The following is a 144,179-nucleotide window of genomic DNA, read 5'->3' as shown; positions in this document are numbered from 1 at the left end:
AGTAGTTACCTTTTTGATGTGAAATACGGTGAAAGGGTGGCGGGGTGGTGATTCTCAATTTTGGATTCATACCATTCTGTATGGTTTGAATACACTACAACCAGAAATTCACTCTGTAATTAAATTGAGATTGAAAAATTCACTATGTAAGATTTAGATTGACAGAGGGAAAAAGTGAAAGGTATTTTGGGGGAGAAGGGACCAAGGGACAGAATGACAAAAAATAGAAAGGGGTCACAGAATGAGGTGGCAAGAGATGGGGTTTTCAGTGGGCTGCAATATATCCCACAGCTGTCTGATCTGTTGGAACTCTCTGCATGTATGGACTCCAAAGGATGTTCAGCAGGCCCACCAGAACGAGGATGGGCAAGCATCTTTGACAAAGCTGATCTGACCTATGGTACAGGAACCCATCTGGAGCCCTATCTTCACTCCGCCCATCTTACATTGTACAGAGGAAGGAAAAAACAGAACGTCGATGCGAGAAATAAGGGAGCAACGCATTGAGGGGTCCTGGGAGGCCAGATGTGAGCACAGGAACATCTGCTACAGCAGCTCCATCGGCCGCTCAAGACAAAGGCTTGGCTTTGATCATGGAAAGGAGAGAGATTCACTACAAAGTCCAGCATAAGAAGTTCCAGAGCTGGAGTGTGAACAGACACAGGTTCTTCACTTCTTGCTGCCCTTTCACCTTATCTTCTGAGGCCTCTTCGATATTTGGTGACAAGTATGCTTATGATGGTATCTGGACTGTTTCCCCACTCAGTTTCAATAGTTTGTACAGAGACTGCTTCCCTGCACATATGGAGTCTTCTGAAGCAGCAGCAGGTTTTTCCAAAGTGAGATGGAAGGAAAGAAGAGATCATAGGTAAAGTGCGATCAGTGGCTAATGCTTTGCTTTGTTTCTCCCTGAATTTAATGCCATTCTTCATTTCAAACTTGACTCTTCTTGTGTGTATTAAAGAATCGGTGTAAGTTGCTGAGAAGGGACTTCCGCATCTTGGGGGTTGAGGCGGGAATGAAGGAAAGCTGGTAGAGGAAGGGCTGAGGAGCCTTGCAAAGCTAACATTCTGGGAATTTACCTTCCTTTCTCCTCTTAGGAGATGCTAACTTGTCATGCAGCTTGTGACGCTGAGAAAGGGAAAAAGGTTTCTTCACAGTAAGAACCGCAAATGGCTTGGTGGTCATTTTTCTAGAAATTCGTTCAGGCCCTATCTCAACTGTGTCTAAACTGTACTGAGACTTGCATCGTCGAGGCTGGGTTGCACAGTTACTCCTTCGGGGAAGTAAACACCTCTTTTCTGCATAACTCTTTCACATGGGAGCCAAAAAATATACATGCCACTATCACAAGGTTTTTTATTTTTTTTCTTGAGGATCTTAAAATATGTGACCTCGGTTGAGATCTTTCCTCAGAATTTAATGTTGCAGGACATGGGAAAGAATTGCCAGCCGTGGTTTTTCAGTTTACTGTTGATATGACCACCCAGTTGTACTGTCATCTCAACAACGCTGTGACGCTGGGTGGGTATTACTTCTCCCTCTTTGACAGAGGACATAACTGAAGCTCTGAGGAGCCACTGCTGTGTAGTGGAGGAAATCTGGGCCCCTTTTGGTGAGTTCGAAACTTCTGCTTGTAGAGTTTCAGCTTCTTTCGCCCTGTATCGTCCACGTGGGCCGGAAAACAATCCCATGGAAGGCCTGCTTAACCCTAATGCTTTATATATTTCCTTTGGGACAGTGTATCTTTTTTATTTCGGTTAAATACACATAACACAAAATGGAGCATTTCAGTCATTTTCAGGTGTACCGTTCAGTGGCATTAAGTACATTCACACGTGCAGTCACCACACCTCCAGAACTTTTTCATCTTCCCCAACTCAAGCTCTGTCCCCGTTAGACACTCTCCATACCTGCTTTCCCTAACCCCTGTTAACGTCTGTTCTACTTTCCGTCTCCATGAACCTCACTGTTTTATGTATCTCACGTAAGTGGAATTATATAGTATTTGTCCTTTTTTGTCTGGCTTATTTCATTTAGCATAAGACCCTCAAGGCTCATCCATGGGGTAGCATGTGTCAGAATTTCATTCCTTTTCAAAGCTGAATAATATTCCGCTGTATGTACATACCACATTTTAGTCATGTGTTCATCTGTGGGTAGACATTTGAATTGTTTCTACCTTTTGGCTATTGCCAATAACGAACACTGGTGTACACATATCTGTTGAGTTCAATTATTTTGGCTGTATACCTAGAAGTGGAGTTGCCCGATCACATGGTAATTCTGTGTTTGTTCTGAGGAACTCCCACACTGTTTTCCACAGTGCCTGCACCGTTTTACGTTATCACCAGCAGTAAATAAGGATTCCAGGTTCTCCACACCATCACCATTATTTTCTGTTTCTGAATTGTAGGAGGCCTAATTGTGTGAAGTGGTATTTCCTCGGGGTTTTGATTTGCGTTTCCCTGATGATTGATGGTGTTGACCATCTTTTCATGTCCTTATTGGCCATTTTGCATATTTGGGGGAACATCGACTAAAGTCTTTGGCCAATTTTTTAGTTGGGTTACTTTTTGTTAATGAGCGTAAGAATTCTTTACATATGCTAGATATTAGTCTTCTATCAGATATATGATTTGCAAATATCTTCTCTCATTCTGTGAGTTTCCTTTTCACTTTCTTGATAGTGTCCTTTGACATACAAAATTTTTTAATTTTGATGAAGCCCAACTTACCTATTTTTTCTTTTATTGCTTGTGCTTTTGTGTCATGATGAAGAAAATCATTACTAAATCCCATGTCATGAAATTTCCCTTTATGTTTTTTTCTAAGAGTTTTACAGTTTTAGCTCGTATGTTCTGGTCTTTGATACATTTTGAGTTAATCTTTTTACATTGTGAAAGGTAAGTGTCCAGCTGCATTCTTTTGCATGTGGATACCTATGTAGTGCTATATATTTGAAGATACCGTTTAAAACAAAACTTATTGCTTTCCTGGGCATTCTCTAGGCAATTTACTACGGTGGTGACTTATTGTGCACTGTTCAGATTTCTAGTTTATGCTCTTCCTCTCCGTGACGGGTAGTGACAGAGGATGAAACCCATGTCCTAGTGGACTGCTTGCTGTCTTTATGAACTCTAAGTAGAAAACTCCAGATTCCAGAATCCCTCAGTAGTCACACTCTGCACCCTTATAAAGCAAGAATCCAAGCCTTCTCAACATTTTTTTTTCTAATTCTCTTGCAACCGTAGTAAATAACAATTGTAATTAGTTATGATTGGTTTAACTGACCATGAACTCTTCGAATGGGACAGCATACTGGAACTGGCTAGGCTATAGGAGACCGGCCGAAGCTTCTGCAGCTCTCTTCCTAGCCTTCTCATAGCATGCATTGCACTTTACGAAGATCATCGATTTATGTGTCTGTCTTCACAGTACAGTGTGAACTTGCCTTGAACAATGCCTGGCACAGGCATTTATTAAGCTAAACTGAACTGAACCAATAGTGCTAACTCTTTCTTTCTTCCAAGTTAATGTGCAAAGGCAAAAGATGGGCAGTAAAATTGTGATTTAATTATGACACCATCTTAACTGCATTGCTAGCTTTATACAATGAACGATGATGATGTTGTTCTGAATGACATTTATGAGATTTTCATGAACTTTCATAGTTTGTGTCTTTGTTAAAAAGAGAAAGGCCAACCATGACAAATTTTAACTACCATCTATTACTTACAGAAAATGGAATATTTTAGGATAAACGTCTTAGATTAAACAGCCAAATACTGATGTTACAAAAAACTTTTTTCTTTAATGAAATAACACTGTTCATAGAAATGAGATTAAACTGTAACATCCTTACCATGGTCCTGAATATATGAATAAAAGATGCTGTATGTTTTCACCCAGAATGGATATAAGATTTCTGTATTGTTTACATTTTCTCTAAACTAGAAATATATGAATATTTGTGTCCTTTTATTCCTCCACCATGGACCATGAATCAGGGCCCTATAGCTAATCTTTTCCGGGGATCACCTAAAATCAGACTTATCTGAGGAGATCACTTTAGCTTTACTTTTCGGAAACCCCAGCTCCCTGTTCAGTCAGTTCTCTTGCATGTAATTATTTTCTTTTCCTTAGGAAATATTACATTTCCTACTGGGTTAACAGAGAGAAACAAGAAGCCGGAGCAGGTGACTGGCTGATAGACATCCTGCCTGCAGTCTGGGGACCTGCTTCTGCATCACGCCTCTTTCTGCCTGAGCCCTGGCCTAGGTTCATGGGGGCTCCATTGAGAAGGTCAAGAAACGAAATGTGAAGCATGAATATTCACATATTCAGCAGAGAGTAAATCTCCTGCTCTAGCAAGTGATGAGACTTACTGTCATCCCACTGAGCTAGTTCCTTTTTGCCCAGCTCCTTCCCCATTATTCCCCATAGCTGACTTGTATTTAGTTGAAGCATAATTTGAAGGATAGAAAATAAGGTGTGATTTGGTGTTACCACAGCCAGTAGCTCTATCTGCTTCCACCCAGCCCGCTTCGCCTGTGCTCCTGGTGGCTGCTCTGGTGCCAGCCGCTGGCTAGCGGAAGCCTGCCTTTTTCCAGCGCTCCCTGGCTTGACCACACCCCCAGTTTAAGGAGGCAGCTCTATTAGAGACATTATGGTCTTCGCATCCTCTTTAGCCACCGAGGGAGGATTCCTGCAGGTAGTTGGAAAGAGACCACAGACACTGAGGGAAGCTCACTCTGGACCTCTTCTTCACCCTGTCTCTCTCCGGCAAAGCAGTAAGTGAGGTGTGAGTTTTTGCCTAAAACTTTTCAGTCCGTGTTCCTTTTTCTGGGTTTTTTTGTTTTTTTTCATTCTGTGGAATTAAAGGGTAGATGGATGGGGACATTGAGGATACCAGCTCTTTCTCTTTTCATCTCTTTCTACCTTCCCGTTCACTTGTTGAATGACAATTTTCAAAAATACTTCCTTACCTTGTTAGAATAGTCTGAAATCAGGACTGTTTCCTTCTCTTCTGCTTCATAAAAGCAAAATCATGCACGTTTTAGATACTCGCAGATTACTTGTGAGAAACTTTAAATTGTCTTGCAAATTGGAGTACTTCCAAAGAAATAAAGCTGTAGTTAAACATAGAGATCTTTTTTTCTTTTCACTCCTAGCGATCCTATTGTTTCATTCTCTCTCTCTCTCTTTTCTTGCCTAGCAGCTTAATGAATTGCTTTTACAGAGAGGAAATTGCTACAGGTTTGAATTATGCAAGCCAAACTAGCCTGTTTGGTGTTTGTCCCTGTCTTGTGATACACATTTCTCTGAGGATCTACCATCAGTCCTTTAGACTGTAGTGAGGACGTGGTCTGTGTGTGGGCAGGGGGTTCTCAGAGTCGTGGGGCATTTCTTCCTCCGCAGCAGAGCTGGATTCTAGTGGCACTGCTGTGGAGAAGTGGGAGATGAGAATGGCAGTTCCTCTCCATTCAGTGACTTTATCTAGCAATGCCACTCTGTATGTGGCATCTCATCTCCTGTTAAAATGCCTCTGTGACCACCTTTTAAAGTGGCATTCTCTGTGGGCAAAGTGTTCAAAAAGATGCTGGGTTACTGATATCAAGGCAATAGATTGCAGGTTTTCCTTATTACCTTTTGGATAAGTTTATTCATTTATTAAATCTCAAGGCCATTTTCCTTCTTACTTCATACCACTACCATGGAACTGAAAAAAAAGAGATATTTGTTAAACAACATGAAATACAGATCCTGAAATGGTTACTCTGGCAGCTCTATTTGATTTGTAAAATTATCGACACTAACTCTCTCATCAGTTGTGGTTCTGGATTTCTATTGCCTCCTTCTTACCTAAAGAGAAAATCCTTTTGCTTCAGCAGAGATGGGTCACAAAAGGAGTCGCTGGGTGGCCACTATTGCTGTTGAGATTCTTTCTTACCTGTTGTTCCTGAATGGAGAGAAGGGAGAGCTAATGAGTTACTGTCTGCAAAGTGCTTTGAAGATGAAAAGGTCTTTTCATGTGTTCAGTATTGTAGTTATTAATATTAATATTTGAAGAAGCATGCTGCTTCTAATTGTAAATCAGCAACTTCCATGCTTGCCAACTCAGTAGTGAAATAACAAACAGTGCAGGCAGCCACGCAGCCTCTTCCGTCCTGGTTCCGCTGCTGAGGATGTGGGAAGCAGGGTCTGATTACAGAGGGGGCAGCTTTGCCTTGCAGGCTCCTTATGCTGAGGTGCTGGCTGCCAGAGGTGCAAGGAGGTCCTGGGGAAGGGTGGTAAAGGGGTGTTATCCTTTCACATCTGACAGACTGCATCTTTGGAGAACCAGCAAGAACATGGACCTGGGCCAGTTGCCTGTCCCAGATGATAATGGAGTTCAAAGGAGAGTAGGGTCAGAACTGGAAACAGCACTGGATCTGGAGTCAGGAAGGTGGATGTGCACTTGGATTCGATTAGAGATAAGCGTTGTAACCTAGAACAAGTTATTGAACGTGACTGTGCCTTGTTTTCTTCATCTCTAAAATGCCAAACATCACGTGCACCCCACCTAGTTCATAAAGATAAACTTGGCATAGAGCTTTGAAAAATAAAACTGTCAAGATGGTCAAGGACAGTCTGAAGTAATAGCGTAAGAAATTGGGTGTGTGGTACAGGTTCCTTGGGGAGGACAAGGCAGAAGGCAAACAAATCCTTTGCAAACAATTGGCACTTATGTTCCTCTCCTTGATTGCACATAGAGCATCAATGCACTGGCCAATTTCTCACTGGTAACTTGGGTTCCGCTGTACGTCATGATTTTATTTATTAGTGAACAGATCTGTTTTCTACGGCAGTTGTCCTTTTCTGATTACCCATTCAAAAGTCCCAGTTACTTACATCAAACAGCAGAAGGAATGGTTATACCCCAGAAACCGGGATATCCTACCTCCTTCCCTCCTGCCCTCCCTCCCTCTTCCCCCACTTTCTCTCTTCCTTTCTTCTTTATGGAAATTAGAAAGTATGCAGTATTTGAGAAAAATCAATGTGGTATACAGCAATTTAGTGGCACTTGAGGCAAATCTTGTGAGTTTCTTCAATCCTGGGTAAACCTGGTTGTGAAGACAACTCAATTTTTGCCTCCTCATCTTCTTTACTCCTGCTCTACTGAAAAGGTAGCATTACAGAATTTAACCTTTTAATCTAGATGATTCTCTGGATATCATAACTAATTTCCTTCACTTCATCTGAGGATGGATGATAACCCCTAATGTTTATTGAGCACATAGTATGTTCCAACACCCCAGCTGTGTAGGGACTACTTCATTCAATGTACAACGAAGTCTTTGAGACGGGCACTCTCGTCACCCCCATTTAACAGAGGAGGACTCTGAGGCTCAGTAATATGATCAACTTAGTTCACAGCGGGACCCTGATAACCTGGCAAGGAAATGTGAGCCAGAGCTTGTGACTGGAATTGCATAGGAACCTACGTAACTCTGAGACACTTACGCTATTTAGGCAGGAATTTCTGCTTAGACTGATGATTCACTTATCAGAGAGACTACTGTGAGTTAGGCCTATTTTCCAAACGGGAATCTGTGGATTGATTATTCATTGTTAGGAAGATACTGACTCTGAACAGCAGCTACAAGGTCTAGTTGGCTGGATGAGTAAATCAATCCCTCTTGTGACAAATATCAATTTCCTTCCTACTCTGTGCCCAGCCTTGCATTGGATGCTGTGACAGATGCAAAAGAAACCATGTACTTCCATTTTTAAAACTACATAATTTATTTTAGAAAGCAACATCTTACCTGAAAAGAGGTTAAAATAAAAGACAATATAATTGTTGATACATTGATAAATGTTTTAGGAGCTGAGGTGGAAAAAAGAATAGTATCTAGAGCAGTGAAAGAAGGGTTTTTCTCATTCTTTTTTTTTCCCCCTCAAAAAAGAGAGTAGATTTGATATTCTGGTGACCAAGCACTGGCGCTGCCTCAACAATTTACAGGAGACAGTGTAGGTAGCACCTACTAAGATGAAAATAAACAGCCAACACCTAGTGCAAATGTCAGGAAAAGATTCTCAACAAGGAGAAATAAAATAGACAAATTTTAAAGAGATGTGGAAAAGTAGAAAACTTCAGGATTTTAGTCTTTTTAGAACTTTGTTTTAACTTTTTACTTTGAAAGAATTCCAGGTGCGTAAAACAGTGCAAAGAACTTTCAAGAGGTTTGAGTCTTTTAAAATTGTGAAAGATACAATGCAGATCACTCTTTTCAATACTCTTTTAGTGCCTTTGCTGATCCTTAATCCAAATGATCCCTGTCAGTGGAGGAGTGCACCGTTGCCAGTTGTTTTTTTTTCCTTCTTTTTTTATATAAGAGGCTAAATAACTAAAACCACAGCTTCTTAGGAAAGGCAAGAAGACTTGTCAAATGTGGCCATCATCTGGTAGGTGGCTTGAGAGGCACAAAAAGGTCCTGAGCTGCACCACTTGCTCTAGCCAGGTTTGTATTGCACCTAAGGCGATCAAACTTCGGCTCCGCCTTGACCCAGATGTCTTCCTGCCTGTTCCTTGGTGGGCTTTGCCTCCTAAACTCCCACCTTGTTATAATTACTCCTGAATTTAACCAAGTTAGTCCAGAGGCTGCCTCGCTACTCACAGCGAGGTCCTCTGACCTGCAGCATCAGCATCACGTGGGAGCTTGTTAAAAATGTGGAATGTCAGACCAGACCTCAGACTTACTGAATCAGACTCTGCATTGTAACATGATCCCCAAGTGATTTGTATGCACAGCATAGTCGGGGAGGCTCTAATGGAAAAGCAGAAAAAAAAAAAAAAAAAGTTCAAACGAACAAACAAAAAAACTTGCCATGTTTTCCGTGGCAGCTTACTACTTCCCTGTATTTATATCTAGTTGCTAAAGTGTAACTCCACAAAAGATCTACATTTAATCAAAAAGATGTTGGTTTAACTCAGGAAGCTGCAATATTTCCCCATTTGTGCTACGCAATCTTTCAATGAGTTGGTTCACCACTGTAAGATAAATGCTTACTTCTTGGTTTTATGCATAACAATGGTACAAACAGGCTACCACTCAACGGAAATTGTGGCTCTTTTCTCCTGCAAAATTCTTGACTAATGCTACTCAACCTGTGATTATGAAAGGGGATCCTTTTTTGATGACTTAAATGCAAGTCTTTAGAAAAAGAGATGAGGGATTTAGGCCATCCAGGTTCTAGCTGCAATACTTGCTTGCCTAGATAACCTCTGCCACCGGGGGTGCTAAAAATAATAATTAATAAAAAACACTAATTATTAATTAGTGAATGCTGACTAATTGCCAGGCACCATTGATAAAAGAGCAATAATAATAATTATTATTTATCGATCGTTTTACCATGTATAAGACACTCTGCTAAGTACTTTTACTTTGTGTAATCCTCCTCAATAACCCTGAAATGGCCAGTATTATTATTTCCATTTTATAGTTGAGCAAACTAAGACTGTGCAATTAAGATATTTGCCCATGGCCATGCAGTCAGTAAAGAGCTCCACCTTCACCTGTAACTCCAGAGCTCTTGGTCACTCTGTTAAACACTTAACCTCTCTGGGCTCAATTCACTCAAATAAAAAATGAGCAGACTTGATGAATTTTTTCTCTAACGCCAAAATTAAGTTCGCTAACTCCCTCTTTATATAAGAATGTCAGCAAGCCTTTTAGCATTTTACTGAGAAATCAGAACCTTACCATTTGGGCAATAAAACAAATGAAACTCCACCGTGAAAATCCCAATCAGATATAGTCCAAGAAATTGCTCTCCGGATTTGAGAGATTTCAGACAGCTGGTGTCTTTCAGTCCAATTTAAAAGGGCATTATTAAGACTATCCAGTCTTCTTTAATTGTTCTCTCAATATTTATCTCTATTTATGGTGTCTCTCAGTCTTGTTGAGAGCTCCTTAAGAGCCAGAACCAAATCTAAATTCTAGATTATATCCGATGTGCTCCACACACTGAGTTGAAAAGCAATTATTTAAAATTCTAGGCTCTTTGGGGATTTCTTTGGCAGCAACCATTGGGTTAGAGTTGACATTTTTAGTCTCACAGCCCTTCTTTGGGTCTGACTTGGCCGAGACTCCCCTATGCCGTGACCTCTACTACATCCATTGCGGTGAAGGGAAGAGTACTTAACATCACGTGTCCAGCTTATTCTCTTTTTTCTTTTTGGCAGCAGTCTGGTAAGGGGATCAAAACCCTTTTATTCTTTTGTGCTTCCAGGTTCTTCATAAAAAACAATCCTAATTTTTTTATTCAGTTATCTGTGAGTACCTACCACGTTCATGGTACTAGGGTACATCTGATCACCAAGTGTAATTATTTGTTGAATTTCATGGTTAAACACACTACTTGAGGAAAAGCATTTGAACTCAGGCCATGGTCACTTTTATTGTAAATTTGGTCTTCTAGAGAATGTTCCCACATGACTAAAAAAAGTAGACTGTTAGTTTCTGAAAAGTTTCAGAGACCAGGATTGGCATCGTCCTGGTTAAATTTGTAGATATATAAGAGTTTAATGTATTTAAGTTTAAGTGTTCCCATCAAGTTTAATGTATTCCCTTGATGCTTATGAAAAGCATCCCCTTTCTGCCAGCCCATTGTTGACAATGTCATTCCAGCAGTGGCATGGTGAAGGATTTGTTTTCAATGAGGAGGAAATGCATAAAATAATCTACAAGGCACTCCTTATTTTCTAACTGCTATGGTCCACCAGAGTGAAACCACCTTTTATTACCTCTCTTTTTCAGGAGATATTAGTGAATTATTCCTGGAGGAAGGGCAAAACAGTACACCCTTGCAATATTATAATGACATCAATCCATTTTAGTATTCTAAGAAAGATTAGCTGAGCTACGCCAATTCATACACAACTTGGAAGTGTTATGCTTATTTAGAAGAATTGTTTTGTGTTTTTTAGAGAAATGGGAGATGGATATTTGTCGTTTTCATTTAAGTAAGAGTAGGGGGCATAATTACCAGTGAAACTGGGGAGACACAATACTGAGCTGTGAATTATATTGAGTTGCTGCTTTTGTGAGCTTAATGAGAGTGTAGATGGATGTAGTTTAAGACACAGAGGCCAATACTGCCTAATTCAGAAGACCATCTTTTGAAGTGATTGAATTCTTTATCCTTTCCTGATTTTATTCCACAACACTTTATTGGCCAGTGATGGCTATTTAAAATAAAAAGAAATATTTACTACTGTAATGTTGGATGGAATTCTTAGTCAAGAAAATGAGCTTCTTATAAACTTTAGAGTGAGATAGAGGAACCATCTTCAATTCTTCTAACCATTTTTTCTCTCCCATTGTCAACCACAGAGTTTCCCTGGGGGAGTGAGCAATGTTCAGCTCTTTGAATATGAGCTACCTTAAATTTGAGTCCTTGGAGAATTGGACATGGTAGCTTTTGCTACACGGACAGGATCAGGGGATACATCTACTAAAATGATTTGAGAAGTACAAATGGGCTACTCGTGAGAATTAGAAAGAAAACAATGAAGGAGCATAGACAAACTCGTCAATCAGGTACATCCATTCGTTTGAAGAAAAATATGATCTTGCTTATCGTTAACACGTAAGAAGTCTAACCTCAAGGAGGGACACAGACACACTTCATTCAAGGTGATGACTCTTTTTTGGGTCCCAAAGATGTCTTCACCCTCTTGTACGTGCTCAGGCTCTGACCCAGAGCTATTGCACATACTTGCTCTATTTCACGTACAGGCACTTTCCTTCATTTAGTCAACAAACACGTGTTGTATGGCTGCTGTGTACCATCTAAAGAGACAGAGTCCCTACTCTGAAGTAACTCATGATTCAGGAGCAGAAACAAACTTATACACAGGGAGTATTGTGAACTTCATTACGTTGTTAGAGTAAACCCCACCGAGGGGATGGAAGATGGCCATAGGACTGCTAAGGAGGATCAGGGAAAGCTTTCCTGGAATAGGTAATACTCTGACTGAGCCTTTAAAAACAGATTTATACGGCATTCAGAAAAAAGAAATTCAAAGTCGATACATTGCCGATTAAAGATGTTGCCTTGATAACAAGGGTGTTGTCTTTAGCCTGGCAAAGTAGCTGTTGGGAGCAAATTTCCTTTAAATGGCTAGTCCTTTTGGAAGCCAAATTGTTTCTCTCCTGCATTCCAAGCCAAAAAAAAATGTATTCTTTTTATGTAAATTAATGGAAATTCTCAATTGTTGGCATTAGGAGAAATACCAATTGTAAATCTATTTAAATTTCATAGAGGAAAGGATAGAAAACAAATCTACACTTTCTGCAACAGCTTTGTTGTGCTTTTGTATTCCTTGTGTGCAGACTTTATACCCAGGATATATTTTAGCCATAATTCCCAGCCAGTGAAGCTATCTGAAGACTAGAGGGTAAATTTAAAACACAGTGTTTTTGTCAGTGGGAGTAAAATTTTGGCTTATCTATCATGATATGGAGTTTGTTGATATCCACATATAAAATGTACACATTCTGTGTCCCAACGATACTATTTTTAGGCATTTATTTCCAAAATACTTTAGGAATTTTTATGACAAGGAATTGGGGACAAATTAATTATGTAATAATAAGAGGTTCATTGAGAAAAGTATGATGCATACATACAATAGAATATTTGGCAGTCATAAGACTCAAGATACAGAGCTATATTTATTGACATAGAAAAATGTTCATAGCGTTATGTCAGATATCAATAAGAAAAGAAGATTATAAAACAGCATGTAGAGATTAATGTCATGAAGGAAAAATTTTGATCACATGTATGTGTTATATCTACATTTGTGTGAATATACTTAAAAATGCCCAGAAGAATGTTGAGCCAAATATTAGCATAATTATCTCTAGATGGTGAGATTTAAGGTGGTTCTGATGTCCATTGAGACTTTTCTGTATTTTTTATCTTAATTTTCAATGAATATGTATTATTTTGGCAAAAACAATTAATTTCAAAGTGTAGTTTAGTGCATTATTTTCCTAAAGGCATCGTCTTTCCTTTAAGAGCACATAACTCAAAATGAAAAGCCTGTAACTATGTCAAAGTTATCTAGAAATATCGCCAAGCAGGTCAGAGTTGATGTGAATTGGATTCAGTCTTCATTACAGCCTCCCGCTTTGGGATTACCTACTCTCCTGCTGCCTTGGCCCGAAACATCCATCTCCCTCCCTGACCCTTTCTTCATTCTGAGCATCACTCGACCTGCCCCTGGCGAGACCAGGGTAGAAGGAAGGGTCAGCCTGTAGATCCTGGCCAGGGTACCAGGCTCACGGAGGTTGGGAAGTTAGATAAGTGGTTGCATGCTTTATGAAGAATAGAACTTTCTCTAAAGTCAGACAGGAAACTAGTCCTAAAGTGATTTGTTGAACATGGGACACCCACATAACCAAACTGTTGTTTTTCTTTTTTTTTTTTTTTTTTGTCCTCTCCGTCGATTGTTCACTTTTGTTCCTAAAACTCAGGATGATGAACGTAGAGAAGTACAGAGGGTGGTTGATGCCTGGAGCCTGGTCGCAGCTTGGCCAATTGGTAGTGTCACCTTGGTCTTTCTCCTCGTCTGTAAAAAAAGGGGCTGAAATGGGTTCAAGAGTATGTATAGGCTTTCTGATTATCCTCCTATATTCAACAATTGCTTGTGTGCCAGCTCTCTGCCAACCCTGGTCTAGGATCCAGGGATACAGAGTGAAGAAATGAACTAAATCCCTGCTCTGGGAGAGCTTAAATTCTAATGGTGGGGCTGGGGGGAGACAATAAACAAACAACTGTCAGAGCAGGGAATAGGGTGCTGCTATTTACATAAGGTGGTGGGAAAAGTCTTCTTAGAAAAGGTGACATTAGCTAGTCATGTGAATAGAAGGAAACAGTTTTCACTTAGAAATGGATCATGAAGCAAATTCATTCTTTCAAGTGGATCTTTACATAGATATGCAATATAGTCAGATTCTCTGATTTGGGAAAAAAATTATTCACATCTGATCTAGGTTTAGTCTTGTGAGGCCAATTCATTCATTCATTCACTGATTCATCCACTGATTTAGAAAACAGTGAGTTTCTATTATGCACCATGGTGCTGGAGATACAAAAATGATAAAGGCATGGTGCTTACCTTCAAGAAGCTCAGAATTTAGTGGGAGAGACAAACAGAAATGTGTTTATAAGGCAGTGTGATAATCACAGTGATACAGATACACTTGGGGAACACAGAGAAAGAGACTATCCCTGCTGGGGTGAAGGGTGGTTCAGGAAGGATTCCAGGCAGCAGTAACCTCTGAGATGGGGACAGGAGGGTAGATGGGCATTTCTAGCAGAGGGGATAACATGAGAAGGGCAGGAAAGTGAGAAATGGCACCGTGTGCTGAGAACAGCAGAGCGTCCGTCCCATGTTCAGAAGAGGAGATGCAGTGGGCCTGAGAGGAGAGAGGGAGGGGGGGAGGGGCGGAGGGGGAGGGGAGGGGGAGGGGGAGGGGAGGGGGAGGGGAGGGGGAGGGGGCGGAGGGGGAGGGAGGGGAGGGGAGGGGAGGAGGAGCCGAGCAGGGCGCGGTCAGGAGCTTCCTTTACACCGGCTCCCTCTGGGGCTCAGGCAGTGCTGATCCCATTCATTCAAGAAAAATGGACTCAGCTCTTCACAATCCTCTGTTACTAAGTGTTCAGATCATTTCTACACCCAGACAGGTCTCATGAATGCTTCTTGGCTGGGGAGTAAATCTTAAAACGGCACAGTTGTTTTGTATTTAGGTAATAAACATGTGGAACGCCAAGACAAAAGTTGGTCTAGCTGATGTCCAAGCGGTTGTCATGTGGGAGGGAATTCTCTCTATCCAAAAAGCCAAAAAAAACCCCCCAAAAAACTCCACAAAAACACTCCTTTTGCTTCTTCTGAAAGGGTTTACGTCTCCAGCAGCTGTTTTGTGTCACAGTCTCCAAGTGCAGAAAGGACGGGTTCTTTTTGTCTTTCTCCAAAAAATAAAATAAAATAAAATAAAGCGGCAATCCATTTCTGTCCCGAGTTATTTCCTGAGATGAGAGCCCTTGAGAGCCCTGGCAACTCCCTCTTTTCAGTTTTCTCCCTGGGCCAAGGGCTTTTCCCCAAGGGAAATGTCATTCATATAGTTCCAGCACAGAACGCACCAGATGGTGGGCCAGAGGGTTTCCTCCCTCACTCTGTCAATGGAAGAGAAAACATATTTCCACTGATCTTTTTTCCAAGTGTGTTGCTATGAGGAGTGTTGTCTGGCCAGCAGACTGAAACTCTTGGTGTCTTTGAGCTGGGCTTCAGGACACGGCCGCCAATTCCAAAAGTCTTTTCTCTTACAAATACATAAGTAAAATAGGCATTCAGAAGGTTAAAAATCCTTTGCTGCTGTGGGAGTCTGGGGATGATTTATAGGGCCATGTGGTCACACCTCACTCTGTGCAATTTTCCACCATTTCCTACTCCTTGCACCCAGCAGAACTGATGGCTTCTCTTTTTTCCCATATTGTTGCCAAACTACTCATCACATTATGTTATAGTTAGATGGAACTTTGTCTTCTCTGCTGCATGAAGATTGGGACTCTGTCTTTCTCAGCTTTTCCTGAGTCAAATAGACTCTAAGGGCGGGGAGGTCAGGAATCTTTGTTTACCAGTTTGTCTCAAGTGCCCAGCACAGTGCTTGGCATATTGTAGGAACAAAGTAATTATTTACTGAATTAATGAACAAGTTCCTAGCAAAGGAAGTTTACTACATAATTTTAAAAAAAACTATTTATTTTAATGGACACATGTTTATAGGGTACAACCTGCTGTTTTCATACATATCTATGGTGTATAATGATTGGGTCAGGGTAGTTAGAATATCTGTCACCTCATGCATTTATCATTACTTTGTGGTGAGAACATTCAAAAGCCTTTCTTCTAGCTATTTCATAATATACAAAACTTAACTGCTAACTGTAGTCACCCTGCTGTGCGATAGAACACCAGAACTTACTCCTCCTCTCTAATTGCAATTTTGTTCCCATCGGCCAGCCTCTCCCAGCTTTCCTTCTCCCCCCCACCCCCAGTGTCTTGTAACCACTGTTCTACTCTCTACCTCTATGATACCAACCCAATGGAATACTACTCAGCCATAAAAAAGAATGAAATTAGGGCCGAGCCCGTGGCGCACTCGGTAGAGTGCTGCGCTGGGAGCGCGGCGACATTCCCGCCGCGGGTTCGGATCCTATATAGGAATGGCCGGTGCACTCACTGGCTGAGTGCCGGTCACGTAAAAATGACAAAAAAAAAAAAAAAAAAAAAGAATGAAATTATGTCATTTGCAGCAACATGGATGGACTTGGAGGACATTATGTTAAGAAGTAAGCCAGGAACAGAAAGACAAATACCACATGATCTCACTCGTATGTGGAACCTACGACATGAATGTTGAATAAATAATTGAGGTTTGTGGAGATTCAGAAGATCCTTGCTTTTTCGGGAGGTAATCAGAGAGTTGAATGGCTTGCATACAGCAGCATTTCCCCATCCCCAGGTATTTCCAAAAGGTATAAGTTGCCCTACAGGTCCTTACAGGGTTGCCCAGTTTTTCCCAGAAAATCTGATTGTGGTTAAGTCATTCTCAGTCTGACGCAATTAATGTTAACTTTTAAGTCTCATTCATGAATACAGTAAAAACTTTGAAGAAGAAATATATATTTTGATGATGGTTCATTAGAACTTTAAAACTTGATTTTAAGATTAAAGATAAGGAATGCTCCAGGGAGAAAGGGAACATTGAACTCGAGATTATCCTCATAATTGACGGTCAGTGCAGGTCCACGCTAACCCATTTTATATACATTTTACTCTTGTTTCAGGCTCAGTACTCATCTCAGAGTCTGACACACAGCAGCTGCTCACTATTTTTAAAAACGAACACTGAGTAGGTGACCACTGATGCAGATGTTAATGATATCCTTGGACTAGAGTGCTTTGACCTTTTTCTCCTGTTCAATTTTACCACTGGGGAGCTTTTCCTGGGGGCCGTTCTTTTTGCAGTAAAGATCAGTTCCCTGAAAAACTGGAGAATGAACTCTTAATTGGTGTAGCCTAGCTATCCAGAACCCTTAGTTGTTATTATTTTTAATTAATGTTCTTTTGACTGCATTCTACCTTTGGGAGAAAAGGCATTATAAAAACACAAATTTTTAGTTAAAAATAAAAAACAGTTCTGGGATAAGTTATGTCTTCAGAAAGTTTTAGCCTAAAATCCAAAAGACTATGAACGATAAATGCTGGCGAGGCTGCGGAGAAAAAGGAACTCTCATACATTGTTGGTGGGACTGCAAAATGGTGCAGCCTCTATGGAAAATGGTATGGAGGTTCCTTAAACAATTGCAAATAGATCTACCATACGACCCAGCCATCCCACTGTTGGGAATATACCCAGAGGAATGGAAATCATCAAGTCGAAGGTATACCTGTTCCCCAATGTTCATCGCAGCACTCTTTACAATAGCCAAGAGTTGGAACCAGCCCAAATGCCCATCATCAGATGAGTGGATATGGAAAATGTGGTACATCTACACAATGGAATACTACTCAGCTATAAAAACGAATGAAATACTGCCATTTGCAACAACATGGATGGACCTTGAGAGAATTATATTAAGTGAAACAAGTCAGGCACAGAAAGAGAAATACCACATGTTCTCACTTATTGGAGGGAGCTAAAAATTAATATATAAATTCACACACACACATACACACATACACACACAAACCGGGGGGGGGGGGGGAAGAAGATATAACAACCACAATTATTTGAAGTTGATACAACAAACAAACAGAAAGGACATTGTTGGGGGGGAGGGGGGGAGGGAGAAGGGAGGGAGGTTTTGGTGATGGGGAGCATTAATCAGCTACAATGTATATCGACAAAATAAAATTTAAAAAAAAAAAAGAAAGTTTTAGCCTACTTCTCTCAGCCATTTGAGATTCGTGGCTCTGTGATTGTAGCCCTCAGTCGGTATAATTTTATATGGCCCAGCCTCCTTAACTATTCATTTTAAACACGGTTTATAAGAAAGAAGGTCAGTACTGGCTGTCATGCAGTATCAAAGCTATCAAGATGGAGAACAAAAACTGCAAAATGAACATAAGACATGTCTCAGTACTCTTTATTTTTCTCAAAATGTGTCAATTGCTTTAAATGTAAACAAAAATAAAGGAAAAGAACAGACAGACACACACTGGAGAGCGGTGATGTTGAAATGTTGCTTCCTAACAGTGGGAATTTGGCTCTGCATGACATGCCTAGGAAATTAATCTTCCAAATCATTCAAGGAGGACTTTTTAAAAAGAGTATGGTATTAAATTTATGAAAAAATGTATGAACTAATACACTTTTGAAAGCATTTAGGTCAAGAGAAATGTTTGATATATCAACGATTTTCCCGATGACCAGCAGCTAGATGGAAAATCCCTTCAGCCAGGACATTCCTCGAGCATTCTAGTCATTCAGACTTTCAATGCAGAAAATAGCTCTGAACAAGAATTGTTTAATAATCCTCCTTTTTTTTCCCCAAGAAGAGTAATGTCCAATCCTTTTTGTAGGGTTTCTCCCTGTTTAAAATGTGTCTTGGGCTACTGGATGACATGCCTGTTTAGGAGTTTTTTCCATCCATTTTTGGCCAATCCTTTCTCTATTTATTTCTTTATCAATAAATTTATGCCCCAACTATGTATTGAGTGCCCACTATGTGCCAGGTCTGGTTGAGGGTGAGGGCAGGGTGTCATATAGATGGAGATTTTATTTGAAAGGACACACAAGACCTGGTTTCTGGCCGGGAACCCTACAAAAAGTGTTTTTGTAGTCTCTTTACTGCTGTTGTCTGCAGCACGCAGACATGACTGTCTGTGTACCGATGGTCGGTCACTTTATCTTTCTGAATTTCAGTTTTCTTTTCGGCCATACAAAGAAGTGGACTGGATGATTCCTAAGGAGACTCCTAGTTCTAAGATGCAAATGCACCCAGTGGCTCAGCCAGTGCTTTCTCCCACACAGGTGCTGAGAGCAGGATGAACTACTTTGTGGATTCCACCATGAGCAGCCCTGTCCCTTACTCAGCAGCTCGTCCTGCAGTGGCGGTGAGTGGAAACCCCTCCCTTTCCTCCCTGCCCACCCAGCCTTCTCTGCTCCCCTTGCTTCCTGTACCCTGACCTCTCCTGGAAAGAAAAGCCGGGGACCTGAACTGCAAGGCTGGTCAGCGTTGAATATTTGGAGGAGCTCAATTGTGAGATTGTCTATCTTTTTCTCAGCATATAAAGTAAAAATTCAAGACTGATGGACTTGCTGAGAAAGATTTTTAAGTAAGTTTGAGATCTAGAGAGTATGACTTGAACATGATTAACAGCTAAAACCAGTTGATTTTCACTGCTTAGTTCATTTGGTGAAAATTTTTCACATATTGATAACCTTAGACTATTCATCATATTATAATTTAACTTATTCTTGGCCTCTGACATAAAAGTTAAATAACACTAGTTTACTAATCCCGGAATTTGAAAGTTGAAATAAAATGTGACAAGTTTATGGAAAAATTTTACATATCTTAGAATAAGATGGGTAAAAGGAACTTTAGGACTGGATAAAGTTTTTTGTCCACAGGAAAAAAGACTGTTGCCTAAGCTATATGCAGATCACTAGAAATGCGTAGCTGAATTTCTTAAAAATTTACTGTGTGAGAGATCCTATAGTGTGTCATTGATTAATTCCAATGTCGAATGAAACTTCAGTGTTAGCAGATGTGTCATTAGCTATTCTTTCTAAGTTCTGTATGTTTTTATACAAAGATAGCCCTCATAAATGTTGATTTTTTAAAAAATTATTCTGGAAATGGACAAATAATTTTTATTATTAACTCTTCCCAGTACATTTATGGGTCTTAGTAGACACCAATCAACCAGAATTCTTTTCTGACTTTAGTCTTTGACTATGTCCTGCCTAAGGTTCTGTATAATTTTTAACACAGGCACCCTTAAGTTAACCATGACCTCTCACTGTAATTGTATGTGAAAAGATCTTAATTGTCTGAAATTCTTTTCTGTAGTATTTAAAAAAATACTTGCTTAGAAGCTATCATAAGTTCAAGGGAAAAGACACATTTTAAGGATGATTAACATATCTCTCTTCACTGGCTGTTCTGTAACACATTTTTCTTCTTTTTAAAATGGCTTCTGTTTTCATATAAGCACCATTCACTATTCCAAAAAATTAGAATCAGGAAAAGGTTTAGACCATAATTTATATCAGAAATATGTTTTTTTTTTTTTTAAAAAAAAAGCAACAAACAAACAAACCCCACACACAAGAAGTCCAGGAGAGGAGTCACTCAGGTTTGCTTGGCAGAAGTTGCCAAGGGACTTGCCGTGCAAGGTCACAGAAGGGGCTGGGGAAGTGGCTAGAGAAGGGCCTCCCCTGCTTCCCACTTCAAGGTTACCATCTAAGCTCAGCACAAATTACATTTTTCTTAAAGATGATATTGTAGAGATTTGTTAAAATAAATAATGATATTATGAATTCAGGGCAAAATGTGTCATTGACTTGGAAAAGAAAATTCAAGAGCCAGCATGTGTTAATTTTCTTTACCAGTATTGTAATCAAATAAGATTAACACCTTGTCTAAGAAAGGAATGCCACACAAATACGTACTTACTTTATTTTAGGCCCTGAAATTAAAAAATTATTATAAGTATGCAAGTTGCAGGTATAATACGATATTCTAGACAGGGTATGTGGAAATTGTAGGAGTTAAAAACCCCAAAACCAATTTACTCTAAGTACATATTTTCAACGAAAGACCCCTCCCCCTATTAAACACACTGAATATTTTTAATGCATTTTGAATGGTTTCCATTGGTTTTAAAATAAAGAACCCTTCTACCCCCACCCCCAACAGCCATATCTGAAAAACATTATCAACATGTGAGATCCTTTTCACTACGATTTTCAAAGTTGCTTGGGTAAAAGCAGAACATTAGTAAGAAAGCTGCTACGTATTGAGTTCCAGAACTTTCACTCATAACTTTCCTCTGGGCCTCAGTTTCTCAGTCTCTAGAAGTAGTTGGGCAACCCTTTAAAGTCATAGAGCAAGCAAGCAAGTCCTCTAATTTCTTCATATAATTTCTTCTCTCTCTCTCTAATAAAAATAAACAAATAAAAAACATTGATTAGTACAGGCTCAAGTTCAATAAAGCAGCTCCAAAAAATAACCTCCAACTTTAGGCTGAGCTGTAATAAATAGTCAAAGAATCTGTAAACTGTCTGTAAAATGCACCCTTGGGGCGTTGGCAATGGAGATACCAGCAAAGAAACTTCACACTCTCAATCCCAATCTAAGATTTCACAGAGGAGCGAGCACAGCTTTGTTAACTCACCCAGACAAGAGCATCCACGCCCCGGGCACCGGGGTCTTCCCAGTTCTGTCGGAGCCTTCCTGTCTAGAGCTCACCGCATGGTGCCGAATCCAATAATCCAAGTTCCCCCACCCGGTGCCCTAGTCTCTGATATAGTGAGACTGAGGGAGTGTATAGGAATAAACAAGCTGTTTTTCCTTGGCTCACATACCACAGCAATCAACACGGAAGACTTCTGTGACCAAATGTGTTGGGTTTTTCTCCCACATACCAGGCAAGCAGTCAGTTCTGCAGTGGACACCAGCTGGGTGTCTGTCAATTCAATTCTGACACTATCTGCCTGGAGATAGTGTCAGATCCCACAGGCTGAGCGCTTGGTCCCACAAGACTGCCCCCACTGCCAAAGCCAATTGCAAGCTTCAGCTTGTTCTACCTGTGTTTTACTGACTGGCTATAAACCGGGTTCTCCATGACTCCTTCCTTAGGTTCAATTTGCCAGAGGGGCTCACAGAACTCAGGGGAACACTTATATTTACCAGTTAACTATAAAAGTTATTACAAAAGATACAGATGAAGAGAGGCACAGGATGAGGTGTTGGGGAGGGGACACGGAGCTTCTGTGCCCTCCTCCCACATGCCACCCTCCATCAACCTCCATGAGTTCAGCTGTTCCGGAAGCTCCTTAGCCCAGTCCTTTTCGGTTTTTATGGAAGCTTCATTACATAGGCATGATTGTTTAAATCATTGGCAAGTAGTGATCAATTTGACCTTTAGTCCCTCTTCCCTCCGCGGAGGTTGGGAGGTGGGACTGAAAGTCTCGCCTCTCTAATCCTGCCTTGATCTTTCTGGTGACCATCTCCCATCTTGAAGCTACCTAGGGTATGCCAGCCATCGGTCAACTCTTTAGTACATAAAAGAGCATCACTTTGGAGATTCTAAGGATTTTAGGAGTTGTATGCCAGAAAAGGGACCATGATGAAGACCAAATATATATTTCACAATATCACACTGAGCCACCAAGAAAAGAAGCTCTGTCCCAAGTATGGTAAGTTTGAGGACGAAAGAAAATCCATGAGAGTAGTGAGGTTGTCAACAGGGGAGGATTTTGCCCCCCCAGGGGATATTTGGAAATGTCTGGAGACATATTTGATTGTGAAAATTTGGGAAGTGCTGCTGGCATCTAGAGGGTTAGAAGCCAGGGTTGTAACTAAACAGCCCACAGTACACAAGACAGAGCCCTACAACAAAGAATTATCCAGCCCCAAATGTCTATCATGCCCCCATCGAGAAACCTTGGCTGAGAGCAGCCACGGATCAAATTTGATGGCAGGATGGCACTACATGGACTGGTCTAAGCAAGTCAAGGTTACTTGTGAATTACTGCTTTAAAAGGGGCAATATCAAAAAAGAGAAAAGAGAGAATGTGTTCCTATTCTGAGGGGTTCTACTTAGCATGCTGGTTTAGTTGACCAAGAAACAATCTTCTAAAACAGGACTGCTAAGTCTAAGATTCCTTATTTGTAAATTAGAAGTCGCAGTAGCATTATTTGGTAATTCGCTAACTAGAAAAATGCTTAAAATAATCCCAGCCACCTCAACGCCACCTGTTAGGTAGTGGTCATTTTACAAAGAACTCATGTTCCCTGCCTCAGGGTCAGTTTGTCAAAAGCAGGACACATGTTTTCCCCATTGTAAGGTCAGCCCGTCAGGAGACTATAATGAATGAATGATGTCACAGCCGGGGAGGGAAAGAAACAACATTTTTGGAAGTGTTCAGGCCATTGTGTGGGAGGGGGTGACGTTTTCAGGTACTTATATGGGGAGTGTGTCAGGGACCCCATCATCCATGGGAGGAAGCATTCCTTCCTGTTATGCTACCTCTGCAAGTGGCAAGGCCCATGTGAGCCCTGGAAGTCCCTCGTGAGGCCAGTACTTCTGTCCTTTCATGCGTCATCCTGTCCTTCATGCCACCACACTGGCCGAGCTGGGGAGGGTGAGAAAGAGGGGGCTGAGCCACTCTTAGTTTTAACTAAACATGCCCCAGGCCTGGCTGGCTCACTAGCAAGGAGGATGTGTGGAGGAGGTCCTCAGTGATTAATGGCCCGTGGGCCATGCAAACTTTAGGAAGCACCTTGAGCCATTCACAGGGAAGGGCTAGCACTGCCACTCACCTCTTCTCAGAGCATCGATTCTTGGTGACATAGCAATATGCCCAGGGCAGGAGCGGCTGCCCAGAGTGCTCGACCGCAGGAAGGCACCGATGCCCAAGAGGTTAAGCGAACATTCCAAAATGCCAGAATTTTCTAAGATAAGACTCTGGGTTTTGGGGACATCCCTAGTAGCTTGAGGGTGAAGTAATTGCACTGAAAACTCACTTCTCTTCCACTGTCCCTAGATCAAATGTGCCTCCCTTATGAATATGGTGCCTATATTGCCTGAATTAAAACAGGGGTTCAGAACCTGTTCAACAAAAGACTTTTCTTTTGATTTGTAAATTCATTAGATGAAAGACTTCAAAGTTGTATAAATGGAATTATACTTATTAGATATTTAATTGTTTTCGTTGTACAAAATAAAATGTCATGAAACCGGGACTATTTCAGATACGTGATCACCGAATGAACAGGCTGATGGAAAGATGCCTGAGGGCATGCCGGACATCAGCTCGGGAGGGACATGGGGTATTGGCAACTGCTGGTTGGATCTGGACACTGGCCTCCATCTGTCCTGTGCAGTCCCAGTGGGACTGTGTGCCTGCTGGGTTGGCTGAATGTCTAGATGGGGCCGGCAAAGGGGGATAACCCTGCCATGAGGCTTAGCTAAGTGCGTTACAAGAGTGTGTTCCAAAGTACAACCCCAGACGCAGCTCCCTGTCACAGCGGCCTTTTGGGCAAATCCTCTTTTGTACATTTTCTTTCTTCCTTCCATGATCAATTGACTAATTAATGGATATATACACAGAACTCTATCTCCACCTTCAGACACTTTAGCGAAGCAGAAGGGGACACGCCTTACTCATGTCTCTTTTCTATCAGATATTGTCCTGGGCCAGGCAGCTGTGGGATGCATTCCAGCCAACCGCAGTGGACAGCACTTGGGCTCTGGAGTTAGACCCTGGTTAAATTTTAGTCTGTTACTCCTTAGCCACGTGACCTTGGGCAAATAACTTCCCCTCTCTGAACCTCAGCGTCCTCATCTGTGGAACAGGCAAAGTATAACTGGCCATGGAATGTCACCGTGGTGGTTCAATGAGGAAATGATCGTTGAGTGCCTACCATAAATACGACTGTGGGTAATTCCCTTTCCCTTCTATTCACCGTGTCTTGTCTTCTCTCTCTGGAGTTCTTGATGGTTGTTAGATAAACACTTGGGGGAAGAGTGGAGAGGGCTCCACTTGTCCATTCAGGGGTGTCGCCAGAACAGGAAGGACCTATTGTGGTAAAGATGGAGACATCCTTATTGGGAAATCCACTTGCTGCATCACTGCCCTGCACAAGAAACAGCTCCCTTGCCACCAGATCAAAGTCTCTGGTTGTGTGCCGGGGGTTTACAACCCCACTGTGTAAACAGACCTGGTTCCCTTATCAGGACTAATTGCAATTTAATTGGGCCTCCTTGGGAAGCAGCTCCCTTCTTTCCCTCGGGCTGTTGGCACACTCTGCACCTCCACCCTGTGGGCCTCTGCACGTGTCCACAGAAGAGTCACTGGGCTGTCCCTGTGCTTCCCATGCAGAGATTGTGCTGCTTCTAGGCAACCTAGTGTAGATGCCTTCTCCTTCTCTCCAGGAATCCTGGAGAGCAACAGATAGGTATTTGAGATTAGAGAAGTGGGACTATACAGTATTTTAGAAATTCAAGGTGAATGTCTAAAAGAAATTTAGAATTTAAAAAATTCAAGGTGAATTCAAAAAGAAATTTAGAGTCTAAATGGACTCTAGGAAAGACGTTTTTTTCTTGTTGCTCGAGATGGTCATGGCTTTAGCTCTAGAGAGATTGCTGGAACATAATGTTTAGGGACATTATTGATAGAGAAATTGAAGAAAAAAAGAGTAATAACATATTACTCCGGCATCTTAAAAAGTGGGGCTTTTCTAAGATATTGGGTTCAGTTGACACTAGAGAATTTCAGAGTCAGACCACCACTTAGAGATCATCTCACAGTATCAGGAAATTTCGGTCCTAAGAAGTTAAGTGAATTGCCTGAGTTTGCAAAGCTGGCAAGGGATGGAGTGGGGTCCAAATCTCCTAAATCCTGGCTTAAAACACTCCTAACTACTCAATTCATCTTACTCATTTTTTAAAAAGCTATTCGGTGATATGTAAAAACTTATAACAGACTTTCCTTCATGCATCCGTGTGCCTTGCTTATGAAGAATTGGCATTCTCTGGTTTAGGAAAAATCAAAACTCCATTTTGTAGACTGCTGAGCAAACTGGAATCACTGGCCAGTCTTTTAGCCATAGCCAAGTTATCCCAACCGTGTCCCCCTTCATCTCCACATCGTGGGATGCCTGAAGCTATCACCCTGTGGTGCCACTGGGAGTCTGAAGGCTTCATGCTGAGTGAGGGGTAACTGGGGGATCTGGAAGCTGACAAATAATACGTATCTCACCGAAGATGTCTCAGCAAGAGAGTGTCATGTCCAGGCATCCAGAACAGTGTTCTATGATTCCAAGGCCCTTTCTGTGGTCCACCCCCTCTGTCCCCTGGGCCGTGTCTCCTTGAGTATTTGCAGTGAGTGGAGACCACTGCGAGGAGGGTAGTGCTGGTGCTGGTCGCATTGCCACCCACTCGGCGCACTGCCCAGCTGGCCCAGATGGAAGCCATCACAGTTTGCATTAAGAGCACAATTACACGTCCCCTTCTCTATGGCCCTCTCTCTGTGTTTCAGATGTTTTTCTCTTTTTCAGAAACCTGTAGTGTGTCAGGCCTGTCCTTTCACCAAGGCCCAAGCCCATCACTCTTATTGTTTTAAAAGAATTTCCTGGCCTTGAGTCTAAAATTAAATTGCCCTTTGAGAGTTTCCTATTTTGTCTGTTCCTGCCTCTCCTGGTGGCTGCACCACCCTCACCTCCATCCTCCTTGGTGGGGAGCTGGGGACTGTTTCTGCTTTGTCTCTGTCACTACTGCCTCTCAAGGGAGCTGGACAAGTGTGTCCTCTGAGCACATGTGCCTGAGAAACCTCCCCTCCCCCAGTGCCCCCTGAGGCCAAGTACAATCTGACCAAAATGTCTCCTTAGCATGGCCGAAACTGCTCAGCCAAACAGTGTTGGACAACCAGCGTGAGGAGGTGCCCACCTAGCGCCTTCGAGCACAAGGAAGCCCAGGCGTGAACGGAAGTCGAAGTTGCAGAATCGTTCAGCCCAGCGTCGCAGGCTACTGCATGCAACCCCATGATGGCTTTGGGCTCAGCAGTGGCCTGGGTGGGCACACACTTTTTCTGAGCACCTACCATGTGCCAGCACATCCACCCGTGCAGCCACGAGCTGCTTCCTGAGCGCTGCTTTCCTCTAGGGAACATGGGGGGTGTGGTGACAGAGCAGCTGAGCAGGGCTTTAGGGGATCGAAGATGAACAATGTAAAGGCTTTAATAAATTTTCAGGGGATATTGCATGTCATGAATCCACATTGTGACTCTGTCTGCTTCCCCATCCTGGTATGCTGCTGATCAGATGAAGGGTGTCAGTCACAAGGGTAGGAGAAAGATTGTGATGGATCAGCAACAAGGAGACGAGTTGGCAAGGAACTTGGAGATTATCAAGACCAGCCTCCTGGGGAAGCAAAAGCTAGAGAGGCAAAAGGACAGGCCAGAGGTCACCAGCTACCCAGTGGTACAGCAGGACTTGAACCCAGACTTCCTGAGTTCTCGTCATCTGCCTTCCTGCTAGAATACATGCACGTCTGTGACATTGCTAGAGAATAATATGGAGTTGTCCCTGTGAATGGCAATTCACAGTGCCCGTCCACCCAGCATTGACTCAGCTTTGCTTCTGGGTTTAGAATGTTTTTAAAAAGCAGCAGCTTCTAGAAATATTTCTGGTGTCTTACATGTTGATGGCCCTGTACGAACGCTAACCCCTAGGATTCTGAAGTCAACCAAAGAAAAGACAGATTTGCTCCCACAGAGTTTATGCACCGAGCAATACACACGGAAGGTCAGTAATGAGGGATGAGCGAGCAGACCCCTGGCCACTGAGGGCCGCCTGGCTAAAGACAGGAACCACTGGAAGAACAGCTCACACGTGTTCTCACAGACACAAAGACACCACGTGCTTATGATTCAGTGTCGTAAAAGTATTCCCATCCCCACCTTTTTAAGCATGTGGGCCTTTGGGTGGCAGAGAGAAGGAAGACTGGGAACAAAAGGCGTGACCGTGAGCTGGCAGGGCTGGAGGAGAAAGGGCAGGCGTCGTCCTGAGAGCACTGCAGGCATGACATGGGAGGTGTGAAAGGTGCGAGTCCCCGACTGGGGCACTGCACTGGGGAGCTGGGCAGGGGTCCCGTCACTGCGGGGATGCTGGAGGGGCCGGCCCAGGGGCGCTGTGAGAGCCGGTCACCTTACTGCAGAGCTGGGGCAAGGGTGTGTCTGTTGTCCTGGTAGTTTCCAGACCTGTGGGGCTTCGTTTCATTTCTTTCCAGGGTCAGACAGGTGGAGCATGGAGGCTGTGGGCTGGTGTCCTCTGGTAGCCACTTTCTGAGAGGAAACGGAGAGGCTCATCACCGTGTGTGTGATGGAGCTGGGCAGCCATGAGCTTTCCTGAGATGCCGGGGATGGGGGTGTGTGGGGAGGGCCATTGCTCCCGGCTGCCACCCCTTCTCAGAGGCCACTTGCTAACCACCCGCCAGTGCTGAGCTCTGCTCTTGGCTTCCAGGTGCCTGTGCGCTTTCTTGTGTTTCCTCCTGTGCCAACTGGCACTTCGATGTTTTTGTCCCCTCGTTTCTCCTCCTGACCGGGCAAGTGTGCAGACCCCTTTTTGAGCGTTTCCCTCTATTTAACCGCTGCTGCTCTTCTTGCTGTCCTTTCACCAGAACGCCACTAGCTCTGTCGTCCCTCTCTCCTGCCTTATCCCAGCAGGCATCCGCCACACTGCTCTGCTGTCACTCCACCTGACACGGCCCAAAGTGACATGCTCTCCCACCCTCCTTCTCCCTGTCACGGAAGCACACCATCGTCACCATCGTGAAAGCAAGCCATCTGCCCCGTTCCTTTGTCCCCTAGGTCTGGCTTGTCACGCAGTTATGTTGCTCCTTCCATGAAGCACATGTCACATTTCTCGTTGCCCCTTCATGCTGCACTCATGACCCCAGCTCACCTCAACCAAAGTGAAGCGAGTGGGCACTCTCCGGGCTGCCCCAAAACTTAGTCATCAAACAGAACAATATCTTAATACAATATTATTTAAAAATTAGGATTAACACAAAATCATTCTGGAAAAAAAATCATATTTTAAATAAAGTCAGGACCAGTGTTACTGATTTTTCCTTTTGCCTCAGGCTCCAATACGGCTGCACAAGGCTGGCTATGGACTCTGTTGGCCTGCTCGCCTTCTGTCCCTGCCAATGCATCGACTCAGTGCAACTGAATGAGTCTGAAATGCTCTGGTTCACCATGTCACACTCTGACACTGCCTCCAGGGACTTTCTCCTGAGGCCAAGCCTCTGCCTGGTGCCGCGGCTCTCTGCACTGTGGTCTTACCCTTCCCTCCAGCTCTGGTTCTCACTACTCACCCTCCACTCCAGGCATCCTCAGTGCCCAAGAGCAGGCCTCTTCCTTGTGCTTGTCACCACCAAACGAGTCTTTATCGCTCTATAACACCCACCTGAGTCTTTCTTGCTCCTCCTTATGTAGCTGTATAGGTTCTTTTTCACCTTCACACGTGTCATACTCATCTTTTGCTCTCTCAGCCCTTCACAGGATGTTTAAGCCGAATGTTACTCAACCTTGCCTTAGTCTGCTTCCTCCGGGAAGCCTTCCCTGCTGCACAGTGGTACTTAATCCTGTCACATCCCCTCACCGTGAGTTCCTGCTTACTTGTCTGTATGTTCCTGAGGGTATGGTTCATTTCTTGGCCATATTGTATTCTTAGCATCTAACATAATACTTGGCATAGACTAGGTGCACCATATGTACAAGGGTACTTCAAAAAATTCCTGGAATGATTCATATTTTTTAATTCGATTTTTCTATGAATATTTTGAATACCCTCGTGTTAGTTCAATGAATGTACGTTGCAGTAATTCGAGTACCTCTCATGGGACAGTAATCACCATTCTTGAGCAATCTGTACTTGAGCCATGCAAGCTTCATGTTGTACAGGCAGGAGAAAAGACACTGAAAGCAAACCGACTTGGATTAGAATTCTGTCTCCAGTATTTCATTAGCTGCATGGCCACTGGAAATTTATTTGCCCTCTAAAGCCTCTGTCTGCTCTTCTGTAAAACGGAGATGAAAATAGTTATCATGCAAGATTGTGGTGAGGATCAAAAGTGACCGTCTATGTATGATGCTTAGCATAATGGTGGGCACCGAGCAGGTGTGTGATGCACGTTATTTCCTTTCAACAATCACCTGTGAGATGAATGATCAGAACCTGTCAGATGGTTTCCTTAAAAGTGTGGCAGACTTTGGGAGTGTCGCTTGCTTCTCACTGGCTCATCTCCAGTTGCAGCCAGGAAAGGAATGTGCTGATGAAGAGACTTCGTGGGCAGGAACTTGCTTTGGGTGCCTTTTTACAGCAATGAGGGGAGCTATGCTGCCCAGATTTCTGACCTGCTAATAACCTGCTTCTTTCTCCTCAACAGAGACAGTTTCATAATGAATTGGAACTGGCAATGTGGTTCTCTTGAGTAAAAACATCATTTTCGTATTCTCTGAGATAGTTATTAAGTCAGTTCATGAAATGTCTAATAAACAGGCAGGTGTCTAGATAACAGGACCATAAAAGTCTTCTCAGAAGCAGCCACTAGCAAAGATGCTTGTGGTTTATGGTAGTTTTGGTGCATTCTTGCCTTCTCATTCTTAAAAATAGGGTTCTCTGGCTCCACTGAGAATGGCTGCAGGGGAAATATGTCTTAAACACATAGAGTTTATTTATAAAATAACAATAAGAGTAAAGAGCCAAAGAGCCTGGTGTAGAGGCAGGAGAGACTCCCTGAAAAAGACAACTGTGTAAATTCAAGCTGATACTGTGCTTGGTTGTTACTCAAAGGCTGTGAGCTGACCCACAATATAGCTATGCTGTCGTCTTCCAGGTCTGGAACCTCATTATTTTATACACTACCCACTAAAGGGTTGTTCTGCCTCCGTCTGTCCTCTGCACATTGTGCCCACATCATTTTCCTTCAACACCTCTTTGCATATTAAACTTTGCCTTCAGTGGCCTTTCCTTAGCAGAGATGATCTAAACTTTTAAATCTGAGCTCAAGTTCTTCTCAGCTTCCCACCACCCTAGCAGAGCCTGTAACAAACTACCCACTACCGCCTTACAAGGATCCTACTTATACTACCTCTTTCCTTCTTACAAGGATCTTTGCTTTAGGCAAACTGTACATGGACTGTCCCAAAAGAAGACAGATGCAGGTAACTCAGAGTTCTCCGTACCATTTGGGATCAAAATTTCCTCACTCTGGACCCTAATTCCTACAACCCTGATACTTGACGTTGAGTTTGTGAGAAACGCTCTGAAAGAATGTGAAAAGATGAGGACAGATATTGAGAGCACACACTTTGATTTATAAGTCTAGGAAATGTGTTTTAAATTGATTCAGTTTCAAAGTGTTATTGATGACTTGCTTGTTGGGTGTTCAAAAGAAGTGTTTAATGTAGTTGCTTCAAGAGCTTACAGTATTAACATAAAATGTCAGCCAAATGGTTTGAAGCCAGAATTAAGGAAACATTTTCTGACTGAAGCTCAGTAGTGTATTCTTGTTGATGATTTCCCTATATCTCTCGGCCCCCGAACACAAACAGGTAGCAAATATGCCATTGCTCCATTTATATTCTCCTAGTTCTTATCAAGGCTTCCTGGTAGCAGAAGGCTGAGGACATTAGCCTTTGATATGCAACAACTCCGGGCTTCTCCACCAAGTCTTAAAGGTGCTGTTACATTGCAGTACCTATAGCGCGGTTGGAAAATGAATAGCCCCAATGTAAACTTCACCCCTAGTTTGAATGATTTCATGAGTATTATGGAAAACAAGGTTCAAATTAATGAGGTATTACAATGTGCACGAAACCTTCTTCCACATTTTGGGTTCAATTGTCATTTTTCTCTGTGCCAATATACTCTCTTCTGTTGTTTTTGCTGAGCTTAAGTGAATGAACCATTGCAAAATGGGAAAGAGAGCAGATAGTGAGCAACTGACCCTAAAGCCATGGGCCGAGTTCCTGTATGCTCAGGGAGAGAGAGGGCATAAGAGGTTCTCCAATTAGAGGATCTTATTGGGGGCTAGCAAGCCACACATTAGGGGCAAGAGTATCACCTAGGAGTTACATTTATTTGTAACTTAACCCCAATAGATTTAATCATATCAAATGTTAGCAGAGTTTGGTTTTCTTAATTGGTGTTTTTATGGAAGTGGAGGGGCCACAAGAGAAGAGAGTAGGAATAAGAAATTAAAAAAAGAAAGTTGTGGGTGGGCTATTGTCTATTAGACGCCTGTTCTCAAGAAATCTTCTTTGCATGAATCTGCTTCTTCTCCTTTTGTGTCTTCATTTTTACCCCTCATGCTAAATTCCAAGAATATTAAGGGTCTCCTATATTAAGATAATACCTACCTTATACTAAGGACCTTGCTTCTGATACACTATTTATTACATACATTTCATGTACTGTATAATTTTTACATGCATTTTATTCTGCTTTATATACGTTTTTTATATATACTACTTCATTCAGTCCTTGTACCTTATGAGGTAAGTATTATTATTCCCACTTTACCATTGATTAAACTGAGAGTTAAATTAAGAAACAGGCCCAGGCTCCCCATTAGGAAGTAAAGCCGTGATTTGAATCTATGTACACCTGGCTTCAAAGCACCAGGTTTTAAACACTGCAAAACATGGCCTTCCACACAGCACATTTGTTTTTCTTAGAGAGTACTGGTGGATGGTATATTTTATGGATTTTTATAAAAGTAATACAAAGGTGGCACAAGTCCCCAAATTTTGGGAGAAACAGATAATTCCCGTCTAGCAACCAAAGTCATTAAAACCTACACACAGTGATTAACTGAAAAAGTGAGGTGAATGTTATTATGTATTTTTTGTTTTTCCTTTGGCCTTTGTCACCTAGTAGTTGTATACTGAAATAAGTCTTGTAAGGATATTATTTCATGGTGTTTTTACCCATAAGATACCACTTTTTAAAAAGCCAGGAGTGCATAAATTGAAGGTGACCAACAACTTGCCCTGCTGTTAATCATGGGTCCTTATTTGAAAGTTAGAAAAAGCCGTCCTCAAGTATTTGAAGAAATGGATGAAGATAAATGTATGCATGGTCTAAGTCATAAATTCTTCTCATTTCCTCTATCAGTTTTTGGAGGGGGGATGATAGTTGCTTCTGTTCTGTTATCATCTGTGGGTGATTCCTCCTTATATGTGATTGAGTGATAGATATAAAGTCAGAGTTCCATTAGGGCTAAACTATAGAGATTTTTCTCCTAATGTATATCCTTTTTTTTTTTTTCTGGTCACAGAGGCAGGGACCTATCAACACTTATGAAGATCCTCGAATGACCTGTGGTTTCCAGTCCAATTACTACCAGCAAAGACCTTGCTACCCGTTCTGGGATGAGATGGCTACTCAGGAAGTTCCCACTGGTCTTGAACACTGTGGCTCAGGTAGGATTGTAAACAAAAGCTTGGAATGAGGATAGAGGTGAAGGACAATAGAAATCTGATGAAGGCTGCGTTTTCTGAAATAACAGCTGCCATAGCCTGCATGGGTACGGATGCTATTGTTCTCTAATGGAAAGTCCCAAGCCTTCTCGATAATTTTGGACTACTTTATTCTTCAACAGGAAGACTCAACTCTAGGATTGGGACCAAGAGGGGTTTCTTTAGGTCTCCATTTTGTAAATAATTCTGCGCACTGTGTATTTCCTGACACTTACCCATTTGGCTGTTGACAAAGGGCCTAGATGTGTTACAGTCCCAAAGTATGGATAAGCAGAGGAGTGTGAATTCCTGAGCCTGCTTACGGACATGATGTCTTTCACTGGTCATCTCTTTCCATCATTCTCTACGTCTCTGCTCATGCCCGTGCCCCCCTGCACCTGTCCCCTTGTCCCTCTGTCCCTCTCTCCCCAACCCTTCTGTCGCAGAAGCTGCTCTGCTCTGGGCATTCCCTTTTCTCTCCTGACTTGCTGGTGACAGTGCTGCCCTCTGGTGAGCAGGAATCAAACTTCCGGAGAGCTCTCTGGAATTAATGGATCTTTTGTACTTTCCCAAGGACCTGAGGAGTTTAAGGTCCTCACCTCTGTTCTGTTTTCTGGAGTCACTCTGTTTCTCATACATCCCATTAGTCCTTGTTTACCTGCTAGTGTTTTGTTTTGTTTTGTTTTGTTTTTTAAACTTGAATTTGGGAATTCTGAAATGATTGGTTCAGATATTAAGTTCAATTTCCATGAGACCATGTTATGGTAATATATCCAAATACTGAAAAGCCAGTCAAAATCTGTGTTTTCTGCAAGGATGGATTATTAGCATAAGAGATGTTATTACTCTTACATGTTGAAAAAATGTAATTCTGAGGATTCTGTGGGTGGGGCATTGGAAGGGAGTCACTGAAACTAACGTGAATACAACTTTTTTGTGCAGTGTTCTTTCACTCCACACAACCCTCTGGTACATTACTTTTATGTTTGCTTTGTTGTCCATGCTTTATCTTTCATCAGAAATAAATAGAGAGACACAGGGCACCATGCTGTAGCACTTGGCAGGGTGTATGTACGGAGGCTAGGGGTGTTTCTTTACAGATACCTGGTTCCTTTCTGGGGCAGAATGAAATCAATTCCTGTGTTCCGTATTCTCTTAACTTAATAGCCATTGATCATTGAGGTATTCGTTGGCACTTTCCTGGATTGCAGACATAACATTTCTGCTGTCACTGTCTGCTTGGTATCTTAGTTCCTCCAAGCATAAATACAGTATCTATTCATTACAGGAGGAGGCTGAAAGGATTTTGTAGCACCTGTTCACAGATTAGATTTAAAGACTTAAAATTTGAGAACATGAAAAAGCGATCCTTTAAAATGCTAAACAAAATAGACTTTATCTGTACAAGCAAAAGGTCAAAATGGTTGTGTCTATATTTGTATAATTCTTGAATCCTATTAATGCTACACGGCTTAAGACTTATATTTCCCAATGCAACTGAGATTAAAGCTACCTTGCCTTAAACTGTCAGCTCTGGATGGTACTTCTGCTTGCTATAAGTTACATCTTACTAGCAGCTGAGATCATCTCCATACTTGCCTGTAGCCTCAAGATCAGAATGTCTCTTCTTCATAGCAAAGAGACATGGTCCTTCTCTTTCTCAACTGAGAAGTCCATAAACTCCCCAGTGGAGGTGATTTTTTGTTCTCCTCCTTGTCAAGGTTCTCAAAGGTAAAGAAAATTTTATTTCAGGGTCAATAAGGCAGTGTCTGTGAAGCATACAAAGAACCTCTCAGGATGAAAGTGCTTTAAAATGCAAGGGCTTAGAGCCATATAATACAGCCTCCTTCCCACAGTCTACTTTATTGTTGCGGGAAGGAAGCTGGGGCCACCCAGACTTGTGGCTTTGGGTTGGATGGGAAGATCGGGGCATATAAAAACCATTCCTAGAATGACCTGGGTTGGCATCAACCACAGCTGAGAAATGGTAGACAACTTCCATGGGGATGTGGCCCCCCGCCAATTGGTGGCAATCTCTTCACAAATGTGATGGCTGTAGATCCCACTGTCCTAGACTCCCTCTGATGGAAGTATCTGGCAAGAACCCTTAGCCTTTCCAGCCCCTTCTTTTCCTTTTGAGCTGTCCAGATGAAGGAGGTGCAGGAATTATTTCTGGGCTGTAGTCCAGCTCTCCTCATGATGGGTGTTGTTTGGAAGGGGATCACGGGGTTACAGAGAAGGGAGATGAAGACACAGTCCAACCAACGATTTCTCCAGCTGTGGCACATTTCTTTGGAGATGTGTTGAATAAAAAGAAAGAGAGAAAAAAATACTCTACATTTTTTCATCTTCTTTTATTCTATTTATAACTTGTTTCCTTCCCTTCCTCGTCTCACGGCTACTTCCCACACCCCGCTCCCCCTCATGTTTGTGCTCTCAGAGGGATGAATGGGCTTCTTTTCCAAGGACTACACATCTGTCAGTGACTGGAATACCGACAGGAGGGGCCATCGAGGAACCGCTGGAGGTAGGGAGGGGAAGAGAGAATAAAGCTGAGAGAGAGCATGAGTGGGGGAAAGCCTTACCAGCTGAGTGGGAGAGAATACTCAGCAGCAAGGGCAGCCAGGGATCGACTGGACAGAATAGATGGTAAAGGGGGTGCAGAGGAAGAAAGAAGAGATTGTGGAAATGGACAGAAAATAAAGGCAGATATTAGCAGAGAGGTAGAGGAGAATGGAAGAGGAGACTCAAGATGAATGGAAAAGGGAAAAGAAGTGGGGAGCCCAGAAAAAGAAGGCAAGAGGGGAGGGGAGATGGCATGAAAGAGAAAAACGGATGAATCTGAGGACATTAGCTCTAGAGCTAAAAAGGGAAGCGGCATTTGCATGCAATTGCCTGTGCAGCTGTACATTTCTTCACGACAATCTTGCAGTCATCATTTTCTTTCATTTCTGCCTCCTCCTCCCATACGCCTCTTCCCCCTCCTCCCCGTCGGCCTGGAGCCATCGGCGAGAACCACCAATGGGGCTGAGCGCTGGTGTTCTGCATGAATGAATGGGCCCTTTCTGTCTCCACTGCTCGTCATCCTTCTGTCAGGGAAGCTTGTGAATCAATGGAGCCCCTTACACAAGACACGGCTGAAATGTCTGCTGCTGTTTATAGTTTGACTGGAGCGGAGCCCACTGACCTGCCTCCTGCCTGCTCGCTCCTCTCTTCTGTCCCTCAGCTTCAGCCCTTTCCCTCAGTCATCATAACAAGAGTCATTTTAATGTCAGTCTCCTGCTCTCTGTCTGTCAGAACTCACTAACCTTTCACTGTCATTAACTATTATGACCAATTTCTATCCACAGCCCTGCTGACGAGTGACAGGGTAGATGGCAAGCCATTTGCAGATAGAAACAGTGAGGCTTAGTGCAGTGCCCAGACCTAGCCGGAGTCATGCTATTCCCGTTGTCCACTGGGAACTAGAAAACTGACGTCGGAGATGCAACTGAACACCCGGGCCACAGATCTCGGTCCGTCCCATCCAGTGCCAGCTGTCTATACTTGGTTTCAACCTCACAGTTATGATGATCGTGAATGACCATAGTGTGTGTCAGAAAATATGATGGTTACTCAGCACCCTTCCAGAGTGATACGTTATCAAATTATTTTTTATATTTCAGGGATGGATTTGTCTTGAATCAGCCAAACTTATGGGGGTAATGTTGTGACCAAAGTACACTTTTGCAAAACACTTTCTTAGAGTTGGGAAGCAGTCTGCAGCTACAGAACAGAGTAACCCAACTTACCCTCCTGAGAATACACCTGTGGTCTCATTACTATGGTCCCTGATTTGAGGAGCAAGACAACTCTCTTTTCCTTCTTCTTGTATAGTGAAGTTTAGTATGTTTTTGGCACTGAACACAGTACAACATCTCATCTACTCACATTCACAGCCTACCCACCGTTTCCCATTCTTCATGAGAAAGAAGTATATGTGGTGTAATGGTAGAGTGCCCAGACTCTGGAGGCAGATTGTTTGGGTTTGCATTAGCTCTTCCTAATTGAGTGACCTTAGATGACTTATTCTCTGTACCTCAGTTTCCTCACCTACACCAGTGGTTCTCAAACTATGGTCCTCTGGCCAGCAGCTTCAATATCCCCGATAACTTGTTATAAATGCAAAATCTTGAGTCCCAATCTAGGCCTATTGAACCAGAAAGTCCCCGAGTGCATCAGAATCACCAAGTGGGCTTGTTAAAACAAAAGGTGTGGGGTTCTGCCCCCAGGGTTTCTTATTCAGTGGGTCTAGGTTAGGGCTCAAGGATTTGCATTTTTAACAGGTTCTCAGGTGGTGGTCCGGAGATCACACTGCGAACCACTAAGTTAATATATGTAAAGTGTAAGCAGTGCCTTATGCTTTAACTTAGCAAGCATGATATGAACACTTACTGCTGTAACTCATTGTCCTGATGTGCATTTTGGGAGTTTAAAAATCTCTGGGTATCATTGAGTCAGAAAGTGACCCACTGGTTGGTTGAACACTTTTGGTAGTCATTGCCACGTACTGGATACCGAGAAGATATTTGGAGAAAGGGGAAGGCAATCCTTGTCTATAAGAAACATTTCAAGTGTGTGTGGGTGTAGCTCACATGAAAGAGCAAATGATTCCTATATAAAAATGTTACACTTACTTATGACATAAAGATTGGCAACGTACATGTGTGACTTTGGATCTCACTATTTAAAATTTCTAACACAATTTTACTAATAAAATGGTGAAACTAAAGAATGACTTTCCCAAATAAACTTTGGAAGTTCAAGTAGGAGACATGTTGAGAGTCCGAGTTCATAGTCTCTCCTGGGGCTTTCTCAGACGGCCAGGCGGCTGGGACAGCTCAAACCTGGGCCAGTGTTTGGAACGAGCTATTGACGACCAGGTGGGAAGTTTCAGCAGGAAAAACAGATGCCTCCAATTTGGCTTTTAAGTGTTCAGAACGTTGAGGGAATGCCAGAGAGACTTGTTAAATGGAGATTCACCTTGCTCTGAAATGTTTATTCTCATAGCAGATTTGTTCTTTCAACTGACCATCTCGGAGGGCCCTGTGGTTTTACAAAATGGTTTTTTAAACTCTATCTGCTGCACATATCTGTTCTGTCCTCATTCAGGGTGTGTTTTCCTTTTCTAGAGGACCTGTTTCAGGCTCTTTGTTCTTCAAAACAGTTCTGTTCCTGTGTGTTTCAGGGATGATGTAATATTGGACAATTAAAATATTGGACTAACACTAACTCTGAGCAGATAGTGAACTACTCCTCTCAGGAAAGACTTACAGGTGGTCTAAGCAACGTGTGTTAGGAATCTTGCCAGGACACCTCGGTCTCAGAATTTTATTTTTTATTTTGTTTTCTCAATTTTCCAACTCAAGGTGGAACCATCTTAAATTTTCAAAAGACACTAATTTGCAAATTATGTTATAGCACAAGATTAGAGAATAAAACTGCTTTCAGCAAATAAAGTCTGAACATGAAGGGAGATGGGAAAATGTGGGCCTTCTCAGGTTCTGTCTTGATAACTCTGGTGCCTGGGAAGGAGGAACAAGTTCTAACTGTGTCTCAGGTTTTGGCCTTTAATGGAAGGCCACGACTGGGGCCTAGCTGCCCAGACAAGCTACTCCTAGGGAACACCACTGAGAGAAGCACAATGTAGGTAGAGTCCTGTCCTACCCCATCCCATCTCTGGGAGGACCTGAGGTTACAAGGAAGAAACACTGGAGGAAAGAGAAGAAGGGTTGGCCTGGCTCACATAGCACATTAGGAAGAGAATCCACATGCAAAAAAGTACCCAGCGGGCTTGCTATATCATTTTGGTTTTCTAACAAAATTCCTACGAATGCCTGACCCTATTCTCCATAAGCAAAGGGTATTCCTCTGACGGTCAGCTAAGGACCGCAGTTGCTCCTGTTCACCCGTGTTACACTGCCTCCTTTCTTCTACTCCCACCTCCCGCTCCCTTGATAGCTTTGGAGCCTGTGCTATTTCATATTCTAATCTGAATATGAAGCTTTGGGTGTAAGGTTTTGAGTATAAGCTGAAGGGTGCTGAGTCTAAGCAGAGGGTTTAGCCTGGTGTGGTAGAAAGAGCAAGAACATGCCTGGGATCCCGTCAGCACCACAGGTACAAGCACGTGGCTTTGGTTAAGTCCTCTGAGCTTCTGGACTCTCACCTTTTACAGATGGCATACTTATTTTAAAAAGTTCTTCTGCTCATCGAATGGGGGTAGTCTACATAAAGGTCATGGCCTATAGCAGGTGTTCAGTAAATGATTCCTTTCTTCTTTTACCTTTCTGCTTGGTTTGAATGTGAGTTTTAAGTGAGCCAAAGAAAGTAGATGCCCCATTCTTATCTGAGTGTTGCCCATCTCATCTTGCCCAAGGCTAATTTTCATCAACTTTGCCCTTCACTGTGCCATGTTCTACCAGTGAGAGGAGAGGCAAGTCTGGTGAGGACCAGAAAGAGAAGCCCAGCCAGTTTAGGGAGCAGAGACTTGTGCTCTCAGGGGTGACCCCAGCAGCCTGGGGCAGTAGGATGGCACAGGCCTTTACAAATGTAAATCACCTCTACTGGACCTTGAAAAGGAAGGTACCCAAGACGGAGAAACTGAAGCCTCCAGGCAGGGTTGGTCAGTCACAATGAAAACGCCAGAACTCTGCTGGCCCCTGATTGCATGCTTCTCAAAAGTCCTAGGAAGTAACAGCATTGCACTGGAACTCCCAGGGGGCGGGGGAGAAAAAAGTTCTCTTAACTTTTTCAAACCGCAAATATTTAGTCCGAGTTGGGAAAAGGTCCCTGGGGCACCGAGTTCTTATTTGATTCAAGCAGTTCGACCCCTCTCTGGAACTCCTAGAGCGGGGGCCGGGACGGCGGAGGCTGTTGGCTGGCGTCAGGCCCCGCTCGGCTCCGGCCGGGCAGCCGAGAGCCGGGCGCTGTGAATGGAAGTCTCCGGGTGGGCGGACGGTGGGCGCGCCGCGCCGGCGGAGGGGAGAGGCTGTGTGAGGGACGGGGGTGGGGGTGGCTGCGCGGGGACAGCCTGTTGTGCTAAGTGTCTGGCCGCCGAGAGCCTCTCAGCCTCTCTCCAGATGTTCACTGTGTTTATAGCTGCTGAAGCCGGAGACCCAGCTCCCTCGTTAATAAGTTGCTTTCTTGCACTGCGGCCAGGGGTCTCATCCCGAGCCTGCAGCTGGAGGCGGCGGCCGCGCCCCTCCCCCAGCCTCTCGTCCCTCACCCCTACCCCGCCTTCCTCCTCTGCAAGCCTCCCAAAATACACGAGCACACAAAAAGAAAAACACCAGCAGATTTTTTATTTCAGAGAGTAAACACTTGGGCCACGGGGGTCTGGAGGTTATGGGAAAAGAGGAAACCATCAGGCTAATCAGGCAGCACACACTTCCCCTGCTGAAATAAAACAGAAATCATTGCTCCGCAGCGCTGGAGGGTTAACCCCCGCGTTGCCGGCAGCGCGGGCGCAGCCCAGCGGGCCGGAGGTGGGGCGTCCGGGACCAGGTTCCAACCCCAGATCCTGTGAGTCCTGGGCAGAGCGCAGAGGGTGGACTGCCTCGCCCCGACTGCTCTCCGTTAGGTCTGTGGTAGCACATCTGTCCCAAGCTGGGCTTAAGAAACAGGCGGTTGGAACTGAAGAGATTCTGGACTTAGATTTAGTTTTGCAAGAGGTTAGAGGGAGCTCCTGATAGGTTGGGGAGACAGAGAGATAGAGATAGGCAGGGGCTGTAACGCTCTGGCCACGGCACATGTGTGGGTTGTCACCGGTCAGAAATGGACAGCAGGGACTGATCTGGCCCAGGTTTTACTTCTACCACCCACCAGCTCTGTAGCCATGCACAAATCCCTGAACCTTTCTGAGCCTCAGTTTCTTCATTTGTTAGACAATAATACCCACCTCACGGAATTACTGTCAGGAAGAAAAAACCGTATTGAATGTAGAAATGGCAAAGCACCAGGCGTGGTATTGAGATGACTCTTAATTCATGATGTCATCGATTACTGTAAACTCATCTCCCTTCCTTCCTCCTTCTCTCCCTCCCTCTCTCCTTTCCTCCGCCTCTCTCTTTCTTTCCTTCCTTCCTTCCTTCTTTCCCTATTAAACGCCTTCGGCTTCCATCCGCACTCATTTGTCCTCTTGCAGCCTGTCTGGGGAGCATAAATATCTCGTGGGACAGAGGTCATCGGTCAAACATGGGACCTAATTGCACTGAGAGAGAAATTACCTTTCCATTGATGTATGGGGCAGCCTTTGGCTGTCTCCGAGGCTGCCGGCGTGAGCGGCCCCTCAACTTTCAGGTCAGCACCTGCCCTCATATCACTACCCCCTCTCCCTACCAGCACTATTGACACTCCTCCCCCACCAGAACTAGTGTTTTAATAGGGGTACGCTTCTCCCACTTCCTCTCAGTTACAGTCACTCATGACCTCTGCAGAATTGGCTCTTTTGGACGTTCTTGCTATTTAAGAAAACAGAACTTTGGGACGTCTGTTCATTCTTGCAAGTGGATTAAAAAACCAAAAAGCAAAGCTGCCCGTTCCCAGAGTTGTTTTGCGGGTCTTTTCCACACCTCCTCAGATTTGCTGAGGTGGTGCCTGAGAAGCAGAAACAACAGTGACTTAGACATCTGCAGAACCAGTTTCTAGTTGCCCTTGCCGTTTTCACTTGATATCTTACTTACCTCACACGTTTTTATCAACCCTGACAACTTTCTGCCAAGTCTTAGACCTGCTGATTCTCACAGAGTAGGGGTTCTTGTCCCAGAAGAGTTTCAGAAATGTGTGATCCTGCTGAAATTGTATGCAGGAATTTTCCTAAGGGTCTGTAGCTTTCCTCTGATTCTCAAAGTGGTCAAAGACCCCCAAAGAGGTTAAGAACTACTGCCCCAAGGGAAAAGGTACCGTCATACCCTCCTACAGCACTTAGCATGCTATACTTAGAGAGTACACCATACATGTTTTGTTGAACTGGCATAAATTCGCTGGTGTAAACTTCCTTCCTATAAATCCCTTCTCAGTGTCTATTCAGTCCCGAGAGAGTATATTTAAATTTGGAAGCTGTTTCCATCCCATTGTCTCGGAGACAGAAGCAGCACAGCCTTGCCCGAAGTCCAGCCTCATCTCTCCTTTTCCTTTCTCAACATCTTTGATTTCATGCTCCTTGGTGTGATCTTGGCCAACACCCATGACGTTTATAGACCTGTGGCCTCTCTCTAAAGTGAGCAGGAGGTGGGGATGGGGCACTTTGGTCCTCTTCAGAGGACTTTAGAGCCGCACTGTGATCTGCTTCTTTTGGACTTTCTAGTGAACAATAGATTTTTCCCAGTATCATTATCTCATTCATGCAGGGGAAAAAAAGTGTGGTGGAAATAGTGCCTCTGAAGTGGGGCAGAAATTAAGAGCTAGTACCCCCCAACAATGTAGACAGAAACAGTTATGACAGATAAACCATGGCATGCTACAGACTCGCCCAGCCGACTGCCCCGACCCGAGGTCATCCTTTGTAGTCCCGACCCTCACTTCTGATCCTTGGCCTCTCTGGGAACCATTGACTGTTATGTCCTCTGCTACAAACTCACTTATACAAGTGGAGACCATTTTCAGACCCCTCCAGTCTGGGAGGAGAGATTACCCCACCCTGGGTCCGCTTCTTTGAACTGCCCAGTGATGTCTTAGCATTTCCATCTTTGGTCAGTACATCATATGGACATTCTTAGCCGAGCAGGGCTTACGACTTGCATCCTGGCAAACGCTTACAGGTAGAATACTGGGTTTTATAATGAAGGTGGCTGGTTACTTCTGGAAACAAATGGCTGTGGGTTGTTCCTGGAGAGTTAAGACTGGAAATAATAGAAATGTTGTTGTGTTCACTTTAACCGTACCTGAAATACATTCAGGCATTTCATCAGTACTTTGTGCTTTGAAAATTCTCAGATTAAAGTTCCTAAGCAATACTAAATCAACCTATCATGATGCAGTTTTCTTGACATTTAGTCTTTTTTCTTTTTTTACATGATTTAGTCACTCTGAATTTCCAGTTAGATATTTGTGCATATCTCTATTTCTATGTTGCTTCTCTACTGACCAATTAAAAAAATTAAAAATATAGATGCAAAATAGTTTATAGCCCATTCTTCTTCAATTTTAGGTAATCTTATTCTAGAGAGTGCAAGAGAAGGCCTGTCCTTCTAGAGTTGCTTGAGAGGTAGAGTAGTTATTGTTTATTGAATACCTTTTATATGCTAAGGATTACACATATGTGGCCTGTTGCCCTTACATTATTCCTATAAGGATGGTATTATGCCCATTTTACAGATGAGGTGAATGAGACTCAGAGAGGTGAAGTTCCCTTCCCAAAGAAGCCTAACTGTAATTCCAAGAGGCAGAGAGAGGGTTGGTAATTACACTCGAATTTTACTCCAAAGGTCATGCATGCTCTTAACCATTGTGCAAACTTTGCCTGCCCAGTTGTTTTTTTTTTTTTTTTTTTCATCTTCAGTATTGCCTCAGCCTTAGTGACTAATGTTCCCTTTTTAAAAATATAAGCTTGCATAGCTTTCCCACAAGCCAGAGACCCATGAAAATCTCACAGGGATGGGTTAGGGAAAATGAGCCACCGTTGCCTGATTTCTTTTGGATCTTCTCTCTGGTTTCTTTTGATCCAACATTGGGTATTTAAGGGCATGAATAAACCTGGTAATTTGCAGGGCCTCTCCTGAGAATGGATTTGCTTTGTTGGGCATTCAGGTAGGGTCTAGAGGATTTTCTGTCCCCTTCACCCAAATATAGAAGTGCCTTTGCCCCTTACTCCTCCCCTTCGCCAGCCAACCAACTCAGTGAGCAGACAGAGTCGCCAAGCAAGATTAAACCCTAAGAAGTTTCTGAAAGGTTATACCCTTGAAGCTATCCACAGTGTACATAGCACGTGCTGAAGTTTACATAGACTTCTCAGACCTCTGAATAGAGAGACTAATTGTGGGGAAGCTGCTTTTCAGCACACAGGATGGGCTGTTCCCTGTGGGTTTTACTATCAAAAGGCTTTTAAAAGTGCAGTGTAGCCATTGTTGAATATTTCACAATGAATTAAATACCATTTCTCTCCTCGCAGCTGTTCCATGTGAGTGAGTGTAGAGCGTTTTTTTTTTTTTTTTTTTTCCTGGCAGAAGACGTCTGCTGTAGAAACCTAAGCACTGGAGTAATGAGATTATTTGTGTGCGAATTCTTTAGGAAACGCATTTCTTTATTTTAAACTCAATGTGATGCAGGGCTGCTGCTCTGGAGATGGGGAGAGAGAGTCTTGGTAAAGAATGGAATTGAAATGTCTCTGAGCGGGACTGCAAGAGGGCTCGGGGATTAGGCTTCTAGCCTCAGCACATTTATCTGCATTTCCCTTGGGCTGCCTGCATCTTACAGCCCTACTGACTGGGCTACAGAGGAGGAGGAGGGAATTCCATATTTTTTTTGGCAAACAATTAATCATTTTTCTATCTGCCCTTTCAAAATTCCTTCTTGATCTCTGAAGTTTTTAATGGAATTGAAGGAACTCATTTTTAATGGAATTGAGGGACCTTGTTTTGCTCTTTACCTATTTTTATCTCAAAGAGCCTTTAAAAACTTTACATGGTAAAATATACAAGGAAAACGGCTTTCTTATAACATTTAGGGCGGTTTCCATAATTTGGACATATTTGATATTAATAGTGCTGTACCATTAAGTGCTCTACCAAGTATCCACACATCTTCTCTTGGTTGACTTTTCAAATTTTTCATTGCCTTTTTTTGAAATATAGTTTCAGGTGAGCAGTGAGTTGGAACTAAGTATAAAATTAATTCAGATTAAATACTAGTGTAGAATTAACTCTTCTTTACATATCATCAGGAAGTGACCAGCTATTCTTTAGATCTACTGAAGATAAAGAAAAGGATGGAATTAAATGGAAAAGAGGGTTTTAGATTAGTTAGGGAGAAATTTGACTCTGAAATCCATTATTAAAGGAGTTTGTCAATTACTCCTTCCTTCAAATATCTTGAAAGATATTTCAGAAGGAGTTAAAGAAATTTTTTATTATTATACTTCTGGTTCCATTGCATAAGGAAAAATTTCAGAACCTTTTAAGGGAACTTGAAGGGACCGTTTTAGGAAACTCTCAAGTGGGAAAGAGCAAGTCAGATATGAAAAGAAAGCCATGGCTTTGGGGAGTAATTTTTAAATTCTGCTTCAGTAAGAGAGGCAAAAAGTGATATGAGAACTTGCTGATGTGAGAATGCAACCAATAAGATTTGAGGCTAAGGACAGAAGGTTTGAAATGTAATTCTGCACCCCTACCGTCATCATCGGTCACTTACTCTTCATTTCTCAAACTTCCCAGTGTCTGTGGCAGAATGGGCAGGTGCAGACTAATCATTTTTCCCTCCCTCTAACAGAAGTGAACGTTCTGCTGGAAAGATGAGAGAGAGAATCTAGGTGGTTGCTTTCGAACACATGGTCTGTTCCCTCTTCCTGGCTATGAACTAGTACTTTTCTATGTACATGTATACCATGTTTAGTTTATTTTTTAAAGAATCATTATGAAAATAGTACACTTCTTTAAAGAAAATTTGTAAATGAAAGAGTAGGAGGTGGAAAAGGCAGTTTAGTCTTATCACCTGAGGGTTAACATATTGACGTGTCTCCCATGGATATTTTTCTGTGAATAGTTCACCTGCATCTCACACAGATACTTTGAGTGACAGCTGGCTCATTGCTTTCTCTCTGCCTCTGTAACCTAAGTTTTACTCTAGCCAGTCTTGTGAAGGACACTTTTAGCTACCAGTCACCAGGCTAGAAAACTGGTAGTTTTTAACTCCCTCCTCTCTACTTCAACCCTTGTGTTGGTTAAGACTCTTATTGCTTGCAAGTGGCAGAAACCTGGCTCAAAGGAGCTTAAGCATAAGAGGGAATTTATTGGCTTACAGATGGAAAGTTCAGTAGAAGAGCCAGGTGGGGGACTCTAGGGAATCAAAAATCTTGTCAAGTCTCTTTATTCCTCCTCTTACCCCTTCTCTTCTTCTTTCTGATCCTCTTCCTTCCTCTCCTCCTCCTTCTCCCTCTAGCTCACGGCTTTGCCTTGCAGAAGAAGGGACCATGGTCATAGACCTCACCAATGAACGTCTTCCTCCTGAGGCTCACATATAAAGTTCCTGGGTAGCAGGCCTATCCCTAGGGCAATTCATGGAATAATGGGGATGGGGTACTCTAGTTGGCCATGTTAGGTCATGTACCCATCCTTGTGAATAGGAGACGTAGGGGGCACTGTGATCAGCAGTTCCACCAGAGCCATACTGTTGCGAGGAAGGGACAGTTTCTTAAAGGAAAGTGGGAGGACTCCTGTAGTGGAAGGAGAGGACGGTAGAGAGAGAAAAGCAGCAGGTGACCACAATAGCCTCATATTTAGTTGGTCACCAAGTCCTGTCCATTTTATCTTTTAAGTATCTCTGAAATTTATCCCGTCTTCTCTGTCATTATTGTCAGTACTTCAGTTCAGGCTCCAGTTGTGTCCCATGACGGCAGTGAGTACCTGTGTCACAGAGATCACTGCACTGTGTTGCGACCACCTCTTTTTGTCTTCCCAGTGAGACTATGTATACCTTTGTCCCTGTCATGTTCCTAATACCTAGCAGAGTGCCTGAATTGTCATAGGCACTCAGTTAAGATCTGTTGCATAAATAAACCAGGGCTATTAAATTCATCTGTTAGGATGATTGTGATTACTACCCAATTAAGAAGTTACTAAAATTAAACAGCCCCCAGCACACACTCCAATAATCCTAAAACCCTCAGAATAAAATCCAAAGATTGGCCCCCAAAGCTTTTTGTGTCATGGTTTCTCTCCCTTTAAGTTTATAGAAATAAACTTTACCGTTTATTTCTATAGCCCCAGTGCCTAGCCCAATATTTGCCACATAGCAGAGGACTTGACTGATATTTGGTTGTCCAAACTCATCATAGCTAGTGGAGGGGCTGTTGGTGTCTTGATCCTTAATTGGATCATATGTCATTCCAAGTTTTTGACCGATTTAGCGTCTTAGTTATATTAGAGCACCTTTATTCTGACCCTTATCAATCAACGCCTGTTTATTGAGCCCTTATTCTGCACAAATTATTGGGGCTACAAAGTAGGATGGCACTCTTGTCCTCAAGGAGCATCAACAGAACCTGGATTGGGAGCTAAGACAGACATCACCATGCTGGGCAGAGTCAGGTGGGCACCCAGAGTGGGAATGGTGAGAGGGTGTTTCTGCTGAGACCAGAGGTAAGAAGGGGCAACCCCACGCATTTCCTCCTGTGGCTTCCAAGCCATGTGAAAGTGAGGGTTAGGGAGTTTGCCTTGAGGAGCACTCATTTGTCCAAACTTGGTCAGCAGAACGAGCTTGGTTTGAAAAGGGGTTGTTTTACTGGTGTTTAGAGTAGTGGTCATGCTGGCTCTGCTTTATGTATCCTGGACCATTGTTATTCTTTCTTCTCCGCCCTGTGTTGATTTTCACCTCCCTGGCCCTGGTGTGGCCCCTCCTTGGCCCTCCTGCTGCCTTCAGAGGTGAGCTTAGGCTCCACTCGTGCCTCCCGACCTGAATGAAATGTTCCATTCCCGGGTCTGCGGCTCCTCACCTCATCAGCGCTCCTGATGTTTATAAAGCCAGGAGATAATATTTTTCGGCTCCATTTGGAGTTTCCCGAGCAGCCTCTCTCTAAGCCACTTAGGAAGTTTAGAAAAGAAGGTCATGGAAATGTTAGACTTTTTTCCACTGAACTTTGGTTAAGCAAATGGTGTTCAGCTGATGTTCACAGACCCCACTGGGCAGACTTTACTGGGTGACAGGAAATTCTTTCTCTTTCATTTTTGCCTTCACCTCTGGAAAAACAAAGTTTTTTAAAAACAATTTTATTGAAGTAAGCATTATTGAGATATAATTCACATACTATACAGTTCACCCATTCAAAGTGTACAATTTAAGGTGTTTTTTTGTTTGTTTGCTTGTTTGTTTGTTTTCACTTTTTTTTTGACCGGTAAGGGGATCGCAACCCCCGGCACAGTGTGGTCTGCACCACGCTCAGCCAGTGAGCGCACCGGCCATCCCTATATAGGATCACAGCATTGTGCAACCATCACTACAATTTAATTTAAAAACATTTTTGTCCTTCCTAAAAGAAATCCCATACGCATTAGCAGTCAGTCTTCATTCTCTCTCCTGCCTCCCACCCCCGCTCCTCAGCAACCTCTGTTCTAAGTCCTATCTTCATAAATTTGCCTATTCTGGACTTCTTATGTAAATGGAGTCATACAATATGCTACATTTTATTTATCCATCATTTGGTAAACATTTGGGTTGTTTCCACTTTGTGGCTGTTATAAATAATGCTGCTGTGAGTATTCATGTACAGCTTTTTATGTGAACATGTTTTCATTTCTCTTGGGTATAGACCCAGGAATGGAATTGCTGGGCCACTTGGTAATTCTTTGTTTAACTGTTTGCAAAACTGCCAAACTGTTTTCCAAAGTGTCTGCACCATTTTACATTGCTACCAGTGATGGATGAGTGTTACAATTTCTTCATATCCTCTCCAATACTTGTTCTTGTCTGTCTTTTTGATTATAGCCCTTGTGAATGTGAAAGCAGTATTTCATTGTGGTTTCGATTTGCATTTCCTTAATGATGAATAATCTTGAGCATATTTTCATGTATTTACTGGCCATTTGTATATCTTCTTTGGAAAAATGTCTATTCAAATACTTGGCCCATTTTAAAATTGGGTTGTCTTTTTACTTTTGAGTTGTAAGAGTTCTTTATATAGCCTGAACACAAATCCCTTATCAGACATATAATTTGCAAATATTGTCTCCCATAATATGGGTTGACTTTTTATTTTCTTGATGTTATAGTGTGCAGCACAGAAGTTTTTAGTTCTGATATAGCCCAATGTATCTAATTTTTTCTTTTGTTTCTAGTGCTTTTGGTGTTGTATCTAAGAAATCGTTGCTTAACATAAGGCTTTGAAGATTTATTCAGAGTTTTATAGCTTTAGCTTTTACATTTAAGTCTATTTTCAACTTTGAGTTAATTTTTGTGAGTGGTATGAAATAAAGGGTCCATTTTCCTTTTCTGTACTTGTCCTGACACTATATATTAAAAGACTATTCTTTTTTCATTGTCCACTCTTATAGATAGAGATTTTAAATACATAGGCCACCTATATTTATGAGCTGTCTTCTTAACCTACGGCATAAACAATTATTTCTATTAAGTAGTTCTTCAACATTGCTCACTATGATAAACGAGTAATTTAAAGATATCTGAGTTTGAAGTTGGTTTGGGGTGTGTGTGTGTGTGTGTGTGTGTGTGTGTGTGTGTGTGTGTGTGTGTGTGTGTGTGTTTTGAACCTGAAAAAAAAATTAAAACCCTGCCATTTATTATTTATTTTGAGCCAGACACTGCCAAACATCCATTTATTTTGAGCCAGACACTGCTAAACATTACCCTATTTAAATCGTAGCAAAAATCCTGTGAGTTATTAACAACTGCATTTTACAGACAAGTAAGCTGAGCTTTACACAGATGAAGTAAATTGCCAAAAGTTACACTGTTTGTAAGTGACAGACCCTGAATTTGACCTCAGGTTAGCCTGACTCTGTAGCCTAGTATTAAACACTGTGCTGGGTCTTGGGAAAGTTGTGTAAAATAATAGTAACCATGAAAAGGCAACATAAAGCAGCCACTGTGTGTGCAATTTGTGAAGAATGCAAAATCTGAATATCTAGTTATGCTAAATAGTTATCAATTTATTTGTAAATAAGAACATTATGCCCTCTCCTTACCTCCTATGTTACAACTAAACTGAAACAAGTGGTATTTACTTTTTAAGTTATTTCAGTGCATTTGAACTCCAAGAAGGAGTCAGCAGACTTTTCTAGGATAATTTCATCGTACTTTATGAATCAATCATACAAATTTCACTTAATACAAGTTTGTATGTGTCTGGCTACTTCAAGGGCTACTGTGAGGGCTGGAATCCTCACAGTGCCAATTGTCTAGCTCTTAGTCCTATTTGTGACACCAGTTGTAAAGCTAGGCGACCACACTAGTTGTCACAGCTCTTTTACCTGTGGGTAATCCTGTACCGATTGGGCTGATGGTTGAGGTAGGGCTGAGTCTGGAGTTCCCAGACCCATCAAGCACATTCACAGACTGGGTCACAAACCCTTCATATGCCAGGCTGGGTCACTAGACCCCTTCCTGCAGGTCTATGAGCTAGGTAACTGGCCACACCATCCTTGGAAGCTGCAGGTCTAGAAAAACATGGCCGCAGCCGAGGCAGTAAAACACCAGCCAAAGCGGCACTGCCTTGCAGGCACACCTACTCCACCCACACACACAATGTTTATTGAACGACCTTGAACCAGCTCCCAACAGAGGGGAGCCTGACCAAATTGTTCCATTTTCCCAACAGTATGCCTAAGACATTAATATTGATATTGATTTTTCACTTTTCTTGTCTTATCTTTGATACGTTTCAAAGATAGTCACTAGCAATTATCTGGCAAACATCTTGAATCTACAGTTTACTATATTTAAGACTTTTAATAAAATATATCCTATTTGGGCATTTTGAGGGAATAAACACTGTGAATCCAAGGAAAGTGGAAATCACTCTTATATTAGGGGTGTCAATACATATTATTCCAGAAATCTCCCCCTCCAAGTTCTCTTCCCTATCCCATTACACGTTCTCCCTTCTTGTAGGTGCTCACTTGGCCTTGGTGAAGAATTTGGGGCATGTGGCTTTAGAACAATGAAGCATTTCCCAGAATGTATTGTTTGTGTGTTTGTAATGCCATGTCCTTCTTGTCCTGAAGTCTCTGTTGGAACACGTTATTACAAAATCCCAGTACACATGTATAAGTGGAAAAAAAAAACCCAAGACAATTAGAAATACATGTTTTGTGACTAGCTGTCTTATTTTCAAGGCTTCCCCACGTTTCCTGCTGCAGCTGCTGAGGGAGATGTGCAGCAGACATTGAATGTTCTGGGTGCAGGAGTTTATTTCAAGTCAGTTTCCCTCGCCCCTTAGTTCCCATGGGAAGGGAACTAAGTATTTGCTCTCCTTTCCCCTAATCCCCAGCTGTGATTTCATTCCTCCTCCAGTTTGAGATCCTACGGAATCCACCTCCCAGTGACAGCTCTGCTTATTCCTAGTCTGAGGGGTGATGAGTAGGAATTAGTGCATTAATGGTATCTTCATCCACCACCCCACGCCTTCCCTCCCTCCCCTGCTACACTCTTTCTTGGTGGGAAAATAATGACTCAGATGGTTTATGGTCCCTAAGTGATAAAAGGTCTAAAAGAAAGCCAACAAATGATGACAAAAGACTTGGCAGGAGAAAACCACATTTAAAGGTCTTTGAGTGGTAGGTGAGAGTGATTTTGGACACATGAATAATTTGAAAGAGTTTAACTAATGTGTGTCTTCAGTGTTTTGCACAGCTGACTTGGATCAGAGTCACGTAAAACATTGGAGAGGGTCTCTACACCCTGATAGACACTGCATGCAGAAAAGCTGGGATGCTTCGCTTCCTCTTAGGCATTTCTCAGAGGTGCTGTGAGATGATGTTGATGGACATGTTCTCTGATTTTCCATGCTAGACAGGGTAAACCATTGCTGTTATTTCACTCAGAGAGAGGAAGCAGTGCTTATTCACATTTAGTTCTGAGGTTTGGCACATAAAGAATTTAAAATGACCCAAACTCTTAAGATAGTGTGGAAGGCGTGTCTCTGAAGTACTCTTCTAAGGGATCCCATTTGCAGAATCACATGGCCAGCTTACCCTGAAGTCATTGCTTAAATAACCTGCTAACTGGAATGTATTGACATGAACTGTCAACACGGCTGCTCCCTACAGTCAATTCCAAGCTCTTCCTCCTCTTAATGAGAGTTTTCTTGTGTGTCTCAATTTGTCTGTATTATGCCTTTTAACACTGCTCAAAACCTCAACTGGATTCAGAAAACAGCTATTTCTAGACCAAATAACGTATGCTATGCTCTATGATCTTAATAATATTGTGTTTACCCAATATCCTTAATTCTTGTACTCAGTATCTCCATGATAGTCCTCGTGTTTTCAGTACATATTTCTTATCTTCTGTTCTTACTCTTTGATTACAGTGCATTGATTATATGCATCTGATATTTCTATTTGATTAACACTATGGCATTCACACATATTCATTTCCAATCATTCTCTTTCAAACATGTTTTCTGTTTATCTTTGTTGTAACAGTTTATTTCTGCTGTGCAGTTTATTTGGTCTCTCCTTGATAAATTAACAGGTGTGATTTTTACACGCTCAATGCTCAATGGCTGCTTTGTATTCATGCCAAGCTGTATCTTGAGGAGACAAATCTATACAAAAGTGTAGATCTCTTTGTCTTCTTTTATCGTCCTGTTTTCCCCATGTCTGAGAGGTCTTGGATTAGTCTTCCTTAAGGCGATATCTGAGCGTGGAAGCATACTGTGGTAAAGGAGGGTAATAAGGAGCTTATTGCCAGCCAGCGTCAAATTTTACAGCTTTCAATCCATTATGATCATTATAAAGTGGGCGTTCCACTTTAGCAAGTAGGAAGTTTGCCAGAACTAAGTGACTGCCAAATGAATGAATGTGTTTTCTCCCTTAGCCTCAGGTTGGAGGTTATGAACTCTTTTACTGATATGATTACTTATTAACTGCATGATCATGAAAACGTCCTCTGTTGCTGCATTCCTCAATTTCTCTTTCTATGTGAATGGCACTCATAAATATTAGAAAAACACATATTTTTAAAAGTTGAGGTTGTGATGGTAAAATAATGAGATGACCCTAAATGTCATCATGCACAGAAGTAAAATTATATAAGAATCATCGAGCAGTGATTTTTGCTACAAGGGAGAAAATCATTTAGTGACTTTGGCTGTTTTTAAATGTTTGGGGATTTGGCAGAGTTCAAAATCTATTTTGCCAAGTGCTTTAATTTTTCTTTTTTTTTTTTCCCTGCTAATTTTGAGGCCCATGCGTATTTCATGGGAAACTTAAATTGTATGTGGAATAACTTTATAATTTAGTCATCTACTTATCTGTACAGGACATCCAAGAAGGTTGGTGAATCTTTTTAAATATACTTGGAAGGAAAGGTTTATGGTGTAAAGATTAAATGAGTAACAAACCTCAAAGATTGAAGTTGGTTTGAAAAGTTAAGTATTAAGCACATTTAGAAAATGGCTGGCCTGGTCTCCTTCCATTTTTATTATTAAAACAATTACATTTGAAAAGCGTGTGTGTATATGTGTGTGCACATGTCTGAGATCTGACAATTTCAAAAGGGGAGAAGCATGTAATAAAAGAATAATGTCCTTTTCCAAGCACAAAGACCATCTGTAGTGAAGGTACAAGTAGGCCTGAATTCATTCATTCATTTATATATTCATTCATTCATTCCTTATTTTCTCATTCATTTATTCAGTTATCTATTCTTCCAACATTAATTAAGCATTCACTGTCTAAGTCACTGTGTTTTAAGCTAGAAATTCAAATTTGAATAGAATGTGGTTCCTGCTCTTGAGGGGTTCAGATTTTTTTCAGCAATGTGGTAAGCACTCCATCAGAAGCTTGTAGTGCTAACGTAAAGGTGAGTAGTCCTGACAAGGCAGAAGAACGGCTTGCTTTTACCTTGGAAGGTCCTGGAAGCCTTCACAGTGGAGCTTACATTTTCTGCTATGTCTAAACAGAGGAGTGGGGCAGGTAGATGGGGGCTTTCCAGAAAGGAAAATCCCATAAAAGTGCACAAAATGTGAAGCGTCAGGGTGTGTTCAAGGGATTGTAAAAAGTCCAGGCTTGTTGAAGAGCAGGGTCCCTCTGTGGGAAAGAAGGTGAGATGTGGTTGAAAGCTGGACAAGACCAACTTCGGCCTTTTGGGCTATGCTTGGATTTTATCTGCTTGGCAGTAAGGAGTCTTTGAGGGAGTTTGACCCAAAGGAGGTAGAAGGTGGCACGTTATTTCTACGTCATGTTTTTAAAAATCTGCTTGCAATGTGTTTTCTCATCCCTGCTTTGCTACGTAGGATTCTCCTGAGAAGCTTGCATTCATCTGTCACACGGGTCCCAGTGCTGCTAGGGAAAGTGGAGTGCAGCCTGCAGCCACCTGTGCTGCATCATCCCCAGGCCCTGCGACTGTGGTGAAAGTCCTTTGCAAAAAATGCTCCACTCCAATGGCAGCAGCAGCACTTTTGGACGGTGGTGTGGGTGGATTGCTGTGAAAGAGTTTACATTGTGACAGAAACTTTTTCCTTGCCAAATAATGTTTTAAAAATAATAATTTGATTCATTTCTTCAAGCTAGAGGTGTCTAGAGTCTGAGCTATGGCTGAATGTGGAACATAAATTAACTCAACAATATTGATAAGGATGGCTTTTGAAAGGCTATGGCTAATTGTTGATGGTGGGGAGTGCTTATGAGAAATAGAACATTGCCTTGTCTATCTGTATGCTCTTTACAGAGGTTTTGGACAGAGGAAAGCTAATCAGGAGACCTGCATGGGGAGAGAGGCGTGTTATTTAATTAGCTTTACAATGGGCTGACTTGAAGGCACGTGGTGGTTTTAATAGAGAGAGATAGATGTCCTTTTTTGCAGGGCTAATTGTTGGGAAAAAGCAGGGTCTTTGTTCAGGCCCAGCATGAGAGCTCTGATCTCTTGGAGCCTAGGGCTGCCCTGCTTATAATTTTAGACAGAGCCATTCAAGGCTGCTCTGTAGAGAAAAGAAGAACAAGAACAGTATTGTGTATGCAGGATCACTGCCCAAACCTCCCCAAAGTCACTGGGAAAAAAAGAGAGAGAGCGAGAGGACCCAGCCTTGTGCATTTTGGAGTACTTCCCCGTCATTCATTTGCTACGGTTGTTGGAAAGGGCAAAGCTACACTTTCATCAACTTAGAGTTGAGGTGGGGTGACTTAACCAAACACCCCCAGAAAACCAACTAAGTCTGCTTTCCCAATGATACAGCATTCATCTTGCCAAAACAGAGCACACAACTAGTGAGGAGGCTGTGTTTTCCATGCTGCCAGCTTTGATGGCGAGGTGCCAGACCAGACAATGGCAGTGCCAGAATGCAAATTAGGTAGCTGATGCCCCCTAAATAGCAAAATCTCTGTTGGTAGAGGGCAGCACAAAGAGCAGTGACCACTCTGACTGGAGGCCCAAGGGGCGAAGAGAGATACCTTTCCCTAGGATGCTTTTGGGCAACTGGTCAGCACAGCTGGTTGACACCAGCAGGTAAAACACTTCATCTGAATTCCAGGGGGCAAGTTCAACCTTGGAGGGAGTCCTTCATGGGTTCAGAATTCTGTAACTAAAATGCGTGTGTATGGCACAATTAGAGATGGGTAGACGTAAACGTCTACCTAAAGGCTATGGCACAAGTTAAACTATTAGAAAACTTTTGGCTGGCAGAAGAAGAGACAGCCAAGGAAAATGTAAGATGAGATGACATAAAAAATGACTTCTAAATTGAATGCAGCGGTGGACTGCCTACTGGGGGCTGGCTTAGAATGAAGCATCACAGAACAGGACACATATTGGACAATGCATGGGATTCTGCACAGCTTGAAAGTCAAATGATGAGACCAATACTTAGGAAGTTCTTCTTTGCTCAGGTTGTACAAAATCATTGAATGGCTATCAAACCTGCAACCTAGAGAGGGGAGAAGCCAATACTGGAAGGAGTCCTAGAGGCTGCATATTTCTCTTTGCTGCTAATTTGTAATGTAGCTGTGAGCATATGATCAGAACTTTCATAATCGTTTCTCACATCTATATAATAGGAATTAACCCCCTTTCATCCAAGAGGGATGATGTCAAGGATTTGTGTGACTTTTGTACTCAGACCTAAAATTATCTTCATCTCACTGTGTCATGATTTTCATGGCACATACTAAGAGGGCATACTGTGTCCTAACTGCTTTGCGAGAACACTATATCCTACAGTTTGGATTAACGTGCATGAAAAGTTTATGCTCACTAAATCCGAAGTCACAATTCTGATTTTTAAAATTAACAACAGCAGCTGAGAGTCCTTGAGTGTTCATTATGTATCAGGCACAGTGTGAAGAGCTTGGCACACGTTCATTTCCCATTCAGTACAGCTCTGTGAACTGGGCACTTATGGGTTTCATTCTGTTAATGAAGATATTGAGGCTGTCTGAGGCCAAAGGAATGACAGCTTGCAGGGGCCAAGTTAAAACTTAAACTCCTGTCTATCCACTGCCAAAGCTTGTGTTCTTAAGCACTCTACACACTGCCTGTCCGGTTGTTTTAGAGTGTAAGTGTATTCTACATAGGGAGGAAACCGAAAGCCTGATAGCTGCAGGTCTTCACGTGGGCTGTTTGGAAGCAGCAGCACTTGCGTGGAATCACCTGCACACCTCAGTGCAATTCACTTCAATTAAACAGATACCACCTGTGGAGAAAGCTATAGCTCACTAAAAATGGGAGTACATGTGGATGCTGGGCCTTCCTGGATCTGGGACGGTTGTTGCCAACCATCTGGTCTCTCTCAATGCTGTGGAATTCCCTGGAAGAAAATCGACAATCTTTTTGATTTTTGAAAATTCTCAACATTATTTAGGATTTTTAATTCCTGGAAAGGGATCTCTCCTGGGAACCTGCCACGAGAGAGCTGACTGCCCTTTGTTCTTTCCTCCCACAGTCTGCTGCCAGCTCCCCACCCAGCTGCGCGCCTTCCGCCCCTCCCCACCGGTCCCTCGTGGCACTTCCCACCGAGGCCTTTCTGTGATGAAGTCTTTCAAGATGGTTTCCCAATCTGACGAAGACACATGTTTCTGATCAATCTGATATGAAATGCGTTTCCATTAAGAAGTAACTTCTATGTGGTTCCTACTTTTCTTCATTCCCCGCGTTACCTATCATTACCCATCGTTTGGAGCCCTTAACTCTTGAAAGTATTTCACAGCCCTGACTGATTAAATGGTCCCTTCTCGCACATCACACATTGCACATGTTGAATTTGCTTCTCTCCTCCTCACCAACTCAAAGGAAGATTTTTTTTTGGATGGTAGCCAATCCAGAGCGATGAGATGTGAGCTGGGTCTGTTCCACCTGGTGAGTCATGGGCAAGGTCCATCCACTATGCTCTGCAAGATGCAGGCTAGCACAGCTGGCTTCTTGTAGATGAGAGAAGTCTTCGTTTCTTTTTGCCCCTTCAGAAGAGAGAATTGAATGCGTGCTATACTCCCAGAGAAGTGGACACATCCCTTCTTCAGGCTGTTTTCATCTGTCAGCTTTACATCAGTGGCATGTTTGGTGCTCAGTAAATTCTAAATATGAATAATTACACTGGACACCCTAAAGTTGCTTTTATGGATTTATGTTTCTGTATATTTATGAGACTCAGATTCTGAACAGACTTCAGGAGAGTAGACACTAAAAAAGAGGTTTGAAGCAGCAAGGGGATTTCAAAAGTGCTGTGCATTTCACTTCCTGTTATTTGATTTAGCACTAGCAAAGGTAGGGTTGGTATAAATTCATTATGATATCATAATATTGCTCAGAGAAGGGCGCTTAAGATAGGAATAGTTTCCTTAGTAAGGTGTTTATGAATGACTGCAATGATGTACTCAGAGAATGTTATATTTACTCGCTAGTAAGATGTTCTCAGTGTGACACATTCAATTTTGGGGGAAGAAGTGATGGAAAATATGGACACAGTTCTGGAAGAAGTGATGTGAATAATGTGTGTTCATGGTGCTCATCACCACTCAGGAGCAATGATGGATCCCACCAAACCCATTACTTCTTTGGTTTCTGTGGTTTAAGATCAGCCAGCTTTTCTTTTGCTATATCTTGATTACTCATTAGTATATACAAATAATTAAGTGCAGAGAGCAATACTCCACCACTGCAAGAGAGGTTAGGCCTCCTTTATATGTATCTGTGCCACCTACTAGGCAGTAGAGGTTCAGGAGCTCAGGTGACCTTTCCTGCCCTTCCCGTTCCCATCTCCACTTTCAACTCATCCTCATCTCCACCCTGTTTCTACTCCCATCCCGATACCCTTCCTCATTGTGAGGGATATCTGTATAGCAGAAGGATACATTTCAAAACACAATGCTTCTGGGGACCTGATTGATTATAGTAAATTTGAGAAGGTGGAGGGGATTTGTAACAGGCCCTGGGCTCCTTATAAAGTGTGTAACAGTCTATTCTTTCTCGCAAAGATGGAGAAAATTGAGTTCATTTCATGTATTTCCCTTATCTTACAAATAACGTATATAGCAGTTGTACATCTTACCTTTATGGCAGTCAGTGAAATAATAGATTCAACCTGAACTTCAGAAATTCCCGAAGACTGCTTCTGAGCAGCAGCCTGAGAATATGAACAGCATGCCACATAAAATGTTCAGACTGATAATAAAACAGCTGGCTTGCTTTGTGGTGGGCCACATGCCCCTTTCCACAAACAACTAAACTTGTCAATGCTCAGATGAAAAATAAAATGAGTATTGCGATCTTAGCAATATTCTCCTTCAAAGGGATGGGAGGAGTGGAATAAAACTTTATAACCACCTTTTCAGTTAGAAAAGAGTCAGTTGGTTTCCTCTTTAACCTTAAACGTTGTGCAACTTTGAGTCTCAATTTAAACAAAGCAAAACAAAACAAAACAAAACTGATATCTGAGTTTCATTTTCATGTAAAGATCCACTGTGGAGGATGTTAGGAAGTTATCTGCTCATTAATTACACAATAACATAACATATTGAGCTCCTACTGTCTTGAGGGGAAACACCTAGGATATAATAATGACTGCACTTCAGCTGCTGCCTTTAAGGAGTGCAGGAGACAGGCATGCACATTCAAATAATACACTAGGGGTGTGTTCAGGTTGCTGAGCATAAAAGCAGCAACTTGGAGGGATGGCATTAAAGCTTCCCAGAGGGAAATTCTTTGCATGTGGCAAATGTCCATGTGGGGAAAAGACTGAGAAATGCCCTCTATGTTCTGTACAGATTTTCGGCCTGACCTTTCCTTGCATCTTCTGTGGCCTTTGAGACCCTTTCACCTCCATTCTATCCTGAATCCTCTGCAGCTCTTCCAGCATGAGGACCTCTCATTGATCTGTTTTTTGTAGTTCCATGACTGCTGGCAATGCAAGACAATTAAATGGCTCTGTGAAGTTACTGGATATGTCACTAGGCATTAATTTCATCTTAGAATCTTGGGGACTTAAGTCCCTGAGTGACAGGGACAAAGAATCACTTCTCATCTTCCCTGCATTTCTACCCCCAATTTATTTTCCATTGTTCTCAGATGAGGTCCCTTCTGCTGCCTCTTGCTGTACCATTTTCTCTTTTCCTGTTAGGGCTATTTCTTCTTCTAGTGCTATCTGCTTTCTCTGCCTGATTCCCAGCATCAAGAACAGGATGGAGACATTCTCCACCCCATCTCTGCTGCTTGATCTGTAGGGTGGTAAATATTAGTCCTTTGGGGCAATTGACTTGGCATTTTAAAATAAAAGTGGGGGGTAGTGGGTAGATTCCACAATGAAATGATCTCAATGTAAGATTCAAACCACAACTGCATAGAACATCTGTTTCAAAGTTTGGTGTTGTCTTTGTAACCCAAGAGAAAAGAAGAGTAAGATCAGAGAAAGGCCTTAGCCTTCTACCAGGGTGAAATCACCTGCGGCCATGGGGTGAGATGGGGTGCAGAGCTCCTTGCTGGGAGCCTGGTTCTCTTCTTCTGCCATGTTATTAAAGAGCATTGGTTCTCCTGTCATCTGTGTCATGTCATCATTCCTCTACCTCCTCAAGAAGCCAACTTAGGGCAACTTAAGTTGGAATCCAAATTACACGATCCCCAAAGGCTCGTAGGGTAAACTTCTTTCTGCATTACCCAGGCCCAGCAGGGAGCAACAATCCCAGAAAACATGCTCAGTCTGCTTTGGGGAAGCAAGCTGACACCGGGCGTGGAGGAGGCCTCGGAACCCTGGAGCCTTGACTGGCAGCTCCCCGCCTCCTTCTGTGAGTCGAGTCTGGATTTGCTGCAAGAGCAATACGTGATGTCTAAACTGGTGGATTTTAAAATGTCGCTTGGTCTGTGGATTAGGCCAATCCACCCCACATTGTTGGGGCTGCAGATGCAGTTGAATGGTTCATAATTATAGCCTAAAGAAGCTGCAGACAGCAATAGAGCCAACCCAGACCCTTTTTCTCCTTACAGCCCATGCCAAGCTGCCTCCCACGGGAATGAGAGTGTGGTTATCCTGCAATGTACTTGCCCAAAGACAATATTATCGGTGCAGAGAATATCGTTGGGTTTCTAGAAATCAAGCCCAATCGTCTATCTGTTCCTCTGTCCATCGTGTCTCGAGGGTATCTAATAACGGACCAAGCTGTGTAGCAGTGACTACTCCTGCCCAAGTGATACCTGTAAATTCTAGGAGATGCCGCGGAGAAAATTGCAGTCAGGGGATCTGGGTCTAGTACTGACATTGCCTGTTCTGGATTGTGTGGCCCTGGGCAGAATGATTTCCCCTCACTCAAGCTCACTTTTCCCTTCTGATAAATAGGAGGTCTAGACTTGGAGATCATTAAGAAATTCCCATCTAGTTCCAACATGTGACAAATACAAGACCTAAGGTTTTGTCTCCAAAAGAGTACCACAAATGTGATCTTTCCGAATTTGAGCTCTCACTTTTCTGTAACTCCTAAAACAAATACAAATCTGTAGTCTTCTCCAATCAGGTAGTGCTAGGCTGAAGCTGGGCCGGTTCCCAATTCAAGAACTGAAGAAGGGGCTTGAAGAGAGTTTTTAAATTAAATGTGATAGTGTCTCTCTCTTTCCCTGGAGGCAGTTTGGGTAAATTGAGGGTCCAAGCTATTCTGCAAAGGGATAGACATAGAGAGATTTAAAGTGAACTTCTGCATATTCTACCTCATACTGAATCTTTTTTTCTTTCTTTCTAAGTTTTTAAATTTTTTTTTTTTTTTTTGGTGGCTGGCCTGTATGAGGATCTGAAGCCGTGACCTTAGTGCTATAAGCCTGCACTCTAACTAACCAAGCTAACTGGCCAGCCATACTAGGTCTTAATAAAACTAATAATGATTTAACATTAATTGATCAGTTTTTCGGACCTCGACTCTGTGCTAATGCTTTGCATGCATTATCTCATTATCTCATTTAATCCTCCAAAAAGTCGGGTACTATTATTACACCTACTTTAAACATGGAGGAACCTGTGGTATGTCAGCCGGGTCGTTGGTAGAGCTATAATTTGAATCTTATTTGAGAGCCAGCACTACTCACTATCATCTTTGTTTTATTATACAGAGGTTCCAGGGCAAATAGGCCCCAAGTCCTCCCCTCCCGCTACCCTCCCCCTCCTTTCCCCCTCCTAACTGCAGCTCCTCTTATCACTCATTGTTTATTGTACCTTCTGAACAATAGCTAATGAGTCTGTATTACATGGTAGGGAGAGCCAGGGGTGGTTTTATTCCCTGAGACAGAGATGCGGTTGTGACACACAAAGGTTAAGTGGCTTTGGTGAGGTCACAGAGCCAGCCTGAAGTCAGCAACAGCACCAATCTGAGTCCGCAGCGTGGTTTCCTGAACTGGCCCTAAGGCCTTTCGGCATCCGAGTTTAATTAAGAGAGTTATTCTAATTTTCCTTCCTATCTCTGATTTTCCATTTTATTGCTGCTTGATAATGGTAGATATTGAAGCCCCAGGCATTTTTCTTCCCCAATGTGCTTTTCAATGACTAAACTTATCACGTAGGAACCACTTGCTTTAGAGTTAAGCAAAGCCTGTTTCTGTGTATGACACTGTTGCCTTTTCTCAGAGAAAAGCTAGACCACAAATGCAGCTCAGACAGGTTGTTAATGAGGGCTCTTTTTTTTTTTAATCTTACATTTATACCAGTAAATCAACATCTGTGAGTCATAAATTCGTTCTGGATCAGCCGTTAGTGGTCTGAATGTTTTTGCACCTACCTTCAATAAAGCATATTTTAGCTCGAAACTCAGAGATTCTTTGTTTTGTCGAAGTCCAAGACTCAAGAATACACAAATAACATTCTAGCACACTTCTGGAGACGGAGGGTCTGTCTTCCATGATTGTTTGAAATAAGGTCTATTTTTATGTTTCTTTTTCATTGAGATTGGGGTGGAATTGAGAGTAGGAGAATAAGTAAAGGAAAAAGTTGATGTTTTTTTACATACTCCATTTGTTTAATGGAATTCCTGTGTAAAGGTCAGTATTTTCTTGATATCATTAACTTCTAGCTCCACACTCCTGTCCCACAACTCTCACAGCATTTTCTTGACCCTATCGACTTGACGTTCCTCATCTAAAGAGTTTCAGCCATTGGTTGGTTGTAATTAGCTAAAGTCTAGGAATGTTTAAAAATATAATTTTGTTTTCTCCCAAGTGCAAGAGAAATAGACTGCTGCCTTACAAGCAAAATCTAAGAAGTATTTCTTTAATTGATTTTTTCCCTGAGTGCCTTAAAAATCAGATACAGCCTTGATGTATTTTGCCCAAGTGAATGAAAGGCAAGACTTGGCTGCTCTTGTTTTGCTAGTGGGGAAACTGAGGCACACGTGAACATGAGTGCCGAGAATAAAGGTTTGAGTGAACATGAGTGCCAAGAATAAAGGTTTCTGTTCTATCATGAGGGACAAAGGGCAGATCTAGATGTTGCTGACATCTTTTAGTTCATCTTCACAAGCTGTAGCTTATCTAAATCACTTAACCTTTAAATTAGAAAGAATTGGTGGCAAAGCAGACGCTCGTAGTAACTGAAAAGCTGACAGTTCATCACTTAATACATATTTATTGAACATCTGTAATGTCTTAGGTTCTAGGCTAGGCATTGTTTTCTAGAATGTGATAAGATAGAAGTGTCATTTGAAGTCCATAAGAACATTTAGAAGAATATACTTGTGTCCTAAAGAGAATAAAAAGTTCATTTATCAAAACTGATTAATCAAGTATGACACTTATAGGCCTGATTGATTATTAATATCCCAAATATTCTAACTTGACTTTATTAGTGTTCCTCATCCTAAAAGAAGTTCCAGCCAGATCCAAGGTTAAATGCATAACTAATGATAACATAAATATTCATAATTAATATCATCTAGAAGTATCTTTCCTGGAGATCTGTGGTGGCCCCTGGCTATCTCCCCAACCCTCCTATTTACCCATCCCTATTTCTTGACTTGGACATTCAAACAGTTTGAGCGTCTCTGCTTCAGGACTGAGTTAGAGAAAGGATGATTGACTAGTTGAGTTGTCATTGTTGAGAAATTAGAAGGAATGAATTCCCTTATTGCTAGAGTGGAAAGTGTTTACAATTTAATCATGGTGGGCTCTTTTTGCGTCTAATGTTGGTGGATGTTAGCAGCAATGTTTAGGCTAGCTTGGGGAGGAAAGCTGAGGAGCAGACTGCGGAAGAGAGAAAGGAGTTGTTCTGAGGAAGCTGCATTTGAAAATAGAAAAATACTCACATTTGGATTAAAAAATACCAGCATTTTCTTAAACCAACTGAACAAAATTCCCCAAAGCAACTCTTGATTGGTTTAGTTCTTCTACTGACGTTTTCATACCGAGTAAGACAGGACTGGTTTAAGACCCTTTTCTTTGCTGCTTATTTGGATGTATAAATGTACAATTGATTCATCAGCTGTTTCCCTAAGCATTTCCCAGGATCAGAAGTGTCTGTTCTTGTCATCTGGAGGCCAGCATTGTTTTCTCATACCTTTTAGAAACACAGCTGGATTGCAACAGTCTTTGTTCTTTCAAAAATTAGGATTATCACATACGAATACTTTCCTCTGATCACTGAAGGGAGTTTATAATCTGGAGGTTGGACCAGGAGCCAGAGATTTATTTTCTTTCTACCTCCTTCCCTGATTTGCTGTGGGAAACGTACACGTGGCTAATGCTTCCAGGGGACAAAACTGGGTTTAGATGAAGGTAAGCAGGTGTGTTAAAATGTACCAGAGGTAGAGACTACAGTTACAGTTAAGTGGTGGGAGTTCAATATATGCTTAGAAATCGGGAAACAGAATTAAAAATAATTTTCTCTTAGGTCGTTCAAGATTTATGTTTAATCTTTTAGTTAATCAGAGATGGATCTCAGTGCCTGGCTGTGTAGGTACTGGTCGATTTGTTAACTAGGACAGACTATCTCCATTTATAATACACTGCATCAGTAGCGATCATGAATTATTCGGGTTCATACTGTGTTGTCTGAAGCGTTGGGAATTCCCAAACGGAACAGGAGCTGTGTATTGCCATTCTGTCGTGGCTGCTGGTGATGTACTCCAGAAATTCAAAGGCACAGAGCCTCTGCCTCACTTTTTTGGTGGTGGTGGTGGTGGGAGGGCTGTCAGTTCCATCTCATAGAGGAGTCTGTGAAAGGAAGGACTGTAGGTGAATGGAAGCTGCGGAAGCCCACGGCTAGGCTCTGGTTTGGGGCCCGCTTTCCGGACTCCCCTCTAACACAGGAGCCTCTGGGCCTGCCTTTTGGGGTCTCCAGCAGGCCGCCTCGGGCTCGGTCCCGGTCGAGCGCAGCGAAGCAAGATTTCTGTTCACCAGCGCCGGCCCTGTCACTTCTTCACCCTCACACGGGTGGGCTCCGAGAACCAGAAGGCTCCTGCAGACGCAGCCGCGGTTCCCGACTCACTGTCGGGCTGGAGGCCCACGCCGGTAGTGCCCTTGAGGGCACGGGCTCCCGCGCCCGCGCCGCCCGCGCCGGCCTCCACGCACACGCCTCCTCACGTCCTGTGTGTCAGTCTTTGTGAATGAACGAGGGACACGCACTTGCAAAACTATGCGGCTCCGGGAGGGGCGGGAGCGGGTGACCAAGCCCTCAAGAATGCGTGGAGAATCAGACGGACTTTCCCGAAACGCTCGCGGCAGCCTCGGCGCCCGGCCCGCTGTCCCGCCCGGGCCCTGCCCCTGCCCCGGCCGCCGTGGGCTCCGCGGCCCGCGGGCTCCTCTCAGGCCCGGCCCGACCCGCCCCGCGCGCTCCCCGCCCTTCCTTTCGCTTTGGGCCGCGGCCGCCGATTGGCCGCGGGGACTCGCCCGGCCCCCGGCCGCCCCGCCCCGCCGCCCGCCCCGCCCCACCCCCCCACCCCGAGACCGCCCGGCCCGGGGCGCGCGGACCCAGCAGCCCCGACTCGGCGCCGCGAGAAAACGCCCTGACGCGGAGCGCGGGAGGGAGGCGAGAGGGAGACGCGGCCGGGAGAGCGCGAGCCACCGCCACCGGGGCTGCTGCCGGCCGAGACCAGCGAGCGGCGGCGCGGGCCAGCCGGGAGCCGAGCGCGCGCTTCCCCGCCGAGTGCCAACTTCCCGGGAGAGCGCCCGGCGCGCACCGTCCGCGCGCGGGGCCGGCAGCGCGAATTCGATCTCTCAGGGAAGAACGTCGGGTCCCCCGTCCCCTTTGCCCTGTCGCTAACCCCCCTTAAAAAGAAGAACAGCAGTAAGAGCAAACTTGCTAGAATCCCGCCTGCCCCCGTTCCTGGCACCATGAAGGCGGCCGTCGATCTCAAACCGACTCTCACCATCATCAAGACGGAAAAAGTCGACCTGGAGCTTTTCCCCTCCCCGGGTGAGTGTGACTGCCCAGGCTCCCGCCCCAGCTCTCGGCCGGTGGCCGGGGTCCCCCCACTTCTTCCCCTCCTCGCGGTTCCCCTCTGGGCCGTGCGTTTCTGCAGGAGCGGGATGCTGTTGGCAGCTGGAGAGAGGCGGACGGAGGAGGGGGTCTGTTGGTGGCCGAGACCCTTGGTTTGGGGGTGGTATTTATTTTCACAGCTGTGTTTTTGTGAGTAGTGGGGAAAAAGCTCAAAGAATTTCCAGCGTCCCCATTTCTGCTTTTAAAATCTTTCCAACTAAGCGTTAAGGCTTTATTTCTTAACGTGTTGTGGGGGGTGGGGGGGGGGTGTGGACACTGCCTCAGAGGACATCATCCCCTGTGTGTAACGGGCTGGCCCTAAAGCAAAATTTTAAATAATGTCTTGCAACCCGAGCACCCCTGTCACAAGCCCTTTGCGGTCTAGCTCCTCTTTTCTGGGTTAAGAGGGAGGAGATGGGAGGAGAACTGAAATTATCCTTCCAACTTTGGGATGGGTCCGATCCTATTCATGCAGGTTACTTATTTTACCCACGTTTCTTATCTGCCATAAACTTGTCCTCTGGTACCAAAGAACCGTTAGAAGAAGGAAAGCATCCCAACTCTAAACGTGACTTTGTGTCTTTTGAAGAAGAGAGGGGATAGGAAAGAAATTTCATTTTGTCTTAGACACAGATTTTGGTGCTAAACAGCTTAATGGAATCCAGCCTTATAGAATTCCTAGAACAAATGCAGTTTGAGAGGGAAGATGCTTTCCTTTAGGGTAGGGAATTGCCAGCTCTCCTTAGAGATTAGTGATTTTGGAGGTGAAAGAATATAGAAATATGCAGAGAGAAAGTAGTGCATTCTGGAAAATAATTAATTGCAGTAACATGTTCCTCTGTTGTATCTGATTATCAATAAGTTTAGTTGCTGCTCTCTGTGGTTACCACTTCTGTGCCTCTGCCATAATTAGTTGCTTATTTTAACCCTTGTTTCATCTGCTTGAACTTTCAGCACAAGCCCAGCTGATGTTTTGTCATTCTGAGGTCCTTCAGAAATGTTTTCAAAGACACGTAGATCATGCCCCCTCCCCTTGGGCCCCCTCACATTCAACCCCAGGATTGCTGTGCACAATGAAGACAGAGCTTGTTTCTTGTCACAAGGATGATGATGGTGTGAGCAACGCTGAGAGTGTGGCTAGAGCCGTGGTGGCGTTTCAGGCACTGAAGTGCAGTTCATGATGTCGCTATGATGGTTGCATCGGGAGGTTCAAGGAAGCTGGAATAAATTCTGTTTGTCACAATTGATTCAAACCATACATACAAGAAGTAAAAGGATAGTTCACAGCAAGATATAAAATCAGCTAATAGGTCCTTTCCTTAAGAATGGCTTGTTTATATGTGTTGTTATGTGTGTTTATGGGGAAGAGACAGATTCGGTCATCTGGGAAATATCGTGTAGATGTGTCAGTTCACATACCTATGATGGATCTTTCGTGCTGGGAATGAAAGAGTCCCTGGCAACACATGTTTTACATCACAGTAAACAGCTGAAGTAATTTTTTTTTTTTTTGTAATGTAACAGTAAAGGTTTAACATATATGGTACTTATTTAAATTATTGATAAAAATAAACCCTGGGCAAGTAACTTTCTTTAGGTTCCCCATCTGTAAAATAGGCATAGTAAGGCCTAAGGCTACACTCAATGTTCAGTATAAAAAGCACCTTTAGAATGGCTTTCTTTTTTCAAAAAAGGTTTCCAGGCTACTGATCAGGTTTTGTAAGTGACCTTCAATACAACAAAATTTCAACTGGTCAAAGAAGTTGGGCATTATAATGAGGTTTGATTTCTAGCACTGTCTTGGGGAAAATAGAGAAACTTGAAAATATATAGAGATATACTAACTAAGTTTTCACAATTTTTTTCTGGATGTTTAATTGCTTATGTGTGATTATTATGCCCATACCTCAGAGAGGGAAATAGAGACACAGAGAAGGTAAATAAGTAAAAATATCCAGTGAGCCAGTGGCTGAAGTAATAGAACCCTGTTTCTAACTTCTCAGTGTACATTGCCTTGAGTGATATAGCAAGTTATCTTTGGAAAGTTCTGCAAAGAAACTTCAATTGAGTCTTAAACATGCAGGTGGCAAAGAGGCAAGAAACATCGGTCAGGGCTGCCTGCTTTTGTTAGTGGAAGGACAAGACATTGGCTAAGTGGGGATTTGCTTTGCCCATCAGACCATATAGGACATGTGTTTAAAGTTTAACTTCTCACAGCGTGGCTTTGTATCCACAGCTGTGACTTAAATATTTGTCAGAATGATTTCTTTGGGTTGCTTAGTTTCTTATGTGTGGAGACAACTAGTGTGGGATCTTACCTGGCTTAAATGATTAAACAATTTCCTCCCAGCCCCTCCCAAACTTATGAGAGCTATAGAGGCAGTAGGGAAGTGGGGAGTCCAAACAGGAGTTGAAAGACTTGTACTATTTGCCTGTCTTTGGGGCTAGGATCTGATCAAGAACCTTTAATCACTTTTATTCTATATTGAGACCTCACAGGATTTTGACAGCCTTAAGTACCAAATTAACATATACTTTGAAATAACATTAGAATTGAATTTTCCTTGTAAGTGTAAAGTGGGATATATTGTTTGATTGCAACGGTGTGATTGCAAGGTTCTCATATCTTAAATAGGCTAAAAACAGATGTAGCCATTGAGTTCGCTCCTGGTTCTCTCCTGGTGTGGAGCCTGCTGAGAAGGGGCTTAGGCTGGGTGCCAAAGCAAACACATTCCCAAGCTGCTGCTTTTTTTGTCTTCTTCCCCACTCTACTCCACCTTTTTGGTGAGGTGAGCCTAATGTCCAGATAAGAGCAGGAGTTCCAATTCTAATGTTTGCCCTTTTATAAGAATGAAAGAATCAACCCCTCACCCCACACCGTGCCAGAAGAGGGTGTCCATCCATCGGAGACCTGTATTGTCCTTAGAGATAGGAAGAAAAATTTTTCTTTCCCAGCTTGGTCAGTCGTTGTATTTTCATCAGTATCGACGAGAAAGAAGGGCGGGGCTGCCCAGGCTATTAGGATCTGTGCTCCTGGATACCTGCTGACCATACTGTTTTACTGACTAAAGAGCACAGGGGTTCAGAACAGGGACTCTGGAGCCAGTCTATCTGGGTGTGAATCCCAGTGTAGCTACTTAGTAGCTCTGTGATTTTGGGCAAATTGCTTAATCTCTCTGTGCCCCAGCTCCTGCATCTGTAAAATGAGTGGAATAATCATTCTACTTCGTAGGGTTGGTATGAGGATTAAATCTATGAATATATGCAAAATCTTAAAACAGTACCTGACCCTACTACATTCTGTTTAACAGTTAACTAAAAAGTCAACAAAAAATGACTCTGACTGGTGTAGAATTTTCAGAGGCCCTTGAAATGTTTTTGATAGGGGATATGGTGGCTGTGTTATGCATCTTCTCTAGTCTATTATTTGAGGAGGGGAAGGAGAGTAATGTTAAGGAAGTGTTTTTCACCTGCTTAGCTGAGATCTCATGCTTAATGAATCTTCATGCTGTGCTCTGGAGAGCAAATGTAGTGAGCAGGTAACTTTCAGAGTGTTTTGAGGTCCGACTGTTACAGTTAGAGTCACAGGGGTTGGCCAGTTACTTTGGGTGAAAGAGGTTGTCAGTGTTACCTCTGAGCAGGAAGGCCACCAAGTCTGGGGGCAACGGGGACATTTGCAGCGTTGGTGGAAAAGGAGAGCTTTTCAATTATTCAGGGCTGAGAAATGTATCATGTCCAGTTATTATAAAGTGTCTCACATTTTATTTATTTATTTGGTTGGCAGAGCTTGCATTCCTGGCATTTTTGGTCAGTTTGTGTCACTGTTTTTTGGGTTTTTTTTTTTTCTTTTTTGGTCTATGTAACTTTTTTTCTCTCTTAAAGATACCAGACCACCCCGTAGAAGCATCCCCTTCCTTTAGGAGAAAAACCAGCTTGTGGTCATCCTCCCAGAACCCACTTGCTCTGGGCTCCCTTAGGATCTCTGCAAAACTGAGAGCTGGTTAGTGTAGGTCAGTATTTATCAGGAAAGAGAGTCTCCATATTTCAAAGAGTACAGCGGATAACCCTACGACAGCTACAGTGACAATATAATTAGACATCTCTCAGGACAATATAATTAGACATCTCTCCAGTGTGCTGAACGAATAACCCATGGCAGTGTTGGCATTCCACAAGCTTGCATTGGAAGTAATTTCTTGCCATTCAGAAGAGATAGGGGCAGTTCTGGAGCTCGTTGTGTGTGCATTGTGCGCTGGGCACATTCACATAAAAGAGTAGTTTTATGCTTCACGCTTACTCTGGGGTGGGGAAAATGTTATTTTCTCCATTTTTCAGATGAGGAAAATGATTCAGATGTGTCTACTTTTTGCCTAAGGCCACACTTCAGGAACTTACGCACTGATGAGATGTTCCAGGCATTTTGTGCCTAAAATAAAAGCGCATGTTATTCTTGGACACTCTGGAAATTAAAACATGGTCGTATGAGAAGGCAGTGCTGGTCTATGCTTTGGGGTTCAGGAAGTATGGAGCTCCCTGCCATCCTGCAAGACTGCTCTGAGCTGAATCAGATGGCCTCAGTGCTCTGGACAGCTTGGGGAAAGGGCCCGTCCCGTGGGCTGTCCCCAGGCCTGGCTGTCCAGATGTGTTGCTTTAAGAAGATGCTTAAAGGTTCAAGCAACGCTTACCTCAGATTGTGAAGCAGAGAACCAGGGTTCTTGTTTTTCCAATGTCTTCCAGATGTCCTTGGCTCTCTCACAGGTGGGAAGGCGATTACGTTCACTTCCAAGGTCAATCCTTCACTGAGCCTCCAGATTCTGCCTGTTTTACCTCCCTTATCACTGATGCTGCTCCGCATGGAACCTCTCACAACCTGGATGATGAAAGATGTAGATTGACAAACTAGTTCATTTTCTTAATACAGTTGGAGTATAATTTTCCTGCTTGCAAAGCAGTCATGGGTAGTTAGATTTGTGTCTACACAGCAAGTAAATTTTATTTTTCCCCCTAAAACTTAGTTTCTTTAAGTCTTCCATGTGTCAGGGCACATTGTTTGGCATTGTCGTGGAAGGAAGGAAGATTGGTCGCCGGATTTGACCTGCAGGCCTGCGAGCCGTCCACAGCCCATGGCTAGAAATGAAACAGACTTTCTGGCTACTTGTCTATGGTTAAGGAAATGGTTTCTTTATCACTCCATTATGGGGAGCATTTCCCAAATAATTACTATTCTTGGGCCCACACAGTCATCACAGAGAAGACTTTGTATATGAACAACATAGTCTCCATGTCTTTTTTTAGCTGCTCCGTAATAAAACATTGGCCCCTTTTACCTGCTCAGATGGAATCTCTGATAGGATTTGCCTCTGTGTTCTCAGTATTCTAGGTCTGTCAGTATTCTAGGTCTTCTCAGTATTCTAGGTCTTTGCTCACAGCTGTTAAGCTGTTGTTAACTCAGGGTTAGTAATGCCGAGGCTGTTTTCAAGTTTATCATTTTTACTTGTCATGTGTCTGTAGCTACTTTTTGCTTCTTTTCAGCTGGATTGTAGGTACCTTTTTTCAAAATGTCAGTGGATGTTTTCTAGATTGCATAAATAGACTATTTCTACTTGGCTACTTTTCTGAAGCCCTATGCCTATCTGCATTACCTTTATCTTTTAATTGTATAGTTTATAATCTCCATGAAGATACAGAAAGAAATTGGTCTGTAGTGTAGCGTGGTAGGTCCAATTTCATTGGCAGAGAGCCATGCTTACAGACACACTGAGAATATTGCTGTTCAAGCCATAAATATTTATTATTTAGTTGACTCTGTCATATTTCCCAGGTACTTTCTAGTTTCTCCTGCTTGGGTTCAATCAAGCCTGTCACTTGACACTCCAAGTGTGGCTTCTTTCTGCCCCTTTAACTTTTGTCAACTGTCCCTTTCTGTAGCATTTAGTTCTCTGTCTGAGAGTTTAAAATATTGACTCAGATCATGCTTTTAGACCCAAAGTAACATGGGAAATTTTTAGATTACTGGATTTCAGATCCTGATGGTGTATAGATAGGGAGATCATATAACTTACCATACAAACTGGGACACTTTTGAGAAAGTAAAGGGGCACTATTAATAATCACACCAGAATGATAGACATAAACTGGGGCTCTCCCAACAGAGCGGGGTCACCCTTCTTAGACACTAAGAAGGGTAGATGATGGCATTCTCTAGAATATCTTCTCTCAATTGCTAGTCTTAGGGTTTAGACCATCCAAAGTAAACTAACAGGACCAGATTAAGAGTTTGAAGCAATTCAAGTTGCGTATGGTTTCCCCCAACCATGAGTTACATTTTTTAATTTGCTTTTGGAGTATAATATAAAATTTCTCAGCACCTGAGAAACAACTCAAAATCAACCTCAAACAAGTTCAGTTCAAGCATTTGAAACCTGTTGGTAGCTTTGGGTAGCTGTGATAAGCTGTTGATTTTTGCTTTGCAAGGTTCTGTGGAGGAACTGTGAACTTTCTGCATGTAGAGTGTGTGTATGGACTTTTGAGTAGGAGGGAAATAACACTGTTACACAAGTGAAGACAATTAAAAAGAAAAAAAATGTTAATGGTTATACAATATGAGGAGTGTTTTACTGTTGGAATAAAAAGAAGCAAAAAAAAAAGGCTTTTTATTAATTTTTGTTTTTGGTACCATTAAAGTGGGCAAAAACAAAAAATGCAAGCACTCAATACTTAATTCTTCAGGAGGTTCACTTGCAGCATCCTTTTTGGCTAGAAAAAGAAGAGAAAGAAAGAAGAAGGAAGACAGTAAGAAAGTACTAAAGAACTAATGAAAGAATAGACAAACAAAAGGAAATAATAAAAAAAGGAATTAAAAAATTTAAGTGAAATTTTATGGACTTTTGGTAAGGTCTCCATCTGGACCAAGCATGGCACTTGGCTAATAATTCCAGTCTCAGGTGGCCTGGTGGGCAAAGTCTGTTGTTTCTACTCTGTCTGTGGGGTAATTTCTGAATACTTTAAACCCCTCATGGGTGTATAACTGGTCAGGATAACTCAGATTGAGACTTCCCTGGGTTCCAGGTACTTCATGGCTGGAAGTGCAGGAGGACCAGTGTTTGAATTTATGAAAATATGCGTGGATCAGTGATGATTTGTATTTTTCTGTGCCTGCTGGACCCTCTCTTCTGACAGTTCTTGGCTAGAATGGTTTCATGGGTCAACTTCATGTAGGACATGAGCGGTTCTGAAGCATTGGGAGAGGTGTAAGAACAGGGCCGGGATTATCTTCCATATGGAGAACAGCGTGGGAAGAGTGCTGCAAGTGTGGGATGAAAGAAAGCCTTACGTAAACACTGAGAAAAATCTTGTAGAAAGGGAAGAGAGAAGGAAGTGGTAGGCCAGAGCCTGAGAACGTTTTAAATCTCAAGATGAGTTTTGCCTTTGCAAGTAGGGAGAACTTAGGGACAGAGCAGTGTTATTGAATAGGCTTATGAGAGAGGTGCTTTTTTTTTTTTTTTTTTTTTGGCATTACTTTCCCTCCCACTCATACTGTTAGTTGTTAAAACCTCTATATCAGTTTATCAGAATAAGCGTTAAACCTCAGAAAAGATGACAAAATCTATCAGGTACATATTTTCAAGCTACAAATGGAAAATTAAGAACCTAGATCAGGCAAGGGAATCTCCTAAACCTGTTGAGTGTTTGTAGATACACGTTTTTTTGAAGTGTTTAGGAACTCCCACTATGTGCCAGGCACTATACCTGTTCCCAGTTAATGACATTTTTATGCAATTACAGATTTGTGCTTGGATAATTTATTGTTCTCATTCATGTTCAAAATAAAAATGTGTTGTCGAATCTAATTCTAAAATAATCTTCAGAGAGTTTATCACAGGAAATTTTCAGTGGAAGAGTTTCCATGCGACTGATGTTTATACTTTCAGTATCTATGCATTTCTCCTATTTGATATTCCTTGCCTAAAATTTAAGTTACTTTTATACATTGTGCATAGGTTGCCTTACATCATCAGGATTAAATGAAATGCACAAAATGCAGTGAATAATTGGTAAGAGAGAACTATCAGCACAGTAGGAATAAGTATTGTGTACAAAATAAGCCGAGTGTCCACCCTGGAAGGGCATTGCTGGCTGTAGAGTCTGGAGGCTTGGATTCTAGCCATTGCTTTGTATTTGTCTGTGTAACCTGGGGCAAGTCATTTCATCTTTCTGGACCTTACTTTCTTTATTAGTCAAGTATATTAATTGGAGAAGATGACCTATAAGGTTTCTCCTAACACTGACATTTTATAACTCTAGGTAACATTTAAAATGATCGAGACTTGGAGAGAGCACAGACTATCATTCAAGAGGTAGGCAAAATGGGGATGTCTTCATTCTAATCTCCAAATTCTGTTTACAGCAATTCAGTCATTGGGGAATTTTGGGTGTCACTATAAAGGGCAACTTCCACAGATTTAAATATTAGGAATTATTGCCAGCCTTGCTCAACATTGGGGAAACTGAGGCATGTCATCTCAGGGGTGACACTAGACCAAGAGTCACATGTTCCTTTTGGTCTCCCTCCATGAAAGAGCTTCGTTTTTCCATAAGCCTTTGCTGCAGTTGCTGCGGAAGGCAGCTCCAGTATGGGGTCTGCCGCGGAGGAAGGGGATGTAGGTTGGGGGTCTGGCAGGTGAAGCAGCTAGGCCCAGCTGCATCCTGGGGTGGAGCGTGTGGTCTGAGTAATGAGCTTATTTCATCCAGGCTGCCCCTTCTTGGTGCACTGCTCTGCTCAGAAACAGCCCCCTCCTGCATCAGGAATGCCTTCTGCTATGACACCTCCACCGCTTCCTGACAAACCTAGTGAGTCAGGGCCCTGCCTCCTGTGTGTACAGAGGGAAGGGCCAGCCTGCCTGCTTGCTCTGAGCTGCTCACGGAATGGTTTCTGGGCAGCAACCAGCTGACCCTTCAGTGGGCACAGGCTGCCTGGCAGAGACAGGGCAGACAAGATATCACCTGCTTTGGCCTCCCAGCCATCTAGGAAGCTAGCACAGTACGTTGGGGTGTGGTGAGCCCAGGCCACCCTGCTTTTCAAAGGCTGCGCTTGTGGCAATGGAAAAGCCTCGCCTGCACTGTAGTTGTTATCTGACATCTCATTTTATTGACATTAATGTTACCTTTTAAGAAAGGTCTGTCACAGTTACCCCTTTCTTTCAGAAACAGGGACCTCAGTTCAGCATGCCAGTTTTGGGGGAAGACACAAAAACTGCCATTGATGATAGAGTTTATCTACTGGTGCCTACATGGGGGACGCCACTCATCTCCACTCATTTTTACTTTTTTCTTGTGTTTTGTTTATTTTTCATTAGGTATTGGGTGCTAACTTTGTGCCAAGAACCTCATTATTTTATCCTAATCCCTAATAGTGAAGCATTATTCCCATTTCACAGATGAAGAAACTGAGGTTAAACAACTTGTCCAAGGTGGTAAAGCTGCTGAGTGCAGGAGTTTAGATTCAAACCTGGCTGAAGCAAACTCTAAAATTCCATGTTTGCTGTTTTCACAATTCTCAGAAGTATCTGGATGTTTGTTTAATTTGGGAGAAATACTAAGGTCTGTTTGTGCATATTGGTTACCAGTTAATCTTAACACTTGGTCATAATCTGGTCGCATTTTCCAGTGTGACATTCGACTTCACTGCATCTGAGCTCACGGTAAGGTGTTTGAGTTACAGTACTTTACAAATGAAGCAGTGGTGCTGAGTTTCTCTCCCAAGGTCACAGGGCAGATAAGTAGCAGAGCTAGAAGGCGAGGCCACGTTTCTCCAAGCCTGTAACACTTGCACCCAGACACAATCATTTAAATATATTTTTTTTCATTTGATAAATATCTAGTACATTCACTTAAATAATCATAATAGGAATAATAAACATTAGCTTGGGATCCAAGTGTCAACCAGGCATCCTCTTTTCTTTTGTTAGAGGTAGATTTCCCCTACATATTTAAACACATTTAATGAGTCCCACACAGTTGGCCAATTATTAAGCTTTGAGCAAGTTGCACAGATCATTATGATTTAGGATTTAGAAAGGTTGCACATATATCCATGATGCCAAGCCACTGTCCAAACTTTTAGTAGAATGGCAAGTTAGTTCCCTCTCAAGGAGTAAAAAAATGTGGTTTATCTCACGGGCTAGTAGACAAATATGCTATTTCCCTCTGTGGAAGGTTGACCTTGGACTTTGAGAAATACATTTGTTTTTCTTTTAACTTGAAGAGATTTGAAAAGAATTCCTGTCCAATCTCTGTTTTCCTGTATTGAACTCTACGGTACATTGCTTTGGTCTTCTGTGCCTCAGTTTACCCCTTTTATCAAATGAGGTCCATTTTAATGAGTAGCAGGAACTTCAGGTACCTGGAGAAGTGCTTCGGGTAAAACAAAACAAAAACAAGAAGCAGAAACCTTCGACTCTCATAGTGCATGGAAAGAACCGTGCCAGAGAAGCATACAAGAATTAATGGCATCTTAGATGAGAGATTTTTTTCTCCTGTTTCCATGTGGGACAGAGGGCATTTTCTGTGGCATCAGGTATATATACTCAGAGTTTAGCAGAGTTAGATTATATTATCTCCCTAATACCTAATGTGTTGTTCCTTAGCAATAAAAGTAAGCACCCTTTTCTTACCCCCCACCTTGTTTTGGTCATTCCAGAAGCCACACCATTCCAAGGCCAAATGACAGGTTGTTAGCCCGAGAAGTATCCCCTTGGTATGTTGCTATTTCCTTGGGAGTGGGTGTAACTCCTAAGTAGCCAGCAGTGTGCTTGTGCTTGGGTGCCTCTGGATTACTGGGGAAGAGGCCTGGGGATGGGAAGTAGGGGGTAGTACACCTGATTGCAGCAAAAATGGAGATACTAATTTTAAGATACTAATTGGCATGTTTCAATCTGGGCACTAACTTTAATGCTTGCCAGGAAAATTTCATCTTGTAAAGCGAATTCCAGTGTGTCTCCTCCTCAAACAGGGGTACATCCTTCTGGCTTGGTGTCTCCACTTAAGAATTGTTTGGGGTCAGACCTATGGAGTCCTTGGTCTTCCCTTTACGTGGTTTGAACATTTTCTGTGCTGTCGACTAGGCAGGTCTACATAGGTAGTCATCTCTTATCTTCTGTCACCCGGTGTGAGAATCAGGGTACAGAGTGTGTTTTTACTCTGAGCTGCCTGATTATTGCAGCATCTCTGCATCATCTCTGTATTCTTATCCAAGAAGGACGCTCCTATTGGGTGAGCTGCCTTTCTTTGGCAAAGAGTGGGAGAATTAATGAGTTCACCTTTAGAAAGTACTCTGGAGTCATTGCTGTTGCAAAGAGTGTTAGATGAGTGGGGAATACAATACAGAGTGGCAATGCTGAATACATATGAACTCTCCCGGGTGAGTCCTGTGCACAGAAAGTACATCCTTGATTTCACATAAGATCAAGAGTTCAATCTTACACCTTCCTTGCCTCCTGATGGAAACTGACCGTTCTTCAAAACTGCTGGGTGTTCGTTTTTGGTTTCTGTACATATCTGTGTTTCAATTTGGAGGAGTGAGAGAAGTGAAACTAATATTTATAGAGTATCTACTAGGTGTCGGGTACTTTGCAAGAAGTAATTGCATTCTTTAAGCAACCCTATAAGGTTGATGTTTTAGATGACCAGCCACTTTGCAGATAAGACACTGAGTCTCAGAAAGGTCCAGAAAAATTTCCCAAGGCTATAGAGTTTTCAAGTCACAAATTGGAACTTAAATCTTTTTAATTACAAAGTCTTGCCTACTTAGAATCTGTTTGAAGAGAAAACTTGCTAACTTTCTCTTAAGAGGTCTTGATTCTTGGGACGTTCTTCTGTGTGGTATGTTCTTTTTTAGGCTCCTCATTCTTATCAGGGTTAGGAAGAAAACATTCAGTTTATTTATAACTATCTACTACTGGGATGTTTAGTGAAGGGAAAGGTAAAAAACATAGTTCATATAATTTCCATGGTGCATTTGCAAATTCAAAATGGACAAATGAAAGGTGGCTAACTAAATTTACTAAACTTGCTTACAGATTAGGTGCCTTGCTCCCCATTTTGCAGATTGGCAAATTAAGGAATGAGTGAGAGCTTCACCCATGCATGAGAATTCTCCGGGGAAGAGATACTCAGAGGCACAAGTGTAGGCCTTGAGGCCACTTGATGCAACAGGAATGTTTGTAGGAAAATAAACACACACGTGGAAAGAATCAAGTCTACACGGTGGACCTGGAGTTAACCTTTGATATGACTAGAGATTCTTTTTTTAATAAAGTATCTATTTCTGGGTTTCTGAACCCCTCTCTTGGGGGAGCTTTGTGGCTTTTCCATGTTCTCATCCATACTTTTTTTGTCACAGACGGCTGATGGAAGAAGTTTGAAATTTCAGGCTGGCTGAAAGTCTCCAAAGTGTTTTGGGTGCTGGGTGAACAAAAGAGCGATTTTGTTTTCGAAATGAAATTGGGCCCAGGAAACTTGCTGCTGGATCCACAGCGCTTACGGCATGGTGCCGGTGGCCAGTGAGCAAACTTGCTTTGAAAAAAATATATATTTTCAGTGTTCTTACAGGTAAACCAATTCCAAGGAAGTAATATTTGAATTTTCAAAAGCTGGTGCAGGTTACACACTAGGCCCCTTCTATACAAGCTAGTCACAAATCTTATTTACGAATCTTCTCAAAATTCCTGTTCTGATAGAGTCTCAATGTAATTCACCTATTTAGTGATTGGTACTTGGTTCTTATGTTATTTGTCAGGTGGATTTATCTATGCCACTGGTTTCTTACCATAATCTTATGATTTAGATAAATTTTCTTTTTCCCATTTGGTAGATGAGACCTCCAAGTCACATTTAGGTTGCTCCTTAGTAAGTAATCTTTGACCCTGAGTCATACAACTTCATTTATTTTTATGTCAGTTATAATGATACTTTGACGTAAGACAGCCCTGGGTTTGAATTCAGGCTTAATACCTACTAATTTGTCCTTAAATGAATTATTTAACTTCCTAAACCTTGCTTTTCTGATCCTTACAATGGAGAGAATAATAAAGTGCTTTTCAGGGCTATTGTAAGGATTAGAGATAATGCCTGTAAAACACTTTTTCACTGCCACAGGGTCTCAATGAAGGTATTATCATCATCATCATCTCTATCTCTCAGGCCAACAAATTCTGTGCAAATGTTCATTGCTGCTGACACTGTTATTACTTCAGTGGTTGTTAAAACTGTGGTTACTGTTAACCTGGTTACAGAAAATTTTCCACTTGTCACCCCCATAACTAAGTGGGCCAGAGCTGTCTCTGCGGGCAGTTACATTATTTTCAAAATCCTCTCACACATACTTACCAAACTTGAGTTAGATTGAGGTCACGTTTCCAACTCTAAAGCATTATTTTCAAAGACGTTACCCTGGCCACTTCAATAATGCGGTTTCTTGGAATTGTTGCTATCAGGATATCAAATTATTTTAATTGCTCAAGTACTCTCGTCTTTGCCCTGGGATACTTTCTTTTCTGGGAGAAAAGAACGGCATTTAAGGTTTTAGGAGGAAAACGCTACTACCTGATAATTCAGCAAGGCAGGATTAGAACTTCCATTCTCCCAGTGTCGCTTCCTGAGCCAGGCCGCCTTCTACAGAAATGTGCTGGGAAGGTCTGGGTCAAGGAATTCATTTGGCAACCTCCTGAAGATAACAAGCCTCAGGATGGCAAAGACCCACTGTCCTTTCTTTCTTCTTGGATCCCCTACCTATTGTCCCCTAGTGAGTGCCTGTTAGACAGTCCCAGTTCTACCAGACTTTCCCTAAAGTGCTTTGCAACTGAAGAAGTCTAAACCATGCACCTCAGCAGTTTGCCTGTTGCCCATTGCAGTGGTTGATTTACAGCCAGAATCTGGCAACCAGAAAAGGGGATCCTGTGTCTTTAAACAGCTGTGTGCCAGTGTGTGTAAATGTGTTTGCTAATCCAGTGACTAATTCAGTATATTATAAACCAGCAATGAGCTGGCTGCCAAGACAGGGCTGCATCCCAACTGGAGTGTGTGTAAGGATCAGAGAATTATTTCTTGAATTCTGCCACACTGCCAGTCTCTGAAATTTCATCTCGTCTGTTCCTTGCACCAGAGTCAGCACTTGCCCTTTTCTGGTTCCTGTGGATCCTCTTCCTCTTTCCTCCCTCTACTCCCTTCAGTTTATTTACTCATCTGAGGGTGGAGCCCTGCTCAATCTGAGTCAGGGCAGGGCAACCAATCAGAGCTGTTCTGGGGCATTCCAGGGGACAAAACTCATGATCCTTCTTGGAAAAGAGTTTCCCAAAAAGACCCCTTGTCATCACAGTGTTGTGACTGCACCTTCCTCAGTTCCTGTCCAGTGAGCCTGCCCTTGGGGCCCTGTTCTATCTGCCCTTCCTCTGCCTCCCTGAAGGGGTTGGGAAAGAAATCTCCAGCCTGGGGGAAAGGGATAGGTCTAAGGGAGACTTCTTTCCTTTGAGAGTATATACCTAGAAATCTAAAAATGCACACGTCACTTTAAATGATGCTTGGGCAGCCTCTTCTGGGAACATCTTTTGGTTAGAGAATTTGAGGGGTTTTGTTGTCTCCTGGAGTCTGTGGCCTTTCCTCTGAGTCCTTACAGAAGTGGTCCCAGAAGTTGCAGACACCAGGTGTCTGCCTCTGAAAGTGGACCTTCTCCAGCCTGTCCCACAGTCTCCCAGGTGGGCGTGGGATGGGAGGTCTAGTCCTCTCCCAGTCTTCCCCTCTCAGTCAAGCTGTCCCTCCTGCCACTCCCACCCCAGGACAATGGCAGGCTCCTTCTTCCCCTCCTCCCCTGTGCTTCTGGAACTCAGCTGCCTCACTCAGTCTCCTGGCAAAACCATTTGTCTTAGTGGTAGTCGTGGTGCTCACCTGCAGTTGTAAGCATGCAACTATTGTCTGTGCCGTTTGCTTCCTCTGCTGGGAGGGAAACTGAGTGAAGGGTCCACAGCCCACAGTCACCAGGGCGTAACCATTGCTCAGATGCGGCAGGTGGGTCAGCAGCTCTCTCTCTTAAAATTTCTTGCTTTTCTAATTGAGATGGAATTCACATAAAAAAAACCTCACCATGTTAAAGTGTTTATTGCAGTGGTTTTTAGTACATTTGTGGAGCTCTGTGGCCATCAGCAATATCTAATTCTAGAACATTTTCATCACCCCAAAAAGAAGCCCATGCCCATTAGCCCTCAGTAGGATAGCTCTTTCTGAAAGAAAAACTGCTGTCCAGCTGGGGATGTGAGGAAGTGGCCTCAGCATGCACTCGGGGGCGCTCTGCCTCTCCCCAGTCTCTAAGGACCTCTGCGTCCCTGCTCTCTCACCACTCAGGTTTTATTCCGATGGCTCACTGGGTGAGGCTCCACTATGTAGTCAGCTAGTGTAGTCCGGGTAGGGATAATGAGCGCTTTCACCAGCTGCATGCAGACAGTGTAGTCCAGGGAGCTTGGGACTGTGGTGGCTGCAATTTCTTAATGGCTTCCTGATGAGGCAGAGCCATTTATTAGCAGCGGATGAGGGTTGCGCATCCTGGTCTCTCCCTTTTTCACCTACCCAGGCAGATGGAGAGGGGCTTCGGCTCCCTTCCCTTTTGCATTGATCGCTTTCTCTCTTCTCCACCCATTGGTCTGTCTCACCCATTCATCTGGAGATGGGATCTGCCTGGCGACTTGTCAGCCTCTTGGGTTTGCTACTGGGAGAGGCGTCCAATGCTGTCTGCTTTGGGCCAGCCCGGGCGAGACTTGGGCGCAGCAGTGTCGGGCGCAGCAGTGTCAGAATGCTGAAGTCTGGGTGTCTGGGGCCATTAGGAGACGGAAAGCCTGCGGGGGCTAAAGCAGATCACAGCTAGGTGTGTGGTTCCTGGAACCCTTAGGTCTCTGCACTCTAAATGCATTTGCATTTAGAACTGGAGCTGCTTGTTTTGTGAGGCAGAAAGCTTCATTAATTAGATGCATCAGGTTCAATTTAGAGGCTGATGCCCTGATGTTCTGTCTGGCTTTGTCAGTGGGGTTTGTTGAATCCTTCCACTCTGGCCCTGTGTCTTGGTTACTCTATTTGGAATTGGTAGTATTTTAGATCTTCAAATGACATGATGGTGATCTGTTTTCCTTATAGTGCTTTTTAGATAACGGTCCATAGATCACTGAAATTAACTGCTGTCTTCACTCTTTTGGGTTGATAGAAGCAGCACCCTCAAATTTCAGATCTGTCCCACATGGGGGTGTCCTGCAACTGAAGCTGGGCATTGAAGATTGCTTGCTTTATGATCCCTGGTAGGCAACAGGAATCTCTGCTGAAAAGAAACTCTTCTGTAGTAGAGCCTGACTATTGTTATTCAAAATTTATAACCTGGAGTGGGAGCAGATAGCATCATGGACCCGTAAAAGCCCAAGTCATGTTAGATCTTTGGATGGTTGTTGCTCTGAGGTTCCTGGTGAGGAGTGGTGTTTATCCAGAATGATGAATCAGGTCTTGATGTAAGTGAAGACATGGGGGAGACCCTCTCCCTCCTAATCCACTGATGTAAGTACACAGCAATAGTGTGTGTGGGGGGGAGGGGAATGGACAGGGAGTCAAGAGATGTAGAATTAGTAACCATGGGAATAAAGCAAGTTGACGTCACCAGCCTGAGCTTCATTTTTCCCACCAGTAAAGGAACACATTTGAACTAGAGGATGTCGACAGTCCCTTCTGATTCTGAGTTTCTAGAATAGTGTTGGACTCCTGACCAGTAACAGAGCTCAGTTCCTCCTCCTCCCCACCAGCAGCTTACTTTTCATTCATTTTATAATTATGTCTGCTTTCCAGGAGGGAGAACATTCCTCTAGGGAGTTCTAAAGTTTTATAGCAAATTCTGTAAATTCCTCTTTTTTGCTTCCGGGCCCTGGATAAGGCTTTATGCATCAGACAGACATGGAGGGCTGGATGGAGGAGCAGAGCCGGGGAAGTGTGAACACACAAGGAGAGTGCACTGGGTGATAGTCATTGCTCTAGGCCATAAAAAAGGCCAGAGCTGAAGAAGTGCAGAGGCCACAATGATGGATTAGGTGGGTCTGTACAAACCTAGGAATAGCCTCAGATGATGGGTGTAGCAGTGATCCTAATGGTTTAGAGAGAGTAACTATACTCCTTGTGAAGTTTATCTCTCACTATCCTAAGTACCTCCTTTGTAGCTCAGGAAACTTGAGCTGGAACTCTAAAATCTTTACTTGAACCCCTCAAAGGAACAGGATTTCCGACTCCTCATTGGAGACATACATTTGGATTTACTGAACTGAGTGGGGCCTTTATTCTATGAGATGTTCCATGTCGGGCCATTGCCATCAATTTTTGGTACGTTTAGCTGGTTTGCAGGCATTCTGAAGACTGATAGGTCAAGGGAAGTGCTGTCTCAGACAGCCACCACACATGCTATGGACGGGGATTTTAGCATCTTCTCTGATGTCAGCCTGGCTTCAGGGCAGGAATGTGTGTCTCTCCAACTTCTCCCCACCCGTACCATGTGGTTCCCATGTGGCTGTCTTGAATTAGGCTGGGATGATTCAGCAGGCCCCTTGGAAAAGAAGGGAATGTTTAGCCTTTTGGGAGCAGGGGGTGGGGAGAAGTCAAGGAAGCACTGTTTGAATGAAGTTCTAGCCCAGGTCTGGTGGCCCATGCACCTACTTAGATCGGCACAGTGTGGTGTCTTTTAGGTGGCCAGATGTTTCATCTGGGCTTCAGGCTCCCCCATCTGCATAGAATGAAAGAGGCAGTGGAGTGTTTGCTTGCTGTTGGTTTGTACATGTTATCTCAGTGATCCTCAGTTCAAGTTCCTTAGAGCACCCTCCAGATGGTCTGAACCCCGATCATCTTGACTCATGCACTTCTGAAGTCACTTCAGAGAGTGTGGGGCCAGGGAAGGAACACGATGAAGGCTTTTTAACCATTTGTGGGTTCCACCGGCCCCACAGTGTCCAGCACTACCCTGCTCTGTGCTTAAGCTTTTAAATTCTAAAACATTTATGTGCTCGCCCCTGTGGTGGCGTTACCTGGGATATTCTCAGTGAAACATGGTAAGCTATTTAAATGAAAAAGAGGACAATTATCTTATTTAAGTTCCTTTCTATCTACTTAAATGTTAGTTTTCCAGAAACAAAGAGGAAAGTCAGTGACAGGAACTTGTAGACCTGAGTGGAAAGCTGAAGTTACCCCTGGGGGATCTCTTGATTAAGCCCTGAATTTTTCGCCTTTGGGAAATTCCAGCTTTGCACTTAGGATTCCTAAGGCTGTGTGGTTGGACTGGGTGCGGGGATGCAGTTGCTGATATTGGCTGTGGATTACTGCTGAGGTCTGTTGGTGCCTGCAGGGCTCACTGGCATGCCTCTTTCCCGGGTCTTCCCCCATCCAGGCTCTATTCTTTTTCAGTTTGGTGCCTGTCGACCAGCCAATCTGACCACCGGTGGTCCTTCTTAGTAAGCCTGTAGGAGGATGAAGAATATAACTAACACACTCGGAAAGGATTAAAATTGATTATCACTCCAAAGTCATGTTAGAGCAAAAGATGAAATTCCTGAAAACAGAGAAAGCATCAAAAGATACTAAAAAGGGAAGAGGTCTTTGCTGAGATACAACACACACATATCTGTGAATTTCAGCTCTTGGCCTTTTTATTCTGCTCCGAAAAAGTAAGGGGGGAACTTTCCCATGGAAAAGCTCTTTTATAGTGCCCTAAACATGTATAATTGACAGACCAGATAAGATTGTTGTTTCAGCAACCATAGCATTGACCTCCATCGATTGGTTAGTTTTTCCTTGTCATTTCCACCTTGCTGTGACCTCTGCAGAGAGAGGACTCAGTTGCTTCGGGCTGGGTGGAGCAGCAGTTACCTTTCTGATCTACCCCTTCTCAGTGGTGGCTGTTTTAGCAGTAGGCAAGCGAACGTCCTCATTTGGCTGAAGAGATCCTTTAGGCTCAGAAGGAACTATGTAAGTGGAAAGGAAGCCCATTCCTAAGCAGGCGGCATTCTCAGTGACCTCATCTTCCTCCCAGCTCGGGTCCAGTTGGAGCTGTGCATACAGGCAGACTTCCAGTTCCTCCTGTCTGGGACTAACAGTGGCAGATATAAATAGACCAAGACTTTGCAGCCATTGTTCTCTAACTGCCCATTGTTTCTGGAAGCAAAGCAGTGCTGTGGCAGTAGGCTTAGGGAGAAACTCGAGGGGAGAACCAGATCCACAATGGGGAGGTCAACCGAATATTGTAACCTCATATTTTGATTTCAGTAATGCTTTTGTCTGAGTCTTTCCATGATATATTTGTGGTCAGGACAAAGATATGTGGATGTAATGATAGCAAAGTCAGGAGGATTTGTAACTGGTTGAACAACTATACCCAAAGGGTCTTGATTAATGTGTCAGTGTCAGAATAATGCATGGTTGCGGGTGTTATGTTATGGGGCTCAGTATTTGGTCATTGCCTTTTCAGTGTTTTTATCAGGGCTTAGAATAGAGAAAGATGCAGAAACCATACTTAGTAAGTTGCAGGTGCTGCAGAGCTGAGAGGGATAGGAAATAGGATAAGAACAGATTTATTATATAAAAAAATTCTACACAAAGAAATATGGATTAAAACAAACAAGGTGGAGAGCCCTACATTGAAGCCAATGAAATTCAGTCAATAGATGCAGAACTGGCTCAATATCAGCTTATAAAAAGAAGGCTTGGCAGTGTACTTTGAGTGGCTTTTGTAGTAAGGCTGTTAGAAAAATTAGCGTTGTCTTAGTCTGCACCAACCAAGGTTTAAGGAGTAAGTAAGCTGATGGTCTCGTTCTCCTCGTTGTCCTCCTGAGAGGTCTAACATTCACCTGTGAATGCTGATGGTGCTCTTTAGGAGCACCAGCACACAGGAATGCCTCCAGGTTGGGGAGACGGCCAAAAACCTTGCCATCATGAATGGCTGAAGGAACCAAAGAGTTTTAAAACTTGGACAGATGTGATGATAAAGGAGAAGGTAAAGCAGTTGAAAAACTGTTAGATGAAGATTTGATTTGTACTGCATGGCTTCAACCAGCAGAACTAAGGCCCAAGGGTAGAACTCAGAGGAAGGCAGATTTTAACTCAACATGTATAAATCAACTTTTAATAATGATTGTGACTTATAAGTGAAACTTCCAGGGAAGTATGGTGGTCGCGTCCTGGGCCCTACTCTACTACTGACCGTCATCACCCATGGCCAGATGTTCCTTTGTAGATTTGGAAAGCCTGGGCAGGGCACGTATATACAGAGTGTTGCTTCAGCACCCATGGCTGGCGTGTTGAGAATATGTGTCTCCTGGCTGGGAACATGGACTTAACATATTCTTATTTTTCATCATGGTTTCCCTGGGTTGAAAAGAGTTGCACTGTGTGAATGTATATGAGTATGCTTTTTCCTTCTCTGTCCAGATTCATTTATTAAAAGAAAAACACATCTGCATAAAAAAGCCTTAGAACGCATGAGGAATGTCCACTTTGTTTTTCTTTCTGTAGCACCAAGACATGTGGGGTTTCAGTTTCCTCCAAGGGGTTTTTGAAGACTGGCTTTCATCTCAGACAAGGCTTTTTCCCATTGGAAACACAGTCCTTTTTTGGTTTAAAACTGTATTTATATAATGTATAAATAAATAAGAAAGCCGAGAGAGACTTTCCTTTCAAAACTTATGGAAAAATGTTGCTTTCTGAACATCATCAATTGGGAGTAAGGGAGGCCTCTTCCCAGCCCGATTTCACTCTGCTTCCTCGTCCCTTTATTCTGGTTTAGAATGTCCCCCAGTCTTCCTTCCCTCTGCTTTCTCCTGTCTTGTCTTCTCTTCTTCCTCCTCTGTCAGCTCTTCCGTCTGTCATTCCTCCCAGGCTGCCACTCCTGGGTCCCCCTGTCCTTTCCTTGCTCAAGTCCCTTTGCCGGTCTGGCGTGAGCAGAGCGCGGGCTGGGAGAGGCTGTCTCTGTGTTTGTTCCCTGCGTGGGAGGGAGGGGCAGGCCTTGAGAAAACAGTTCAGAAGTGCAGAAAAACTTTACCTCTTCCAGCCTAAATAAACGGACTCTGCTCCATTTGTTTGCCCAGATTTTTCCTTTGCCCATGGAGACAACTCCTCATCCTCCACCTTGCCCAGCCTAGCCTGGTGATTCTCAGGACCCCTCCCCTGCTGCCTGTTTTGCCCCAGACCAAATGCCAAGCGGGCGCTGAGCCAAGGGTGTGAGCAGGCGGTTCTGGTAGGATGTGCGGCGCAGCCTGGAAGTTCTGGGGGTCGCAGCTGCTGTCTGCGGAGAGTCTCAGGGATTGAGGCTCTTCCCTTTCCAGAACAAACTTTTCCTATAATGAAAATGATGGAGAAAATGAAACTCTGCTTTTAACCCTGTGAATAGGTATAAGGAGAAAACACTTGGCTTTAGCGTCTGAAGGTTTGGGTTTGAGTCCCGAGTACATCTCTTTACTGGCTTGATAATCTTGGTTAAATCACTTAAGTAGACTTTGTGAGCCTCAATTTTCTTACCAGTATAATAGAGATAATTCTAAACTTAGTTGTTTTGAGCATCATACTAGAATATTTGAGAAAACACTTTCTAAAATGTGAAATTCTATTCAGATGGCAGTAATGATAATTGTAGGTGGGAGTTAAGTGAAATGGATACAAATTGGTTAGCTCAATTAGCCAGCATCTCCAGGATCTCAGAGGAGGAGGCCTCAAAGATTGATATGTAAACCAGAAGTAGTGGATGCTGGGTAAAGCAGGATGGAGAAATCAAATACTTTCTGTTTTCTTCTGAAGTGGGGTTATCCTATGCCGTGTTAGTACCAAAAGCCTTATGACCCTGTCATGAGTATTTCAGATCAAGGCAGGACAGAAGTTCCCCTCATTCAGAAGTGTAAGATGTGGAAAGAGCCAATAGGATGCACCGTGGCTGTCTGCAGAGCCCTGGAGTTGAAAGAGTTCATCCTTTCCTCCTTCATAATAAGGAGACCATGGCTCTGTGTTTTCCTGACAAAGAAATCACACTGTTCTGGGACATTTAGGGCTTGTAAAATATGTCATGTGGTGGGGGAGTCAAGTGTAATCATCTATGCAGGAAATGATTTAAAACATGTGAAGCACTTTGTAAATGGCTTAAAATCATCATTTAAGAACTTTAAATTATTCTTTAAGTTACTCTATTGAGGTGGTCCTTGTATGCAGACATTCTAATCTCAATAGTTAAAACATTCTTTTAAGTTGTGAGAGTATCATTAATTTAAAGGCCCATAAATGACTATGGTAAAATGCAGCTTGCATTTTAGCGAATTCCAAATATATAGAAAAGAATTTTGAGCACAAAATTGTGCTTTTGTTGTGTGCCATATTGATTCTAAGATGGAACTCTTAGGAAGTTTTTAAAAACAAAAGGCATCTCAGGTCCACTGGATTCATGTAGCTGTGAAGCGTTGCCATGGCAAACATACTTTAGATGATGACTGCTACATAGAGGATGTCCCCCTTAGATTGGGGGATGCAGAATAGGTAAAAAATTAATCTGTTTTTAAAAAAAGCCACTTTCAAGCGATGCAATTTTTCATTTATATTTCAGAATCTGATTATTTGCATTCATTTTTCCTATTTTCTCAGTTGCTTGGTTGTACCTTAGGAAATTGCCAGATTCCTTCTTGTGGTCTCTCTAAGCATTGGGAAATACAATATGTATATTTTTTTAGTCTTTATATTTTATAAAATGCTTTTCAGTTCAATCAAGTCACCAATAATTTATTGAGCATCTACTATGTACTGGGCTTTGGCATTTTCTCACATATTTCACTTAAGCCTCACTGTGAGGCAGGTGGAGCACCCTGCAGAATGAAAGCGAGCTCTGTTTCTGGGTCTGTGAAACCTGTTTCATGTACCTTCACCTGCCAGGGCTGCTGGAGAAAACATATTGAGATGTCTTTCCAGCAGGGCACTCTCATTCAAATAGTTCCTCTTTCAGGACCTTTGCCCAATGTTTATGGTGGGAGATTTGAACTATTTTCTAAGGAAGGAGCGAAAACATTTAGTGTCAGGACCCAGGGGGCAGTTCTGCTTTCTGGCTCGGATCCTGGAACGGAAGAGCCTCTCTGGGTTTCCCTGAACACCTGGAATTGATTTGGGTTTTTCTCTGACTTCGAAACATTTGCTGAGGTGGAGTATGGTGGAGGGGGTAGGAAAGAAATAAATCCAGTGATTAAAAATAGCTTTTGCATGTCAGGTGCCTGAACGAATTTGGGAACATGCCTGCAATCCCTTTTGTCTGGCAGGTCTGCACTCTGGCGCTGCCGAATTACAACTGCTTTTATTTGTTTTTCCTGCTTTCTTACCATGTAATGGTCAAGGGCTCATTGGAACCATGTGTGAGCCTGGTGAGTCACCAACTCCTTAGGACTTCAGTGGTAATAATGTGTTAAAACTCCTTTTGGGGGATGGGGTAGGGGGTGAATGAAGGGAAGGAGAGAGAAGTCTGAGGTCACTTCCTACAGATGTTCAGTGTGCTCAGAGACTTCTTTCTCAGGCCTGGTTGTGGGGTCCGAGGCCAGCTTCTCGGTGCAGTTTGGAACACACTTTGCTCCGCAGAAGACCATCTCTTTTGTCCCAGGGCAGCTTCCCTCTGAGAAGAGGCATCTGCCTCAGAGTTGGCACGTTGTACCCAAACAGTGTGCATTCCCTAGTGGCCGTGCGTATTGGCAGCAGAAAGAACCGAGATGCTGTAATTTGAGACTGGCTTGCATTTTTGGTCAGTCAGGTCACTGGAGGGTGAACTGGGGATTTTCTGTGCAGCTTCTTTCTCCCTTCTTTGGAGTGGTTTTTATTGGCTGGTGTCTTTGAGGGGGTTGGGAATGAAGTGAAGGGCAGAAACCCAGTTGTATATTTCCCTAACTGAGATGAGTCTGTTCCAGGTCTCGTGGTGTTCCATTGTGTGGGACAATGATGGGCTGTTTGGTTGGGAAGAGTGGTCCCCAGCAAGGGCACTGGGCCGTTACTGCTTAGTTCTTGCTGGAGCCAGGAGTCCTTCTTGTCTGCTCTGTCACATCATTGGGCTTATGAAAACTGAGCCAAGGGCCACTTATCTCCCTTCTTTGTGTTAACCTCAGCCAGAAGCTTTGTGGATTATGCAGCTTCCTCAGCTGGAAGTCTGAGTGCCTATTCCAGGAGTCAGGAGCGTAGGGGAAAGAATACACTTACAGGTTCCTCAATTCTGCTTCCAATCCACCCGTGAGTTAGAGAAGGCGATGGGGTCTGTTCTTGAGGTTCCCTTTCACATTCTTCTGAGATCATTAGCATCTTATTGGGTGAGTCCTCTGAGAAGCCAATAACTAAACTTCCCGGGGACAATTCACTCTGGAGTCAGCTGTCAGTCGCAGGGGCCACAACTGTTTTTCTCTTTGTTCTGGTCTGAAGGAGTGAAGACCCCTTATCTCCTACCCTAGGTCTCATTCTAGGCAGTCTGGCAATGGCCTTGCTTTTCATACTGCCCTTTTGGTACTGGCCAGAATCCCCAGTCTTTTTCTTAGAGTTGTAAGTTCATGAGGACATTAACCATTAAGGATGATTACTGCAGTCTTCTGCTTGTAGGATGTGGGAGTGAAGGGACTGGCTTAAAAATCAGGGACTTCCTGATTTGAAATCCTCTCTCTCTCTGATACAACTTTGTCCATATCCAGATCATAAGAGTGTTGCTTTAAAGTAAGTTCTGTGGTTCAAGTGGGCCAATCAATGAAATGTAGACCTAGATTTAAGCACCAGGGAAAGTAACTTGAAGCCCTGTTTTCTTTTTCCTTGAGTTTATTTGCCTCTTGTAAGCTTTTGTACTTTGATCCTTCTTTATCTCAAAAATACCCTTGTGACAATAAAATATTTGTGGGTGAAAAGATACGTTGTCTGGGGTTAGCTTTACATTCTCTCTCTCTCTGTATGTGTGTGTAAGAAGAAATAAAACCTGGTCATGTTGATAGATTTTGAATAGGCGTTCATAGTACCTTTCTCTCTACTACTTTTATGTACGTTTAATGGACTTCTTGTAGAAATTACTTGAGTAAGTGATTTACCCAGTGTGATTACACTAATGGAAAAGTGAGACCGGAACCCGTGGATTTTGACCAGCAAGTCAAGTCAACTGCAGTGCGTGTTCCTCTGCCTCTTTTTCCTTGTCTTCAGGGTCCTGTCTTTCCATTTGGACAATCACTCTCTTTTCCTCCCCATATGAACCAGTAAGTTTCTTCTTGGTTACCTTTTACTTTAATAAGCATATTTCATTAAGCCTAAATGTAACTAATTAACCATATATTCTGTGCACAGTTGCCCATTCCGGTGACTTGGAGTGAACACAGACAGGGAAGGAAACCACCTTGTCATTTAACCTGTTTGCTTCATGTGAAGGAAGCCTCAGTACCCTTAGTCCCAGAAAAGGAAAAGATTACAGTTGATTCTGTTGATGGTCATTAATATGTCGTTATGGGGCTAGCCAAATGAAACTCTGGGTTTCTTGGAATAGTTTTAAATTTTTAATTATTTCATTGAATTTATCTGATTCTCAAACTAAAAAACAAAGTCCTGTTTTCTCTTTCTCACTCTGAAAAATTCTAGTTTTCTTGGATCTCTGATCTATTCCTATTTGCAGTGGAATAGAGTGGAAAGACACTGGACTTTAAGAGCTGGAAGACTAGCTTCCAACCCTGGCTGATCCCTCCTAGCCCTGGGATTTTAGGGCAAGCACTTGATCTTTTGGAGTCTACATTTCCTCATTGTAAAATGGGGGCCCTGTAACACTTTTCCAGGCCCTCAGAAGTTTCATGTTGTGAGGATATTGTGGAATGGTATATGTGATGGGTTTTGGCGAACTGTAAAGCAGTTTTTAGATGTAAGGCACATTATTCATTTTTGGTGTTCCTTTCATGCTGCTGTGGTCATGACAATACCCAACACCCATGGCTCGTGTGATTGTAATCTGGTAGGGTTTCGCCCAGCCCAGTGGTCACACAAGACTGGGACATGCACTTGGCATTTCTTGTTCTTGGCTCTATCCTTCACCACCTAATCCTAGGATCCCACATGGTCCAGTCTTCTCTTTGCCATTTAATGAGAATGGTGAGAGAAGAAATTTGTGAGGTCAGTAAGGCCGTATATCTTGAACTTCTTGCCAAACAAAAGCCACCTTAAGTTGAGATTCTGTGTAATGGTATTGGTATGAGCCATTCGGTTTCAAAGAATTCAGAAGAATGGTATGAAAAGACACATGAAACACCCTTGAAGGCTTCTTGGAAACTGAACAGCCCTTAACTTTGAGTTACATGTAAATGAAACATTTCACTTGAAACATCTAGGAGGTGGTTCAGGGTTAGGCCACAATGAAAAACGAGCAGATTTTTCCCTACATTCAAAATGCCAGTGCCTCACTGTGCCCCTGCTGATTCAAGGAAAGCTCCCTGCTCACTTCTGCCTTGATAACTGTGCAGTCTTCGGACAGTTATTTAGTCACAAGCTTCTGAACAACTTTCCTCTCTGAAATCTAGGGTAATTCTTACAGATACTAACTCGGATTTAGGGTACTCAGGAGTAATCAATCCATGGGCAAGAAGTCTAATGTGATTGTAATATATTTATGTCTTCAATTTCCAGTGCGTTGCGTTTATAATCTCCACTGCATTGGCATCGTGTTTCTCTAGGTTAGCTTCTCAGTATTTTGAGACAAACATTTGTTATTTGAATTTAAGATATTATAATTATTAACACAAAGGCAATTTCAGTATTTTTTCATGGAATACTATTAGTTAATGTCTATGGAGGTATGACTAATTCCTAGATGTTGATCCTAAAATTAGGAATATTTGGTACCTAATGCAAAAGTATTATAATAGGTAATGAGATAAAGTATTTTAAGAATAACAGAGATGTCTGCTTGGGCTAAACCATATCAGATTCTCCATCTGTGTAATGATTTCATTATTGTTATGTATCAGTGTGATTAATAGCACTGCTGCAATCATGAGCAAGCAAAATAGAGGGAATTTTTGCATTAGTATATTATGTGATGAGTTTATTATTTTCTATTTATATCCACTTTTGAACATGATCATTCATCATCATTTAAGTGTAGTGCCCACACCAGTGAAAAAGACAATCCTGGCCAATTATTTACTTATTTATAGAGGCAGTTTGATTTTCTTTTTTAAAGCAAAATTTCACACTTTATAAACATGGGTAAAGCTCTGACTTTCCCATCATTGTTTGGGTCCAAGGGCAATGATATGCCTTCTCTGGAGCTCGTCAAGTCCAAATGCAGGTGTCTCATGTGAGGGGAGATGGTTTCCACTGGCTAGGCTGTGAGCAATTTTCAAGAGACCCAGCACATGAGTCCCACAGCCAGAGTGGCAGAGTCTGGCACCTCTGATGAACCCTGTGTGGCTGTAGCTGATGGCAGGTGGACTGGGCTTTTAGAGATGGCACTGAGGTGGAGAGGAAGAAGTAAATCTAGCTGCTTCCTGGGAGAGAACAAGTGAGAACCCTGAAATGCCGGCTCTTAGAGAGGAATCACAAACCTGCGTGGGGAACCATCCGCTCAGCAACCCTGTCCAGAGTATGGCCAGAGCACGTGGAGCTACAGGAAGCAGACTTGGGGAAATCTCTTTCTCAGCATTTCCACAGTCTTCCTTGGCCTTCCCATCACACTGGCCTCACACTGCCAAGCTCTCATGTTTAGAAGATGCCTGGAGCCTCCTGGCCAGTCTCATCTTCACTTCCAGTTTGCAGCAGAACCACTGCCTGTCCACTTGGCCTGGCCTGTGTTTTCTTGTGTTGTCCTGGCCAATTTCCACCATCGGTAAAGTCCTTTTCATTGAGTCATAAATCTAATGGAAGGAACAAACACACAAACAAAACCCACATAATTCAAGTTCATGAATTTGTGTGTGATGGGAGTGAAGGGAGGAAAGTTGGTTCAAATTCGGAAAAATTCAGTTCACTGAACATTAATTGATTGATGTGTGTGCTCAGCCATGTGCTGGGAGCTGAGGATGTTGCAGCTGTCCCTTCTCTTGGAAGCAGTAATCTCTGACTAATTCAAGAGTCTCTTTCTCTACAGTGAAACTGACATCTGCTCTCAGGGGAGACATTCCTGGACCTGGCACTGAGCTGTTCTTGGATGCTCAGAGTGGGGACGAAGGGGAGCATTGATGTGTTCCTCAGTGACTCATCAGATGATCACTCCATTGTTTGAGGGCTGGGTGTTATGTAATCAACATCAACATTCTATCCCCTCCCCCTGTTATTTTTGCCCCCAACAATCTGGGATTTTCCATCATTTTGTCAACTTTCCTGGAGGCATGGTGATTTTTCCACTAGATTTTTTGGGGCATGGCCCAGGGCAACCCAAGCTCACCACTCCCTGGAACTTCAGGTTCCCCATCACTGGCAGGGCCTTGGGAGGGCAGCTACAGTGAACCCTGCTGTTCTTCCAGGGCAGAGCCTGGACTCCAGTTTTCTGACAGCATTGCTGCAGGCAGACAGGAGGGAAAGCGCTGCCTGCCCTTTATTGTGCAATGTGATTTCCATTCATTTTGACATTCAGAGGCAATATTTGCTCCTTTTTTTTTGGAGGTGACCAACTGCCATCTTTTCCCTATATGTTTCCATTTTATTCAGCCAATAATACATTAAGGAATTTTTTTCAACTAGCCAGTCTTTTAGAGATGGGGAACTTCTGCAGTAGCCTCTCCTGGAACTCAGCCATTTCATGTGACACACTGAAGATCCAGGCTTCTAGAAATCACTGCGGTAAAGTGTATTGCTGCCAAAGAGTCACAGGAAAGCTAATAGGGATTCTCAGCTAATTTCTTTGCTTATTAGCTTTGTGTGGGAAATAGTGACTGAAGTGAATTCAGAAGATGTTTAACTTGAGCCATATTCATGTACCTGCTCTGTGAACGTGGTCTGCAAGTATAGGAGGACTGGACGTGGCAGAGATAAAGATAGACGTGGTCATGGCCAATGATGATGCATTTGCAAATCTGTAGGTTTTCACATCTCACTCTTCTTCACCACTTACGTAAATCAAGTTCTATAGATTTTACATCTTCTATGCACTTCATTCACGTTGTTTGATTGTGTTATTTACATTGCCACCTCCCCAGTCAAAGCCACCATCATCCCTCACCAGAACGAATGCAGTAAGTTTCTAGCAAGTCTTCCCATATCCATTTATACTCACCGCCTAAACTCATCTCCTAAACCATTCTTTACAGAACAGCTAAGGCAAGCTTCTCAAAACAAAATGTGTTCATGTCATTCCTCTGTGTAAAACTCTCAAGCATCTCTATTTTACTTAAGATAAAATGATAAATTCCTCAACAAGCTTTCTGCTTACCTCAGCTTTGTCTCCAGCAACCATGCTCCTTGATCACTGTGCTTTAGCTGCATTGATTTTTTTGATACTAAAACATATCAAGCCACTCCCCTGACACCCCATCTCATGACCTTTATTTCTGCTCTTCCTTTTGTCTAGCATTGTGGTCCTCTAACTTTAGTGGTCATCAGATCACCTGGATTCTGTATTAAAAAACACAGAATTCTGGGTTACACACCCAGAGGTTCTATTCACTAGGACTGGAGTGGGGCTGAGAATTTGCATTTTAACTATTTCCAGGTAATGCTGATGTAGCTGCTCTGGGGACTACACTTTGAGAACCACTGGTCTAGAGTATTTTCTTCCAAAACTCCTATGCGTCCTTTACTTCTCAGGTCAAACATCTCTGAGCTTCTACTAAGGGAGGTCTTCCCAATTCCTCCAGACTTGCAGGAATTCCTGTTCTGCGTTAATATTGCATCTTGTACTCTTTCTTGAAAGACCTTATTGACCTTGTCTTTGAACCTTTAATTGTGTTAATAGATTTTTAGTGACTGAGTCCACTGCAAGAATCAGATATCAAGCTCCTCGATGGTAGGGGCATTCTCCGTCTTCTTCACCGCAGTTTCTCTAAGTCCTTGCACATAGCAAGTGCTAGGAAATTATCTATTGAATAAGTGAATGTTATTTCTTTTTCATGGGTTACTGAAAGTAGGTAGTGACACTCATACTTTCAGTGAGGGTGAAAGATAAACAGGGACTGTGGTAAATTAGTAGAGGTATACAGAAAGAATAGACATATTTTGTTTGTCAGGGATGCAGGACGTTTTAGGTAAGAGTTAGGTTTTTCTAAGGGGCCTAGCACACTGGAAAGCCCCTTAAATTTTACCTGCTCTGGGGGTAAAATTGGTTGGTTCTTAGCTTGACTTGTTCAGTCCACTCATGCCCTATTATGTTTAACGAAAAAATTACCAGTTTAATTTTTGTTATTCATATGCTCTTTTTTTCTTACAGATATGGAATGTGCAGATGTCCCACTGTTAACTCCGAGTAGCAAAGAAATGATGTCGCAAGCATTGAAAGCTACTTTCAGTGGTTTCAGTAAAGAGCAGCAACGACTGGGAATCCCAAAAGGTACATCTTTGCAGCTGGGAAAAGAGAGGCTGGGGCCAGACCTGTAGGCCAGGTTTGTTTTCTCACCTGTAGTGTGTGAGGCCAGCATCAGACTAACCCCACTTGAATCAGCAGCGATGGATGGTTGCAGAGATCTGTTAGAACAGTCACAGGCACACGTGCTGATGCTTCTCCATCTTCCAGGCTTGTCACTGCCATCCTGGTATTAGGACAGTGCTTCACAAACTTGTCTCCACATTAGAATCACCTCTGGATCTTTGAAAGCAGCCACAGCCCAGGCTATATTCCAGAGCAAATAAATCTTGATCGCTGGTGGCATCTGGATTGTCGAAGCTCCTCAGGTGATTCCAAAGTGCTGGCAAGTTTGGAAAGCAGTGTCTTAGGGTCACTCTGGGCCACCATTGGATGAACTCGGTGAGCTGCATTTCTTGGAATTTACTGATTTCTCTTTTCTCTGCCTTGCCTCTTGGCAAAACGTGTTTGTCCTTGGGTGTTTTTATCTGAAAGGGTTTATTCAGGAGTATAAGGGGACTGGAGTTGTCAGAAAGGAGAATTGACTAGAGAACACGTAACCTTCCCCAAGGAGCATTTCATGAACAATTGAGAACAGAAAGAACACTTTTCTAAAGAGAAAGAGTATTACTGTCTTTAGATCAGGCCAATTTGACTGCTAGATGAGAGACTTCCAGCCCCATCAGACCCAGGCTTTAGATTGATATGTGAATGTATCTCAACACCTTTTCCCATGCCTGCTTCTTTACCACAAACCTCAGCTGACAGCAAAGCCAAACATCTTCTGAGGAGCACAAGGCAGAATAAAGTGAATTCTGACCATTGGGTTTTCCAGCATTCCATGAAGTAGTCTGCTGGATTGTAGGCGGTATCCTTGTAACAGCTATGACACGGACACTACAACCTGCCATCATCTGTACTCTGAAGTGTCATTGGCATGTGTAGCCATATTAAACCTCAGGTCATGTATGAAGATTATGTGTTGTCTGTACTAAGGTGCTACTCAAAGCAGAGCCTATGATATGCACAGATTTTGCAGGATATCTGGTGTAAGATATCCAAAGAACACCTAATGATGTTGTTATTTCCAAGTGCCATTTGAATGACTTACTAATTGCTGCAATTATTACTAAGCATAATTGGCTAACATAAAAATAATTGAGAATAATAGTCTCAGGTATATTGTAAGAGGTAAGGGTGGGAGAGGCATGTGCGATCCCTAGAAAACACTTTATTTTGTTATTATTGCTATTAAAGAAGCCCTTCGTTCCCTTGTCCAGAGCTTTTAAAAAAGTCTAATGGAAATAAGGCAGCGAGAGAGATTCTTGGAAATCTTTGCCTGGATGGAGGTCAGAGAATACTTGTGTGTTATTTTTTGGCTGATGGTAGTGATCTAGCTGGTAACATAGAGGAGGTAGTGATGTTGAACACGGGGAGGAGGGTTATGGAAGGTGCTCAGTGATAGGTATTTACAGGCCATTGCTTCTCAATTCTGTAAACAGGATAGCATCCCTGGCTAAGTTTAGGTCCTCAGTGTCCTCTCTGAGGCTCAGGTAAGAGTTAAGAATCTGACCTGCTGGATCTTCATGTGATCTCTTCCCTCAGACCCCCGGCAGTGGACAGAAACCCACGTTCGGGACTGGGTGATGTGGGCTGTGAATGAGTTCAGCCTGAAGGGTGTGGATTTCCAGAAGTTCTGTATGAATGGAGCAGCCCTTTGTGCCCTGGGTAAAGACTGCTTTCTCGAGCTGGCCCCAGACTTCGTTGGGGACATCTTATGGGAACATCTAGAGATCCTGCAGAAAGGTAAATGCATGGAGACAGGGGGAGGTAGAGATCGTGTGGGGCTGCTGTGAGTAGGCGGGGAACTTACCTGATTGTGGGCTATCCGTGCTGTTATCTGTGGGTGTCCTGGCTCAGCAGCATATGTGGTCCATGGGGGTGAGCCTAATAAAATGTCTGGTGTATAGTATGTGCTCACTAAGTGTTAGTTTTTTCCTTCTCTGTATTGGGGGTTCACATTTTAATCTTTAGCAAGATTGTACTCCCAATGCTTCTTGGTAGGCAAAATTCTGATCCCAATCTTTATCTCAGACCCCTGCATTATTTCAACAAGCAGTATCCACAGTCAACCCCAGAACAGTATTTCCCCCAGCAATCTTAACACACACTCACCGGTCACATCCCCAGGAGAGGTTAGCTTTTCAGAGATGATGAATAAGACAGGCTTCTCTGCCCACTAACTGGGTTGGAATTGCAACAGTCAGTGTACCTTTTACATCTGGAGCAGAGGCTGGGGTTATATCAGGACTCTGTGTTGCAACCTTGTAATGACACGGCCTCTTCTACCAGCCTCTTCCAACCTTTTTGGACCAAGTGACTCATGTACCACAGTCCTGGCTGAGTATAGAAACAGCAGCAGGCGGCAAACTTGGGTGTTTTTGCACTTATTTTTCTGAATTTCTTCTTAAAATAAATTGCAGTTACCAGCAGTCAGCAGTGCCCTCCAGCTGACTGTAAGCCTAGAAGCCCGTTGCCCTCTCTAACCCAGGCCCACCCTTCCCTGCGGTCACCAGCTCCAACCCCTGGCAGCTGCTGGGGGAAGGGCATAAGCTCAGGATTAACACTTTCATTCCAGATAATACCTCCCTTTGTCTAAGAATGTTCTCTGCTCTGCAATGCTCAAGAGAAACCCAAGTGAGACTCCTCTGGGCCCAGAAATGTTAACTTTATTCCTTCTCTTCAGCTTCTGTTGAAAAATAATAAGTAAATAAACTCAGTAGAGAACTAGGTGAATTTCTCTGTGGTTGCCCTAACCAAGGACTGGCAGGCAGAAAAACAGGCTTCCCCGAAGCACTGGCGTGTTCTCCGTGTAACTGCACATACGCCCACTCATAGGTGTTGACATGCACGACCTGTTTATAGAAAGAAGAGATATGGCAGGCTCCAAACAGATCTGATTAAACTGCTGGCTTCTAAACACATCAGCAAATTCCACCAGACCATGTAACCCAAATATAGTCTATGGATAGAATGTTTTCCTCTATTCATCACAATGGAGCTGCCAGGTGTTTTGGGGTGTCTAAGCCTGTCTGTGATCATAATTATAATTAATATCTGCGAAGTGTCTCCTTGTCTCCAAAGTGCTTTAAAATACATTTTCTGTTTGGATTATCAGAACAACTCTGTGAGATAGGATGGGCGAGTACTACCACTGTCCTTGTCCCTAAAATAAGCCTCAGGTTAGGATTTCCTCAATGTCACTTGTTTCCTTAAATTTTACTTTATGTAACTTTTATATCTTTTTATTTAACATTTTTGGTCTTTTTGAAATTTAACTTTCTGTTCTGTGTTCTTTGTATAATAATATGGATTCAGGGGGAACTTCTGGCTCCTCGAGTGGGTTTCACCTACTTTCCTACAAAGGAATAATTTAAGAAAATGTAAGAGAATTAGGATATAATTCAGTATTAAGAACAAAAGTCATATCATCCCACCCAGTGTTCTATTGAGAGTGGCAATAAGAATCATCCCCTGCAGATCTGGATACTTGAGATGAGCAAGCTGCTTGTATTGAGACTGAAGCTTTGTTCTGTAATTAAACTAAAGCTACGTAGCACCAAAAGAACATAGCTGTTTAGGGTGGGGTAGAAGGCCAAAGGTACAGGGGATGTTTTAATCTGATAAGCTGCTAAAGCAAAGTTTAATTCTTTTATCTCAACTGGGAACTGTTTTTCTGTACAGGCATAAACTTGTTTTCCCATCAGTCTTTGTTCCCAACAAGCTATCAAGTACCCAAGGAAAAACCCAAGCCAACATTCTCTCTTCATGTCCGATTCTTATGGTGAAATATAATCATTCTACTCTGTAAGAATGAGAGGCTACACCATTTGGTTCCAGGGTTATTGGAGGATCCCAAACTCACCATAGCTCAGTGGAGAGCCTAGTCCTGAGCCTTCATCACCACTCTGTTCTCCCTCCTAGGGAAGCTGGCATCTGGGTGGCAGTTTGGCTTTGATGCTCTTCTCTCCTTTTACATATCACCAGATACAGTCACCTTACCAGTGTCCTGCTTCTTGTCTGGGCCTGAACTTGAAATCTGAGGGCAATGAGGAAAACAGAAAAGAATGGAGGATATAAAATCTACCTGCCTAAAGATGAAAATATATTTCTGAAAAGTTTTGGAATTCAGTTTGAGGGTTGGGGACTGATTTTGGTAACCTCCCGGGGCGTCTTCAAGCTGTGACTCTCATGTGGTGCACATACACACAGCACCAACGCATCGAGAATGAGGGTGGATGCTTTCCCAGCCCCTAGAGATTACTCACTGATTCTCTTTCCAAGATATTAAATCCCATTTTGTAGCTACTGAAATAATAAACTTAGCCATACTTTTGTGATCTCATCCCGAGACAAGGCCCCAGTCAGGATAGACTCAGTCACCAACTCAGTAAGTGAACATGCAGATTTCTTAGAAAAGGGGTTGAGATCACTGCATCCAAGGTCCTTGCAGCCAAGCATTACTTGCCCATGGACCTCTTTGTTTCATTCCCTCCTTGTCTGTTGCAGAGGATGTGAAACCATATCAAGTTAATGGAGTCAACCCTACCTATCCAGAATCCCGTTATACCTCGGATTACTTCATTAGTAAGTTCATCTTCCAGTCTACCCTCTCATTATAATGGGAAGCTGGGGAGTGACCCTTGTTTCTATCTCAGACTTCTTGGTACCTCTATGGAAAATACTGTTTTCTTAAATGTTGACCCTTCTTTGTTATTTATTCTATTATTTCCCACAAAGCACAAGGTTTCAACCTATTTACATGTTTTATTAACCTGCAAGTTCCTATTCACTAGGATTTCTTTTTGATATCTTCATATAAAAGTCACGCAGAGAGAATACAATTTGACCCCTAAACTTTTGATCTTATTTGATCCTGTGCACCATGATGGCCATCAGAGGGCTGGGTTAGGGATTTGATCTTGGCCCTTGTTATTTCCTTTTTACTGGTGGCAATGACAGCATTTCCTCTGAAATCCTCCTTTAAGAGTGTGCCATATGGCTTCAAAGTCTATTACAGAAAATAAATCCTTCTCCTTTATAGTATAAGAGGCCTAGCTTGGAGAGGTGGCCAGAGGGAGAGAATTAGTGTGGGGCTGGTCTTATCTGATGGCCTTGCTTTCAAAGGGAATCTTAAACAGGTTTCTTTTCGTTTTATCTCTTTACTTTATTACAAGTTTTATTCCAATAACAACAGTAATATATATATATATATATATGTATGTATGTATGTATTTTTTTTCTTTTTCGTGGATTTTTTTATTGGTTATGAATATTCATGGGGTACAAAGCAAATTGTCACCACTCGTGCCTAAGATGTGATGGCCAGATCCATACTGGCAGCATGCCCATTACCACAAATTGTGATTATACCCCGTGTCCTCCACCCAATTATCCCACCAATTATCTCTGACCTGCCTCCCCATCCTCCTTTCCCCCACTCCACTTTGTATCCCTAGGTGTGCTGTCTCCCTCTGCAAGTCCTTCTTTCTCTCTTAGCTCCCACTTAGGACTGAGTACATGTGGTATTTATCCCTCTGTGCTTTGCTTATTTCACTCAACATAAGTTTCTCCAAGCACATCCATGTTGAACAACAATAATATTAACTACTATGTATCAAGAGCTTATTGTGTGTCAGAAATATTGGTCGGCTTTTTACATGAATACCCTCATTGGATCCTCATCGCAGTGCTCCGAGATTGCAGTCGTCCTTACTTCACAGATAAGGAAATTAAGTCAGGAAAGGGAAATATCTTGTCAAACGTATTAAGGCCACCATCACAAGTGTGCATTTCTAGCTTGTAAGTAGTGGAGCACGGTTAAAAAGTAAGCCCTTCTGACTTACAGTATTTTCCTTTTGTTGTCTGAGGTAGCCAGCTTGGTCCACACTGTGGGGTCACTGTAGATGGTGAAGAACTGCTTGTTTTAGGTACAGATCTCTCCTCTTCTCAATTCCAAGCATTCTCTGTTTCCAGGCTATGGCATCGAGCATGCTCAGTGTGTGCCTCCATCAGAGTTCTCAGAGCCTAGTTTCATCACAGAGTCCTACCAGACACTCCACCCCATCAGCTCGGAGGAGCTCCTCTCCCTCAAGTATGAGAACGACTACCCTTCGGTCATTCTCCGGGACCCTCTCCAGACAGACACCTTGCAAACTGACTACTTTGCCATCAAACAAGAAGTTGTAACTCCAGACAACATGTGCATGGGGAGGACCAGTCGTGGTATGTCAGATTTCTTCTCTAAAAGTTCTTGTTTGGGTTTACAAGAGTTACCTAACTTTGTGAATTTTTCAGGTCCCATTTTTTTTTCCCTCGCCTATTAGCCCTGTAGATTCCTCAGTTTCAGGCTTTCCATCTTAGACTGTCTAGATATTAATAACTTTTCATATTGGAATTTTAGCCAAGTCCATCATGATGATAAAGACCATGGAGTCTATGGCAGAATTCAAATCTGGCAAGATAAACAATCATATGTCTTATTTGGGTAGACTATTTTACCCAAATAATAACTGTCGTCGAATTTGGTCATTTTAAAAGTTATGGTCTATTTTTTTTTTTGAGAAGACTTTACTTGAGGAGGATACAATAAAATAAAAATGGTTCAGACAACCATCCTGGAAAGCCCAAAGCTTTGCGTGTGTCCTGGTGGTTCTCCCAGATTATTCCTGGGTCAGACCATAGATCCTGGTTTGGTACCTGGAATGACCTCTGCTGCTCATTTTGGGATCTCTAGTCTTCTGTAACTTCTTTGGTGTGGGAAGATACAAGATGGTTAACCAATGGTTCATTTGGAACCAGTCATCACCAGTGTGGTGAAAATGTGTCTTTAGCTAGAGGACCAGGGAAAGAGGCGATCAGAGGCTTCCAAAAGAAAGTGCTTTTGTTGACATGACTATTATAATAATGATATTCACTGACAGTGAAGTAAATGTTTCAAAATAGAGCTGGCTGACATAAAGCAAAAAAGAGAAAATACACCTGATTTTTAAGATCAGAACATAAATGCTCAGAGGTGCAGCCCACCTAGTAAAGTATCCAAGTTGTTTTGTTTCTGAGAAAAGAGCTGTCTGTTGTAAGAAGGGATTTGTTCATTCAGGAAGAGCTAGGTGATTTCTAAAACATTGAAAAACATGACTTTTCTGGTGGTTAAATGGGAAAGGATTACAAACAGGGAGAGGAACAGGAGAAAGCTAACCCAAGGAGTGGTCAGAAGCCGTTGGTCACAGAAGGCAGATGTGGGCTGGCCTGTAAGTGAATTCTGCTCAGTGACTGCCCCTGTGTGGTACCTCTTCTGAGGCTCTTGGAGGAGAAGCCAAAGGCACCTTTTCTTTGAAGAATCACCCCGCGTGCATCCAGGGCCATACTCACTATCATCTTCTTCGAATGTAGGCTCGCACTTCCTCCCAGAAGGCCTTGGGATACAAACAGACCCTGCACAGGGAAAGTCCCTGAAAAATCAGAACCCATTATCTTCCTTCTTAGGGCCCCAGGGTGTTTGTGTTTCAGACCGAAGGGGATGGGTGGGACCAGCTCTGCCTTCCCCTTTCTGACTCTTTTTTTAATTTTTGCATGCGTGTCTATTTAAATACATACACACAAGGGTATGTATATGTGTGCTTTTTCTCTCAGGCAGGTCAGAGCAGTAGGACAACTTTCCTTCTTATGGGGATATCCATGCAAGGAGGCCGAGGGTGGGCTGGGGCTCAGCCTGTTGTAACTTTGGGCGGATCTCCTGTCATGTTGTTTTAAAATTGCATCTGGCTTTGCATTGTGCAGTTGTCCCTTCTCCTTCTCCTTTCCTTTTTTCTTGGTTTTGTTCCCCACCACCCCAAACTAATGAGTATGGACTGAAAGTGACCCGTACAAAGGGACAGGAGGTATTCTCTGGCTCCACTCTCCCTCTCTCCCTCTCTCCAAGCTTCAGGCTGCAAAAAGTTGAGGGAAGAACCGTTCTGTGCAGGTCTGCTTTCTGCATGTTAGAAGTGCTGCTAACAGGACGTATTCCAAGGCCCTGCTAAATCTGAGGTGGTATGACTAGTATAAACTGACAGCATCACTGTTAGCTGATTTTATTAATAGTAATCATAGTGTTCACAGGCTGCATACAAAGTACTTCCATGTCCTACCTGTTTGGACTCTAAGGACTGTCTCTGTGCTGGTCTGCTGAGTGGGTTGCTGTGGGGTGGCCCCGTCTCCTGTTTTGAGTGTTCTGAGGTCTGTTGGTGGATTCAGATAGCTTTAAAAGGAACTTGCTGAGGAATTCCTCAGAAGAGCCAGCCAATGGACATCTTAGAGGACCCAGGCTTCTCTGTATGAGCCCAGTAGCATAACTGAGTGTCTAATCCAGTTGGATTTGACCCATTTTGGGGAAAAAATACCAGTAAATGAAGGTCCCCAGCTCCAGGATTGTAAAGTAGGGCTAAAATGAAAGCAGCTGGCTGTTATAAACCACAGCTCTCAGTGGCGCTGCATTTGGCTCATGTTTGAGTGGTTGCCAGGGTAGTTATGCCATATTTAACGCCCTTGCTTATTGGGACTCTGTGGAAACTCAGCTATCTTGCTTGTGGTAATTATGATCACCTTGCCCTCCAACTGTAAAAATGGCTGATAGAATCATTTCAGAGAGACTTAAGCATATATATTGCCTAAATATTGGTGATTCGGTGGGGTGTTCTTCATGGAAAATATGAATTCTCTTTCTTAGGCTTTTGTTGTATTTGTCTCACAGAGAATTTGAATGGGCATTAAGATCAAGAGCTGGTTTGAGCAAACACCTTTTTATGAGATGCCACAAAATGTCCTGTTCTGCTAAAAAGAAGCTATGGCATTCTAGTTGTGGACCATTTTCCTGAGTCATTTAATGTGAATTTCTGGAAAGGACAACTACCTCATTTTTACTAATTATAAGAAGGTGCAAATGTGACAGGGGACTGAGTAGGTAGGGCTGGTAACTCCACGCAGCTCTTCCGTCTGTTTTCTGGAGATTACCCGCTTTTGAGTGGATGAGTGGAGGAAGGAATGAAATCAAGTGAATAATACCACCTTTCTGTTACAAGCAGTACTGGAGGGGACAGTATTTGCGGAAAATCTATAATAGTGGATCACACAAAAAGTCTACTACTCGACTGAATACATTTTATCCAGGATTTTGTTTTAGTTTTTAAATTTTGGGAGCAACATATTTTTCTATATATTTAATTTTAGTTTGGGCACCTGTTTATGTTTGAATTTTATTGTTTTAACCAATCCCTGCCATTTTGAAGGGAAGGTAACTGGAAGCACATCGATGTGAAGTGGTATAAGCCACCCTTACTCTGGGATTTGAAATTTAGAACAATTGAGGGATTTGAAATTTGAACAATTGAGTGTTGATTTACAGGTATTTCTACATAAACGTTTGTCACTTTTGCCTCTCGGCTTGTGCTGAGTTAAGGTGGCCATCTAGTCTCCTGTGACTTGACTTAGGTTGCCTGAAAAGCATCTGAAAGCAGAATACAGAAAACATTTCTGTGAGCCTTTTTAGCTCTTAGATCCATTTATTTTCCTCCAAAACTTTTTTGTTAGCTTCCTTTTTAATGGCATCTTTGCCAGTGGAAATTTCTCCAGGAGCTATTGTGCAATCATAGCAGCTGTTTATAACCTGGTTTGGGAAATTAATGAACTTGCATGATCTTGTGGTCAGTTAAGAATGCCTTAAGCAACTGACAGAGTAAAGGATTTCTGACACTGCTATGGACCTTAACTCTTTAATCAACTTCTTTGTTTTTTTTTATTGCCCACACTTCTCCAATGAAGTATAAATTTCAAGTATAGAATTGTACTTGGAGAGGATAAAGGATATAGTTTTCTGTTTAGAAGAGGGATAGTGTTTTCGTTTTTGTTTTTAATCTACCAGAAAAAGCATCTCATAACTTCTTTCTTTATTTGAGAAGGAACAGAAGCAGTACACGTATTTCATTTTAAAATAGTATTTGGGAAAAATGCTAAAAACTAACAATTTAGTTCCAAGGTCAAGGAAGGTCAATCTGCTCTTAGTCTAATGGAATTTTTTTTTTCTTATGACCAAAATATTTTGCCAAATTCAGCCTTTGGAAATCATCTCATTGGCTTGAGCTGGAATACGAAATTTGGTCTGACACTGGTCCGGATTTTTTCATTTATTCATTGGGTCTAATACATCATCCGGAAATCCCATAATGACATGTGTGATGCTCATTCAGCTTTTAGATTCCTGACTATAGAATTCTTGAGCAGCACTGGACTCTGAGTCTCCATCCTAGGAGCTGTAGAACAAGGCAGCAGTGTGACACTGGGTGGTCCGCTTGTGGCCCAGGGCAGCCCCTGTCCCCCAGAGTCAACCCATAATCCCTGGGCCCTCCTTTCCCACTGGCCCTTCCTTTTTCCCATCCCTCCTTCAGATCTGATTAGCAATCTGTACCCCATAAGAGGGTTTTTACAGTTTTTTTTTCCCAATCCCTCCTCTCCTACCCTCTCCCCACCTCCTCCTTTACCTCCAGGTAAACTCGGGGGACAGGACTCTTTTGAGAGCATAGAGAGCTACGATAGTTGTGACCGTCTCACCCAGTCCTGGAGCAGCCAGTCATCTTTCAACAGCCTGCAGCGCGTCCCCTCCTATGACAGCTTCGACTCAGAGGACTATCCGGCTGCCCTGCCCAACCACAAGCCCAAGGGCACCTTCAAGGACTATGTGCGTGACCGTGCTGACCTCAACAAGGACAAGCCTGTCATTCCCGCTGCTGCCCTGGCTGGCTACACAGGTAGGCCACTTCCCTACCCAGGCAGCCTCTGCATACATGTTTCTGTGGGCAGGGCCGGTAGAAGGCTCTGGGAGCATCTATCCAGAGACTGAGGACAGACTCTTTTGGGGGCAGTGGGGAGAAGTCTCTAAGAGGTCTTCACTCTCTAAGCCACTCTGCTTGTGAATAGCCATTGTTTTTTGGAAGCAAATAGTATCATTCTATCCCAAGAAGTCATTTCCAAGAGCGGTAGAAAATTTATATTTTGGACCTTTTTCCGTCTCTTGGGGAAGGGAACTATAATGATTTGGTGTTCCTGGAACTGTGTCTGGTGGCCTGGCATCAAGGGATTTTTCCTGGCCTGCTCTTGAGAGGTCTTTCTAAATACAGAACCAGCGGCAGCATCTTTCAAAGGCATGATTGAGTGGCCTACAGGCTGGACTCTTCAGTAGTATAGTATTGTTAGGCTAGCTGTTCAAATTTGAGAACAGTGTCGTTAGTGGCCCTAAACCCTGTCCAGATCCATCCTGAATAGGACACCTTTTCTCCAACTTAGATTTATTATCAATCTTCTCCCAGGAGTGAAAGTTATTGTTATAGCAGTGGCGAGTAAAGAATGATTCTAGAAAAAGGAAGACATAGGTTGAGAGCTTGGAATTTGATTGGGAATCTAGTGATAGAGCAAAACAATTCATTGTTCAAAGGTTGTAGCACATTCGGTACCTATCCTGGGAAACGTTTGAAGAGTATGTCTGAGGACCACTAGCGTGTTAAGCATCAGATCCTTTCTATAAGATTGCAGGTTTTCTAAAACTTAGAAAGTGTGTTGTGAGCAGAGCTTATTTTAAGCTTTGATTGCTCAGATGTGGTGTAGGCCTCTTTTCTTTTATAATTCCCTCCACCCAGGACAGGTATCATGTGGGGACTCTGTGTGGATGAAGACAGTCAACAAAATACGTGTTTCTATTGAGGTATCCATCTGATCTTACGTGTGTAATAGATCTTCATTCTTGTGTTCAGGGAAGCCTCAGGTTTTCTGTGAGGAAAACCAACTGACCTAGAGAACAACTCAAATGTTCAGAAGAACTACTCCCCCTGCAAAGCTCAAGAGCATGTCCCTTATGGTGTATGTCCCATAGCCCACAGTGCAGCTTGTCATATGAATAGTGCTCAGGACTCATTTCTATGCTCTGGGGTCCCAACAAAGTCTGTGCAGAGAGTCATGGCCAGGGAAGGAACTTAAAGGTCCCTACTTTATTTTTTCTACAGCATCCCCATGGTCTTTGCTTGAACATGACTAGTATGTGGGAACTTGCAGCTTTTCAAAGGAGTCCTCTCCCATCTCCAGACAGCAGATTATTAGAAAGTTTACCCGTTTCCATTAAAGACATCTGGGATGAGAAAACATGTATTAAGTCTCTCTCACGATGTACAAGAGGGCCAGCTTCTATAGTTGTTACTCCTGGGTGTTTTAAGAACTATACTCCAGTTGGGTATGCTGTTGAAGGAGGGGGAAAGTGCTGCTTAATTGGGAAGAGAGAGAAAAGGCCAAGGTAGCTCTAAAGTGATTTTGTGGGCTTTGGAGGTGGTATCATCTGTAACTAGCAGTACTCGCTTCTGTTCTTGTGGTGCACGGAAGCTGTGCTCTGGAGGTCCGGGTCATGTTTGAGGTCACCCCTTATTCAGACAGATTGTTTAATAGGTGCTTGCCCGCCCTCCCTCCCCCTCCCCCTCCCCCTCCCCCCTCCTTCCTTCCTTCTCTCCTTTATCTAGATGTGGAATAAGGGAATAAGATATTCAGTGAGTGGAAGAAAAGGGAGGGTGATTAAAAGTTAAAGGTCTCAGAGACTGAAGTAGTCATTTGAAACAAAAAACATTTTTTAAACATCTTACTGTTTAGTTGTCTCTTCTTTATAATTGGAGATTTAACTTTTTGTACTATCTCAGATGGTGGTGAGAACAATAGCCCAGAAAACAGAAGTCCTGTGTGCTCCCTCCCAACACTAACACACTGCGTGATTTTAGGCAAATTTGCCACGTACCCTTTTTTACTTTTAGTGAAGTAGAGGTATTCATCCTTATCTTGGTGGTAGAAGATCTGTGAAAGTATAATTGAACTAAATCAATTAATTAAACAAACGAGTGCTAGACATTGTGCTAGTCATGGGGGGAATAAACCTTGCATTGTAACAAATCAATGATTTCAGCAAATGCCTGAGCACATATTGAGTGCAGATAAGACAGTGGCCCTTGTCAAATTCATGATTTTGTAAATATCCTTACACTTGAACTGGATTTTCTTATTGCTGTGGTCTGAATGAAGAGATTTGTTAGGCGTGTGGGGAGCAGCCCAGATTTTGTTGGCTTTTTTTCCTTGTACTTGATGCTGGAGAACACCTCCTGCCTGAACTGAAAGCCGACCCTACCTGGTTGTTCCTTGGCTCCTGCACATGCACTGTGGCCCCTTCTCATCTCAGATGCATCCTGGGAAGTGGAGTAGGGGATGGAATAGACCCATTCGGCCTTGTCCACTACCACCGGCAATGAGTAGAGTGCCTACAAATTGGTGTCTGGCTTTATGCAGACATGTTAAGACCAGCTGAAATTTGGAAAAGTACTCTGGCAAGGGGAAATCATTGTACGAGTGTTGGCAATACTTTTTATTGCTCACAAAAGTCACACCTATTTTCTTTCTCAAGTTCTGCCCTCCTTTTCTGTCTGTGCCCTTAAAATTTGATTGTTCCAGAGTAAGTGTGGCCACATGGTAGAAATACCTTTACGTCAGGATTACTTCACCTGATCTAACGGGCATGTGCAAGATTCTCCAAGCTGGGAAGAGAATACATTTTCCTGCCATTACACTAGGAGCCTAGGTCTTTGTCCATATCACCTTGAAGGAAATACATTTTACTTCTTCATATGTCTTAGTTACTGCACTGTAAGTGTGGAAATCAGTTAGCAACTGGGTTTTCACGTTCTCTTGCACAGTTACATTCTTTCTCCAAAGATAAGAAAATTGCATCAACCTTCAGTGGGCTCCCATGGCAACTTGTTAAATTAGGTCAAGATGTGGGGGCAGATAACATGGCTTGAAAGCCTGCCTGTTGGCTGTGTTAAGAATACATCAAGTGCAAGAATACATCAAGTGCAATATTGGCTTCCGCCAAATGTGCCTCCTACCTTACTGTGAACTGCTTACAGTTATCAACTGATACAATCAGAAGCTCCATTTTCTCTTGCTTGAAGATACATTACAAACCCCTTCCAATTACTACATGGTCTGAGAGAAATAGCCCAATGTTTTCTATAAATTTTGTAGAGCTAAGCAAAATGATTTCCAGATCCTTGAAAAATATAGGTATCTCTGATTCTTTTCTTTCTTTCTTTTTTTTTTTCTCAATTTCAGTAGGTATGAAATAATATGCTGGACTGTCAAATAGTATACTTCCTTCCTCTCTGTCTCTCCAGCCCCATTTTTTAGTTAATGAAACTGAGGCACAAAAAAGTGATTTTCAAGGCCATGTAATTGTAATCTGCACAGAAGGTTGCTCTTGAGTTGAATCTGAAGTGCCAGATGTCTCACCTAGGTACAAAACCTTTTCTCCTTATTAAGGAAGGAGAATGCTCGTTGGTTATCTCAGTTGTCTCCATAGAGTGATAAGGACCTTGTCTTCCTCTTGGCACTAATTAACACTGTATGTATGTGGTTAGGGGTATGTAGAAGGGGGAAGAGCTAGCGTTTGGCTTCAGTCCAGGGTTATTGGCCTGTAAATCACCTTTACTGAACTTCATTCCAGATTGCCAGACGTAGACACAGATAAGAAGTCCACTCCTATCACTTCTGCAGTTGTGATTGAGCAGGCCTGGTGGTGACGCCCTTGTCAGTGTCTAGGTATATTCCCACCCTTTGAGTTGCAATTATGAATGAAGTGGTTCTTTTTTTTCTTTCCTGGAGACTGAAAAAGGCTAAGCCCAAAGCTATTCATTAACCATAATGAAATTCTGTTTTATAGTGTTGTGCAGATTTGTAAATAGACAGTGTCTCAGTTTTCTTAAGACTAAATCTGAGACTATCTGGAATTCACCTTCTAAATATTTTCTGTTATGAGACATCACACACACACAAAAATGGTACAAATCTTATAGAAAAAGAAGCCCATACATTCCCCTATAGGTCCTCTGAAATTGCTTCTGGCATGAAATGAATCCTTTCTTGCCATTTCGTAGATGACACCAGAGTCATTCTAAAGTCACATAATGAGAAAGTCCCCAGGCCAAGCCTAGAACCTTGGAGTTCTAGCTCATAGTTGAGTTTTAGCTCAAAGCTATTGCTAAAACATGTTTTTGAAAATAAACAACTTTACTGCAAAAGGAAGTGCTTCAAAGCCCTTCAGTTCAGAATGAAACGTGATATTTGGCAGCATTACCTGAAATCATAGTTTTCTGAAGGAAAGCTGGATTGCAAAATAATCTCAGTGTACTCAGATACATACAACAACTGAGGGAAATTTTGATTTGAGCTTAAGTTAGCGATAAGGAGAGGGGAGAGCAGTGACCAAAGCAGGTTACTAGTGCAGTGTGCATTTGTGTGGAAGATTTAATATTCTGCACAGAGGTGGGTATGTTATTAGGAAAAGTGTAGAGCTTTTTAATTTGGGAGCTGACTTGAGTCAAGGTCTGGAGTATAAATTCTGTCCATGTAAATGTTGTTGGTGTAAGACAGTGTGAATTGACTCAAGTTGAGAAGTTGTTGACACCGGCATGGCACTCAGGTGCCCATTCTATGTAGTGGCCTCCTTTTCAGAAGCCCAGAGAGGTGAAGTGACTTCGCTGAGGTCTCTGGGTCAGGCAGAGCCAGGGCTGGTTCACAGGCTTGCGGGAGCCATCAGAGCCTCAGCATTGAGCATCCCTGGGCAGCACCTGGATGGATGAGAAGGAGCGAGCTTGGGGATGAGACAGGTAGAAACAGTGTCTTCCCTTCTCGCTCAGAGGCTGCTGTGATTAGCAGGTTGTAGGAAGCCAGCCAGACCCCCTCACCTTAAACGGATCCTTCGTGCCAGTCAGCAGTTCAGAAGCCGGGAGGGACTCTGATTCTCTGTGCTGTGTTTGGTGGTGGATCCTAAGGGGTATGCGGGTTGGATTTGGAGATATCAGTGGAATAGCCATGCTGCTTGGTTATGAGGTTGATGGGAACATATTTTGGAGCACTGGAGAGGAAAATTCCAGGAAAGACTTGAACTGGATGGGAGGAAAAGCCCAATTCTGTTGCCTCAGAGCTGCTGCCTCTTAACTAATCAGCTTTGTGCCAGTATTTCTTAATCATCTGCCACCAGTAGAAAATATCATGTGGTAAGAGGATTCAGCCTATTAACTTTTTTTTTTTCTAAATGTCTTTAAAAAATGTGGAAAGCGAAGGTTCTCTCTTTCCATCTGTGACCTTTGAAGGCCACAACTGGCTGGCCCACCTTAGTATCTTGATTTGGTGATGGTAATACCTTGCGAGCTGTCTTTGGGGCAGAAGAGACCTATTTATACTTTACAATATAGCTCAAATCCTGGTGCTCTCTGAGGCCTCATGGGTGCCTGGATTTTGGGTAGCAGGAAACTCACAGGTTGACCCATCTGTTCTGGATATAGTTCCCTGCCTATTTTAAAGGAATCTCTGAGTCCCACATTTTTGGGGTCACTGTTTCTTTGAAGAAATCTTACTACAAATTTTAGAATTGGGTGGTGATTGTTCTGGAATTCCACCCCGTCTCCAGTTTGAAGCTACACCTTTTTGCCTTTGAAGCAAAATGTTTCCATTGAGCCAAATGTGGCCAGCGTTCTGCTGAGACATCCACATGAGTCCTTGTTGCCTTTCAACAATGGGCCTTGGAAACTTCCCATCACCTCTGTTGGGAAAGGCCCTGCCAGATGTCCCAGAAGTTCCTGCTTTTGCCCTTTGGCATCTCTCCTTTCCCTGGATGGCCTTCCCTGCTATGGCATGAGTAACGGCTGCTTGGTGGAGAGGCTCAATTCACCAGAAGCTCTGCCCCTCCCTGTTCTCCCCAAAGTCACTTTCCTGTGATGCCTGCAGTTTGGACGGCTCATCAGCACCATCCATCACTTCCCGAGAATGCCTTCACATGGAAGTCCAGGCTAAACACACGGCAGGGTTGCCATCTCATGCTTTTTCTCATAGTGACATTTCAGGGGTCATATCATGTAGGGATTAGGAGTGAGGATTTGGGCTCTGACACTGACCAGCTGTGTGACCTTGGGCAAGTTGACATCTTTGTGCCTCAGTTTTCTCATCTGTAAAATGATAATAATAATAGTAATTCTTATCCCCGTAGGGTTGGTGTGAGAATTCATCAATTAGTTTATGGAAAACACCCAGCACAGTGCTAGGTACATAGGAAGTACTCTCCATGTGCTAGCTGCCGTGACCATTCCATATTATTCTCCAAACCTCTTATGCTTTCAGTATAATTCTAAGTTCTTTGAGGACAGAAGATAATGTATTTTACTTACAGAATTCCAGTAATTGCTGACAGTGTCATGGGCACAGCATATATTTAATATCAGATTAAGTCACTTCAGTTACTCAGCTCAATCCATATGTATTAAGCTCCTACTGTGTGCTAGACTCTTTCATATACATTAATTTTTTTAACCCTCCATCAAAAACCACATGAGGAAGGTTCTGTTCTCCCCATTGCACAAATGAGGGAACTGAGATTTTTTTTTTTAGAGGGGGGAGATCTCACCCAAAGTCACAGCAAACAACAAAGAAGATGCCTTTCAAAGCTTTTCACAATGTCAGATAATTAGTAGGAAAATATCCAAAATAGTGTGTTAGTTTGGGTCTGCTAAAAAGCAGATGCCAAGACACAGTTACATGTACAAGACATTTATGTGGGGTGGGGGGCAGCATCTATGAAAAGCAGGGAGAAGGGAGCAAAAAGAAGGCAAGGGGGAGCCTTCAGACCATGCTGCAGGTCTGGAAGGAAGGAGATTTGGGTAGGAAGAGGGAGCCTTCCTCCAGCTGTAGCTCTGTCCCAAGAAAGGTTTGTCCAGGCTTATGGGGAATGCTTGGGGCAAAGGTGCCCAGTGAAGGAGCTCTGTGTCACACGGCCTGCATGGCCATGCTCAGTCCCTGACTGGAGCAGTCCCCAGGAGGCATGGCCTCGGTGGACATGTAGAGCCAATCAGTTATGCTCCCTGCTGTAGGAGATCTGAGCAGCACCATGATGTGACAGCCATACCAGACCAACCAATAAATATGACTTGTCGAATAAGCCAGCAAGGCCTTTCCATCTGGCTAGTCATAAGGCAGGACTCAAACCCGTGTGTCCGGCTGCTGTGGTGGCCTATAATGGTCATCTGAGCTCAGTGTATATTGTGGGCTGAGACTCACCGAACTACACTGTCTTCTGTGTGACTCACATTTCCCTGAGAGATAATGAGAGTGAAAGTCCTCCTAGGGTGATTGAATGTGAGAGTTTAAACTCTGAAATGAGGATGGGGCTTGCGTTGCTGGGGAGATGCTCACAGGGTTCAGCACTGTGGAGGTGTTTGACATTCGGAGTGGAGGCGGTGCCTTTCTTGCGAAGGTCTCTCAAAGGCTAGGTTCTCCGTCCTTTCTTCTTTAAAGGCGTAGGTAGTACACTTTCAACTCATCCCATTCTGGTGAGACAAAAATATTTTTTCTGTGACCTCCATGCTGTTGTGAATATTCTGTTTTGCTATTCAATCCAATTTGGCTACAATGTCTTACATTTGAGGGGTGTTCAGAAATTATTTTCTGGATAAATGCCTGAAAAATTCAGTGTGCAAATAAATGATCACTCAGGATCTAGTTCGTCTCCCTAGGAATTCTAATATGCCTAATCAGTGATTTCTCCCGTCCTTAATATGGTGGAGAAACTTTACCCCTAGGATAAACCAAATTCCAGACATGGAGTTGAGAATCCTACTGAAAAAAGTTAGTGTTCCTACTTCTGACGTCCTGTTCTCTAACTCTAATCAGTGAACACATCTTTCTCCGTTCTCGTTACCTAGATACTTAGGAGGGCGTTTTCTTGAGACATTTACATTGGTTAGAAAAATCATTTCTTTGGTTTATAACACAATTCTCACCCTCTACCCCCAAATCCATACCTAACCCAACTCTGGTGACTTCTTAAAAGAATCAGTTACCTAGAAGACACCAGGAGGAAAAAGCTACAAAGAAACCCACTTCCTGACTTGAGTTTCACTGGCTCGCTGTCCAAGTTTGCGTCTGAGTGTCAGGCTGAACGTGGTTGGACAGAGCTTGTGGTGGGTTTAGAGAAAAGAGGTGGTTGCATTTGAATAGTGGCTGCCCCTTTAAGAGAGGAACTGTCTCCTCTCTCTTGCTGCCTCCCCCCCACACACACACATGTGAACTTGAACACATGCAGGTGTGCGGAGCCTAGCAAAAACAAAAGCCTTTCCTCCATACACTAAAAATGGGCAACTGTCTTGTTCTCAGACCCAAGCCAATCTGGCCAAATGCCACTCCCTGAAGTCTGGCCCAGGTGGGACAACCCCACTGGCCAGTTTCAGCCAGCTGGGCTGAGACTGTTGTGGGCATGGCTGGCTGGACCTGACACCCTGCTTTCCCCTCAGCACTGATGGGTCTGTCCCTTTTGGCCCACACTGCCAACATTGGTGGGGAATGCTGCTGACTTCTCTCTAGTTCCTCCCTACATAATTGGGTGGAAGGTGCTTGGCAAGGAGCATAAATGACTAGGGAAAAAAGCTCATTGAGGGAAAGAGGATCTAAGTCCATCTGTGGCCAAGATTTCCCCAAACCGTAAATTTCTGTGCTACTTTCACTTGCAAAGCAGTTTGCATCTGCAGTCTCTTTTTGTGTATATCTATTTTTAATCAGAGCAAGGATTTCACAGTCATCCCTAACTTTAAAAAATCTTAAATGCTATTCTCATTTAAAACATTAAAAAAATTTTACATTTATACACTTAAACTTTTTATTTTTAACCTCCATCCCCTTCTACTTTTTCAAAGTTGCTATATAAAAGGCCAACTTAATTCTTGGAAGCCTAATTAAAGTTTATCTAGTGCTTTTAAAATTCTTTTTAAAAAATCCGTCTTTTTTCTTTTTGTCTTTCTTTGAAAATTCTGTTGTTAAAAATATTTTTTCTGTTGTTTTATTCCTCTGTTTAATTTCATTGTCGTATTTTCTATTGCTCCCAAACTGTTCTGCACTGTGGTCAGCTCTTGAGGTATATATATACACACACATACACACATACACAAATTTTTTTTTTTTATAATAAGAACTTAATTTACATCTCTGTGATGTAAGGAGGAGCAGAGATTACTGTTTCCATTTTAGGAATGGGAGAACCAAAGCCCAGAGAGGTTAAATGAGTTGCATAAGACTGCGCAGTGAAACAGGGAAGAATCGAGATCAAACCCAACCATTGACTCCCCATTAGGGACTTTCCCATGGGCATATACTAGGGTACTTCAAAAAGTTCATGGAAAAATAGAATTAAATTAATGGATTATATCAGTATTCCCATGAACTTTTTGAAGTATCCTCATATATATTTTAATTTTATAGGATGCTGTCATCTCTCAGTCTTCCACTTGGTTTTTATTTTTTTAATAAAAAATCAAAAGCTGATTTTAATTGAGTTGAGTGCTGTTTTTTTTCTTTTTTTTTTTTTTTTTACCTTGTTTCCCTTATCAGATACTGGCTATCTGAGCAATAAGTAAATTCAAGTTCATGAAGTTACTGTTCATTATTGTGTTTGACAAGTGTGATTATTAAACACTTGTTAGAATATTCTTTGTTGTTAGGAGTTGTATTAATAGAACTTATACCCCCAACCCCTGCCCTTCAGTTACTAGCCATTGATACAAGAACATATTTATATAGAATATATTGATTATACAATGATTCATGAAACCAAGGCCTTATCAAGTAGTTGTAGAATGCACTATATATGGATCATGTTAGAAGTGAGGTGAGATTGTGTCAGGGTTGGGGCAAAGGAAGGCATAACTCAAAAGAAATGGGAGAAGGCACCTTCAGGCATAAAACCAAACCAAAAATATCAAGCAGTTCCTGCCCTTAGTTTTCTTTTAAGAATCTTTCCAGTGCCTTGATTGCTAAACAATCCAGCACTAAAGCCTTCTGAGTTACTCTTCCTCAGGTAGAAGACTTTGTGCAGCTTCAAGATGAGTTTGGTCCAGAGAGCAAGGAACTGTCAGGATGTTTTATGTTTAATTGGTCATTAAGCTTCATTTCTCAAAGACTTAACGGAAATAGATTTTGAAGTCGTTTGTGGATGATGATTTAGAAGGGAGTTGACAGAAGGGGTGATGCTTAGACTCCGGAGTCGCCCACCCCACCGTTAGAAGTGGGTACCCCCTACAGTAGCATGAAAGGAAGATACATTTGTGAGCAGATGGGTCATTTCTGGATTGGAGTGTTCTGTTTTTGCCTTCGTCGTTTGGCTGTGGGTAGAGACACCTGGCTGGATGGGAGGGGCCAGTCAGGCCCGTGCCTCTGTTTTAGAGCCACCTGCCAGATGTGTGCTGTCAGGACACAGTCAGCCCTGTTGCAAGGGTGACCAACCATGAGAGTTTCATAGGTTAAAATAAATATGGTGTCCTGCCCATACTGAGGTATTTGATTTGACTTTTAGAGTAGCACTAAAGGAGATTAGCTTCTCAAAGTAGCAAATTAATCCCCAAAGGACAGGAGGTGTGGTCGTTTTTATTTTGGGGAGCATGTTGATGAAACGTAGCCTGGGAGTGCCCCATATTGTTTGGCCGAAAATATAGTTTAATAGAGAGAAGCAGTTTGGGTGGCTTTTCAAATCCTTTATGCCCTTCCTCCAAGGAGGATTCGTTTAGTAATATAATTTAGTACACGTCTCTGAGTACCTGCTGAAGATAAGATATTTTACCTGGCACTGAGAGTATAGAAGGGTCAGTAAGATATAGGCTGTGTTCTCAGGGATCTAAAATTGGAGTCATTCAACAACAAAGGACTTTTGTGTGTTGGTGCTTGTTAGTGAGGTGTTTGTTAGTGAGGTATGTGTTGGTAGCACTGTTCTAGGCTTTGGGTTACAGCAGTGGAAAAACAAAGTCCCCGCGCTTAGAGCACATGTCTTAGTGATGAGAGAGATAGATGCAGAGCAAGTGTCGGGGTTGATGTTGGTGTACGCAAACCACGCAAACCACGGCGGCAATATGAGGACACCGCCTGGGAGAGTAGCCTCCCCCCATGACCTCCACCTGAATGGGAGTCACCTCTTCTATGTTAGCCTCTCACTGGAGCATAGATGACACAGTGGGAACCTGCGGTTGAAATGGACATAAGGAAGGAGTCGAGGAAAAAGTGGAGTCCAACACCAGCCCTGCTGACTGCCGTGAGGAGGCCACTGCCATGGGCAGGTAGCTCCCAAACCTGGAAAATGAGAGCAAAGATCCTGACAAACTGGAGATTGGAAAGGATTATCATCAAGAACATCTTAGTGGAATTTCACCCTAGCCCACTGGTGTATATTTAAGCTGCTCAGTTCTTGGCCTCAGGGTGAGGGACTAAAAAAAGCAAGGGATGAAGTAGCCAGCTCTCACCGAGATAGACAGCGTGCCTTACAGGTCCTGGACAAGGAGAAGTGACTTAAAATATGACCAAAATGAGCAGGAATTTACTTCAGGCTTTACTTTTAAAAAAAGAAAGAGATTGTTGCCTTAGATTTGAGATCCCTCCAGGGTCCCCTCTGGAGGGAAACATCCTCAGTGGATGTGCTGTGGTGGCCTGGGACCCCTCCAGGTACCCAGCTGCCATGGCTTCTCCTAAGGCTGTGTCCTGTTCTTCCAGTCAGGGCAGTCGGCATTGCAGCAGAATTTTCCTCTCACCCAGAAGCAGTGAAGAAGAAAGCGGTCAGAGGAAACTCCCTGCTGCGGCCACAGGCCTGGGGCTCAGGCCGGGCTGGCGTGCGAGTGTGCGTGTGGTGCCCGAGACCTCTGCTCTAACAGGGACCCTCTGTTGTTGTGGCTCAGAGCTTCGCCTGGAGAGCATAGTTTCCCAGTGATGCCACTGGATTCCTGATGAGTGACACTGCAGGGCAGCCTGCTGAAGGGCGCTGTTGACTGCCGTGGGGCCCCCAGACAGGGACACCATTGTGAGTCACATTTGACATGTGAGCTCCCCCTTCCCATGACTGGCGCTATTCTTAGCACCGTTCTCTGCTCCCGGGGACAGAGGTCACTGGGACCACAATCCATTTGGGTAGGTGAATGGAGCCGGGCCTGGGGCGAGGGGTGGTGCAGGGAGAGTGGAGGGGGAGGCTTCACAATTTTAGCGTATGTTGGAGCAAGGGCGAGGGATGGAGTCCTGAAGCCCTGTGGGTGTGGGCAGCAGAACCGTCCTCTGCAAGAGTTGTAACCGCAGAGCTAGATCCATTCATTGTCTGGGGTATGAGAACTTCCCACAGGCCTACACTTGGCTGTGGCTGGCAGGTCCATGTAGCAAGTGGCATTTCAACCCTGGAGCTGCCTCCAAGCCATAGGTTTCCAAGTGGCCCTGATTTTCCCCCCCAGACCTGAAGGGAGGGTGATGCATTGCTGTGGAAACAGGCTTGGTGTTAGACCGTTCATTAGTGCAGCCAGTGACCCAGCCCACCCTGAAGCCAGTATTCTTGCCCTGGCCTGGCATTTCTGGCTGAGGGAACAACTCTATGTCTTTCCTAACTAGACAGGAAGCTTCAGGAGGGTCATGGATTCCTCTCATTTGGTACAACGTGGGCTTTCTGAACAGCGAGCATCCTGTATGCTCCCTGAGACTTAGGGAAGGAGACTAGAGCTGACATCACCATTATGTTGACTTGCCTATTGTGACACCAAAGCTAACCAGAAACCTTTCTTCCCATTCAAGTGCCTTTGCTTTTCTTAGGCATCTGCATCCCCGACCCTCTTCCCTTTGGTGTAGATAGAAAAAAAGAGTTAGAGAGTGCTGCACCTAAGACCTGGGTTCCCAGTGCCCGAGTTTAACATTCTTGAATTCCTTTTGAATGAAGGAAGACTCTCAATGAGGAAATCCTCAGGCAAGGACTCCCCCTGTCCCTGGCTATACACACAGAGGAAGGGCTGGAGCGGGGCTTATATGTATGGCCTGTGACTGTTTGATGTTTCAGTTTGGGATGGCAGAAAAAACAGCAAAACTCATTCCGTCTAAGGTCCCCCGTCTATGAGCTGGTGCCAAGGACGTGAACTGAAGTGAATTGAAGTCCCTTCTCTACTTCATGGCTGCCAAGTCTCTAGGGCAGGAGCCTGGGGTGTGCTCTTGAGTCTTCTTCCAGGGACCTGCACATGTGCGCTCTGCTCCCTGTCAGTGGCTAGGCCTTATCTGGCAGAAGGATCCCAGTCTTTCCATGCCTTTCCACAGCTTGGTAAAATTAGCCCCTTTTCCCCAAAGAGATTTGAAGATTAATGATGTGAGAGAATGTCTAAGGTAAATAGTGAAAGGGAGAAATAATGAAGTAATATAACAGCTACCCAAGGGGACCTGACTTGTCAGGCGGGAAATATCACCTGTGCAGGTGGACACAGAGGGTGGGGGCGGCATGCCCACTGGTGGTGGGGGGACCACTGGCCATCCAGTGTCCTATAGCACCATGAGAAGTGGGGAAGAGAAGGTGACTTTTTAGAACCAGGTCCTTTATCCCTTGGGTCATGGCAACCAAGCAGGTGGTGTAGGTGCCAGGCCTTGGGCAGGCTTGTCTAGGGGCAGTGTAGTGTTGACACGAGGAATCTGTGCCTGAGTTCCAGTCACAGCTGCCCCACCTCTGATCTGCACAGCGTTGCAGAGGTTAGGTAGCCTCACAAGGTGTCAGTGTCTCTGCTATAAAGTGGTGGAAACAATAACATCCACCCCACAGAGTTATTGTGAGGAATAAACGAGATGACTGTAAAACATCCCTTACCGTGTCTGGTACACAGTAGGTGCTTAGTAAATCCCAGCTCTTGTAAGATTTTTTTCTCGGGCAGGGGTGTTAAAGCAATTTCCCCCTCACCACCACCCCGCCATGTCCATGGTCTGTAGTCTTGACACAAGAGAGGCCTGTGCATAGCTTTGGGTAGTTATTTTTTCTTTTATGTCCCTCTTCAGGGGTCCTATTGGTTGTCTACAGTCATTGTGAACTTCTTCAGGAATCCTATGGCGTCACAAGGGCTCTTGTGACTGCATTTCCTCGGCGAGATTTGCTTTTTACCTCTTGCCCATTAGGATGGCTTCTCAATGGATTCCTCGTATAATGTCATGTTTAGTTTTGTGAGCCCAGGCAGGGAGTAGTAGCTGGTGACTTTACTTATCCCCCAAGGAACATGCAAATGTATCTAAGTTGTATGCTAAATGGTTTTCAACAAGGAGTAGAAACAGAGGAAGTTAAGGCTTTACCAGTGTAGCTCTCTGGGCTCTTTCTTCAAATGTTAATTCATTTTGTAGGCATTCACTGAATCATTTTATTTTGGAATATATGTAAGGTATTTCTTGCAAGATGGTTTCAAAGAACTAAAGGTGCATTCTCAGAAAGATGAGGTGGAGATATTTTATTTTCTATATTTAGTTTAAGGTGTGCTGCAGGGGAGCTCTGGAAACCACCATTAGGAAGTTGCTGCTGAAGGAAGGCTCGTGTGGCCGTGCGATGACAGTGCATGCCAGTGCTGATTGTTCACATGGCCTCAGTGGAGGTGCCCTGGTGCGTGGAGTCTAAAGGCCCAGGCTCTAGACCCAGCTCCACCATTTATTTGCTAACTGAGCCTTGGAGCCAAGTCACATCACCTTTCTGAGCACCCTTTTTTCACACCGGTAGGTCGGACACAGTCTGAGCACGTGTGCCTAGCCTACAGCAGAGAGTAGACTGTGGGAGTAAGTAAAATGGTTTGTGTGAACATGCCTTGTAGAAATATAAGCTATAACAAGAGACTAGCCCTTTAGATCATAAAGGATATGTCTCTTTTAGAGTGAGAGGAAATCTAAAGTTTGTTTCCTGTTGAATCTCAGTTTACTTTGGTTCAGACAAATTTGAAACTCAAGGTAACGATTGGAGCCTTAGAAAGTCATATTCTTCTCCTGCATGAGATAAAGCATCCTGGGCTTCATTCATGTATGCGAACTCGGTCTTTCCCTGTCCCGCTCTGCCCAGTTAGTTTCTGAGATGGAGTTATAAGCAGTGTGGACGTGTAACAAGCAGCACGCTGGCTGGACCGGTGCTTGTCTCTCCAGCTGCACCCACTAATTAGATAGAAATCGCTGGCAGCATTGCCGTTTCAGAGTAGAAAGCTATCCTAAAAGGAAATCTGTGTGGCATACATTCTTGAGCATGGGGTAAATGGACTGTCAGAATAAACCAGGCCTTCTAGAGCTAAGGTCTTGGCAGTGTTGATGGCTAAGACAAGAGTACGTCTAGTGTATGGATGTGCACGTGTGTATGTAAGTTAGAATATACTGAACCCGTGAAGAATTTCTGAGACTGTCCTCATCGGACCTCTGAGGATTTCCTGGGTGGCAAGTTAATTCCTCAAGGAGTGATGATGCTTTCTTTTCTTAGTTTGGGTGCTTGTCTGTAAGTGGCCTGGGAGGGCGAGGTGGTGGTGGAGATGAATATTACAACTGAAAGGACATCCAACACCTGTTTCCTTGTGAGAGGACCCAAGGATAGTGATCCTTTTGGGTCAAATCAGGAGCCAAAGCCTCCCTACTACAGAGCCAAAGTTTATGAGCTTTGACTTCTGCTTGGAAATGACAAAGGCATTCCTTAGTCAATACCTTTCTTACTTCTTAAGGCAAAAATAATGACTAAGTTTTTGGAGGCAGAAAAGATTAAGCTGCCTCAGAATACCTTAGAAGATAGACCCAGTATTTTTTTTCTAGAGTTTGCTTAGCAATAAAAATGGACCGATGCGTAAGTCAATCAAAATAAGGCAATTGATATGTTATCTTACATGCTTTTTTTTTTTTTTTTTTTTTTTTTTTGGTGGGAAGTCCTTACCTTTTCTATCTGAGCTCATAGCATTTTCAGCATTTGCACATATGTTGCCTCTGTTTGTTCTCTCCTGGCTGGCTGGGCAGAGAGATGGGGAGGAAGGCTGCTGCAATGGGGTGAGTTGCTGGGGGCGTTGAGTGTCTGGTGTAATGATTCACAACGGCTTCTTTCCAGGCAGTGGACCCATCCAGCTGTGGCAGTTTCTTCTGGAATTACTCACTGATAAATCCTGTCAGTCTTTTATCAGCTGGACAGGAGATGGCTGGGAATTCAAGCTTTCCGACCCAGACGAGGTAAGGAAGGGGTGACTTGAGAACGCTGTGTTGGGGAAGGCAGGAGGGAAAGCCCTGGGAGCCAGTTATGGGCTTGGATGGCATTTTCTAGTAATAGAATCCTAGCTCTGCCACTTGCTACTTGTGTGACCTTGAGCAAGCTATGCAGCCTGTCTCAGCCTTAGTTTTGTCACTTAGAGAAAATATCAATGCTGCCCATTTGTTTTCCAAAATTAACTGATAGGATGCACATAAAGTGCCTGGCACCTAGTAGGCCTTTCCTCCACAGAGTCGCCTTCTCTGACTTAGTCTTCCACCTTCCCCTGCGGCTCTGTGAATGTGAAAGGGGCCAGACAGCTCAAGAGGCCTTGGAAGACTGGTACAGTCTGTTCATTCATTCATTCTTTCAGTACATAAAAATGCTTATTAAGTGGTTATTCTGGGCCATGCCCAATTCTGAGGATAAAAAACAATGAACAAGAGAGACAATGTCTCTGTTCTGGCAGACTTAAGAAAATATTTGTGCCCCGGTACAGAAAAAAATGCTTCCTGTTGGTGAAAGGCAGGTAGGATTCCTGCTCAGCTCCTCCCCTCACCATCTCCCGGTAGATTTCACACTTTCAAAGCAAGAATTCTGCTAATGATATAGGAGAGTCTATAGGAGGGTATTTCAAGCTCATGGAAAGATTCGTATTATCTTTTAATCCTATTTTGCCGTGAACTTGTTAAGTACCCTCATCGTGTACTTTTTTTTTTTCCCCCAAAAGCAAATACTTTATCCCCATTATGTAGAAGTTTAGGGTCACTGCATTTTCATCAGTGTAAAGAGTCAACTTGACTACTCTCACTGCCCAGCCCTTGTAGAATGGAATTCAGAAGAGAGAGGTCAGAAAAATATCTCCTATGTGTATGTGAATCTCTACTTACTGGAACATCATAGGTTGCCATCAATGGGTTTAGGCATATAAACATGCATATTTGGGTTATCCTATAGATTTTTACTCACTCCTCCTTTTGTTTATTTATTTTTTAAATTTCAGGTGGCCAGGAGATGGGGAAAGAGGAAAAACAAACCTAAGATGAATTATGAGAAACTGAGCCGTGGCCTACGCTACTATTATGACAAAAACATCATCCACAAGACAGCAGGTAAACGCTACGTGTACCGCTTCGTGTGCGACCTGCAGAGCCTGCTGGGCTACACCCCTGAGGAGCTCCACGCCATGCTGGATGTCAAGCCGGATGCTGACGAGTGACGGACACAGAAGGGGCCGGGCAACCCTGCTGAGACCTTTCAAAGAACAACCGCATTGGTCGGACTCTTGATTTTTAATTGTTATTCTATTTTTTATTTTCCAGAACTCATTTTTTACATTCAGGGGTGGGAGCTAAGTAAGCTGCAGCTGTAATCAATTGTGCACGGTTGGAAAAGGAAAGCCAGGTCTTGTGGGTGGGTGGGACCAGAAATTCTTGAGCAAATTTTCAGGAGGGAGAGGAGGGTCTTCTTAGAAGCTTGAAGGATCTGGCTCAAGGGAGGAAGAGATGGACGTGTCCAATCATTTGTTTAAACCGTCCATGGAAAAACGTGTCTGTGTCTTACGTTATGGACCCATTAGCAAGAGAAATTGTCACATCAGGAGTCAAGAGACTGATGAAAAGCAATTTGTTTCCTTTTGTTTTTAGATCTGGGAGGGCAAAAAAAGAAAGGAGTGGGACAAAACATTTTATTTGGGGAATGCACACAAAAAAAGAACTATTTACCTTTCACTCTGCTTTTGAAACAACGATGGACTTTGTGGGGAGGGACCAAAACTGTTTTTGTCTTAAAATTTATTTTATTAAATTTTGTGCCAGTATTTTTTCTTTCTTCTTGAAAATCGTCTTAAGCTCTAAGGTGGTCTCAGTATTGCAGTATCATGCAGGTTTGTTTTTATTTGCCGGCTGAGGATTCTGTCATAGTGAAAGAAAACTGTTTATATAGACCCCATTGGAAAAGCAAAGTGCTGTCACTGAGATCAGGGATCGCAAATTCATGTGATTTTTATATGAAGGAAAAATCAGTGCTGATTTGTGTACAGGGGAACTGTGTGTGTGAATTTCATCAACTCCTTTTAAAAAGTTATCATCACACCCCTTATCTGTGGAATCTCGGGGTTTGGACTTAATGTTGAGCTAAAAACCATTAAGTCTTTGAACTGAATGTATTTTGCAGCTCCGGTTTTGGACCACAGTAACGTAGGAGCATTGTCGAAATCATGGAAAGGAAATTGAAGGAGAAAGACTGACTTGGTTCTTTCTTAGTTCTCTGCCTGTAACACAGATGACTTGGAATAAAAGCTGTGTGCACAGGCATTACTCCTTAGGGCTTAAGAAATAAGTCCTGAGTGCATGTCATTCCAAACTAACACTCTATAATTTTCTCCTTTATGTCTCATTTTCCCAGCATCCCACATTTGTTGCTTTTTTCCCCCCACTCTGTTATTCAGTAGAGAAAAATGTGCAGCTTTCTGATTGGTGAGTGAAAGAGTAACTTCACACATGATACGAGTCGAGGAGCTTAGACTTGTTGGGTTTTAGAAGTGTTGGAAATTAAGAGAGCATTTCAGCAAAATGTGACTTGGCTGTCTGTGGGAAGAGAAGCACAAGCTTTCCTGTGAAGAGTGTGAGCTAGTCAGGTAGGATGTCTGTTGAGACTGTATATGCAAAGTGAATGGTACAGAAGGTGTGGGGGCCTCTTGCTTGGGTCTTGGCACCCGGTAAGTGAAGGCCAATTGCAGAAGAAAGAAATGACTCGAAGGCAAAGGAAAGAGGGGAAGGAACTTGAGTGAAGAAAATGAGGTGGTCCATGAGATTTGAATATGTTTTTAGTTCCCCCAAAGTTTAAGCACAAACATAGTCAACAGAGTCAGTCATCTTTCTGCCGGCTGTGAGGAGAGATCTGAAAATGGGGTTTAGGGGGGAAAACCAACATTTAACTAGTAGAAAAAAGTGACTAATACAATTAGAATCCCTCCCACCATACAGATGCCCAGTTAAAAGGATGACCAAGGAGGGGTGCGTTACAGATATCCATGAGAGAAGGAGGAATCACTTGAGATGGGCTTCTCAGGGCTGGTCCTTTTTGGGGGTTAGCTGGGAAGCTGGGAGTGCTACCTACCTTCTAGTGTACCTTCAAGAAAGCCGATTGTTCAATCCCAGGTCCTCCTGCAGACCCTGAGTTGTCAGGAACATGGCTCTGTGATTCTTGAGTGTTCACATGGAAAGCAAAGGAGGAATTACCCCAGCTGTGTATTTTGATCTTTCAGATGCAGGTGCCTTAATGAAGCTCTCAAAATATTTTAGGAGCTGCTCAGGGAGTGTTAGGTGGAACTGTTTGGTCTACATTGTTTTCTCTTAGATTATGTGATCTTTGTTGGGCACTAGCAAAGGGTGTGTGTGAGTATTTGAGTGCGTGAGTGTATTTGTGGACATGCAAAACTGCAGCTGAAATAACACCTGAGTTTTCTAGCTAAGTCTTTCCACATTTCAATAATGGGTAAGTGTAGAGCCAGGGCGGGTTATCAGCTACTGCTTGCTGTTTGCAACCAGGCATAAATACAATCATTTTCTCAGATCATCAACCTTTCCTATTAAGTTTATGTTGAAAAACCCTTCTGTGAATCTAACTCCTGCAGTTCCTAGAGCAGATAAGATATAAGAAAGTGCCTCCTAGTGCTCCTCAGCCTGCTTGTTTGCTAAGATTCCCTTTCTCTCTAGGTCCACCGTTTTCAGGATTTGTAGTTAGTGTATTAATTAAGACAGCTTTGTTGATCTGGCCAGATGTTTTTTCTCCTTTTGTCCGAAGGCCAGAGACCATCCCAGGAAGAGTGGTGGGTGGTTTATACACTGGAAATGTAGCAAAATTGTTGCATTTATACTTTTTAAAAACACATGTTAACTTCAGAGGAAGGATGGGCAAATCTGGTCCTGGGTGAAACCCTTATTTTCCTAAAGATGCCTTAACCTGTGTTGGTTTTGGCTGTAGGGGTCAGGGTCACTTTTGTTCCCTTCTCCATTCAGAGGAGGGACTTCCCTACATCGAGCCCTGATTTTGTGGCCATGGGGATTGGAGGTTGCATTCAAAGATCAGATGTGCTTTTCCTCACTTTGGAGATGAACACTCTGGGTTTTAGAGCATTAACCTGCCTAACCTTCATGGTGAAAAAGACACCTTTCTCTTCTAGTCATGCTGTGCATGTCGCTTTCTCTGTTGGGGTCTATATAAATTTGTTGAACTCTTACCTACATTCCAAAGAAGTTTCAAGGAACCATAAATATATGTATACATATACATATATAAAATATATATATTAAAATGAAATTATCTCTATCAGGAATACTGCCTCAGTTATTGAACTTTTTTTTTAAGAATACTTTTTTTTAAGCTGAGAAGTATAGGGGTGAAAAAGATGTTATTTTGTGTTTGACTATTTTCCAACTTGTATTTTCATATAATTTATATTTTTTAAAAGCTGAAAATTTAAAAGCAAGATGAAAAAAAAAAAAGGAAAAGCAGGTGCTTTTTAAAAATCAGAACTGAGGTAGCTTAGAGATGTAGCGATATAAGTGTCTATGTGTTTTTTTTTTTAAGTGCAAAAAAAAATTTCTTACAGGGGAGTTTTTTTGTTTGTTTATTTTAGTAGCTGATGCTGGCACATCATTTTGCTGGAGAGTTTTTTATATACTGTAGCCTGATTTCATATTGTATTTTAAACTGTGTGAAATTAAAAACAAAGAAATTCATTCATAATGATGTGGCTTTGTCTTGATTCTTTCCTGTCTGGATATGTATTAAAGCAGGACAAGTTAACCAAACAGAGACGAGCACAAGAAGGGAAGAAAGTATTTCTGATCTCACTAGATCAGGACCACTTAAGATAAAGATTCCTAAATGAAATGAGAACTATAATAGGATTATAGAAAAGTAATCCAGTACCCTCGTTGTTAAATATATTGTGTCCTCCTCCATGGAATGTCCCTGGCCTTGTCATGCCTCATTTGTTCATGTCTGGAGGACTAAGAACCACATGGAGGAAAATTTTAATGACTCAACAGGAAAACATTTGATTTCAGCTAGGTAGAGTTTCTGATATTAACAAAGAAAGTTAAACACCCTTCATGGGTGCTCTGGAGAAGGAATAGCATAACTGTTTCTTTTGACATTGACTTTGCTCTGTGGCAATTTGGGCCCATCTCATCCATTTCCTTGGCCTCAACTCTTCCATTAGGGCTGAAAATTGGGAATGCTAATATCTGTCAGAACCCCCAGCAACATCATATTTATAGGTGCTTTGGAGAGGAGTGCTTAGGAACACATCCTGCATGGTGCTTTTTCCTTGTTGTTGGAACTGTATAAGGTGGATGTTTTTAATTAACACCAACATTTACAACATGAATCCCAACTCACAGCTGGAAAGAGAATTTTTGCTGAATTGTTCACAAAGAGAGCTCTGTTTTTGGAAAATCTGTTTCTTAAGGCCTGGAGCTTGAGGTTTGCTGAGTACACGTTAAACACGGACTGTGTGGTCTAGTGGTCAGGGAGCTGAACTGGCCACAAGGAAGGCTCTGGGCCCTTAATCCCAGTTGAGCCACCACCACTCACTGGGAGACTTTGGGAAAATGGCTTGAGGTCCTTATATTTCTGAGTATTCAGCTGCAAACCTGGGCAAAGCCGTAACTCCCGAGCCAACCTGAGGCCACATCTGAGCTCTTCTCTCCCTGAATAAACAGAACACAGAGAATAGGTTTCTGCCTCAGTCAAGGATTTGGTCAGAGTTTTCCATCAGTGCCAAGTTGCTGTTATCTCTCAAAGTATCTAAGTTAATGCTGACCAGGGTAAAAGATACAATATATACTTGAATGAAGTCAGCTTAGGCCTCTGTTTCTCAATTAGAATTTAGAGTTTGGGTGGGGAACTCCCAGGTAACTGGGCTTTGGAGATGTAATGATATTGCTGAGACCACCATACTGAAGCTGTGGTGGTGGGACTTGGGGGGAGACTGTATCTTCAAAAATACTTTCAGGCGTTGGGAGGATGGGGTAGGGTGAAGATAGAAGGAGACAGGAAAGAGAAGGTAGTGGTCAAAATCTACAGATCTGACAGAATTTCAGGAGGTGGTGGGATAAAAATAGTGGCCAAGTCTAGTCTGACTTGGCCAGTCTAGTCTAGTTTCCACTGCTACAGCTTTGGAGCAAGGTATAGTACCCAAGCCAAAAAATAAACAACTCCCCCAAAACACAAAAATGCCAGAGCTTTCTAGTATAATGAAATGAAACTATTTTAACCTAAAAGAAAAAAAAAAAGGAGGACTGTGATTTGTGCTTTGGGTAAAATGAGGCAGATAATGAAAACTAGAGTTTACACACAGACTGATTTCACACCATGGAGATGTTCAGTTTGGCCTTCACAGTGTTGGAATCCACCTTTGCAGCCCAAGCGAGTAATGTACTGCAGTAGGGTGATGGGGTGGTCTGTGGACGCTGGCACTCCTTTGTAGCACCCACTTGTGGGTACTCAGTGTAAGCTCCCCCCAGGTGAACTCGAGTCTCCTGTTTTGTCTAGAAGGTCAGCCCACCCCTTGACGTCCCTGCCTTGTCTGTGTGGAATTCGAGTTTGTGACCCCTGTGTAGATATCTATCTACATTCCACATTTACTTGGCTTGAAGCTCATTTTATTCTAGAGCCTACAGTGGAAGAGAGTACAAGGGGTCATCAGGTTTGTAGAACCATCCGACTTCTAAGCCCTCTTCTTTTCATTACGCCATGTTGCCCCATGGAACATGGAAAGGTCCCCTTTGATGAGGCTGGCTGGTGGCTCACCATCTGTGGGAGCCACAGCCCTCGTTACTAAGAGGTACACTTCACGCATCACATATGGGACAAAGAAAGACAAAGGCTTCTTTCAGCAAGAAGCTTTCCACTTCCACAATCGTTTTCCACCTCTGCTTTTCCCCAGTGGCTGCTCTGGAAGGTGATTTGTGATGTTCTAGTTGTACAGAGGCCCTTCTCTAGGTCAGATAGAGGGATCCTTGACCCACCTGGCCACTGCTTCAAGGCCCTGGCTTTTGCCCTTCTAGGGCACACGGGCTCAGCATGCTGCTGGCTGTTCACTGCTCTGTGAACAGATGTGCCTGGAAATACTAAGTGTCCAGAGATACTTGAAGAAGTGACACCAGTCTATAAGCCAGCAAAGCTGATGATGACTATTGGCTTTGGTCTAGGGTTACCTCCATGCTGTGACAACCATCACATAACAGCAAACAGAGAAAAGCACTTTCCTGATGACTTTTGCAAAGAGGCAGAGATTTAAGGAGTCTGATTTTTTAAAAAGCAGGTGTTGATCAGTTGGTGAAAATTTTACAAAGCTCAAAGTTGAAGGGAAAAAACATTTATTGAAAATTTAGAACCCCAAACTGGGGGATAAGGTGGCTCTGACCTCTCTGCCCTTTGGGCAGTGCCTTTTTCTGCTTTACTCAGTGTCCCAGTTTTCTCTTTTTCCATTTTCCTGGTAAACATTCTGTCCCGGGAAAGCCCGTTTCTTTTGATGCCTGGAGTATCTCAATGTGCTGACGTCCAGAGTAATGATAGTAATAGTTATCTGCCCATAGTGACGCCGGGAAATGAACAATGACCAGGTCTTGTGATGTGCTACACAGTCCCCAAAGTGTTGGGAGTTTGCAGTCCTATCTCTAATCTCTCATCCCTGCCATTCAGACTCTAGTGATCTCTTAGCCACAGCATTTTTACAGAGCTTTGATGTCAGGTCGGCTCTGGTCACTCCATGTGATATGACGTAGAGGAGCAAGGAAGTTTTCAGCAGCCACTTGAGGGAATTACTGAGGGTCTAGAGATAGCCACTACCCTCTTCCTGTCTACTCTACACCATCAGCCTGAGCCTCTGGTCCTGGGCAACAGCAGGCTATTTTTTAACCTTCTTATAGGAAAACCTGAAATTTCAGGTGTGTCTCTTCTTATGCTCTCCAGGGGTATCCCCAGATGTGCCTGGAAATACTAAGTGTCCAGAGATACTTGAAGAAGTGACCCCAGTCTATAAGCCAGCAAAGCTGATGATGACTATTGGCTTTGGTCTAGGGTTACCTTTCTGAAGCAAGAATTTTCCGAACTTTAAAAGGAGAGTTAGAACCAAGAGCTTCCAAATGGCTTTGCGAATTGTGTAGTGTTCATAAGTGATTCTTCTTACAGCGGAATGCAAGTTCAAAACTCTAAGAGCGATTCAGTTGGGGAGCCCTTCTCTTTCTCTGCCAGTCTGTGCACTTGAGCCCAAGGGGATTTAAAGCATTTTTCTCACTGGCTCATCATGGAACACTGTGTGTGGGGGTTGGGGAGGTATATGGATTGGGCACAGGCTTTTAGTTTAGGAGCAGGTAGGGGACCATGTGTGCCACCTGCATGATGGTGGCACAGGTTAACTGCTCTAGGAACCCATGTGTGCTGCCTCCTTGAAATCCTGTATCAGATGTCTGACCACAAATTCCAAATAGCCTTCTATCTGCTACCACAAGTAACAACTGAAAGCCTGAAGCCCAGCCAACAAAGACTGAATTAAAACAAGGGTGACTGCACATCCTGGTGAACCTGGAGTAGTCCCCAGTGTGCACCCATTGTCCTGGCATAATTGATCCCAGCAGTTCCTTTCAGTCCTGTGATACATGTCTCCTTGTTCCACTCAGTAATGGCCTAGGTGATGAGCGGAAGAGTGAACACTGGAATTCTAAAATTCTACCTTTTCAAGTCAAAAGGGACCTTAAAGATTATCTGGTCCAACCTCTTCAATTAGGGATTCACAAATTTGAGGTCCAGAGACCAAAGGACTTGCGCAACGCCAGCCCCCTCGTGACAGCAAGAACGCAGCCCTCGCTCTGCCACGTCCCTCGGCCCCCTCGCTACTCCCACTGTATTGAAGCTCATCCAATTTCCAGGCAATGCATCCCGACCCCAGCTGGTTCAGTGCAGATCATGATAATTATTTCTATTAGTTCTGATGGACACAAGAATCTGCTAAATGCTAATGTTTGGGTTGGGAATGGGAGATTAAGAAAGGTGAATTTGGGGATGGTGGGAGGTCTTATATCTCTTAGTTTGCAGGAACTAAAAACGCGGGGTCTCTGAGATCCCAGTTCATGGAACTTTAGGATATTATAGCTAAAAGGTACCCTACAAAAGGATGCCACCAAACAAATGTATTCAGATGACAAACATTCTTGCAGCATCTGCTGTGTGGTTGGCATTGGCTTTAGCACTACGGAAACCATAAGGACGAAGGTAAACACAACTTTTTCCTTTACTCTGCTTTTATTTAGTAAATTAAGGGTTACAGGCAAGTAAGGGGAGAATTACCATTCAGTGAAATAACACTATGATTTGACACCTAGGAGGAACCAAACCTGAGGAGTTTGTGGCCTGAAGGTGAGTAGCAGTGATGAGGGAGAGAGAGAGGTTGGGGGGAGGAGAGAGCACCGCAAAGCCCTCGAGGAGAGGAAGTGCATGGACTGACAGGGAAGCTGGAGCAGTTCCATGGACCCAGAGCACAGGGTGCAAAAGAGCAGGGGTGGGAGATGAAGAGAGAATGGACAGGACATGACTCAGTCTCTCTGGCCCTGTGAAGAGGAACGTAGAGTCCTAAAGATCTTCCTGCTGGCTAAGTCGCATGATCCCAACTGTGCTTGGAAAAATCATTCTGACTGTAGAGTTGGAAACGGATGGGAGGGAACAAGGATGGAGGAAGGGAGACCGGGTAGAAAACTGCTTCATTGCTCAGAAGAGATGCCCCCAAGAGAAGCAGCACATCAGAAAGGTGCTTAGGACATGGGATCACAGCACTGGGCAACTGGTGGGCATGAGAGTGGTGGGCACCATGCAGGACCCGGACGTTGGGCATAGACAAAGATGGCAGTGGCCAGTCCCTGTCCTTGGTCACAATATCATCAGAGTATGGATGTTAGATCTGGAAAGAGCTTAGAGAAAAGGGTCCAATCCCCTCATTGTTTAGATAAAGGATTTAGATAAGAGAGTTTCAGTGACTTGTCTGGTGATCAGTGACAAAATTAGAATTTAGATCTGATTCCATGACCAACCCTATGCATTTAATGAGGGTCTGGTCTTGTCCCTCCAAACATAAGACTAATAGTCTCTTTCGTCCTTCCCACACTCCTGTCCTCTTTTTCTCTCTCTCCTTCTCTTCCTTCCTTCCTTCCTTCCTTCCTTCCTTCCTTCCTTCCTTCCTTCCTTCCTTCCTTCCTTCCTTCCTTCCTTCCCTCCCTCCCTCCCTCCCTCCCCCCCCCCTTCCTTCCCTCCCTCTTTCTTCCCCCTTCCAGAGAACAAGAGCTATTTAGCCTACAAAAGGAAGTGACAGGTCTCCATGCACGACTGACATAGCTGTCTCTTCTCATCAGGGTGCTAATCTCTCCCTGGAGCCCTGGGCGCCTGCCACCACCCCAGGCTGTAATTGGAAGAAAAATAGAAGGTGTTCATTTCTCTGCTCCCGCTGCTGGTCCTCATAGCTTTCCCCAGGGGCCGTCTGAGCCCCATTTGCCAAGTGGTCTCTGAGCAATATTCCCAGAGTCCTATTTGGTGCATAGGAAAGAGCAGGGGCCTGTTGGGCCAGTGCTATCACCTCTGTCATTCCCAACTCGGCCATCTCGCCTCTCGGTCTCCTGGTCTCTCATGCCTTCTCTTGAGCTGACAGCTCCTGCTTTTAAAAAATTCTTCATGTTATTCTAGTCCTTGGTGATTCTTCCTCTCTCTTTTTCATCCAGTCCCTTTATTCTCCATCTTCAGTTTCCTCTGTGTCTCACATCTTGTGTTTCTAGAGAAGAAATTTGATAAGCCAGAGAGAAGAGGCAATCATGTTTAAGAGTATGAACTCTGAAGCTAGACTGCATGCTTCTAAATCTCGGCCTTGACATCTTTGAGCTGTGTGAACTTGAGCAAGTTACTTAACCTCTCTGCCTCGATTCCTTCATCTGTGAAATGGGGCTAATAGTACCAACCTTACAGGATTGATAGGCTGATGGCCAATTAATATACGTTGGTGCTGGCATACAGTAAGTGCCATGTAAGTGGGAGCTATTAATAAATCTGAAACTGTAGCTCAAAAAAGTCTTGTTCTTCCCTGCTCGAGAACCATTTTTTTCCTTAGACACGGAAAAGACCTGAGCATTCAGGGTGAAGGGAGAGGAGTGTCTGTCCCCAGCCCTCCCACCCTGGCACGGCTGTGGGGGCCACGGCCTCCCCGCCCACTGTGCCCCGCCTGCTATCGCAGCTGCAGGTGGCCAGAGCGGCTGGCTCTGGGTGTGGAAAGGCTAGTGCTGTTCCGGCCAGCTCCAGGACTCAGCATTTTCCACCACTCCTGCTCTGTTTGTTTTCCTCTTTGGGCTGCCCCCGCTGAGCAGGGCCTTCTGAATGATGTCCAACAGCAACGCCGGGCCTGCCCGAAGTCCTCTCCTGCCGCTGAGCTCAAGTGCTCCTCTCGGCTCCTCCCGCTGGCAGCAGGAGGAGCGGGGCCTGGCCAGCCCATGCAGAAAACTCTCACACAAAGTGCCATTGTATGGGGCTAGTCTGTGGGAGACAAATGAAAGGGATTTCAAAATCAACGGCAAGTTATTTTTATCCGTGGAAGGGCTGAAATGCCTTTATTTTCCATCTTGGAAAACAAACTTTAAGGGATCGTTGTGCTGCAGAGAGTGTTTTCATTTACTCCAGTATTTAGGAGGGAGGCTTCTGACAGACCTGGACTCAGAAAGGATAAAATCTGGAAAACCAGGCTGCTGCAGCGACACACCCCTCCCATGGCCTGGGGAGTCTGCTGGGGATGGGCAGCCCCGTTGCCTGTGTGGCTCTCCAGCTGTCAACTTTTCTCTTGCCCAGTCTCTGAGCACATGCTTCGGCCCTCCAGAGAGGGCACCTTCTTGTTCCATCTGCGCCGCAACCCCCACCCTGCTGACTCCCCCGTCCTTCACCGGCTTGCTTTTCTCATCCAAACCCTTAGCCTTCTGTTTCTGAACAGGGTCCAGCTCAGGAATCTCCTGACAACATTCCAGCAGTGGAGACCCACTGCAAGGATTGCACGGAATCAAACATGATATAAGGGAGGAAACCATTAGAACCTTCATCCATATTCACTTTTAATCTAAAAGTGGGAAATACTTTTCTATTTACTAATATTGGATATACATATTGACTCTGGCTTCTTCGGGCCATCTGCATACAGACAAAGCACTGTGAGAGAGAGTGGAAATTATGCCACGTGGGGGATCAACGCTGTGTGCCCTTACTTCTCTTTTAGCATATTATGGTGCTGTAAGGTTTACATATACAGAATGAGTAGGTTTACAAGTCAGATCCTCTAATTTTCACCAAATCGCCCTTACAAAATGGAGAGTGGCTTAAAATGTTTCCTGCAACAAAACAATGGACTGTAGACAGTCAGAACAATTCAGGCACAGGAAGACCAGAAAAAAGCCATATTACTTCCTCTTCTCATGTTTGTCAGCCATGTATTGAGGTTAAAACAATACTAATTTAGTTAGATTTGACAAGATTTGGCCAAAAAATTCTCCAACTTATTAAGACTATATCAAATATAGATTTTTATCCATTGTCATTAATGATGGTTAGTGCTTTGGGATATTATATTGTCAATCAATGATAACAACTAGTGCAGGTAATTTATAAATAAATAAACATGCATGTACGGGAGGTGGTTCTTAAAGATATTTACTGTTGGGGGTAAAGGGTCAGAAAAGTTTTGAGATGACTGCTCCAAAAGAATATGTGCTGAGAGCCAGTAAGATTTCTGCTTGTGGTGGACAAAGCCCACCATTTGCAATCAGTAAAAATCAGAGTTTAAATTCTGACCCTACCACCTGAGTAGAGTTTACATAGTCCGTTTACTATGTGACTTTGAGCCCATGTAACTTCTCTGAGCCTCAGTTTCCTCAAAATCCCAATAAAGACACTTGTCTCACAGGTCTACTTTGAGGATCAGTGGAATACTTTACGTGAAGTGCCTAGAACAGTATTTGACAGATGGTAAGTACTCAGGAAGGGTTTTTGCTTTTCCCGTTCTCACCTTGCTTCTGCTGCAAAGCCAGGAATGACCAGCCGGCTCAAGACAGAGCCTGTTCCTTGCAAAACCCCACTACCGACCTCCACCTTGGAGAGCATTCCCTATGGCTGAGAAGGTAAGCCTGGGTTTTTCGACACATCAGTAACGGGCTGTTCTTGGCTCTGTGAGGAGAGAAGGATTGAGTGTGTATGTGTTTAAAAACCGCTCTGGGTAGGCCTTCCTGGTGGCTTCCTAACCAGTGTGCAATAAATGGTTGTATGTTGGTTTTAGTCCAGTTCCCAGCGGACCATTTTTTTTTTCTTTTGCGTCAGAAGGTATCACATCACACAACGGTGCCACCACTGGCTGTAATTAGCCCCCCATGATGCAGCTCAGCCAAAGGCCTCAGAAGTGAGTGAGCCATGAAGCAAAGAGGCTCAGTGGGGTCTGGCCTCTGGCTGAGCGTTTGGCACAGCCAAGCTGTGCTCTGAAAAAGGAAAAAGGCAGCATGTGCAGGGGGAGTGGAGGGCAGAGTTCAGTTCTTCTGCTTCCTTTCCTAGCTCCCATCTTGTAACCAAGGACACAAGATGAAGGGTGGTGAAACCGTCACGTGTGAGAGCCATGATCTTCCTCTCTGCCAACTGTTGTTCATACCGTTGCTCAAGCTAGGACTTAAATTATCTGATTGAAATCATATGCTAGTTTGTATGTATGCAGGCCCCTTACCCCTTGGACCCCCATTCCAAACAGAGCTTTAGGCTCGAATCTTAATCTTGGATCCACTATGCCCTTGTAGTGGGTCTTGGGAGAGCTTTTTGGAAGTCAGAGACTCCATTCTAAACTGTAAGAAAATGATCAATGAATGTTTCATTCACAGTTCTAAGTGAGGAGCTGAAAGAAAAAGTAATGCAGCTGGTATAGCCCAGCACTGAGTACACTGTAGAAAGTAAAAGAGACTCTTTACAAAGAAACAGCCTGCAACAGAGGGTGGAGTGACTGGTGTGACTGGAGGGTTTGACCTGAGCACAGTGCTCTCTGGCAGTCCATTCCAGACAGGTGACCAGCCTGTGAGTCAGGCTTGCCTGGGCTGGAGGCAGCTGATACAGGGGATACACCCCTACCCATTCCCACAATCTGACAGCCTTGACCTTTGCTTGGCCTCTGAGGTGTTATTCCATCTGGGGACAAGAAGCCCCTGTCTTTATAAGCTGCCGACAGGTTATAAGGCCGAAACACTTCCTCCCTCTCCCACCGGTGGCTGTGCAGGGTTCTAGATGTTTTGGATTTTCTCTCAGCCACCACTTCTTCCCTTGCCTCAGGTCAGACTTTCTTGAGTTTCAGGTGAACTATACTTGGTTTGTGACTCTGACATTGGATAATTCACTTTGTCTTTTTAAGAGGGAATGCTCAGAGACTAGTGTGGCAATTTCTATGCCTATAGACTGTGACATATTTCTGGGATTCTTTCATCAGGCCAAGCACTCTTTGGTCTTTGAATTTCAAAAATCCATCTTGGGCTTATTTCTCTCTTTTAGTATCAAAACAGATTCCAGAAGCAGACAGAGCTAAGATCAAGTTGGGGGACCTTGGACACATAACAGCCTGTCTGATCTACCATTGCCTCTTTTGCAAATGGGATAATGCCTACTTCATAGAGTTGTTACATTGATCAAATGGAATAATGTAACAAAGCAACTTTTAAAAGGACCTGGTACATAAAAAATACCCAGTGAACATTAGTTCCCTTCATCCATTCCATGAGGTAGAGAGTATCCCCAAAATAGTTTAATTAAATATTAGTTTTATGAATTTTTCAAAGATCGTATATATCAATAATATATTTAAAATTTAGATAACACTCAAAAATATTCAGAAGATAATTTAAACAATCATCTGATACTCTTCAATGTTGTAATTTTGATATAAATCTTTTCAGCATTTATACATATACACATATATTTGATACTAAACATAATTTTTTATTGAGGTAAAATTTACATAAAGGGATATGCACAGATTTTTTTTTAGTTTGATAAATCTATCTGTGTAAGGAACACCCCAGAAAGTTCCCACATCTGTACCCCTACAGTCAATTACTATTCTGATTTCTATTACCATAAAGCAGTTTTTCCTGTTCTTGAACCTCATAACTCATGGGGCACTGAGTAGAGTTCTGAAAGGTTTTGCATCAGTGGTGGAGCAAAATTAGCCCTAGACTCAATGCTGTTCTATTCCTGCCTAATACAGCTTAAAAGCAAGATTCAAAAGGGCCAAACTATTTCCAAATGACTTAGATCAAGAATATTTTTAGGAATACAAATATATCCAGCAAGTCCACAATGGCCAACATCCAATAAAGAACTACCAGCACACAAAAAAGCAGGAAAATATGACCATTAATGACGAAAAATAGCAGCAGTTGAAAATTTCCAAGAAATGACACAGATGGTGGAATTAGTATACAAGGACATTAAAAGAGAATAACAATTTCACATGTTCAAGAAACTAGAGGAAATCCTGAACATGCCAAGTGGAGATACAGAACATATAAAAAAGACCCAAATTAAAATTCTAGTGATGAGAGCTATAACATATGAGATGAAGGCTATACTAGATGCGATTGATGGCAAATTCAACCCTGCAGAAGAAAAAAATTAGTGAATTTGAAGTCATAGCAATAGAAACTATCCAAAATAAAGCACATGTAAAAGAAAGACTGAAAAGAAAAATGAGCCCAAAGCAATCCTGATCAAAAAGAATAAAGCTGGAGGCATCACACAGCCTTGACTTCAAAATATACTACAAAGCTATGGTAACCCAAACATCTTGGTAGTAGCATAAAAACAGACAAATGGAAGAATCCAGAAATAAATCCATGTATCTACAGCCAACTGATTTTCAACAAAGGTCCAAGAACATGTTCATACATTGGAAAAAGGTCAGCCTCTTCAATAAATGGTGCTGGTAAAACTGCATAACCTAGGCAGAAGAATAAAATTAGACCCCTAACTCTCACCATATAAAAAAAATCACCTAAAAAAGAATACTTATATTTAAGACCTGAAACCAAAAAAACTGCTGGAAGAGAACATAGGGGAAATGCTTCCAGACATTGGTCTGGGCAAAGATTTTATGGGGAAGACTTCAGAAATGCAGGTAACAAAAGCAAAAATAGACAAACAGGACTACATCCAACTAAAAAGCTTCTGCACAGCCAAGGAAACAATCAACAGAGTGAAGAGGCAGCCTGCAGAATGGGAGAACATACTTGCAAACTATTTGTCTGACATGAGATTAATATTCAGAATATACAAGGAACTGAAACAACCCAACAGCAAAACACACACACACACACACATACACACACACACACACACACACACACACACACACACACACAGAGACACATAATTTGAATAAAACATGGGTAAATGACTGGAATAGATATATCTCAGAGGAAGACATACAAATGGTCCATGGGTATGTGAAAAAATGCTCGACATCACTAATCATCAGAGAAGTACAAATTAAAACTGTGATGAATCATCTCACCCCAGTATAGACTAGCTATTATGAAAAAGACAGAAAATAATAAATGCTGGTGAAGATTCAAAGAAAAGGGAACTCTTATACACTGTTGGTAAAAATGTAAATTAGTATAGCCCTTATGGAAAACAGTATAGAGGTTGCTCAAAAAACAAAAAAATAGAACTACCATATAATCCAGCAATCCCAATACTGGGCATTTATACAAAGGAAAGGAAATTAATCTGTCAAAGAGATAATCTGCACCCATATTTATTGCAGCACTATTCACAGTAGCCAATACATGGAATCAGCCTAAGTGTCCAACAACAGGTGAATGGATAGAGAAAAGGTGAGGTATGTGTACACACACACACACACACACACACACACACACACATGCACGCGCGCGCACACACACACACACACACACACACACACACACACACCAGGGAATAATACTCAGCCATTAAGAAAAGAATACAATCCTGTCATTCATAGCAACACGAGTAAGCCTGGAAGACATTATGTTAAGTGAAACAAATCAAGCCCAGAAAGATAATACCACATGTTCTCTCTATATATGGGAGCTAAAAAAGTTGATCTCATAGAAGTAGAGAGTAGAATTGTGATTACTAGAGGCTGAGAAGGGAAGAGGAAGAGGAGTACAGGGAGAGGTTTTTTAACAGATACAGATTTACAGCTAGATAGGAAGAATAAGTTCTTATGTTCTATAGTAGTGCTAGGTTTCTGTAATTAACAATAATTTATTGTATATTTTCAAATGCCTAGAAGAGAAAATTCAAATGTTCTCAAAGCAAAGATATAAATGTTTGCGGTGATGGATATGCTAGTTACTCTGTTTTGAACATCATACATTGTATACATGTATTAAAATATCACCCTGTAACTCATAAATAGGTACAATTAAAAACAATTAAACTCTTTTCCGAAATAATAAACAAAAAATCAGTCAACCCTAAAATTCTATACCTAGAAAAAATATCTTTCAAAACAAAGGCAAAACAAAAGCTTTTTAAGACACAAAGTATGGAAAGATTTTATTACCAGCAGAACTGCACTGTAAGAAATCATAAAGAATATCCTTCAAGCAGAAGAAAAATGATACCAGATGGAAATCTGGATGTACATAAAAGAATTAAAAACTTTGGAAATAGTAATTAGGTGAGTAAATATTTTTCTTATTAATTAAATATCTTTAAAATAAAATTGATTGTTTAAAGCAAACATAAGAGAAATATAACTATTACATATGTAGAAATAAAATGTATGATGATAGTACTATAAGTTCAGGAGACAGGGAATGGAAGAATCTTGTTATAAGGTTTTATAATGTACGTAACATGGCATATTATTTGAAAGCTGACTGTAATAAGTTAAAGACATATTTGATGACTCCTAAGTCAACCATGAAAAAAATACAACAAAGGAGATTTAAAAGGAATAATAAAAATATGCAATTAATTCAAAAGAGAGCATAAAGAGAGGGGAAAGGAATAAAAACAAATGGAACAAATGAAAAAAAGCTAGCTGGTAAATTTAAAACCAACTATATACATAATCACATTAAATACAAAGAGTTTAAAGACCTCAAATTAAAGTTAGAGATGTCAGAGTGAATAAAAAGCAAGACTCAACAATATGTTACCTATGAGAACTACACTAGAAAGACCCACATAGGTTAAAATGAAAGAATGAAAAATGATATGCAATGATAATACTCATTAAAAAACCTGATGTAGCTATATTAATATCAGAAAAAGTATATTTTAAAGCAAAGAATATTACCAGGGAAAAAGAGAATCATTTAATAATCATAAAGTAGTCAATTCATCAAGATGATATAACAATCCTAAATGTTTATGCACCCAATAATCAAGTTTCAAAACACATAAAGCAAAAGCATGATAAAAGAGAAACAAACATATTCACAGTTATCGTCAAAGATTTCAATAACTGATGGAAAATGTAGACAGAAACTCAGTCTCTGGAAGATTTCGACAACACTATTAACCAAATTGACTTAATCGAGAGTTATGGAACACTGTACCCAACAACAATAGAATCCACTTTCTTTTCAAATATCAATGAAACATTTATCAAGATAGACCCTATGTTAGATTGTAAAACAAATCCTAGTAAATGTAAAAGGAGTCAAGTCAGAAAATTTGTTCTACGACCACCATGGAATTAAATTAAAAATTAGTACCAGAAAGATATCTGGAAAATCCCCAAGTAGTATCAATCTAATAATCAAATATAACTTATGAGTCATATACGAAATCAAAAGGAAAATTAGGAAGTATTTTGAACTCCGTGAAGATGAAAACACAATACTAAAAAAATGTGTCATGTAGGTCAAGTGTACTCACAGGGACATTTATAGCAAGCACTAAAGCCTTTATATTAGAAAGCAAATAAGGTCTCAAATCAACAAACTCAACTTCCACCTTAAAAAACCAGAAGAAGATAAGCAATTTTTCAATCAAGATAGCAGAATAGACAGTCCCCAGCATCCCCTTCTCCCATGACCAACCAATTTACAACTATTAAAAAGCAACAACTGCCAATCTGGGGCTGCTAGAGCTCAGGGGAAGAAGAGAGGAGACTTACAGAGTTCAGGAAGGCAGGAGATGCCACGATGAGAGAAAGAAAGGACCGTTCCAATTGTTTCAAGCCTCAACCGTTTCAAGGCTGGCCCTGGTGAGCACACAGAGCAAGAGCTGGCAAAATCCACTGCTGTGCCCTTTGTATGAAGTTGCTTGGAGACCTCAGGGAAGAGGGCCTTGGTGGCCCCCAGACCAGCACGACCACTAACAAGGTTCCTGTGGACCCACAGAGGAGTGAGGGGCCACAGACAACTAAGAAAAGGAGCTACTCAAAGGCCAGCGAGTCATCACAAGGGACTGGTGATTGTCCTATCCCATGGGAAATGTTTTGGAGTGTGGGGGGTGGGGAAGACTGGCCCACCAGGGGAACATTGAAACACAGCATGGACAGCTGATCTGCCCTCCAGTCAGCACAGGACCACTCAGTGGAGACTGGTCAGCAATATAGAACTGTAAGGGATACAGTTTTCTGAAAAGACTTAGGCCGAGACCAGAGATTCCACACAACCCAGGCGTACGAGACCTCCCAAGACCTGGAAGTGCTTACAAGGACAACCGTTAAAATCTGAGCTACACAAAAAGCCTTCCCCAGGGAATCATCAGCAAAGCAGCAATTTAGCTCAACCATGGGGCTCAAGTGCTGGTCCCCATAGGAAGTTCCTCCATTTTAGAAGTAAGTAAAATATAATAAATTAGTTCCAATGCAGAGTTTGAGTGGTGGGAACAGCGAATAATCCAACAAAGAACTGAAAGAAAACACAAAAAACACACAGATCAGAGACAAAGTTCTGATATTAACCAGAAAAGGTCTAACACCACCAAAGTACACCTATAAACCTAAAAGGACTGGAAGCCCCCAGGCTCCCAAGCTAGGGTGGAGGGAGGGCAGAGGGCCTCAGCCACACTCCCCCAGTGTTCACATCCAGCCCAGTAATGACCACCAGGCTGCTGCTGGAAGTGACCCAGGCTCCCAAACTGGGGTTGTGGGAGGGCCAAGGGCCTCAGCCTTGACCCCCCCCTCAACGTCCACATCTAGCCCAGCAATGACCACTCAGCCACTACCAGAAGCCCCCTGGGCTCCCCTGCAAGAATGAGAAGGGTACCACAGGC

The 144,179-nt window shown here is 43.0% G+C and overlaps 1 protein-coding gene across 1 annotated transcript; it reads left to right on the top strand.

Annotated features, from left to right (window-relative positions):
* Positions 1-65,628: 65,628 nt before the first annotated feature.
* ETS1 (ETS proto-oncogene 1, transcription factor) lies at positions 65,629-128,535 on the top strand. The gene is made up of 8 exons (XM_063094224.1): positions 65,629-66,057; positions 96,551-96,670; positions 98,288-98,488; positions 101,252-101,329; positions 102,719-102,967; positions 107,263-107,523; positions 123,711-123,829; positions 124,849-128,535. Exons 1-8 carry the CDS (start codon positions 65,976-65,978, stop codon positions 125,062-125,064), a joined length of 1,326 nt encoding a protein of 441 aa, XP_062950294.1. The 5' UTR covers positions 65,629-65,975; the 3' UTR covers positions 125,065-128,535.
* The last annotated feature ends 15,644 nt before the right edge of the window (positions 128,536-144,179 follow it).

The sequence above is a fragment of the Cynocephalus volans genome, chromosome 4 (genome assembly GCF_027409185.1).
Source record: "Cynocephalus volans isolate mCynVol1 chromosome 4, mCynVol1.pri, whole genome shotgun sequence".
In the NCBI taxonomy this organism is placed as follows: domain Eukaryota; kingdom Metazoa; phylum Chordata; class Mammalia; order Dermoptera; family Cynocephalidae; genus Cynocephalus; species Cynocephalus volans.
This window is presented reverse-complemented; position numbering and strand designations above follow the sequence as displayed.

Coding starts and splice junctions, on each gene's coding strand:
- ETS1 (XM_063094224.1), top strand. CDS start 65,976: ATGAAGGCGGCCGTCGATCTCAAACCGACTCTCACCATCATCAAGACG. Junction 102,968..107,262: donor CATGGGGAGGACCAGTCGTG/GTATGTCAGATT, acceptor CTTTACCTCCAG/GTAAACTCGGGGGACAGGAC. Junction 123,830..124,848: donor AGCTTTCCGACCCAGACGAG/GTAAGGAAGGGG, acceptor TTTAAATTTCAG/GTGGCCAGGAGATGGGGAAA.